This window comes from Pan troglodytes, chromosome 4 (assembly GCF_028858775.2).
Source record: "Pan troglodytes isolate AG18354 chromosome 4, NHGRI_mPanTro3-v2.0_pri, whole genome shotgun sequence".
Classification (NCBI taxonomy): Eukaryota; Metazoa; Chordata; class Mammalia; order Primates; family Hominidae; genus Pan; species Pan troglodytes.
Window position 1 is genome coordinate 143,921,658 of NC_072402.2, and position 144,179 is coordinate 144,065,836.

General features: G+C 39.8%; 1 protein-coding gene and 1 non-coding gene across 6 annotated transcripts; one reads left to right on the forward strand and one right to left on the reverse strand.

Moving 5' to 3' along the window:
* Positions 1-12,855: 12,855 nt before the first annotated feature.
* Positions 12,856-97,685, forward strand: RBM27 (RNA binding motif protein 27). 5 transcript variants are annotated; one of them, XM_054684651.2, is made up of 22 exons: positions 13,090-13,441; positions 27,858-27,976; positions 32,274-32,398; positions 37,832-37,923; positions 38,601-38,794; positions 39,552-39,815; positions 42,357-42,518; positions 42,555-42,650; positions 46,165-46,299; positions 60,543-60,707; positions 63,773-63,922; positions 67,296-67,440; positions 69,266-69,419; positions 70,031-70,327; positions 72,022-72,162; positions 76,169-76,288; positions 77,720-77,794; positions 77,933-78,097; positions 79,462-79,566; positions 79,993-80,184; positions 93,125-93,235; positions 94,461-97,685. In XM_054684651.2, exons 1-22 carry the CDS (start codon positions 13,383-13,385, stop codon positions 94,542-94,544), a joined length of 3,150 nt encoding a protein of 1,049 aa, XP_054540626.1. In that variant the 5' UTR covers positions 13,090-13,382; the 3' UTR covers positions 94,545-97,685. The 5 variants fall into 5 exon arrangements, with proteins under 5 accessions (XP_527062.2, XP_054540626.1, XP_009448160.1 ...); XM_527062.8 differs by having other exon boundaries at positions 12,856-13,441; positions 39,555-39,815; positions 42,357-42,650; XM_009449885.5 differs by having other exon boundaries at positions 42,357-42,650.
* Positions 54,038-54,100, reverse strand: LOC134810161 (U7 small nuclear RNA). The gene has a single exon (XR_010157457.1). It is a non-coding gene; the product is annotated as a U7 small nuclear RNA (small nuclear RNA).
* Positions 97,686-144,179: the final 46,494 nt, after the last annotated feature.

The following is a 144,179-nucleotide window of genomic DNA, read 5'->3' on the forward strand; positions in this document are numbered from 1 at the left end:
GGCTCACTGCAAGCTCCGCCTCTGGGGTTCACTCCATTCTCCTGCCTCAGCCTCCCCAGTAGCTGGGACTACAGGCGTCCGCCACCATGCCCGGCTAATTTTTTTGTATTTTTAGTAGAGACGGGGTTTCACTCTGTTAGCCAGGATGGTCTCAATTTCCTGACCTCGTGATCTGCCCACCTCGGCCTTCCAAAGTGCTGGGATTACAGGCGTGAGCCACCGCGCCCAGCTCGAAGGTAGGATTTTTTAGGACTTACAGGTTTAGCTGATGCTGGGGTCGCTCTGCATGCAACTTCAGACAAAGCTAATGGGTCAGCAGAGGTAGGCAGGGTCAGGGTGGTGGTTGCATTCACGGGCTTTGGAGTCAGGTGCCTGGGTTTGCGTTGATGCTGTGTCCCAGGCTAGCTCTATGGCTTTAGGCAAGTTCTTTCAACCCTCGGACCTCTGGGTTATCATGGGACCCACGAGATAATGATAATACCTACCTCTTATGCTTGCTATGAGAATAAAAGGAGCTCAGCCAAGATGATTAGCCCAGTGCCTAGAATGTGGGAAGTGTTCAGGAAATATTAAGCTGGAAGGAAGGAAGGAAGGAAGGAAGGAAGGAAGGAAGGAAGGAAGGAAGGAAGAGGAGAAAGGGAGGGAGGAAGAGAGGGAGGGAAGAAGGGAAAGGTTAAAACTACTGGAAGCCAGTTTGGTCAGTTAATTAATGAAAATTCTAAATCTGATTGACATGAGCTAGGAACAAGAACAAGTAGCCATGATAATTAGAGAAACTGCCTTTTTATTTAGATAAATGTAACCAAATTAAAGAAGTTGTACTTCTCTGGTGCCAAATTTTTAAGAAATCCCTGTTTTCTAGATTTCTTCTAAAGTGGTATATTCGTAACTCCCAGAAATTAAAAATCACTAACTCATGCTATACTACTTCAGACTTAGAACCCACAAGATTCAGCCTGCCATCTCATCAACATTCCACAGAGGATGGAAGGCTGTGTCATGGGCTCATATGGGAAACGTGACACCTGAATCATCAAAACACAGCTTGTGGTTTCTAAATAGCCAACCTACCCACCACTACTGTTAATGTCTCCACCATTAGCATCACCATTATGGAGCAGTCCAAAGGCTCTACAAGAGATGGAAGGAAAAAAGGAAAGAAGGGAAGGAGAAAGGGAAAGAGGGAGACAGGAAGGAAAAGGGGAAAAGAAGGAAGAAAAGAAGGGAGAAAAAGAAACAGGTAGGCTGGGTGCGGTGGCTCATACCTGTAATCCCAGCACTTTGGGAGGCCGAAGCAGGTGGATCACCTGAGGTCAGGAGTTCGAGACCTGCCTGGCCAACATGGTGAAACCCCGTCTCTACTAAAAATACAAAAATTAGCCAAGCATGGGAGCACACACCTGTAATCTCAGCTACTTGGGAGGCTGAGGCAGGAGAATCGCTTCAATCTGAGAGGTGGAGGTTGCAGTGAGCCGAGATCACGCCATTGCACTCCAGCCTGGGCAACAATAGCGAAACTCTGTCTAAAAATAAAATAAAATAAAATAAAGAAATAGGTAAAGACAGCCAATCATATATTATTGAGATTCCAACCTCACTGAGTTTTTTTAGAATTTATTTTTGTGCATTTCCAAAGTTTAAGATTCCTGCCTCTATTGTATCAATAAGATTAGACTGGTGTAAACTGTATGAACTGGAGAAACAACCACGGTCATACCCTTTTTTTTCCTAGTAATTGGTCAGATCCCTAATATCTTATTAGCCAGAAGTCTAGTATCTTCCTCTACATCCTATTCCATATAGAGTCTGAGACTGTGAATTCTGGAGTGGGATTGCCTGACTTTGAATCATGAACCCCGCCCCCATCCATAACTTGTTGTGTGACCTTGACCTGTCTGCACCTGTAGCATGGTGATAATCATGGTACTCATCTAGTAATCATCTCTAGTAAATAGATGATTATATTAGATTATCCATTAAATATTTATTAACCATCTTTTTTTTTTTTGAGACAGGGTCTCACTCTGTCACCTAGGATGGTATGCAGTGGGATGATCATGGCTCACTGCAGTCCTGACCTCCCAGCCTCAAGCAATTCTCCCACTTTAGCCTCCCAAGTAGCTAGGACTACAGGTGCACACTACCATGCCCAGCTTGTTTTTTAATGTTTTAGAGAAACAGGATCTCACTATGTTGCCCAGGCTGGTCTCAAACATCTGGTCTCAAGTGATCCTCCCACCTCAGCCTCTCAAAGTGCTGAGATTCCAGGTGTGAGCCATTGTGCCTGGCCAAGCCTCCATTATGTCCTAGGGATTTCTTTCTCAGTGCTACAGATAAAACTCAGCAAAGAAGCCCGGGCGCGGTGGCTCATGCCTGTAATCCCAGCACTTTGGGAGGCCGAGACGGGCAGATCACTGGAGGTCAGGAGTTCGAGACCAGCCTGGCCAACATGGTGAAACCCTGTCTCTACTAAAAATACAAAAATTAGCTGGGCATGGTGGTGCGTGCCTGTAATCCCAACTACTTGGGAGGCTGAGGCAGGAGAATCACTTGAACCCAGGAGGCGGAGGTTGCAGTGAGTACAGATTGCACCACTGTACTCCAGCCTGGACAACAGAGAGACTGTCTAAAACAAAACAAAACAAAACAAAACAGAAAAACAAACTTAACAAAGAACACAAAATTCCTGACCTCATGAAAATTTATATTCTAGATGGGGTGGGGCAGAGAGAGCACAAATAAATGAAAAAAACATTTTATATAGTGAGATATGCTATGAAGAAGATAAACCAGGATGATGCAATAGAGAGTAACTAGGGGAGGGAAGTGAGGTGATGGTTTAAGTTGGATGGTCAAGGCCATCCCAAAGAGGTGATACTTGAGTTGAGAAAAAAAAGTCAGCCACACAAAGATGTATGTAAAAGAGTTCCAGGCAGGAGAACTAGCAAGTGCAAAGGCACGAAGTGGGAAAGAGCCTAATTTTTTTGTTTGTTTTTGTTTTTTTGAGGCCGGGTCTCACTCTGCTACCCAGGCTGGGGTGCAATGGTGCACTCATGGCTCACTGCAGCCTCGATTTCCTGGTCTCAAGCAATCCTCTCGCCTCAGCCTCCCAAGTGAGCTTAAAATGTTTGAGAAATCAAATATACTTTTCTCCTCATACCTCTCTTTTCAAACATCCAGCATCCGCTTCTCACATTCTACTGGATAGCTTCTTCATTCACTGACAGCATAGAAGCAATTAATATACAACTTTCATGACTTCCTTTTACTACATCTACTATCACACCTCTATCCACTAATATGTGCTCTTTTTGTCACTTACAGTGAACAACAATTAGGGCTCCTATTAAGACCTATGCTCCATTGGTACATTAGACCCCATTGTCTTTTGCCCATTAAGAGCTTTTATTCCTCTAGTTTCTTATCTCACCTCTTGCATCATCAGATTTTTTCTCTCTAGATCATACTTGTCTGCATTCACACATATCTTCTAACCTAATGCAAGCAGACAAGCAAGCAAAACCAAACTGAACAAAATGCCAACAAACCCTATCCTTTGCCCTATCCCACAATACCCTTCCAGTACCGTCCAATACCTTCATTGCTCTACTCCCCTTTACAGTAAAGCTCTTTAGGAGAACTACCATGCTTTCTCTAATTCGTCTTCTCCATTTTTCTCCTCAACCTTTAATTTTATTTTATTTGTTTATTTTATTTATTTAAATCTTTTTGAGACAAGGTCTTATTCTGTAGCTTAGGCTGGAGTGCAGTGGCTACATCACTGCAGCCTCAAACTCCTGGGCTCAAGTGATCCTCCCACCTCAGCCTCCCAAGTAGCTGGGACTACAGGAGTGCACCATCTGGCTAATTTTGTTGTTTTTTGTATAGATGAGGGTCTCAATATGTTGCCCGGGCTGGTCTCAAACTCATCAACTCAAGCAATCCTCCTGCCTCGGCCTCCCAAAATGCTAGGATTACAGGTGTGAGCCACCATGCCCAGCCTCTCCTCAACCTTTTATTTATTTTTTTATTTTTATTTTTCTTAGAGGGAGTCTAGCTCTGTCACCCAGGCTGGAGTGCAGTGGCGTGATCTCAGCTCACTGCAACCTCCACTCCCCGGGTTCAAGTGATTCTCCTGCCTCAGCCTCCCGAGTAGCTGGGATTACAGGCATGTGCCACTATACCCAGCTAATTTTTGTATTTTTAGTAGAGATGGAGTTTCACCATATTGGCCAGGGTGGTCTCGAACTCCTGACCTTGTGATCCTCCTGCCTCAGCCACCCAAATTGCTGGGATTACAGGCATGAGCCACCGCACCCAGCCTTCCTCAACCTTTTACCTGCTGTACTCCATGGAATTGTCCAGATCATCAATGACCTCCATGCTGTCAAATCCGATGGCCAATTCTCTGTTCTCATCTTACTTGACCTATGAACTACATTTGACGTATTTGAAAACTCCTTTCTTGAAACATATTTCTTCTCTGTCTATTCTTTCCTGATTTATTGGCCATACCTCTTCAATTTACTTAATATTCCTCACCTTTTCTCTACTGGCCCTTCCTTTCTAGATGTACTCATATGCTAAGTGATCTTATCCAGGCTAATGGCTTTAAACACAATTTACATGCTGATGAGTCTCCAATTTTAACTACAGGCCCAACCCCTCTCATGAACTTCAGACTTAAGATCCAACTGCCTACTTGACATCTCCACTTGAATTTTTATATTAGTTATCTATTGCTGCCTAACAAATTACCCCAAAACTTAGTGGCTAAAAACATTAATAACCAGGGCCGGGCACGGTGGCTCACACCTGTAATCCCAGCACTTTGGGAGGCCAAGGTGGCTGAATCACCTGAGGTCAGGAGTTTGAGACCAGCCTGGCCAAGATGGTGAAATCCCGTCTCTACTAAAAATACAAAAATTAGCCAGGTGTGGTGGCATGCACGTGTACTCCCAGCTACTTGGGAGGCTAAGGCAGGAGAATCACTTGAACCCAGGAGGCAGTGGTTGCAGTGAGCCAAGATAGCGCCATTGTACTCCAGCCTGGGCAACAAGAGCAAAACTCTGTCTCAATAATAATAATAATAATAATAATAATAATAATAACCATTTTTTAAGAGACAGGTATCTCACTATGTTGCCCAGGCTGGACTCAAACTCCTGGGCTCAAGAAATCCTCCCACCTCAGCTTCACAAGTTGGTGGGACTACAGGCACATGCCACTGCGCCTGGCAGTATAACCATTTATTATCTCTTGCGTTTCTGTAGGTTAGAGGTTTTGGAGCAGTTTGGTTGGGTGGTTCTGGTTTATGAGTTTTCATGAGATTGTAGTCAGATGTTAGCTAGGAAAACATTTATCTGAAGCTTTGGCTGGGGCCGGAGGGTCTTCTTCCAACATGACTCCCTCACAAGGCTGAAAAGCTAGTCCTTGCTGTTGGAAAGAGGTCTCAGTTCCGCTCAGTGTGGGCCTCTCCACAGGATTTCTTGAGAGTCTTGCAATATGGCGACTGTCTTTCCCAGAACAAGAGATCCAAGTCAGAAGTTACAATCCCTAATCCAGTGTGAGAGGAAAGTACAAGTGAATGTGAATAATAAGAGGCAAAAATAATTGTGTGCCATCTTGAGACTGGCTACCACAATGTCTAAAAGCCATTTTGTACTTCTCATGTTCAAAACTGAATTCTGGATCTACCAGCTGTTTTCCGAATCTGTTCATCCCTCATTTTTCCCAATCTCAAGCCAGTGCTCAGACCATACACTTTGGTGTCATTCTTGATTCCTCTTTATCTTTCATATCCACAATCTATCAGCCAAACTTGTTGACTCCACTCTCAAAATATACCCAAAATCTAACTTCTCACTATAAGTCTAGTCCACACCATCATCATTGCTTGCTTGAATTAATGTTGTAGCCTCCTAACTAGTTTTCGTACCTCCTCTTTTGCCCCCTTCAGTCTGATACCCATAAAGCAGCCACAGTGATCCCATAAAAAAAAAACAAAAAACAGCAGATGAGATTATTTCATTACTCTATTTAAAACCTTCAGTATCTGGCCAGGCATGGTGGCTCACACCTGTAATCCCAGCACTTTGGGAGGCCGAGGCAGGCAGATCATGAGGTCAGGAGTTTGAGACCAGCCTGGCCAACATGGTGAAACCCTGTCTCTACTAAAAATACAAAAATTAGCTGAGAGTTGTGGTGCGCGCCTGTACTCCCAGCTACTTGGGAGGCTGAGGCAGGAGAATTGTTTGAACCCAGGAAGCGGAGGCTGCAGTGAGCCGAGATTGCGCCATTGCACTCCAGCTCAGGCGACAGGGTGAGACTATCTCAAAAAACAAAAAACAAAACCCTTCAGTGTCTTCTAATCTCAGAAGTAATTTTTTGTTGTTGTTGAGTCAAGATCTTGCTCTATCACCCAGGCTAGGCGTGGTGCAATCACAACTCACAGCAGCCTTGACTTCCCAGTCTGGAGTGATCCTTCTATTTCAGCCTCCTGAGTAGCTGGGACCACAGGCACACACCACCATGCCTGGTTAGTTTTTTCATTTTTTGTAGAGATGGGGTCTTGCTATGTTGCCCAGGCTGGTCTCAAACTCCTGGACTCAAGTGATTCTTCTGCCATGGCCTCCTAAAATACTGGGATTATAGATGTGAGCCGCCACACCTGGCATAGAAGTAAAATCTAAAGTCCTTACCGTGACATGGTCCTTCATGATCTGGCATCTAACTACCTCTTTCACTCATGTACCATCAGTTTCTTCCTGGTTCATTCTGCTCCAGCCCCATTGCCTCCTTCCTTTCCTCAAACGTGCCAAGTCAGCTCCTGCCTCAGGGTCTTTGCACTTCCCTGGAAAGCCTCTATCCGAGATATCTACATGGCTAACACCCACACTACCTTCAAGCCACTGCTCAGTCTTTTTACCTTCCCCGTCACTCTCTATCTCCTCATTTTGCCTTATTTTCCTTTTTAGAATGTATCCCACCTGATATATTATATTGTTATTTGTCATTATTATCTTGCTACTGAAATAGATCTCCAACAGAATGCCTATTTTCTTCATTGCTGTATCCCCAGGGCCTATAATAGTGTTCTACTTATGATAGATTTCAATCAATATTGCTTGAAGGTAAGGAAGGCTCAATGCAGGAACTGAAAGAGGCTAATTCATGTAAAGTTGCATGGCAGAGTGCCTGGCACACATGAGTATGAGTTATTTTTATTTGATATGTCTAAATCACAAGGGGCTTATTTAATCCAAAGAAGAGTGGACGGTTTTAAACATCAGAGTGGACTCTTCTAACATCAGAAGGATAACCAGATGGAATGGGAGTCTTGTCAGTCCACTACTGCTGTTTTGTATTCCCCCCTCCCCGCTGCCCAAGAAAACCCAACAGTCACTGCTGACATGGAGCTTTCCACATTTCTCCTGGATGCTTATATAATCTGCAAGGACGTCAGATCTGGGTCCCCACACAGATCCAGTGGGAACACATAAAGATCTTGGGAAATTGGGACAAGGACTATTTCCAGTAACCACACACCTAAAGATGCCATTCTCAACCTTTTCTCCCTGGTGACACTGCTCTTAACATGTGAAGCAATATTTTTGTCTTTTTTAAGAGACGGGGTCTGGCTCTGTCACTCAGGCTGAAGTGCAGTGGCACGATCTCAGCTCACAGCATCCACGACCTCCTGCCTTAAGTGATGCTTTCACCTCAGCCTCCTGAGTAGCTGGGACTACAGGCATTCGCCGCTACACCTGGCAAATTTTTAAATTTTTTGTAGAGACGGGGTCTCACTATCTTGCCCAGGTTGGTCTTGAACTCCTAGGCTCAAGAGATCCTCTTGCCTTAGCCTCCCAAAGTGCTGGGATTACAGGCTTGAGCCACTGTGGTCGTGTGAAGCAACTTTGTATTTATTTATTTATTTATTTGAGGCAGGTTCTTTCTCTGTCACCCAAGTGGCACAAACATGGCTCACTGCAGCTTTGACCTCCTGGGCTCAAGCAATTCTCCTGCCTCATTTTTTGTAGAGACAGGGTCTCACCATGTTGCCTAGGCTGGTCTTGAACTCCTGGGTGATCTTCCTACTCAGCCACCCAAATTGCTTGGATTATGGATGACCCACCATGCTTGGCTTGAAGCAACATTCTTTTTTTTTTTTTTTTTGCCCCGAAAGAGTCTTGCTCTGTTGTCCAGGCTGGAGTGCAGTGGTGTGATCTTGGCTCACTGCAACCTCTGCCTCCCAGGTTCAAGCAATTCTCCTGCTTCAGCCTCCCAGCTAGTGCCACCATGCCCGGCTAATTTTTGTATTTTTAGTAGAGACAGGGTTTCACCATGTTGGCCAGGCTGGTCTCAAACTCCTGATCTCATGTGATCTGCCTGCCTCAGCCTTGCAAAGTGCTGGGATTAAGACATGAGCCACCGTGCCCAGCCTTGAAGCAACTTTTTAAAAAATTGAGATACTTCTAGAGTCATATGCAGTTGTAAGATATAATGCAGAAAGAACCCTCACACACTCTTCCCAGTTTCCTCCAATGGCAGCATTTATTTTTTTGACACAAAGTCTTGCTTTGTTGCCCAGGCTGGTCTCAAACTCCTGGACTCAAGCAATCCTCCTACCTCAGCTTCCTGAGTAGCTGAGATCACAGGCACCTGCCATCACACCCAGTCAATGGTAACTTTTGGCAAAACTGTAGTATAATTTCAAGACCAGAATATTGACATTGATACATGTTTTGTGTTCATTTGCATGTGTGTGTGTCTCTGCATATAGGCCTTTAGAAGACACACACACACAGTCTTCAAAAAGTTTATGGAAAATGTGTATTATGAAAAAACTATGCATGGATTTCAAATGTTTTTAACGAAATAAACTCATACTAACTTGTTATAACATTTCTAAACAGGATCTAGTTTGAGGCCCTAAGAGGGATAAGACATCAGTTTGAAAAGGGCCTCTATTAGAGCAACATGAATTCTGCTAAAATTGAAGAAAGAACAAACATCAAATTTTTTGTGAAGCTTGGGTGGAATAATGGTAAATTATTCATGCTTTATGAAAACCTTATGGGGACAATGCCCCCAAATAAATCAGCAGTTTACAAATGGATAACTTGTTTTAAGAAGGGACAAGAGAGTGTAAAAGATGAAGCCCACAGCTGCAGATCATCCACATCAGTTTGCAAAAACAAAAAAATTAATCTTGTTTGTGCCCTAATGGAAGAGGACCAACAATTAACAGCAGAAACAGCAGCCAACACCATAGACATCTCAATTGGTTCCACTCACACAATTCTAACTGAAAATTAAAGTTGAGCAAACTTTCCACTTGATGGGTGCCAAAACTGCTGCAACCAGGTCAGCTGCAGACAAGAGTAGCTTTCATTGGAAATTTTGAAGTGAGATCACAATCCTGAAGCATTTCTTCAAAGAATTGTAACAGGAGATGAAACAGGGCTTTACGAGTACAATCCTGAAGACAAAACACAATCAAAACAATAGCTACCAAGAAAACAGCAATGGGCTAGTCAAAGCAAAAGCAGACTGGTCAGCAGCAGAGGTCATGGCAACAGTTTTTTTGGGATGCTCAAGGCATTTTGCTCGAGGGCTAAAGAACGATAACATATGCTTATTATGAGAGTGTTTTGAGAAAATTAGCTGAAGCTTCAGCAGAACAACATCTGTGAAAGTTTCACCAGAGATTCCTTCTCCATCTTGGCAATGCTCCTGCTCATTACTCTAATAGCCGGGCGCGGTGGCTCACGGCTGTAATCCCAGCACTTTGGGAGGCCGAGGAGGGTGGATCATGAGGTCAGGAGATGGAGACCATCCCGGCTAAAAAGGTGAAACCCCGTCTCTACTAAAAATACAAAAAATTAGCTGGGCATGGTGGTGGGTGCCTGTAGTCCCAGCTACTGGGGAGGCTGAGGCAGGAGAATGGCGTGAACCTGGGAGGCGGAGTTTGCAGTGAGCCGACGTTGCACCGCTGCACTCCAACCTGGGTGACAGAGCAAGACTGTCTCAAAAAAAAAAAAAAAAACTCATCAAACAAGGGCAATTTTGCAAAGGTTTTGATGGGAAATCATTAGGCAGCTACCCTGCAGTCCTAATTTGGCTCCTTCTGCCTTCTTTTTGTTTCCTAATGTTTAAAAAATATGTAAAGGGCCCCATTTTTCTTCAGTTCATAATGTAAAAAAGACTGCATTGACATGGCTAAATTCCCAGGACTCTCAGTTCTTCAGGGATGAACTAAATGCCCAGTATCATTTGTGTGGTATCACTTGTATGTTCTCAATGTGCCTGGAACTTGATAAAGCTTATGTTGAGAAATAAAGTTTGTGGTTTTAATTTTTCTTTTAATTGCACTTTTCCATGAACTTTTTGAGGTCCCTTCTGTGCATATGTATGTAAGTTTGGTTCTATTTTTCTTTTTTTACCCAGCCATCAACTTGACATCATAGGTAAGTTTAGTTCTATTCAGTTTACCACCCTGTAGTTCCTGTATCCACCATCACAGTCAAAAATCAAAACAGTTCCAACACCAAAAGTGTCCCTCATGTTGTACTTTTATAACCACACCCACTCTCCCTTGGTTGGGAAGGGGTCTGAGTTGTCTCAGTTCCTCTCAACGTGGGCCTCTCCACAGGGCTGCTAGAATGTCTTGAAACATGATGACTAGCTTTCGCCTGAACAAGAGATCCAAGGTGGGAGCTAGGTTTTGTTTTGTTTTGTTTTTTGTTCTTGTTGTTGTTTTTTGGCAGAGTCTCACTCTGTCACCCAGGCTGGAGTGCAGTGGCTTGATCTCAGTTTACTGCAACCTCTGCTTCGCAGGTTAAAGCAATTCTCGTGCCTCAGTCTCTCAAGTAGCTGAGATTACAGGCATGTGCCACCACACCCAGCTAACTTCTGTAGCTGTTCGAAGTGAAGGGAAAATGTGGATAAACTTTAAAAAAGGAGGAGGAAGAGGAGAGAGAAAAGAAGAGGCAAGAGTTGCAAGTGAGAAAGCTCTTGGCTTGCTGTCAGAACCTCTGGATGCTACTTCTACTCCATAGAGGTGTAATTCTGGGTAAACCACTTGCCTCTCTGGACCTTTTCTTTCATTTGCAAAGTTATGAGGAGGGGGTTAGTGAGGGAGGTTCATTACATTATTTTTAAGTGCACCTCTGCTTTTACTACTTTATGTAAGGGGTTTACAAACTGTGGCCAGCAAGCTAAACCCTGCTGGCATCTGCTTTGTACACCTGTGAGGTTACAATGGCCTTTACATTTTTATTTGTATTAATTAATTAATTAGAGACGGAGTCTTGCTCTGTTGCCCAGGTTGGAGGGCAGTGATACCATCTCAGCTCACTGCAACCTCCGCCTCCCCAGTTCAATCGATTCTCCTGCCTCAGTGTCTGGAGTAGCTGGGATTACAGGCGTGTGCCACCACGGCCAGCAAATTTTTTTTTTTTATTTTGAGACAGAGTCTTGCTCTGTCGCCGAGGCTGGAGTGCAGTGGCATGATCTCGGCTCACTGCAGCCTCCGCCTCCTGGGCTCAAGTGATTCTCCTGCCTCAGTCTCCTGAGTAGCTGGGACTACAGACACGCGCCACCACGCCCAGCTAATTTTTGTATTTTTAGTAGAGACGAGGTTTCACCATGTTGGCCAGGCTGGTCTCGATCTCCTGACCTCATGATCCGCCCACCTCGGCCTCCCAAAGCGCTGGGATTACAGGCATGAGCCACTGCACCTGGCCCACGCCCGTCCCATGCCCGGTTAATTTTTGTATCTTTAGTAGAGACGGGGTTTCACCATGTTGGCCAAGCTTGTCTGGAACTCCTGACCTCAGGTGATCCACCCATCTGGGCCTCCCAAAGTGCTGGGATTACAGGCATGAGTCACCGTGCCAGCCCCCCCTTTTTTTTTTGAGATGGAGTTTCTTTGGCTCTTGTCACGATCTTGGCTCACTGCAACCTCTGCCTCCTGGGTTCAAGCGATTCCCCTGCCTCAGTCTCCCGAGTACCTGGGTTACAGGCGTGCACCACCATGCCTGGCAAATTTTGTATTTTTAGTAGAGACTGGTTTCACCATGTTGGTCAGGCTGCTCTGGAACTCCTGACCTCAGGTGATCCACCCGCCTTGGCCTCCCAAAATGCTGGGATTACAGGTGTGAGGCACCGCGCCCAGCCTGGCCTACATTTTTAAATGGAGGAAAAAATGAAAAGATAATATTTCATGGTATGTGAAAATTACATAAATTTAAAATTTTATATAATTTTAATAAATGTTTGTAATACAGCCACAATCATTCCATTTACATATTGTCCCTGGTTAATTTTAAGCCAAGACATTGTATGATGAGTAGTTGCCATAGATACCTCAAGGTTCACAAAACCAACTAGAAAGTAAGTTGACTATTTCAGTAGTTTCTAATTTGTCTTAAAAATTTTTTTGTAATCCTTCTTTGCTGATTAAAATTCTCCCTGCCCGTCCCCCAACCACTGAATTTTAGATATACAATGAAAAGATAATTAAAAACAAACTATTGGAGTCATTTTTCTTCCTAAATAAAGCAACATTTATTAATAATACTAGCAAAATTGAAATGGCCTCAGCCTTTTACATCCGTGCGCCACGTTTTAAAAATGACGATTACTGGATTCCAAGGCATGGTTGTCAGAAACATTCTGCGTAATTAAAGCAGAGCAGCAGAAAATACAAACGTGAGTGCCAATCAACATGAGTGTGTAAAGAAAAAAAGTAAAATTTTGCATTCTGTGCAATGTGTCGAACGTGAACGTATTGCACGTTGTGTTGCAGATTTACTACAGCTGAGTCATTTCGGGACACGAGTGTGTGTTTCCAAGAAAAACGAGAGGAAGGAACCAGGCTGAGGGGCTCGCCGGGTTCCCCCAGGCACTCCCAGCAGCAGACACCGGTATTCCGCGGCGGGCGGCGGCGTGCTCAAAAAAAGGCGCCGCTGCCCCTTTAAGAGGCAAAGCACCTTTTCCAAGATACCATCTTGCACCAGGAGTTCACTTAAGCTCTCCACCTACCTTGCTATATCTCTCCTCCCTGACTGGGTACGGCCTGCCGGCGGGGCGAGCGAGCCTTTTCATTGGTCTTGCCCTCAGGGCTCCCTCTCTCTTACTGGTTCTCAGGCCTGCCACTCGGCACTGTCTCCCGCCCACCTCAGCCTTCGGGCTAGGTTGAGTGAGGGCTCTTGGGTTAGTTCCTGTTAGGCCCCGGCCGGAGGAGTAGGTTGAAGTCTCCTAAGATGCCCGGTGGGCTGAGGCACCGGGAGCTGTGAAGGGAACGTGAGGAGGCGGCGTAGTGGAGACCCACGGCAGGCCTGAAGAAGAGCGGCGGCCGAGCCCGCCTTCCCTGCACCATGCTCATAGAGGATGTGGATGCCCTCAAGTCCTGGCTGGCCAAGTTACTGGAGCCGATGTGAGTGAGCCGGGCTGGGCCGGGGCCGGCGAACGTGGGCGTTGGGGGCTCGCGGGGGCGTGGGGGAGGGGAGGTGGCGTGGGGGGCGGCGCTGAGGGGCCGCGGCCGGGAGGTCCCGGCGACGCCTTCCCTGTAGTACTATCACCATTGTGGTGGGGGTGAGGGTGGGAGAGGAGCGCTGGGGACGGAGAGGCGCCGTGAATATGGGGACTGGGGGGGCAGGCAAGGACAGCGAGGGCTTTTCAAACGCAAATATCGGGGTGCTGGAAGGGGTAGCAGGGGCCGTGAGGGAATTTAAAACATTGCTGTTTGAGAACTGAGAGAGAGGTAACGGGGCTCTTGAGGGATTTTTAAAATGTGAATATTGAGATGTCGAAGGGAATAGCAGAATATCAAGGGTTTGATAAACGTTATTATTCCGGGACTGAAAGGTCTAGAAGCAAAATATCGAGGGCATTTTCGAAATATGAGGGCAGAAGCGGATAGCAGGGACATTGAAACTGTATAGCGATTATTGGTGAGTTCTGAGGGATCAAGAATATTGAAGGATTTGAAAAATACTGTGGAGTAGATGAAAAGGATGTGTGGGCGTTGAAGGGTTTTAGAAATTATTGGGGAGGTGATAAGTGTGATAGCAAGGATATTAAGGGATTTTAAAGTATTATTGAGGACTTGATAGTGCTAGGGGAACTGATGACTTTTAGATACATAGAGGTTGGAAAAAAGAGGTTTCTCTAAGTTTAGTTGAGGGTTGAAAGGGCTACACTGGTATGCAGCATTAATTGGTGGAGGAGTATACCTAACAATATATAGGGATTTTTAGATACAGGTGGTGTTGGAGGAATAAAAGGAGCGGTAGAAAGAATAAGAGATTTGTAAATATTCTTGTGCGATTGAGAGGACAGTTTTGTAAATGTTTTTGTAAGATTGAGAGGACACCTGAAGATAATTGGGGTGTAGTATGAGGGACCGAAAAGAATGAGAGACCTGTCTTTTAAAAATATTTTGGGTGGTGGTAGTAGAAATGTTATTGGGAGGCTTGAAAGAGGTAACAGAGGTATCAACATTTTGTTTTATAACCTTTTTTTTTTGAAAGAATGTCTCGCTGTGTCTCCCAGGCTGGAGTGCAGTGGCTCGATTTCGGCTCACTGCAACCTCCGCCTCCCGGGTTCAAGCGATTCTCCTGCCTCAGCCTCCCGAGTAGCTGGGACTACCGGCGCGCGCCACCACGCCCAGCTAATTTTTTGTATTTTTAATAGAGATGGGGTTTCGCCATGTTGGCCAGGCTGGTCTCGAACTCCTGACTTCAGGTGATCCGCTCGCCTTGGCCTCCCAAAGTGCTGGGATTACAGGCGTGCGCCACTGGACCCGGCCATGTTTGATAACCATTTTAAAGGGTAGAGTTGTGGAGTGCTTATTTGGGGGAATGGGGTATGGCTAGTTACTGGAAGGGAAAGAATCATGTTTTGCCTCCTCCTTGCTTCTGCTTTATTATTCTCTTATTGAAGGTTAGAGCTTTCTGCTTGAAAGAAAGGGGTAGAAGAAGAGATGGGCAGGCTTTGATTCATTAGGTCAGATTGCATTAGTGGAAAATTTGAGTGTTTTTCGGAGGTGAAAATAGGGAGTAGTTTGGGAGGTGCGGAGGCATGGTAAAGGATCTTCTGGGGGACAGTGTGAAGCTACTTCCCTGTTGATCTCTTTCAGTGAAAATGACTTCTGAACACACTTGAAGGTTTTGTAGAAGAATATAGGTCTCTTGAATAGGGGTTTTTTAACTCCTACAATAAAGTTTTGGGCACAAAGATGGAAATGGTTTGTGGTGAAGGTGGGAAATAAGATGGATATAATGAAATTGACCATACATGGGAAAAGGTTGAAAAAAGAAAAATATCTGTATGTTTAAAGTATTCTTCATGTGGCTGGGCACGGTGGTTCACGCCTGTAATCCCAACACTTTGGGGGGCCTAGGCGGGCGGATCATGAGGTCAGGAGTTCGAGACCAGCCTGGCCAATATGGTGAAACCCCGTCTCTACTGAAAATATAAAAATTAACCGGCTGTGGTGGGGCGTGCCTGTAGTCCCAACTACTCGGGAGGCTGAGGCAGAAGAATCGCTTGAATCCCAGGAGGTGTAGGTTTCAGTGAGCCTAGATCAGGCCACTGCACTCCAGCCTGGGCAACAGAGCCAGACTCCATCTCAACAAAATAAAAATAAAAAAAGTGTTATTCATGTTATTTAAGATTAAAAAAGAAAAAATACATCTCTTTATTTTGTATTTCTGCTGCTCTGATGCCTTTAGAAAAAACAACCTACTTTCCAGACAAGTTTAGTTTTGTTGGTAGATATCCTTTTAGGAAGAATTAAACATACATTTTATGTCTTGGATAGAAGGTAACAACTTTTAGCCTTATAGTTACTTGCTTTTTCTTTTTTTTAAAGCTCCCTAAGATGTTTTACTCTGAGTAGTGCTTTTCGTTTTTTGGTTTTTTTTTTTTCCCCTTAATGTTGAAGGTTAGTCTGGGTGCGAGCTTCTTCTTGCTTAGGCTTTTTTTTTTTCCTTCTTTTTTTTAAAGCTACTTAGACTCATAAGTATGATCATTCTGTAATTTTCATGAGTAAAAATTATCTTTCAAAATGATTACTTGAGTTTAGTTTCTCCTTTTGAGTTATATATTCAACTTAAAGTTCACATGCTTTTTTTTTTTTAATTTTGTTGCTCATTTAGGGTAAAAAAAAGGCTAAAATACTTTATTTATTTGTTTGTTTATTTATTTATTGAGATGGAGTTTCGCTCTTGTTGTCCAGGCTGGAATGTGGTGGTGCAATCTCAGGTCACTGAAACCTCTGCCTCCTGGGTTCAAGCGATTCTCCTGCCCCAGCATCACGAGTAGCTGGGATTACAGGCACTTGCCACCATGCCCGGCTAATTTTTTGTATTTTTAGTAGAGACGGGGGTTTCACTGTGTTGGCCAGGTTGGTCTCCAGTTCTTGACCTCAGGTGATCCACCCACCTCGGCCTCCCAAAGTGCTGGGATTACAGGCATAAGCCTTTGTGCCTGGTCTAGAATACTTATTTTTAACTCACCTAAGTAACAGTTTTGAATGGAGATATTAATAATAAAAAAGTAAATGCAGATACCACATATATTTTTATTCTTAGTATGTCATCATGGGAGATTATTTTTTGTTTGTTTAGATATCCTAAAATGTAATAAATGATATGCTAAAGTGGGTTGTGTTTGTAAATTTACTTTTTTGCATATTCCAGATTCAAGAAAATTTTCATGGCAGATTGGCATGTTGCTACAACATAGCATTTCAGAGCAGTTGCTAGGCTTTGAGATAGTATAGTTGCACCGGCTAGGTTGGAATCAAACTATGACTGTGCACATGATTTTCTTTCTTTTTCTTTCTTTTTTTGAGATGGAATCTCTCACTGTTGCCCAGGCTGGAGTACAGTGGCACTCACTGCAACCTCCGCCTCCTGGGTTCAAGCGATTCTCTGGCTTTAGCCTCCCGAGTAGCTGGGATTACAGGTGCCCGCCACTACGCCCAGCTAATTTTTGTATTTTTAGTAGAGATGGAGTTTCACCATGTTGGTCAGGCTGGTCTCGAACCCCTGACCTCGTGATCCACCTGCCTCGGCCTCCCAAAGTGCTGGGATTACAGGCGTGAGCCACTGCGCCCGGCCAACAGGAGGTATTTCTAAACCAATCTAGTTTACAGTTGATTATTCCCTATGGACAAGTTAGGAATGTCATGGGCTATTAGAGCTTATCTGTTACCTTCCATTCCCTTTGTAGGTGGTGAACATGTCTGTTACTTTTATTAGAGGAAGGACAGGAGGGAGACAGGAAGAAATGACTCCTTAACTGGCTGGAATAAACTAGTACCACCATTTTTGTTGGCAATGCAGTAAAAGGGAGGGAAACCAATATCTCAGTCGAGAAGTTTGTCTCTTTCCCTACAGCTGCATGAATAGACTAGACTCAGTTCTTGTTTGGGGACTTCATCTTTCCTCAGTTTCAAAATATCCCGGATATCCTAGTCATAGAGACTGTAGGGATTATGCACAATTTAGAGATGTCATGGTTTCTTTCTGTCAGAAATAACTGCTCATTGTAAGAATGTGAACCCCTTTAAAGTAAGGTTCTGCTAAATTCAGGAGATAAGTGCATCACTAAAGAAATTTCTGCAAGTTTAAAAAAAGATCAGGCAAGCATTTTTCAGTAACCTGCATTTCTATCAAAACATGTTGTATTTAATGGGGAATGTTTTATTTATATTATATAAAATGTATAAATATGTATTATTCACTGCTTCTTGTTTGGCTTAGTGTAAAACTTTCTCTTGGTGTATGTTTTAAAAAGCATGGTGGGGTTTGTAAACTCTGGACAATTTGTCTGTCTTACTTTAATAGACATTGTTGTGTGAATCGGCATTTAATTTCTAGTTCCGTATCTATCCCTAATTCACTGTGTGACTTAGGATAAATTGTCTAACCTTTTTCTATTAAACAGAACTAAATTTTATTTGCCTTTTACCTACGTCACCAAGTCTGTTATGAGTATTAATGATGTAGACTTTGAGTGGTTTGTGTACCTCTGAATCATTCTGTAAATGTAAACAACATTTTATGGTTTTTGGAATATGAAAATACATGAAACTTTCTGCAAAAGTATTTTGCTTATTAATGTTAAACACCACTGCCACTTAAAAAATAATAATCAGTCTATTACAAGACACACTAGAGTCTCATTGGAGGTCCTATAGGTAGGAACAGGAATTGCTAGTCAAAGTCATAGACTTGATGTGCAGTTTTTGTGAGTTCTGGCCATATCAGTGTCTTTTAGAGTGCCCTAGGAGATTGAATATGTTATCAGCTTGGAGAGTGATAGAAAAGGCAGCAATAAGGTTAATAGACTAAGTTTATTTTATTGGTTCATATTTATGGGTTCAGTGATCATGATGCATATACTTTGGTTGAACTCTAGAGTTTACATGTTGCTGTATGTTGGCAGTCCTTATCAAATTGAACTCTGGATAGTAATCTCTGCAGTTGCCCAAATGGGAGGAAAAATAATTATCTAGCAATTTTTAGAGCTGACCACCTGGTAAATAAACTACCAGGGTTAAATAAGTATTTTGGAGGTATATTCTTAAGTTTGGGAAGTACTGGTAATTTTCGAAGTGTACTTAGTTGCTTCAGAGAATTAGTGTGTCTCTAAAGTGCTGTGGGACTTAAGGATACCATTCACTATTTCATAGAAAAGAACTTTGGCCAGAAGACTTCTTGGCAAGTTTTAGTCTACTAACTTAAGAACATATTTGTTCTTATGTCCTTTGGTCTGCCTTTTAAAGATGTCTGACTTCATCCTTCCTGGCCCAATAACTATAGGCTAAAGCCAGAAGTTGCTTTTTTAGCCCTATGTTTCTTGCCACTGTCTTCTCTTATCCTCTTACAATGTTGCAACTTACTTCCTTATTAATCTCTTTTTATACAATGTATTATTTTGTACTGTAATTATTTGTTTTCGTATCCACCTCTTGGCCATGGGGGTGCAGGGCAAGGTCTGTTTTGTTTAAAGTAATTCCATTACCAAGCAATATGCTTGGCACTTAGTAAACACTCAGTATATGTTTAAATGAATGAACATTCTCATACGTATATACAGGTAATTGACAATTAGAAAAGTAAGAATTTTTTAGTAGTCTAATTTTGTGCGTGTATTTAGCTAGTGGCTACTATACTAGGAGCTATGGTCCAAATATCCAAATGGTATTTGCAACTGATGAATGTATGTATATATTTTCCTCCCAAATAAATCTAGGGTTATTTCTTCCACATGATATTCATTCATGAAAGCCCCTAATTACTTAAGGGGAAGATGAAAGTACTATGGTCTGAATGTTGGTGTCCCCTCAAAATTCATGTTGGACATCTCAAAAAAAAAAAAGGTGAAAGGAGCCTGCTTGTTACCATGAGAGGACACAGAAGGTACCATCTGTGAAGAATGGGCCCTCACTAGACTCCAAGTGTGCTGATGCTTTAATCTTGAACTTCCCAGCCTGCAGAACTGTGAGCAATACATTTCTGTTTATAGCCGGGCACGGTGGCTCACGCCTGTAATCCCAGCACTTTGGGAGGCTGAGGCGGGCAGATCACGAGGTTGGGAGATCGAGACCATCCTGGCTAACACGGTGAAACCCCGTTTCTACTAAAAATATAAAAAATTAGCCGGGTGTGGTGGCGGGCGCTTGTAGTCCCAGCTACTCAGGTGGCTGAGGCAGGAGAATGACGTGAACCTGGGAGGCGGAGGTTGCAGTGAGCCGAGGTTGCAGTGAGCCGAGATTGCGCCACCGCACTCCAGCCTGGGCGGCAGAGCGAGACTCCGTCTCAAAAAAAAAAAAAGAAAAATTCTGTTTATAAATTGCCTAGTTGGCTGGGCATTGTGGGCTCATGCTTGTCAATCCCAGCACTTTGGGAGGCTGAGGTGGGTGGATCACTTGAGTCCAGGAGTTTGAGACCAGCCTGGACAATGGGGCGAAACTCTGCCTCTACAAAAAAATAAAAAAAATAGCCTTAGTCAGGCATGGTGGTTCACACCTGTCGTCCTACCTACTTGAGAGGCTGAGGTGGGAGGATCACTTGAGCCTGGGAGGTTGAGGCTGCAGTGAGCTATGATCAAGCCACTGTACTGCAGCCTGGGCAACAGAATGAGACCCTGTCTCAAAAAATAAATAAATACTAAATTGCCTAGTCTAAGGTATTTTGTTATAGTAGCCCAAACAGACTAAGAGAGAAAGTTTTCATTTGAAAAGAAGTAGAAGTACCAATATATGTGTATCTTTAATAAATATTAACAAATGTGAAAGTCAACTCCATTTTTACTTACTTTGTCCAGTATGGTCTTATCTTTTTTTTTTTTTTTTTTTTTTTTTACTTTGAGAGGAGTTTCGCTCTTGTTGCCGAGGCTGGAGTGCAATGGCATGATCTCGGCTCACCACAACCTCCGCCTCCCGGGTTCAAGCTATTATCCTGCCTCAGCCTCCTGAGTAGCTGGGATCACAGGCATGTGCCACCACACCTGGCTAATTTTGTATTTTTGGTAGAGACAGGGTTGCTCCATGTTGGTCAGGCTGGTCTCGAACTCCTGACCTCAGGTAATCCGCCCCTGGGATTACAGGTGTGAGCCGCCAGGCCTGGCCCAGTATGGTCTTACCAAAGGGATAATCTGAACACAGATCTCAGAGTCAGACTTTTTTAAAAACTCACTTTCATTCTTTTAAAATAAAAATAAGCGTATTATTGCATTATGACAGTATAGAAAGTAGAGAAAAGAAAATTATTAGTATTTATTTTCTGTTTCTCTTATGTGTATGAATTTTTATATAGCTACAGTCAGACTCATTGTAAAATTCTGATTTCTTTGACATTACATCAGAAGCATTTTTCACATTTATATATTGCTTTTATAACCATCACTTTGGTTTTTTTGGTTGTTATTGTTCCCCCCACCCCGGAGATGGAGTCTTGCTCTGTCACCCAGGCTGGAGTGCAGTGGCGCAATCTCGACTCACTGCAGCCTCCGCCTCCCGCGTTCAAGTGATTCTCCTGTGTCAGCCTCCCAAGTAACTGGGATTACAGGCACGCGCCACCACGCCTGGCTAATTTTTGTATTCTTAGTAGAGATGGGCTTTCACCATGTTGGCCAGGCTGGTCTTGAACTCTTGACCTTGTGATCCACCTGCCTCGGCCTCCCAAAGTGCTGGGATTACAGGCGTGAGCCACCCCGCCTGGCCCTTGTTTTTTATTAAGACAGGGTTTTGCTCTGTCACCCAGGCTGGAGTGCAGTGGCATGGTCATAGCTCGCTGTAGCCTCAACCTTCCAGGATCAGACAATCCTCCCACTTCAGCCTCCTGAGTAGCTGGGACTATAGGTGCATGCCACCACACCAGGCTAATTATTTTATTTTATTTTTTTAGAGATGGAGGTCTCACTATGTTGCCCAGACTGGTCTTGAACTCCTGAGCTGAAGCAATCCTCCCACCTCAGCCTCCTGAAGTGCTGGGATTACAGGCATGAGCCACTGTGCCTGGCCATAACCATAATTTTTTTAAAAACATTTGTTTATTGTATTATATTGTATTATATTATATTACATATATATTTTTTGAGATGGAGTCTTGCTTTATTGCCCAGGCTGGAGTGCAGTGGCGTGATCTCAGTTCACTGCAACCTCCGTCTCCTGGATGGATTCAAGCGATTCTCCTGCCTCAGCCTCCTGAATACCTGGGATTACAAGCACCCACTACCGTGCCCAGCTAATTAATAACCATCACTTTGGATGCCTAATATTTCACAAACATCCAACAATAAGAGAATGGTTACCTTGGCACTATTTTTTTGTTAAAAATTAATGCTGTTGTTATTTAATAAATATATTTTGTGTGTGTATAGCTTTAGGTACTAGTAGTATTTTCTATATATGCCTTTATTTCCTTTGTCTAGTTTATCATAAATGTAACTACTGGTCAGAGAATATGGATTTTTTTTGTTGTTGTTGTTTTTGATATGGAGTTTTGCTCTTGTTGCCCAGGCTGGAGTGCAATGGCGTGATCTTGGCTCACCGCAACCACCGCCTCCCGGGTTCAAGCGATTCTCCTGCCTCAGCCTCCCGAGTAGCTGGGATAACAGGCATGCACCACCATGCCCAGCTAATTTTGTATTTTTAGTAGAGATGGGGTTTCTCCATGTTGGTCAGGCTGGTCTCAAACTCCTGACCTCAGGTGATCCACCCTTGGCCTCCCAAAGTGTTGGGATTACAGACGTGAGCCACCACGCCCAGCCAAGAGTGTGGATATTTTAATGGCTGTTGATACACATTGAGATCAGGAGATTTTTTTTTTTTTAACCTGTGGCTCAGAAGCACATGTATTAGTTGTTTCACCTCTGAAAGAAAGAGCACATTAAGATGGAACTTAAAATTAGATCCATATTCAGAAACATGTAAATTTTTCTGCAAGTGGGAAAGGTCTAAGTAGTCTTGGCTTTTTTCCTAAAGCAAGTAAATGGTAATGGTTTTTCAGTAGTGTTTTTTGGCTTGGGGCCAAAGGTGTAGGACCTTACTCTTTGATCTTATGATTGCATGTCTGAAATTTTCTATGAAGCTTATGTACTGGCTCAGCAGTTGTGTAATATACGTGCAATAGAGATTTCATTAAAAGGGGAAAAAGATAAATTTGAGATTTTTACAGATGAGGTATTTTTAGGGCAATGTTTCTATTAGCTTACTCCGATAAAAATTTGTTGACTTTTATTTTTTAAATAACTTAAAACATAATTGAAGCATGTTCTTAAAACGTTATTGTGCAAGGTGTGAATTTTAAGGAGTCCTATTTGTTAAGTTACATTAAGCTTTAGGAAATTTCTTTTGTTGATTCTTTAAAAGGTAACTGTTGGTTGATACTTAAGATACGTTAATTTTTCCTGCAGATATACATTAGAAAAAGACATGGTTGTGAAACAGATTTTACTTGTGTGGAATTGCAGCTGAGTTTTAGTTCCACAGATGTGCTGTCTGCCTGATCTTAAATCGATCTCTTAATTTATCTTTACAAATTTACAAATCTATAGTAGAATGGTAATTTAAGATGGATATTATTACCTTTTCTAATCTCCATGTTATAATAGAAGTCCCTTTTTGTCTAGAGACATGTGTATTTTGCATAGTCATGGATCCCAAATTTTACAATCTCTTTCATCCCCAAATATGCTTGTTTTTATAGTCAAGCAGTAATGGATTCCCATAAGCTTTAGTTCCAAATAAAGTGGCTAAAAGATTTTAAGTACTCTTCCTGAGTATGAGAAGAAAGAAGTGATGATTTTTCAGGAGAGGGAAGTGATGCTGCACTTGTCTTATATTCTCAAGAGTCTTAGTTGTACTCAGATTTTTGTGACATACTTCTGGAAGTCTTGTTGAGTAGTTAGCATTGATACTGTAGCTACAGTATCATGGCTGTTTTTTAGAGATTATATAGTGAGGGGTCAATGGGTGAAAGAATAAGAATAATTGTAAAGGTCTAGAAAATTACAGCACAAAACTCCCCAGTGTATTTAAGTTTCACCATTCAATTAGTGTGACTTATTATTTTAGACTTATAATTTTCTTCAGAGCGTACTTTATGCATACATGTTAGGAGCTGTTAAATGTAAATGGTCCTATTCCTTTGGCTGTAAACATGCTGTTGTATTTGGTGCAGATTTCTGTCAGTTATTAACAATCATTTGTTCCCTCACATTAAACAAATGTTTAGAATCTGTGATCATTCTCTTCTCCTGGAGTCTAACCTTTTCTACTCTTTTACTTTCCTGTATATTCATCTTGATTTTTAGCACTATCATATCAAAATGTGTTTCATCAGAAGCAGCCTAACTTGGCATATGGTTTTTAGAGTCTGTATGCTAAATATATGTAAAAGATATCTGGGTTTCTTTTCTTTTTTTTTGAGACTGAGTTGCGCTCTATCGCCCAGGCTGGAGTGCACTGGCGTGATCTCGGCTTGCTGCAACCTCTGCCTCCCAGGCTCAAGCAATTCTCCTGCCTCAGCCTCCCAAGTAGCTGGGATTACAGGTGCATGCCACAACACCTGGCTAATTTCTGTATTTTTAGTAGACATGGGGTTTCACCATGTTGGCCAGGCTGATCTTGATCTGCTGACCTTAGGTGATCCTCCTGCCTCAGCCTCCCAAACTGCTGGGATTACAGGCGTGAGCCACTGCACTCAGCCGATATCTGGGTTTCTTAAACCCATTTCAGTTATCCAATATCTGAATGTTTTGCCCATTCCTAACATATAGAAACTTTATTATCCATACCCAGCACTAAATCTATCAGATCATTAGACTCCTTGAAGGTTCCTATAACATCAGAGAAAATAACATTGCCATTTTCTTCCATTCTTATTTATTTTTCTAAGTCCTTCTCTTCTGTGTTAGACTACCCTTATCCAAGAACTAAACTTTTTAAGTAAAGGTGGAAATGTAATTTTTTCCCCTTCTCTCCTCCATATGAATGTAGACTAGAACTACACTGATCAAAAATTTCTCATTTTCGGGGTGAAATTAAGTTGGCCTACGCATCTGTTTTTTAAGGTGTTTATAGAATAGCCAGGGTAAGCATGGCACATGTAATTTTTTTTTTTTGAGACTGTCTCGCTCTGTCACCCAGGCTGGAGTGCAGTGGTGCGATCTTGGCTCAATGCAACCTCTGCCTCCCGGGTTCAAGTGATTCTCCTGCCTCAGTCTCCCAAGTAGCTGGGATTACAGGTGCACACCACCACGCCTGGCTAATTTTTGTATTTTTAGTAGAGACGGGATTTCACCATTTGGGTCAGGCTGGTCTTGAACTCCTGACCTCGTGATCCTCCTGCCTCGGCCTCCCAAAGTGCTGGGATTGCAGGCCTGAGCCACCGTGCCCAGCTGGCATGTGTAATTTTTATTTTATTTTATTGAGACAGTCTTGCTCTGTTGCCCATGCTGGAGTGCAGTGGCACAATCTCGGCTCACTGCAAACTCCACCTCTTGGGCTCATGTGATTCTCCCACCTCAGCCTCCTGGGTAGCTGGGACCACAGGTGCATGCCACCACACCTGGTTAATTTTTTGTAGAAGCAGGTTTTCGCCATGGTCTAAAACTTCTGGACTCAAGCGATCCCCACACTTTGGCCTCCCACAGGTGTGAGCCACCACACCCAACCATAATATTTTTTGAAGATAGGCTACATATTCACTATTTTGGTTTTTAATTTAAAATTTTATTAATAAAAATTGTATGTATTTAAGGTGTGATGTTTTGATATATATGCACATGCTGAAATGTGCATATATATCAAAAGCTAGTTAACACAATCATCTCATATAGCTGTCTTTTTTTGTGTGGTGAGAACACTTAAGATCTACTCTCTTAGCAAATTCAAGTTTACAATATATTTATCAATTTTAGAATTTAACAGTTGGCCTTACTAAGGTTATCTGTTCATAATTCTCCAAAATGTAGCATTTTTTACTTAAGAAAAATCTTTACTTTCTTTTATTTTTTATTTTTTGAGACAGGGTCTCACTGTGTATCCCAGGCTGGAGGGTAGTGGTGTGGTCATGGCTCACTGCAGCTTTGACCTCCTAGGCTCAGGCAATGCTCCTGTCTGAGCTTCCTTAGTAGCTGGGAGTACAGCTGTGCGCCACCATGCCTGGCTAATTTTTATATTATTTGTAGAGACCGGATCTCGCTATATTGCCCAAGCTGGTCTTGAACTCCTAGGCTTAAGCAGCCAGCCTTGGCCTCCCAAAGTGTTGGGATTACAGGCATGAGCCACCAGGCCCAGCCTTGAGTGACTGTCTGTCTATCTGTCTGTCTATTTATTTATTTAGAGATGGAGTCTCGCTCTGTTGCCCAGGCTGGAGTGCAGTGGTGTGATCTCAGCTCACTGCAACCTCTGCCTCCCGGGTTCAAGCGATTCTCCTGCCTCAGCCTCCGGAGTAGCTGGGACTACAGGCGCCAGCCACCTTGCCTGGCTAATTTTTGTATTTTTAGTAGAGACGGGGTTTCGTCATGTTGTCCAGGCTGGTCTTGAACTCCTGACCTCAGGTGATCCCCCTGCCTTGGCCTCCCAAAGTGCTAGGATTACAGATGTGAGCCACCGTGCCCAGCCAGGTGAATGGATGTTTAAAGAACCAGCCTTTCCCATGACAGTGTTAATATTGACAACAAAAAAAGTTGTGTTACTGAATTACGAACTTTAAACATAAAAACTAGAAGGAAGTAAAGGTACTGGTGCTTGGTTTTTATTTTGTTTACTAATCTCATAAAGTTATTGGAAATGTGATTGATACTCTTGAGCTGAAGCCTGTTTTTTTTTTTTTTGGAGACAAGGTCTCACTCTGTTGCCTAGGCTGGAGTGCGGTGGCATGATCATGGCTTGCTGCAACCTCCAATTCCTGGGCTCAAGGTGTCCTTTTGCCTCAGCCTCCCAAGTGAGCTGAAACCTTTTAACTTTCTGGCTGCTAGTGAAGGCCCAAGGATTATAGAACAAGATTAGTTAGATTTGAATAGTGTTTTATAGGTTATATAATCACTTTGCTTGCATAATGGTTTTACTTACTGTTATTCTGAATTTTTTGTTTGTTTGTTTGTTTGTTTTTTGTTTCTTTGAGACAGGGTCTCACTCTGTCACCCAGGCTGGAGTGCAGTGGTGTGATCGGCTGACTGCAATTTCTGCCTCCCAGCCTCAAGCATCCTCCTGCCTCAGCCTCCCGAGTAGCTGGGATTACAGACGTGCACCACCACACCTGGCTAATTTTTGTATTTTCTATAGCGACAGAGTTTTGCCATTTTGCCCGGGCTGGTCTTGAACTCCTGGGCTCAAATGATCCTCCTGCCTCAGCCTCTCAGGATGTTGGGATTACAGGCATGAGCCATTGCACCCAGCCTGAATGTTTTCATTTTACCTTCATAACCTGGCTGTGAAGGATATGTGTTATTTATGTATTCATCAGGAAGCCTAGAATATTTTATATATGTGTGTGTATATATATATGTTTACAACAAGAAAACTAAAAGTTTCATGTGATGTACATAAAACCTCGAGTCTGACAGATTACTATACATCAGGAGTTGACAACCCAAGGATTATGAGCTGTCCTGGAATAGGAGATGATTTTGAGTGTCAATGTTGGATTACTTACTAGAAAAAATGAGAAGTAGATAAAGGTTATCTCTGCTGTCCTTTCACCACTTCTCTTTTCCTTTCTGTTTCTAACTCCTAGATCTTTTCTTTCTTTCTTACAGCTGCTAAAGCATTTGCCAATAATATTTAAATGCCATTCTTTTCATGTTCTTATTTTTTAAAAAGATCTTTAAGATACTCGCTGAGATTAGCAAAAGGGCTGATAGCCATTTTTAGATACTGGTGCCTAGGGAGAGGTGTCTTGAGGAGAGGAGAAAGTTTTTCCATCACTTCCCTTCCTTTTGCTCATTAATCACCTGGAACAGATAGTTCCTGAAGGTGTTATTGACAGTGCTTCTATAGCTGGGAGCCAAACAGCAACTTAGGGGTCAGTTGCCACTCTTTGCCTGTTATCATTGAGAGAACAAATAAATGTAGAGCTCGCCCAAGATCCTTGATATATTTAGAACCTCAAAAATAGAAGACATACTAGTCATTTTGTAGAAATAAATGCAAAAGGAAAATCTCGCAGTATGTATATGTTTATTATAAAAGTTGCCTGTGTTTGTGGTCACTTTTTAGAATAGAGTTTTGATTTCTCGTTTTCCAAAATAAGGGTGACTTCATTAATAACACTACTGTTTGATAAAAAGTGTTTTTTAAAATTTTTGTTTTCTCTTTGTCTAACTAGATGTGATGCTGATCCTTCAGCCTTAGCCAACTATGTTGTAGCACTGGTCAAGAAGGACAAACCTGAGAAAGAATTAAAAGCCTTTTGTGCTGATCAACTTGATGTCTTTTTACAAAAAGGTAATTATTATGGGCCTTCAATCGAGTATTGAAGTAAAGATTTTAAGTTTAAAACTTCCTGAAAAGTCTTGGAGATATAAGCTTGATAGGAAAGAAAGTAGTCAGAGTCCTTTGAATACTTGAATATACCCATTCATACTTAATTATTTATCATGTTTTGTTAGAACTGGTTTTTTCCCTTTCCTTCTTTGCTGCTTTCCTCTATTGAGGCAATGGCAGCTCTAATGCTTTTTAGATGATTAGGTCTTTTGCAGCTTTTGACAGAGCCTACTTGATGATTGAGGGGTAACAGTTTAAGGATAATGAAGATGCTTATTCTTGGTGTTCATTAAGATGATGAGCTCATCAGTTTTTTTCCCCCCTTGGATGGGGCTTCTTAATATCCAAGAAGAGATGTGTATGATCCTCTTCTCTTTGTGCCTTTAACTTTTCATCTTCTTACCAAATCCGGTTCCATGGTCTACAGAGCTTCCTAAGGTTTCCCCTGTTGCCACTCTGACCTTATCTCCTATCATTCCCCCTCACTTGTTCCACTCTAGCCACAATGACCACCTGTTTTTTGAATTATGGCAAACATGTTCCCAACTCAGGCCCTTTGAACTCGTTTTACCCTTGCCTGAAACATGGATTCTTCTCTCGCTTCTTTCTGGTCTCTTCAAATGTCATCTTCTGAAAGCAGTTTCCCCTGAGTGCTCTACATACAGTGTAGTATACTCCATGCCTCCATCCCCTCTCCTCCTTCCAACGCTGTTTTGTTTTATTTTTCTTTTTTATTTATTTATTTTTATATCTATGTATTTTTATTTTTGTAGTGTTGGGGTCTCACTTTGTTGCCCAGGCTGATCCTTGAACTTCTTGCCTCAAGCAACTGCCCCACCTTGGCATCCCAAAGTGCTGGGATTACAAGGCATGAGCCCCTGTGCCTGACTCCTGTTTTGTTGTTTTCATGGCACTTGTCACCACCTGTCATAGGTTTATTTGCCTGTTTATCTGTCTCTCTACCCTTTGTTTGCCTTTTGTTTGGTTGAGAGTGGAGACTTGGAACCTACAGTACTTGGTACATGGAAGATGTTCAGTAAATATTGTTAAATGGGCCAGGCGCGGTGGCTTACGCCTGTAATCCCAGCACTTTGGGAGGCCGAAGCGGGTGGATCATGAGGTCAAGAGATTGAGACCATCCTGGCCAACACGGTGAAACCCCATCTCTACTAAAAATACAAAATTAGCTGGGCGTGGTGGCGTGCGCCTGTAGTCCCAGCTACTCGGGAGGCTGAGGCAGGAGAATTTCTTGAACCTGGGAGGCAGAGGTTGCGGTGAGCCAAGATCACGCCACTGCATTCCAGAATGGGCGACTGAGCGAGACTCCATCTCAAAAAAAAAAAAAAAAAAAAAAAATATATATATATATATATATATATAGTTGAATGGATGAATAGGAATGTGAATAATACACATTTATCAGTTGATTTAGCTATTGGTGATGAGAAGATACCATTTAAAATAAGTATTTACTGAGAAGGAGAAAAGTAAGTATGGCTTCTCAATCTAAAACATAGGATTACATATTTTTTCCTACATTTTACAGCTCTTTTTGTAGAAACAAAGCAATACTGACAGAATTTTTTCCCAGTACAACAGCTACTTAAAGAATTCCTCCCCAGTACAGATGTTTTCTTTTCTAAATGTGTTAATTTACATTACTTGATTTACATTAAAGATGAGTCTTGTGAAATGTAGAGCCATGAAAAAAGAGAAAGCAAAACATATTTGGGGTAAAAGGCCAAATGAATGTTTAGACGTCCAAGAATTCTTTGTTATAAAAAGTTAGAAAGGATTGGCCAGGCGCGGTGGCTCATGCCTGTAATCCCAGCACTTTGGGAGGCCGAGGGGGGTGGATCATGAGGTCAGGAGATTGAGACCATCCTGGCTAACAGGGTGAAAACCCCGTCTTTACTAAAAAAACACAAAAAAATTAGCCGGGCATGGTGGTGGGCGCCTGTAGTCCCAGCTACTCGGGAGGCCTGGACGACAGAGCAAGACTCCATCTCAAAAAAAAAAAAAGTTAGAAAGGATTTTAGTAATTAAAAAAAAAATTACATAGGTAATATATATGAGAAGGAACTATACACTACATTTTTAAAAGGATAAGAAAATAAGTAACCATAAATTTGCCACCAGAGATAAAATCACTGTTATCAGCTTGTGTGTGTCTTTCTAGACTAGCACTGTCCAATAGAACTTTGTGCATATGGTCTATATCTGTACTTTCCATTTCAGTAGCCATTAGCCACATGTGGCTTTTGAGCACTTGATATCTGGTAAATAGGCCAGAGAAATTGATTTTTTTTTTTGAGACAGAGTTTCACTCTTGTTGCCCAGGCTGGAGTACAATGGTGCAATCTCAGCTCACTGCAACCTCTACCTGCTGGGCTCAAGCAATTCTCCTGCCTCAGCCTCTCTAGTAGCTGGAATTATAGGCATGTACCACCACACCTGGCTAATTTTTGTATTTTTAGTAGACAGGGTTTCACCATGTTGGCCAGGCTGGTCTCAAACTCCTGGCCTCAAGTGATCCACCTGCCTTGGCCTCCCAAAGTGCTGGGATTATAGGCGTGAGCCACTGTGCCTGGCCAGAAATTGATTTTTAAATTTAATTTTAATTAAACTCAAATTTAAAGAGCTACATATGGCTAGTGGCTACTATATTGGACAGTGCAACTGTAGACTTATGTCTGTGTTTATATTGCATCTTAAAATAGTATTAAGTGAACATACTCTTTTATAATAACATATATTTTAAAAATTTAATAGTGTACCTTGAATATTGTTTTTATTTTTATTTATTTTTAATTTTTCCCAAACTCTTTGGTTTCCCAGAGAATATTGTTTAATAGTAGATGTTTATCATTGCTTTTTAAAAATTGAGCTATGCGTCTTTCAGATTACAAAAGAAAATAACATGTTATAAATTGTTTTAAATAATAATTATAAGTGAAAGTATTCTGATTATAGAGGCTTTTGAAGGGTCTGATTATTGTCTTAAGTTTATATGTAATAGTTGAGAGCTAACAGTTTTATAATCATGGAAAAATGCTTACTACACAAATTAGTAGTGTAAAGAAATTTATAAGAAGATGCTTTTCTGTAGAAAAGATAACATTTTAGAAATAGCTTTTATGTAAAAGATGTAATCATTGCAATGTAAGCAGAGTTTGTGTTGTGCTTTTAATATGCTCTTTAGCTGTTCCTTAGGGTAGGACCAATCAAAGTTATTTAGATTTGGTTTTGATAAGACATAGGCTGGATGTGGTGGCTCATGCCTGTAATCCCAGCACTTTGGGAGGCCGAGGCAGGCAGATCACCTGAGGTCAGGTGTTCAAGACCAGCTTGGCCAACATGGTGAAACCCCGTCTCTACTAAAAATACAAAAATTAGCTGGGCATGTTGGCACATGCCTGTAATCCCACCTACTCAGGAGGTCGAGGCAGGAGAATCACTTGAACCCAGGAGGCGGAGGTTGCAGTGAGCTGAGATCACACCACTGCACTCCAGCCTGGGCAACAGAGCAAGATTCTGTCTCAAAAACAAACAAACAAAAAAAAGCAGTATAAATATTTGACGTTAATACTTTTAGTAAATTCATCTGGTTCTCCCATTCAGTTGTCTGAGGAAGTTTCAAACAGAGCACTCTTTAAGTAAAACACAAAAAGTTAGTTTCATATCATTTTCATATCAATAAATATTTAACTGATTAAAAAAATTTTCGGTTAAGTTTTTTGAGTTGGCAGTGCCTTTAATCCAACAATATAAAGGTATACCATGGAAGTCTCTTACCTGTTTTACATCCACCGCGTTCCCACCTACAGTACACAATTTTGTCAGTTTTCATTTTTTTCAGTTTCTTTATGCAGATAGATAGAAACACATATAAAATATACTGTTATATCTTTGAGATCAGGTATTATCAGTATTCTTTCTTTTTATAGCCGCTGTGTACTCTGTTGTATAGATGTCCCATAGTTTATTTAACTAGTCTCTTATTCATGGAAATTTGAGTTGTTTCCGATCTTTTGCTATTACATCCTCCAACAAATAATCTTACATATATATCATTTTGCAAGTAGGTCAGAAGGATTTAAAAACCTGAAAGTGGGATTCTCTTCCATAAGGTAGGACTCATTTTTAGTCCTACTAGCAGTGTATAAGATGTCCTGTTTTCCTGAGCTTTGCTGACAATGTGTTGTCAAATTTTTGTTTTTTGTTTGCGCAATATGTAAATGTTATTTCTTCTCCTTAGAAACTTCAGGTTTTGTGGACAAACTATTCGAAAGTCTCTATACTAAGAACTACCTTCCACTTTTGGAACCAGTAAAGCCTGAGCCAAAACCACTAGTCCAAGAAAAAGAAGAAATTAAAGAAGAGGTAATGCAAATTTTTTCTCCTGCTTTTGGGGGCTTCTTAGATCCTGTCACCAGTATCCTTAGTTGGAAGTTGAGCCTTTTAAAAATAATTGTGTATTGATTCAAGTTTCCGGATTTTAGGCATGGTACAGATTCTTCATCAGGATTTCATAGTTGCTTGGACTGAAGAGTTGAAAAGTTTCAGATAGCTTGTTTAGAGATCCAAGAAATATTTCAGAAATATTGAGGAAGTCAGAGAAATCTTATCTAGTGACTTTTAGAAAAAGAAAGCTTGGTTAAATATAGAGAGATTAACTGAAAGTGAACTGTTAACAAATCCTCAAGAGAAATCATTAGGTAACACGTTTTCATGTATATGGAGAAACCAGTTGCACTTTTTGATTATATAGAGTTTTAAAAAATAGTTAATGTAATTGTGAACATCACTGTCAACATTGGAAAGAGGATTTAAAAAATGTTTTTATAATATTGAAGTATGAAAACATGATTATAGATGGTAACCTAATTGTTTGAGCCAAGAAGGAAATTTTACAGAGTTCTTTGTACTTCCTTTTATATACAGACAATATAGTATAGAAGAATGTGGATTCTGTAATCAGGTTGCATGAGTTAAAATAACAGCTCTACAAGTTAACTTCTCTGTCTCACTTTGATATCAGTAAAATGAGGATCAGAGTAGTACTTATTGAGGATTAAGTGAGATTATGTATGTATGTGTGTATATATATATAGTTTCTAGTCCAGTGCCTGGCACATAAATGTTGGTTATCATGCAGAAATATTTCCCAGTATTTATTTTTATTACATTTATTCTGAAGGTAAAATGAATTTTTAATTTAGAAATAATTTTAAACAAATAAAAATTACAAGAGGCTGGGCATGGTGGCTCATGCCTGTAATCCCAGTACTTTGGGAGGCTTAGGTGGGCGATCACCTGAGGTCAGAAGTTTGAGATCAGCCTGGCCAACATGGGAAACCCTGCCCCTACCAAAAATACAAAATATTAGTTGGGCGTAGTGGCAGGCGTCTGTAATCCCAGTTACTTGGGAGGCTGAGGCAGGAGAATCGCTTGAACCCGGGCAGTGGAGGTTGCAGTGAGCCGAGATCATACTGTTGCACTCCAGCCTGGGCAATAAGAGCAAAACTTTGCCTCAGAAAAAAAAAAAAAATTACGAGAATAATACCCAAAACACCCATATGACGTCTATCTAGATAAACTTTTTTTTTCGATGGAGTTGGAGTCTCCTTATGTTGCCCAGTTTGGTCTCGAACTCCCACTTCTGCCTCCCAAAGCTCTGGGGTTATAGGTGGTCTAGATATACTTACTGAAAATTTGCCCCATCTGCTCTCTTTAAATATCCATATGATTTTTTTCTCAGTCATTTGAGTAGTGAGTCACATACTTCATGTCTTTTCACCCCTAAGTAAAGTACTTCAGTGTGTATTTCCTACAAATAAGGAATATTCTCTTAGGTAACTATGATACTGTGATCAAGTTCAGTAAATTTAACATCCATATAGTACTTTAATGTATTATCTGTATTCAGTTTTATCAATTGATCAAGCAATGTCCTTTTTTTATTTCCTTTTAAAAAAGTTTTTTGTTGTTGTTAAAGAGACAGGGTTTCACTATGTTGCCCAGGCTGGTCTTGAACTCCTGAGCTTAAGCGATCCTCCTAACTTGGCCTCCCGAAGTGCTGGGAGTACAGGCATGAGCCACTGCACCGAGTCCCAAGTGTTTCTTTTTTATAGCATGTTCTTTTCCTCTCCATTTTCAGGATTGATTCTAAGGATTAGGTATCATTTAGTTATCATTTCCGATTCATTTTTAAATGCTAGGCTGATTGACCTGATCCAACATTAAAAGAAAAAATGTGGCTATATTTATGAAGATCAACTGAGACTGCTGTCTGTTTTTTCTTTTTATATCATGCCCTGTAATTATCTCATCAAGTTCTCTCAAAATTGGAGAGGCTTGTTGAATGTGTCTTAAAGTACTGGAAATAGGAAGAAACCTTTCTGTTTTTTACCTTTCTGTTTTTTTTTTTTTTTTTTTTTTGAGACGGAGTCCGCTCCATCGCCCAGGTTGGAGTGCAGTGGTGCCATCTCAGCTCACTGCAACTTCCACCTCCTGGGTTCAAGCGATTCTCCTGCCTCAGCTTCCTAAGTAGCTGGGATTACAGGCATGTGCCACCATGCCTGGCTAATTTTTGTATTTTTAATAGAGACGGGGTTTCACCATATTGGCCAGGCTGGTCTTGAACTCCTGACCTCGTGATCCACCCACCTCGGCCTCCTAAAGTGCTGGGATTACAGGGGTGAGCCACAGCGCCTGGCCACCTTTCTGGTTTTTTTTTAGACAGAGTCTCATTCTGTCACCCAGGGTGGAGTGCGGTGGCGCGATCTCGGCCCATTGCAACCTCTACCTTTCAGGTTCAGACGATTATTCTGCTTCAGCCTCCTGGGTAGCTGGGATTATAGGCCCTGTCACCAAGCCTGCCTAATTTTTTTTTTTTTTTTTTTTTTTTCAGTAGAGACGGGGTTTCACCAAGTTGGCCAGGCTGGTCTTAAACTCCTGACCTCAAGTGACCTGTTTACCTCGGCCTCCCAAAGTGCTGGGATTATAGGCATGAGCCACTGCGCCAGGGCTGGAAGAAAACTTTCTTGAGTACTTTCATAGACATTTTTCTTTGGTACTTTATAGTATATAATTTTTGGTCTATGGTATAGATTATGTTTTTTATAAGTTAAAATTTTTTGTAACGTGTTTTTTACAGTCATTGAATCTCAGTGGTTTAGATGTATCTGTTTGAGAGGCAGCTGATTTGAATATGAGAGAAAATTTGCATTATCTTGAGTTTATTTATTTATTTTTTTGAGATGGAGTTTCATTCTTGTTGCCCAGGCTGGAGTGCAATGGTGTAGTCTCAGCTTACTGCCACCTCCACCTCCTGGATTCAAGCGATTCTCCTGCCTCAGTCTCCCAAGTAGCTGGGATTACAGGTGCCCACCACCACTCCTGGCTAATTTTTTTGTATTTTTAGTAGAGATAGAGTTTCACCATGTTGGCCAGGCTGGTCTTGAACACCTGACCTCAGGTGATTCACCTGCCTTGGCCTCGCAAAGTGCTGGGATTACAGGTGTGAGCCACCGCACCCAGCCTGTCTTGAGTTTTAAAAGAACAGTTTAAAAAAAAAACAAAACTGTTATACTATCTTGTTTGTATCTTTGTAGATACAATTTTGAGAATTGTGAAAAATGGATAATGCCAGTTTCTGTGTAGAGCTACCCCAACTGACAGCTTTCCGGCGTTTCTCATTTTCTAAGTTTTAGAAAATTACATAACTTAATCGTAATTACTGAAATAAATTGTAGTTCATTTAGTAGTGCATAAACATAATTGTTTATAGTATTTCTGTAAGATAATAGAGTAGGAAAGGAGTCTGAGGTGGCACACATCTTTGGCTAATTGTCTTTTTCTGGTCTGTGCTTAGTTGCTCTGAACAGGGTATAGAGAAGCAAATCTAGGGATTACCCATTTTAACTTTCTTCCTTGGTCTTCGGCTACATTGGGTTCCATTAGTGGTTTTCTAATTAGACTGTTGATCACCAGGGTAAGAGAATTTGAATCATTGGCACCAACTAATCCTGCTTCTGGAAAAACAACTTGGTAGACATGTGCCATGATTTATGAAGCACACTGCCTTCATTGCCTGTTTTCTTTACCTCATCTTTTTCCTTAAATTTTATTTTGTGAAGAAATTCAATCATTTGTCCTGTAGAGTTTTTTACTGTCTGGATTTTGCTGTCTGCATCCCAGTGGAATAATACATCCTCTGTATTTCCTGTGAATTAAGATAGAGAATGTTTTTTAAATGTAGTCTAGTGACTGTGTAGTGATTTTGCTGCCATATGGTTGCCATATTGTGGCTGCCGTTTTATGTTGCCTGAATTTTATTAAATTATTATCTCCTAAGTCCATTCACTCACTTCCTGATTTGTGTATTTGTCAGTGAGCTTCTCCATTAGATAGGTATTTGTTTAACTCTTGCAAATGACTTTATTTCACCTTTCTCTGGTAAAGACTATATATTCGGTTTGAGATAAACTTGTTCAAAGACAATAATAAAAATTACTGGTTCTCCAGGAGGCAGAGGTTGCAGTGAGCTGAGATAGCGCCACTGCACTCCAACGTGGGTGACAGAGTGAGACTCGGTCTCAAAAAAACAAAAGAATAAAATAAAAAAATAAAAATTACTGTTCTCTTTGTATTTCTGGTCAATTTTGACGGTTAGGCTTTAAGAGAAAGCCTTAACATTTCCATTAGTTCCAATACCATTTTTCCATAGTTTACATGAATTACTTAGTTTTATAGCATTCATTGATTTAACCATTTTTTCCTAAAACGTTTCCTATGGAATAAATCTGAAGAGCTACTCAAATGAATTATGTATGTATATATATTTCATAATGAGGAAAACATAACCGTTTTACTATATGGTACTTAAGAGATTTGCTGTTTTAATTTGAAGAATGAATTGTTTATACTTTTCCTACACTACCATTCCCTACTTTAAATTAACATTAAAAAATTAACAAACTGCTTGTTGAAGTAATCTGAGCATCTTTTTTATTTCTGCTGTTGCCTGACTCTTTTGGGTATGAATTGACTTTATTTTTTCAGTGTATTTAATCGTGCCCTCTCTTGCGCCAGAAATATTATCAGGTAGATGGACATGTTTCATAATTTATAGAGGGACCATTCTTTTTTTTTTTTTTTTTTTTTTTTTTGAGACAGAGTCTCGTGTTGCCCAGGCTGGAGCGCAGTGGCGTGATCTCGGCTCACTGCAACCTCCGCCTCCTGGGTTCAAACGATTCTCCTGCCTCAGCCTCCTGAGTAGCTGGGACTACAGGCACGTGCCACCACGCCTGGCTAATTTTTGTATTTTTAGTCGAGACAGGGTTTCACCATGTTGGCCGTGCTGGTCTCAAACTCCTGACCTCAAGTGATCTGCCTGCTCCGGCCACCCAAAGTGCTGGGATTATAGGTGTGAATCACTGCGCCCGGCCAAGAGGGACCATTCTTATTTCTTTTTTTGTTTGTTTTTGAGAAGGGTCTCACTCTGTCACCCAGCCTGTGGTACAGTGGTGTGATCATGGCTTAATGCAGCCTCAAACTTCTGGGTTCAAGCAGTCCTCCCATATCGGCCCCCTGAGTAGCTGGGACTACATACAGGTGCATGCCACCATGCCCAGCTAACTTATTTTATTTATTATTTTTAGTAGAGGTGGAGTCTCCCTGTGTTTCCCAGGCTGGTCTCAATATCCTGGCCTCAAGCAGTCTTCCCACCTGGACCTCCTAAAGTGTTGGGATTACAGGTGTGAGCCACCATGCCTGGCCTTGCTCTTACTTCTAATCAATATTTTCATATAGGTATTTCAGGAGCCAGCAGAGGAAGAACGAGATGGCAGAAAAAAGAAATATCCTAGTCCCCAGAAGACTCTTTCAGAATCTAGTGAACGAAGGTTTGTGTTTATCTTTAACTAGGAAGACATTGATAACTCACTTTTTAGTTGCCTTGCAAGGACATTAAAGGGATTTTTAATATATATACTTACTCCTCTCTCTGTAAACTCATTAAAGAAAGATGTTACCTTTCTTCCTTTCATTCTTTCTGTTTTTTGTCTTTTGTCTTACTTTCTGTTCCTTTTATAAACAGTCATTATTATGTGTTTTCCCCAAGAGCTCGGGTGGGAGCAGTCCCCTTAGAGAATATTAATGAAATGTTCCATTTGGTTAGGGGTGCTTAGTATTAAAATCATCCAAGTCATTTTTTTATGACAAGTAGTACAACTTGTATATTGAATCATCAGCCTAACATCAAAAATTGGTCTTTGTTTAGGAAAACTTTTTTTTGAGCCTTTTTTCTTTTCTATTTCAAATTTTCTGTTTTCCCCTGCCCACCCCTCCCCATACTTTGGATTCACCTCTTTTTTTCATTTCTCCCCACCCAGTATAATTGCAGGAGGGATGTTTTTTCTCTGTATATATTTGATTAGAGGAATTATGTGGTAGTTTTGCAACTTTCTAAAAAAGCATAGATATGCATTTGGATGACTCAAGAGTAGTATTTATACTATAGATTTGTTTGCAGACTTGGTTTCTATAGCCTGCATATGGCTTTTATATCTGTATATTATAGGACACGTGAGAAAAAAAGAGAAGACGGGAAATGGAGAGACTATGACCGGTACTATGAGCGGAATGAATTGTACCGTGAGAAGTATGACTGGAGAAGAGGCAGGAGTAAGAGTCGGAGTAAGAGTCGAGGCCTGAGTCGCAGTAGAAGCCGAAGTAGGGGGCGCAGCAAAGACCGGGATCCAAATAGGAATGTTGGTGAGTAGATGAGTGTCCCCCTAAAAACTCTGTAGTTGTTTGTCTGTCTCTATCACAAGGGTGCAAGAAATTCTCTTAAAGAAAGATGTACCTTTAATATGTCTGAGCAGTGTAAAAACTGGAATTGTCTCAAGAAGCTCAATATTCATTTTGTTAGAAAACAGGGCTCTATTCTGGGGATGGAGTCAAGGGAGTTTGATTAAAAAGGAGCTATTCAAGTGTATCATTGTACATGTCTAGACTTAACTCATTTTGTATAATGGATACAAATATCCTTTAATCAATAAAGCTATCACGTGAGGAAGAGGGTTGCCTGCTTTTCTTTTTTGTTTGTTTGGTTTTCTAAAAGTAATTGATTTGCTGTAAGGGTGCTTGAAGTTTATAAAATTAAATGGATAAAATAAGTAGATTATTGGGATCCCAACCACTCATTTTCTGAGATACAAGTTTGGAAGTCAGTTCTTAGATAACCTTCTTATTAAATATCTGTGGAGAAGCTGACTCTTTTTCAGTTAAGTGTAACTGATGTTGATACTATAAAAGATGATTTTGCACAAGTTCTTGCCCAAGATATGTCACTTGTTGATGGTCCCTGCTTTTAGGATATATTAATAAAGAGAGCAGTATGAAATATGGATAGCTAGATAAGTTTAATTCAACATTCTCATGTTTTCTCTTCTATGTGAGAAAATAAATATAGTTTAAGAACATGAAATATCTGATCTCTTTGTTTTCTGTTTTTAATTTTGTTTCCAAGTAGAGCACAGGGAAAGATCGAAGTTTAAGAGTGAAAGGAATGACCTGGAGAGTTCCTATGTGCCTGTGTCTGCACCACCTCCAAACTCTTCTGAGCAGTATTCCTCTGGGGCACAGTCTATTCCCAGCACTGTTACTGTGATCGCACCTGCTCACCACTCTGAAAACACAACTGAGAGTTGGTCTAATTACTATAACAATCATAGCTCTTCCAATTCTTTTGGTCGAAACCTACCACCAAAGAGGCGATGCAGAGATTATGATGGTAAAAATCACCACCTTTTCTCATATTGTGCCCAAAAGTACTAGCAGAGCAAATGTTGCATATATTGCGTATCTTTTAGTTATAGTCCAGTTTATTTTATTTTATTTTATTTTATCTTATTTTATTTATTTTGAGACAGAGTCTCGCTCTGTCACCCAGGATGGAGTGCAGTGGCTCGATCTTGGCTCGCTGCAACCTCCATCTCCCGGGTTCAAGCGATTCTCCTTCCTCAGCCTCCCAAGTAGCTTCCCAGGTAGGCACCAACTCATGGGGAATGTTGTTTAATCTACACTCCCACTGACTTCTATGGCCTGTATTATTTCAAGCAAGTCACACACAGGCGTGTGCCACCATGCCTGGCTAACTTTTGTGTTTTTAGTAGAGACAGGGTTTCACCATTTTGGTCTGGCTGGTCTCAAACTCCTGACCTCAGGTGATCTGCCTGCCTCGGCCTCCCAGTGTGCTGGGATTATAGGTGTGAGCCACCGCACCATGCCTATAGTCCAAATTTTGTTAAAAGGGATGAATGGGGAGGAGAATTTCTGTTTGATTTAATGGTTTGGCTCTCATTAAGAGAATATTTAAATTTTACCCTTTTTTAGTTTTTTTTGTTTTTTTGTTCTCATTGTTATTTCAAACACTGTATGCCATAGTATACCGTAAAATTTCATAGACACTAGTAATTGTAATTTTTTAAAAGAATTTTATTTATTTATTTATTTATTTTTGGAGACGGACTTGCTCTGTCCCCCAGGCTAGTGTGCAGTGGCACAATCTCGGCTCACTGCAGCCTCTGACTCCCAAGTTGAAGCGATTTTCCTGCCTCAGCCTCCCAAGTAGCTGGGATTACAGGCGTGAGCCACCATGCCCGGCTAATTTTTGTATTAGTAGAGACGGGGTTTCACCATGTTGGTCAGGCTTGTCTGGAACTCCTGACCTCAGGTGATCCACCTTCCTCAGCCTCGCAAAGTGCTGGGATTACAGGTGTGAGCCACCATGCCCAGCCAGGAATTGTCATTTTTTTGAGTAGTGTTTGCTGCCGGGAATTTGTAGAAGTTACTTACAAGTTTGATTTGCTGACTTTCCATTTGAATGAATGAATCGGTATGTGTGTATTTCTTTTAAATTTTTATTATGGAAGTATTTATATATTCATAAAAGCTGACAAAATGATATGCTTAACCCCAGTGTATCCGTTACATCATTTAAATAGGCACCAACCCATGGGGAATGTTGTTTTAATGTATGCTCCCACTCACTTCTGTGGCCTGTATTATTTCAAGCAAGTCACAGACATCATAATTTTTTTCTATAAATACAGAATGCATACGTTTTTACATTTTACTTATTTTAAAGTAGGGAATAGAGTCAAATTATAATTCAAGAATTACCTCATTCTTGCCCTAATCTCTCAGCCATAGAATACTCCTTGCCAAGGCCAACGTAATGTTATCAATTTGTTGTTTATCTTTCCAAACATAGTCTGTGCATATGTACATAAGTAAATACACATATTTTCCCCACATTTTTAACATAAATACTAGTATGCTACTCATACTTCTGCATAATGTTTTTTCAGTTAGTAGTATTTCCTGGCGTTCATCCTATGTTAAAACAGAGAGAGCTTTCTCAGTATTTATTTAGGTTTCTTAGTATTCTTTTTTTTCTCTTTTTTTTTTGAGATGGAGTCTCGCTCTGTCACCAGGCAGGAGTGCAGTGCCATGATCTCAGCTCACTGCAACCTCCGCCTCCTGAGTTCAAGTGATTCTCCTGCTTCAGCCTCCTGAGTAGCTGGGACTATAAGCGCGTGCCACCACGCCCAGCTAATTTTTGTATTTTTAGTAGAGACGGGGTTTCACCATGTTGGTCAGGATGGTCTCAGTTTCTTGACCTCGTGATCTGCCTGCCTTGGCCTCCCAAAGTGCTGATATTGAAGGCGTGAGCCACTGCGCCCAGCCCTGCTTCTTAGTATTCTTTATGTACAAACGTGTTTAACTTATTCCTTATTGATGTATGTTTGGGATGTTTCTATTATTTTTCTACTATGAACAGTGCTACAAGTGATAACCTGGTACATAATGTCCACTTGAATATTCGAAAGTTTCAACTTCCAGATATAGCAATAATGGTTGCTTTAGAATAATGTAATGAGAATAGATTGAGAGTAAATAATCTAAGTCAATGCCCTTATTCTCCCCTACCCCACGCCTTTGCTAAATTGATATTTGTTTAAAATATCTGAGTTTTTATTATGAAAGCTTAATTGCAAATGGTTTAGTATAATGGTAGTTGGTAACCTGTTCTTGACTCTTTTATTTGCTTTCTCAACAAGTCATAGTATCATAGTATAAAAAGTAGAGAGTACATCTGCCTCTACCTTGGGGATATGTGATGCTTAACAGAGTAACACTGAGACTTTGGATTCCTTGGAGAAAACCACTTTGTAAATGAGATTGGTGGGTTTTTCAGGGACATGTTTTGTTGTTTTCTGAACTCTAAGTAGATGATAATAAGATTCTTTTTTTATTCTTTATTCCACAGAAAGAGGATTTTGTGTACTTGGTGACCTTTGTCAGTTTGATCATGGAAATGATCCCCTAGTTGTTGATGAAGTTGCTCTGCCAAGTATGATTCCTTTCCCACCCCCTCCTCCTGGGCTTCCTCCTCCACCACCTCCTGGAATGTTAATGCCTCCAATGCCAGGTCCAGGCCCAGGCCCGGGCCCAGGTCCAGGCCCAGGCCCGGGCCCAGGTCCAGGTCCTGGCCATAGTATGAGACTTCCTGTTCCCCAAGGACATGGTCAGCCTCCACCATCCGTTGTGCTTCCCATACCAAGTAAGTATATATTCGTTGAATTTTTCTCTAGCGTTCTGTTTAGAAGTACCTCATCCCTTTTAGCTAACTTGACACTCGTTTAAAGTGCTTGAGAAATAGAGTAATAATATAATTTGGAATATATTCCCATAATTAAGATGCTATTCTTTTCTTTTTTTCATCCATTATTGCATGATGTTATTTGTATTACCACAGTGTAAATTTTGTGTGTAGTGGCCTACCCTATATTGACCTGCAGTCAAATCTAGTTATCATCTTAAGAAAGCCAGTATTTATTTATTTATCTATTTTTATTTAGTTTTTCTTTAGAGACAGGGTCTCATTATGTTGGCCAGGTTGGTCTTGAACTCCTGGCCTCAAGCAGTCCTCTCCTGTCTTGGCCTCCCAAAGTGCTAGGATTACAGGCATAAGCCACCATGCCTGGCCAAGAAAGCCAGTTTTTAAGATGTCAGAGAAAAAACATGTTAGGAGTTTTATGAAATTTTCCAGTCTTTAAGGAAAATCTCTTCAAGAATATTGAAATAATATTAAAAAAAATTTTTTTTATTACAGACATTTTTAGAAGTAGAATAGTATGTGTGTTGCAGGTACCATCATCCAGCCTCAATGATGATCAATATTCAGCTGTTTTGTCTCATATTTTCCCTTCTCTCCCATAAACTTTCTTTGGGTTGGTTGGTTTTTTGCTGGAGTAAATTCTAAATGTCATGTCACTTCACCAGTATGTACTTCAGTATGGATCTCCTTTCTGATAAGGACTTTTTGTTTTTGTTATTTAAAAAAAAAAATCAATATGCCATTATCACATCCAGCAAAATTAGGAGTAAGAAATGTTTTAAAATGGTCATTTTAAAGGCATTATTAACAGTTGCCAATATAGTAGAAATAGAAGTAAGACTAAATTTTTAAAAAGTAATTGAAAAAATTATGGAATGAATTGTTTTCATGTATGCAAAAATATAAAACGTTATCTGCTTGAAGACTTTTAACATTAAAAGATGGCAAATTAGGCTGGGCATGGTGGGTCATATCTGTAATCCCAGCACTTTGGGAGGCCGAAGTGGGTGGATCACTTGAACTCTGGAGTTCGAGACCAGCCTGGGCAAGATGGCGAAACCCCATCTCTAGAAAAAATACAAAAATTAGCCAGGCATGGTGGTGTGTACCCATAGTTCCAGCTACTTGGGATGCTGAAGTGGGAGGATGGCTTGAGCCTGGGAGACAGGTTGCAGTGAGCCGAGATTGCACCACTCCATTCTAGCCTGGGTGACAGAGCCAGACCCTGTCTCAAAAATAAATAAATAAATAAAAGATGGCAAATTTTTATTTTTAGAAATATTGCTGTTCAGTTTAAGCAGTAGTTTTAATGAATTTCTTTTTAACATTTTATTTTGAAATAATTACAGACTCAGTTATAGAATTATAATTACAGAAATTGTGAAAATGGTTTCACATGATCCTGAGCTTCCCTGCAGTAATAAAGTATTCTGTAGAATATACATTTCATGGCCCGGCACAGTGGTGCACGCCTGTAATTCCAACACTTTGGGAGGCTGAGGCTGGCAGATCACTTGAGCTCATGAGTTTGAGACCAGCCTGGGCAACATGGCAAAACCCTGCCTTTACAAAAAATACAAAAATTAGCCAGGCATGTCGGGGGGTGCATGTAGTCCCTGCTGCTTGGGAGCTTGGGGTGGGAGGATTGCTTGAACCCAGGAGGTCGAGGGTGCAGTGAGCTGTGATGGCCTGGGTGACAGAGCAAGACTTTGTCTCAAAAAAATTAAAGAATATGTTTTATTATTAAAGTTGGTAAATGTTTGGAGGGATTTAATGCATATGTTTGGCCTATAGAAACATATTGTTGTTTTTTTTTAACTTAGCATTTGTGATTTTTTTTTTTTCTTTTATTTTCTTTTTGAGACAAGATCTCACTCTGTGCCCTAGGCTGGAGTGCAGTGGGGAGATCTTGGCTCACGACTCACTGCAACCTCCGCCTCCCAGGCTTGAAGGGATCCTCCCACCTCAGTCTCCTGAGTAGCTGGGACTACAGGCGTGTGCCACCATGCCTGGCTAAATTTTTTTGGACTTTTTTGTAGAGACAGGGTTCACCATGTTGCCCAGGCTGGTCTTGAACTCCTGGGCTCAAGCAGTTTGCTTGCCTCAGTTCCCAAAGTTCTGGGATTACAGGCGTGAGCCACCGTGCCCAGCCCATATGTGAATATTTAATATAATCACATAAACAGTATAATTGTGAAGCTCAAGCTGAGATTTTATTTCCCAGATAAAGCAACATCGTTTTATATATGGAAATTCTAAAATAAAGAACATTATCTCAGCATGGGAACATATCTATTTAAAAGTTAAATTCAAGAATACCATTTCTCCCGACATTTTGCTATGAAAAGTTTGTAACAAATAGAAAAGTTGAAAGAATTGTACTTGTATACTTACCGTCTAGGTTCTACAATTAGCATTTTACTGTATTTATGTTAGCACATATCTTTCCGTTTCTCCATTTTTACTTTGGATGCTTTTCACAGTATGTTGCAGACATCGTACACTTAAGCATGCTTATCATTAACTTGAATTCTGTAGAACTTTACTATCACCCTAGAAAGTTTCCTGAAGCCTCTTCTCAGCCATTCTCCACCTTCACCCATAGAGGCAACCAGTCCTGCCTTTTTTCACCTTAGATTAGTTTTGCCTCTTCTAGAACAAGTAATGTTCTTTTAATTGATTATACAACTCCCAGTGCTTAAGCTTGCATATATTAAATTCTTTAATTCTATTCAGAGCCAAATTAGGTATTTTAAATGTGAGTATCCAAGTTAGTACTAGTATGGTATTTTTTTCTTTTTTTTTTTAAGATGAAGTCTTTCTCTGTTGCCCAGGTTGTAGTGCAGTGGCGTGATTTCGGCTTACTGCAGCCTCCACCTCCCATGTTCAAGTGATTCTCCTGCCTCAGCTTCCCAAGTAGCTGGGATTACAGGCGTGTGCCACCACACCCAGCTTATTTTTGTACTTTTAGTAGAGATGGGGTTTCACCACGTTGGCCAAGCTGATCTCGAACTTTTGACCTCAGGTGATCTGCCTCGGCCTCCCAAAGTGCTGAGATTACAGGTATGAGCCACCGTGCCTGGCCTGTGATGGTCCTTTTTTTTTTTTTTTTTTCGAGACAGAGTTTTGCTTTTGTTGCCCAGGCTGGAGTGCAATGGTGTGATCTCGGCTCACCGCAACCTCCGCCTCCCAGGTTCAAGTGATTCTCCTGCCTCAGCCTCCTGAGTAGCTGGGATTACAGGCATGTGCCACCACGCCCTGCTCATTTTTGTATTGTTAGTAGAGACGAGGTTTCTCCATGTTGGTCAGGCTGGTCTCGAACTCCTGACCTCAGGTGATCCGCCTGTCTTGGCCTCCCAAAGTTCTGGATTACAGGTGTGAGCCACTGCTCCTGGCCTGATACTTTTATTAGGAAATATTAATGCTGTACTTTTCACTTTTTGTTGTCTGTATGTAGGACCACCTATAACACAATCAAGCTTGATAAACAGCCGTGACCAGCCTGGGACAAGTGCAGTGCCCAATCTTGCATCAGTGGGAACAAGACTACCTCCTCCTTTACCCCAGAACCTCCTTTACACAGTATCAGAACGTAAGTACATGTTGTTTGACTTAAAATTGACAGGGTATAGAAAAGCCAAGTTGTCTCATATGAGTATAACCCTTTAAAAAATGGTAAATAGTTTCTGTTCTTATGGATTCTAAAAATTGTATTTGTATTCACAATATAGTTTATCGTGTTTCTGCTATATAGCCACATTTTAATTTTGTGTGATATGGGAGAGAAAGGCAAGGATTTCTGTTTTGTAGAATTTTACTCTGCCATGGAGTAGCAACATTTAGTCTCTCCTTTTTATTTTTTTGAGACAGAGTCTCGCTCTGTCACCCAGGCTGGAGTGCAGTGGCACAATCTCAGCTCACTGCAGCCTCTGCTTTCCAGGTTCAAGTGATTCTCTTGCATCAGCCTCCCAAGTAGCTGGGACAGCAGGCGTGTGCCACCATGCCCAGCTAATTTTTGTATTTTTAGTAGAGACGGGGTTTCACCATGTTGGCCAGGCTGGTCTCGAACTCCTGACCTCAGGTGATCTACCTGCCTCGGCCTCCCAAAATGCTGGGATTATAGGTGTGAACCACTGTGCCCAGCCTAACGTCAAGTCTCTTCTAAAGGAAATTTATTTTGAAGCTTTTTAAAAAAATTGTTTATCTGATTGATTTTCTAAAGCATAAGATGTATCTCCTAAGAAGTATACAAAAGAGCGGGTTAATTATGCCTAATAATTAACTTGCATACTGAAATGAAGATAGAGAGCATCATTTAAATTGTAATTTTCTGTATTTAGGCTGTTGGTGACATTCACATTTGATTGTAATAATACATTTTTCTTGGGCCAGGCGCGGTGGCTCATGCCTGTAATCCTAGCACTTTGGGAGGCCTGGGTGGGCAGATCATCTGAGGTCGGGAGTTCGAGACCATCCTGACCAACATGGAGAAACCCCGTCTCTACTAAAAATGCAAAATTAGCTGGGCGTTGTGGAGCATGCCTGTAGTCCCAGCAACTCGAGAGGCTGAGGCAGGAGAATCACTTGAACCTGGGAGGCGGAGGTTGCAGTGAGCCGAGATCGTGCCACTGCACTCCCGCCTGGGTGACAGAGCGAAACTCCGTCTCAGAAAACAAAAAACAAAATGATTTTTCTTGAATCCTAATTCTCTTTTGTTTCTTAGGTGTTTTATTGTTTACTAAAGCTTTAAAAAATTACTTCCTTCAAAAACATTTTTTAAAAAGGTGGTTGGTTGTTAAAAATGTCAAATTAGAAGATTTTTTTTTTTTTTTACAAGGCCTGGTAACTTTATGGATATGTTCCTCTTTTATGTAACTATGTATATCATAAAGTTTATTTTGCATCCTAAACATTTCTGTATTTCTTTGATGTCTTGGAGAGGCAATTCAGCAAACTTGTTAAGCCCAGTTTCAAATCCTGGTTTTATCATTTACTATCTTTGTGACCTTGAGTAAGTTGCTTAGTCTCTCTGTAGCTCAATTTCCTCTTCTTTAAAATGAGAATAATATTACCTCATTAAGGTTGTTTTGAGGAATAAATTAATACATCTAAAGCATCTAAGAAAGTGCCTAGCCACTAGTAAGCTATAAGGATTCATTATTATATTATTGTAGTTATTATTGTCTCCTGAAATTTCCAACTCTGAAATCGAACCTATTAACTTCTTAAATCTGTACCTTCTACCATCCCTGTTTTTGTCAATGGAATAACACCCACCTAATACCTAGAATTGAAACCTTCACAGGACTGACTCATTGCTTTGCTTTTTTACATCTGGTTAATCAAAAATTCTTTTTCTTTGAAGTAGCCCTTTCTATTTCTTCTGTGGCCTCTGCCCTCATCCATGCTAGATCACTTCACATTTGGATTATTACTGCAGCCTACTTGACACCATTATGTTTTATGTTTAACTTCCCTAAGTCATACCACATAATGCTGCTAAGCTAATTTTCCTGAGAAATCCAACCATGAAAGTTCCTTATGAGAACTTTTCGGTGGCTACCATTTCTTTCTGAGCCATCAGTAAACCCCTCTCTAGGACTTCTAACTCCTTTTTTTTTTTTCCTGTTTTTTTTCTTTTTTTTTTTTTTGAGACAAAAAGTCTTGCTCTGTCACCCAGGCTGGAGTGCAGTGGTGCAATCTCAACTCCCTGCAACCTTTGCCTCCCGGGTTCAAGCAATTCTTGTGCCTCAGCCTCCCAAGTAGCTGGGATTACAGGCATGTATCACTATACCCAGCTAATCTTTTTGTATTTTGGGTAGAGATGGGGTTTTGTTATGTTGGCTAGCTGTCAAACTCCTGGCCTTAAGTGATCTGGCTGCTTTGGCCTTGCAAAGTGCTGGGATTACAGGTGTGAGCCACCACGCCTGGACTTTTTTTTTTTTTGAGACAGAGTCTCAACTCTGTTCCCCAGGCTGAAGTGCGGTGGTGCCATCTTGGCTCACTGTAGCCTCGATCTTCCAGGCTAAGTGATCCTCCCACCTCAGCCTCCCAAATAGCTGGGGCCACAGGCATGTGCCACCATACCCGGCTAATTTTTGAAATTTTTTTGTAGAGATGGAGTCTCACTATGTTGCTCAGGCTGGTCTCAAATTTCTGGGCTCAAGTTTCTCCCACCTGAGCGTCCCAAAGGGTTGGGATTACAGGCGTGAGCCACTGTTCCTGGCCTTTAACTCTTTCAATAGTCTACCTCTTCCTTCTTGGCAATCTTTGTCCACTATTCCTCAACATGCACCTTCTCTGGTCATGCCAATTATACCCTTTCTGTGCCCCCGTCATGGCTCAACTCCCCCCGCCCAATCTTCTTTCCTACTAATATACTCTGTCTTCACCTCTTTCTAGGCCCAAATTCTAAGTACACTTGGAAGACATGATTGCTGTTTTCTATCTATCTGTCTGTCTGTCTGTCTGTCTGTCTATCTAGAGTCTCATTTTGTCACCCAGGCTGGAGTGCAGTGGTGAGATCTCAGCTTATTGCAACCTCTGCCTCCCGGGTTCAAGTGATTCTTGTGCCTCAGCTTCCCAAGTAGCTGGGATTACAGTCGCCCACCACCACACCTGGCTAATTTTTGTATTTTTAGTAGAGATGGGGTTTTGCCATGTTTTAGGGTTTTGCTAGGCTGGTCTCGAACTCCTGACCTCAGGTGATCCGCCCGCCTTGGCCTCTCAGAGTGCTGGGATTACGGGCATGAACCCCTGTGCCCGGCCTTTTGCTCTGTTTTAAACTCTTACAATACCAAAAAGCATTTGTTACATAATGACATATATATAGGCCTACTGTTTGATTTTTTTTAATATATGTAAATCTTACATTCAACTGAGCTTCTACAGAACAGAAATCACGTTTGATACTTAAGTAATTGTTTTTCCTGTTTCATACTTAGTATCTCGCTGTATTCTGATTGCTATAGTGTCTTTTCATAGAACATGTTTGTTGCTCATTTTTTAATTATGGGAAATCTCAAATATATATAAAAGTAAAGAGGACAGCATATGGAACTCCGGAGTACCCAGTATAATGAAGTTCTTTGTGCTTATCCCTCAGTTTCAACCTTTATCAATTTATAGCGAAGCCTCTTTTATCTATTTCCCCCCGAATCAGCTCTTAATATTGTTTGCCTTTTGGACTTGTAAATATGAAAAAGTGGACTATTCCAGAGTGTGTTGCAGATGGCATATTTTTATACTGTTAAATTTGGTATTATGACTCATGATAAAAATTCCATCTTGTTTTTAATTTAAAAAAAATCTGGCAATTACCATTTATTTTTATATTGTTAAATTTAACATTGTGACTCACTCTATAAATATTCCATTTGGTTTTAATTTTTAAAACTCTGGCAGTTACCATTTATTTCAGTGACTTAGCTTAATAAATAAATTAATTTGGCAAATATTTATTGAATGCCTACTATGTGCCAGGCATCGTGCTAGACACTAGGGAGCCAAGGTGAATAAGATATTAGATCTCATGTTTTTTGAAGTCCATTTTTCTGTTTTATTTAAAAGTAAGACTATTTTGTAGTATATGAGTAAAGGCCTTTTAGAACTGTATTTCCAAATTATTATTATTTTTTGAGACAGTCTTACTCTGTTGCCCAGGCTAGAGTGCAGTGGCGCAACCTCCACCTCCTAGGTTTAAGCTTGTGCCTCAGCCTCAAGTAGCTGGGACTACAGTCGTGGGCCCCAAGGCCCACCTAATTTTTGTATTTTTAGTACAGATGGGGTTTCGCCATGCTGGCCAGGCAGGTCTCAAACTCTTGGCCTCAAGTTATCCGCCCGCCTCGGCTTCCCAAAGTGCTGGGATTACAAGTGTGAGCCACCGTGCCCGGCCTCTAAACTCATTTTTTAAAGACTGGTAACATTTCTAAGAAAATTCTTGGAACCTGTACAGTTAGCAGCTTGTTATTTTGCCAGGTTAAGGTCCGTATATGAAAATATCTAATACTTTAATTTTAAAAATATGTTTTTAAACTGAAGAAAGGACATAATCTCAGAATAAAAGACAATCTTTTAAAAAATTTATTTAAAAGTTTTAAAATTTTTAGTAGGCACAGGTTCTTGCTTTGTTGCCCAGGCTGGTCTCAAACTGTGGGCCCAAGTGATACTCCCGCCTCAGCTTCCCGAAGTGCTGGGATCACGGGTGTGAGCCATCACACACGGCGTCAAGGACAATCTTTTAATTAAAAAAAAAATCTTTTGTATGTAGAGGCAGGGTGTTGCTGTCTTACCCAGGCTGGGTGCTCAAGCAGTTCTCCTGCCTTGGCCTCCCAAAGTGGGTAGGATTGTAGGCATGAGCCACCATGCCTGACTTAATCTTTTAATATTTGATTTTATGAAATAGCACTACATTTTCCCCCCGTTTTGTTGTAGACCAATAAAAGGTGATAATTTCCCCTTAGCATTTGTGAATTACTGCTTTAGAGGATTGTCTTATATGCTGCGTCAGTGTTGATAAACAGATTTGATTGGTTGGCAACTGAATATTTTGAAAGTTATAGAATATTCATATTGAACACTTCAGAAGTCTGCTATGCAGAGAAATATGTGGTTTTCTTTCTTGAGTGTCAAATCTGATTCTAAAATTTATAGAGAAATTTTGAAGACTAGTAGAGTTCCTGATAATCTAAACATTAAAAAAGGGGGGATGTGTAGTATAGTTTGTCAGTCATAAGTTTATTTATTTATTTTTTTAGACGGAGTCTTACTCTGTTGCCCAGGCTGGAGTGCAGTGGTGCAATCTCAGCTCACTGCAACCTCCGCCTCTTGGTTTCAATCGATTCTTCTGCCAGAGCTTCCCCAGTAGCTGGGATTACAGGCACATGCCACCAAGCCCGGCTAATTTTTTTTTGTATTTTTAGTAAAGACAGGGTTTCACCATGTTGGCCAGGCTGGTCCCAAACTCCTGACCTCAGGTGATCCTTCCGACTCAGCCTCCCAAAGTGCTGGGATTACAGGTGTGAGCCACCACTCCTGGCCTCAGTTTTTAATATCTTTCTATTACCTTTATATTTCTAATAAGTTTTTAATATTTTTCTATTCAGTTGATTTTAAGATAGCTTTTGGGCTGGGCATGGTGGCTCATGCCTGTAATCCCAGCACTTTGAGAGGCTAAGGCAGGCGGATCACCTGAGGTCAGGAGTTTGAGACCAGCGTGGTCAACATGATGAAATCGCATCTCTACTAAAAATACAAAAATTAGCTGGGTGTGGTGGTGGGCGCCTGTAATCCCAGCTACTCAGGAGGCTGAGGCCAGAGAATCACTTGAACCTGGGAGGCAGAGGTTGCAGTGAGCTGAGATTGCGCCATTGCACTCTAGCCTGGGCAACAAGAGCGAAACGCCATCTCAAAAAAATAAATAAAATAAAGTAAAATAAAATAGTTTTAAAAATATTTTTGTCTTTGAGACAGATAATTGAATCCTTCACATTGTTCAAGTTTATTTTTCTAAATACAGGTCAAGCATTCCCAGTCTGAAATGCTCCAAAATTAGAAACTTTTTGAGTGCCAATATGATGCTCAAAGGAATTACTTACTCATTGAAGCATTTTGGATTTTGGATTTTAAGATCTGTGATGTTCAGCCAGTAACTATAATTCAGAGATTCAAAAATCTGAAAAAGTCTGAAATCTGAAACAGTTCTGGTCTCAAGCCTTTTGGATATGTGATACTCAACTTGTACTATAATTGGTAATTTCAAAAAGATTAGAAGTTTGGTTCAAATAAAGTAAAAAGCTATATGTATGTTTTCAGTGTGTAATGAGAACTTGAGCTATCTTAAAAGTTTAACAAGTTGGGAAAGTTTAAATTATGGATATTTTATTGTCATTAAAATTAATATTAAAATTCACAGCACAGAAAATATAGGTGAAAAATGCATATCAAATGGTGTTTAGTTGTGCAGATGATGTCAATAAGGACCCAAAGTAAACACAGAAAAACGAAATCTGGATTTTTCAAGGTAGGAGTTGGAGTCTGCTCAATGTTAGGTACTAGGAATATACAGATAAATAAGAAATGGTCATCTAAGAATCTAAAAATCTAATAGTGGGAAAGAAATATGTTAAAAAAATCTCCACAAAATGAAAACCCATTACAGTATATTTTGCTATTACAGCTAAAAAAAAAACCCCAGGTAACAAAGGAACTAATTCTGTGAGAAATAAAGCATTCATTTAGGCTGCAGTTGTCACTGCTTTTGGAAAAAGACAAGTTGGATGTTAAAATAAGAAAAAGAATTAACCTGATTGTGAAACTGAATAGGATATACATGGTTCCTGGTAAAGTTAATATTGGCTGAATGCAGTGGTTTACCCCTGTAATCCCAGCACATTCAAAGGCCAAGGTTGGGAGGATTGCTTGAGCCCAGGAGTTCAAGGCTGCAGATAGTACCATTATACTCTAGCCTGGACAGCAGAGAGAAGTAAGACCCTGTCTTAAAAAAAAATTGATTATAATTTATAAAAAACTTTAAAATTTTGTTACTTTTCTTGAGTTAAAATGTCATAGACCCTGTGAAAATAAATAACTAACTGTGTTTGGAATTTTGTGTAAAGACAGCAATCAACTGTTAAAATCAACTATTTCCTCTGAAGTACTTAACATTTTACCCATGCCCCCCCACCCCCTTTATTTCTTTTTGAGACAGAGTCTTGTTGTGCTGCCCAGACTGGAGTGTGGTGGCATCATGGGTCACTGCAGCCTCAACCTTTCAGGGTCTGGAAATCCTCCTACCTCAGCCTCCTGAGTAGTTTGAGACCACAGGCATGCACCACCATGCCCAGCTAATTTTTAAAATTATTTATAAAGATGAGGTCTTTCTGTATTGCCGAGGCTGATCTTGACCTCCTGGGCTTGAGCTCTTCCCCGCACCTTAGTCCCCCAAAGTGCTGGGATTACAGGCATGAGCCACCATGCCCAGCTTACCCCAATTTTAAAAACATTTATTTATTTATTTATTTACCTTTTTTTTAGAAATAGGGTCTTGCTCTGTCGCCCAGGGTGGAGTGTAGTGGCATGATTCTAGCTCGCTGCAGCCTTGAACCACTGGGCTTAAGTGGTCACCCCACCACAGCCTCCCAAATAACTAGACTGCACAGGCACATGCCACCATGCCCAGCTAATGTTGAATTTTTTTGTAGTCTTGCTGTGTTGCCTAGGATGGTCTCAAACTCTTGGCCTGGAGCAGTCCTCTCACCTTGGCCTACCAGAGTGCTGGGATTACAGACCTGAGGCATTGTATTTGGACCCCTAATTTTTTTTTTTTGCATGGGGGTTTCTTGTTGGGAGACCAGAGAACTTGCTAGAGAAAATCTTAAAGAGCTGTACCACTGCAGCCTCCAAGTTTGAACTCACCAACTCAGTATATACTTTTGGCTTTTACAAGACCATTATTAAGTAAAGTACACTCTCTTTTCTACCTTGCTTTTGGTCTGTTCTGCTTCTTGAAGAAGCATAGTAAAAATATTTTGTAACTGCTAAGTTCGTTCATTGTACTGGATGTGTGAAAAAGTAAGAGTAGCAGGTAACATCCTGGATTCTAGAGACTGATTCTTAGGTTAAAGATAACTGTCCAGTCTTAATATAAATTCACATAAATCTTTATCTTTCAGAAAATACTTTCCTACTAACTGTATAAAATTGTTAAAACAGTATAATTCTAAATTTGAGATTTGCTCATTTAATTCTGTGGCATTATGTAGAATAATGGGTTTGATGGCTAGAAAAGTAAGTCAGTGTCTATTAGAGTCCTTGTATATTGTCTAGAGCAGGGGTCCCCAAACCCCGGGTCACGGTGGCACTAAATTATCATAGGAGAACCAACGGTATTGTAAATTGCGCATGTGAAGGATCTGAGTTGCGCATTCTTTATGAGAATCTAATGCCTGATAATCTGAAGTGGAACAGTTTCATCCTAAAGTCACCACCTCCACCCACCCCCACCATTCGTGGAAAAATTGTCTTCTGTGGAACCGGTCCCTAGTGTCAAAAAGCTTGGGGACTGCTGGTCTAGAGGCTTTCTCCCCCTTGTATTTGACCTGATTCATGTTGTATTAGTTGTGACATTGTCTATTTCAACATACAGATATTCATCCAAAGAAATACTTAAGTTTCATTTGGGTACTTTAAGCTTTCATTTTTTCTTTAAGTGACTGTTTGATTTCTATTATGCATCAGGCACTGTTTAGCCCTTGGAACTTCTCAAGTGTACCAGGTACCTTGTATTCTAATCGAGAAGACACATAAATATGGCCAGTATTGGGAAGATGTAGCTTTTTATTTTTTCTGGATTTGAGTTTTTAGCTTAAAACTTAAATTTTTTTTCATGTGAATACTCTTAAAGACAAAGTCAGGAAAATTATACAGAGTTGCTAAAATTTTAGTTTGAATAAAGACTGTCTTTATTCTGACTAGAGTTAATATTAAGAAGTTGAAAATATTGATATTAGGCATGTTAGCTATATGAACAATTTAAGATGGGAACATGAACTTGGGATGTTTGCAGTTTGGAAACTACTCTGACCAAAACTAAACTGAATGAATATAAATTCTGACAGACTGATCTTCACCATTACTGTAACCTATTTGATAGTGAACATTTTTTAATGTAGCTGGGCGTGTGGGCATGTGACTGTAGTCCCAGCCTCTTGGCTTGAGGCCAAGAGTTCCAGCTGCAGTGAGCTATGATCACGCCTGTGAATAGCCACTGTACTTTAGCCTGGATAACATAGTAAGACCTCATCTCAAATTTAAAAGAGAAAACATATTATGATGGAAAATTTCAAATACAACATACATAAAAGTAGACTGTGTAATGTAGTGAATCTTCATGTACTTATTTCTGGCTTCAACAGTTAATCAGTGTGGTTAATCTTGCTTCATCCATAACCTCCTCCTGACTTGATTATTTTAGTGCTGTGGTTTTTTTTTTTTTTTTTTAGACAAGGTCTTGCTCTGTCACCCAGCCTTGAGTACAGTGGCACAATCTTGGCTCAATGCAGTCTTGACCTCCTGGGCTCAAGCAGTCCTCCTGTCTCAGCCTCATGAGTAGCTGGGAGCACAGATGCGTGCCACCATACCTGGCTGATTTTTATATTTTTTGTAGAGATGAGGGCTCCCCATGTTGCCCAGGCAGGTCTCAAACTCCTGGGCTCAAGCAGTCCTCCAGCCTCAGCCTCTCAAAGTGCTGGGATTACAGATGTGAGCCATCACACCTGGCCTTAGTTTTTATTTTTGTTTTCTCTTTTATTGCTCCTCAAAATTCAGCTTAATGACATGATTGTTTTAGAATAAGTCCCAAATATAGTAGCATTTCATCTGTAAAAACTTATGTATCTTTAAAGATAAGAATTAAACATACATACACACAAAATCATACATACACACAGTACTATTATCACAGTCCCCCCCAAAATTTGTAACAGTTTACTATTGCTTGTGAAATATCCAGTTAGTTTTCATATTTCCCAATTGTATCATAAATGCCCTTTTGTACCTGGTTTATTTGACGCTATATCCAAACAGGGTTATACATTATGTTTAGTTGATATCTTTCTTAAGTCTTTATAGAAATATCCTTTACTTCTTTTTTTTTCTCCCTTGGCATTTATTTGTTGAAGAAATAGATCATTTGTCCTAAAGAATTTTCTCACATTCTAGACTTGGCAGATTGATCTTCTGGTGTCATCTAACACATTCCTCTATCCCCTCTATTCCCTGTAAATTTGAAGTTAGAGCTAGGTATTTGATAAAATTCCATTTTTTTCTTTTTTTGGCAAGAACATTTTATAGATGGCGTTATGTACTTCCTACACAGTACATTATAATGCTCATGATGTCTGGTTGTCTCCTTTCTGTATTATAAATATTGATTAGTGTGTAAAGGTGTTTTCATCCTGATCCATTCATTTTAAAACTTGCTTGATGGTTTCAACAGCCATTTTTGATCATTGCCTGGATTTGCTGTTGTATGTGAAACTCTAAATCTATAGTTTCTTCTACATTTATTGCTAGCATTCCATATAGTTGACTGTAACAACCATTTGGTTAACCTGAAATGCAGTTTTTACAGAAGAGACATGATATATGTGTATTTTCTTTCATTTATCAATTTTAAGAATGAGTTGATTCCCTAGTTTTTTCCAAAGGGAACTCCTGTTTTTTTTTAAGTATCATTATGAACTCATGAATTTTTAACATTTGGTATGTTTCACTGCATTATAGTCTTTTTTGATGTTCAGATTGTCTCATCTTTAATCAATAGGAGCCTCTTCATGTTGGCTTCTGATTGTTTGTTTGTTTTTTTTTTTAATTTTTGACATGCCCGTTTTTGATAACTCTCTTGCTTCTGGAAGGACAAGGTATACTAAGGTGTACCAGGCTCATCTTATAAATTTTCTGCCCTGACCTAGAATTAGCCCTTTGTCTAAAGAACTCTGTTGCTTTAGAAGTAGTATTTAGAGACTCAGTAGGAATTGTTTAAGAAAGTCAGGCTACATTTGGATTAATTGCCATCTTTTTGAGGTATTTGTTTTTTATTTTGAGGCAGAGGCTTTCTCTGTTACCCAGGCTGGAGTGCAGTGGTGCAGTCTCGGCTCATTGCAACCTCTGCCTCCTGGGTTCAAGTGATTCTTGTGCCTCAGCCTCCAGAGTAGCTGAGATTACAGACATGCACCACTACGCCTGGCTAATTTTTGTAATTTTAGTAGAGACGGGGTTTCACCCTATTGCCCAGCCTGGTCTCAAATTCCTGAGCTCAAGGGATCCACCCGCCTTGGCCTCCCAAAGTGCTGTAATCACAGGTGTGAGCCATCGTGCTCGGCCTTTCTAAAGTATTTGAATTGTATGTTCTTTGTCAGTGTTTTAAAAACAGACATTGGGCAAAGTAGCCTTTTGGTTTCCAGTTTACTTTGAGACAGCTATTATTAATTAGATATACTTAATTAGATATTATACTTAGTACATCAAGTGATGTATCATACATTTAAAGTAGTCATATGGACTAAGATTGTACTTCCCAATTTTCTATATATGTATGTATTTCTATTTTTTAATTAAATTTTTTTCTTTTAAAGACAGCATCTCACCCTGTCACCTAAGCTGGAGTACAGTGGCACAATCATGGCTCACTGCAGCTTTGACCTTCTGGCTCAAGTGATCCTCCTGCCCTAGCCTTCCAAATAGCTAGGACTACAGCTGTGCGCCACCATGCATGGCTAATTTTAAAAATATTTAGTAGAGACAGAGTCTCGGTATGTTACTCAGGCTGGTCTCAAACTCCTGAGCTCAAGTAATCCTCACACCTTGGCCTCCCAAATTGTTGGGTTTATGGATGTGAGCTACTGCACCTGGCCCCATTTTTCTCTTTAACATACTACTACATTCTGCTGATAGGTCACTCTTCACAAGTAATTCCCTGCCATTGATTGTGTGTTTACAACTATTTGTTCCCCTCATTGAGACTATGTTAAATTGGGCTGGGCACGGTGGCTCACGCCTGTAATTCCAGAAGTTTGGGAGGCCGAGGCGGGTGGATCACCTGAGGTCAGGAGTTTGAGACCAGCCTGGTCAACATGGTGAAACCCCGTCCCTACTAAAAATGCAAAAAATTAGCTGGGCATGGTGGTGGGCACCAGAAATCCCAGCTACTATGGAGGCTGAGGCAGGAGAATTGCTTGAACCTGGGAGGCAGAGGTCGCCGTGAGCTCAGATCATGCTACTGCAGCTCCAGCCTGGGCGACAGAGTGAGACTGTCAAAAAAAAAAAAAAAAAAAAAGAGAAAAAGTAAAAAAAAAAAGAAAAAAAGAAAATATGTTATATTGTTTTTTCAGTGTAATAATTAGCTGATTCTTTTTAAATGTACTTTTTTTTCCCCATCAACTTTCATTTTAAGTTCCAGGGTACATATGTAGGATGTACAGGTTTTTTACATAGGTAAATGTGCGCCATGGTGGTTTGCTGCACAGATCAACCTACCACCTAGGTATTAAGCCCAACATCCATTAGAAATGTAAATTTTAAAAGGGTTAATGCTAAGTGCACAGTTATACAGTATGATTTGTTACTTCCTCTTTTGCTGCTTATATACGAAGAAAAGGGTAGTGAAGTTTAGCATCTCTATATTCCCTTTAGGGACTTACTGTGAAACCAAGTGGTTGCTTTGTAGCCTGTCCTATTAAGGTGCATTTAAAATCTTTAGGAATTTTACAGCTATTAAGGACATTTCACCAGGTATAAAAAAAATTCAAGGCTGGGCGCTGGGTCCGGTGGCACTTTGGGAGGCCGAGACGGGCAGATCACGAGGTCAGGGGATTGAGACCATCCTGGCTAACACGGTGAAACCCCGTCTCTACTAAAAATACAAAAAAATTAGCCAGGCATGGTGGTGGGCCTGTAGTCCCAGCTACTCGGGAGGCTGAGGCAGGAGAATGGCGTGAACCCGGGAGACGGAGCTTGCAGTGAGCGCCACTGCACTCCAGCCTGGGTGACAGAGCAAGACTCCGTCTCAAAAAAAAAAAAAAAAAAAAAATCCACTTTATTTTGTCTTGTGTCACATAGTAAATGTCTGATGTTGGACATATATAATAACTAAATCTTATAAATATGTCTCAAATGGGGTTGTCGGTGAAAAAGATACTGTTAAATGGACACCCAAAGGGATTTTGCTCCTTGATACCTTATCTTTTTCTAATCCTGTCCTTCAGATTTTGGCTTCATTGTGTGTACATTCTTGCATTAGCCTATATATAAATCCTAAATGTGTTGTCTTTCAAAAAGTGCTTCTTAATATCCAGGATAATTTCATGTGTCCAGTGCTGTGCTGGTCTGTTTATCTGGTTTTTTTTTGTCCTTTTTTTTTTGAGACGGAGTCTTACTCTGTCGCCTAGGTTGGAGTGCAGTGGCACGATCTTGGCTCACTGCAACCTCCACCTCCCGGGTTGAAGCAGTTCTCCTGCCTCAGCCTCCCTAGTAGTTGGGATTACAGGTGCCCACCACGACGCCCAGCTAATTTTTGTATTTTTAGTAGAGACGGGGTTTCACCATCTTGGCCAGGCTGGTCTTGAACTCCTGACCTCGTGATCCACCCACCTCGGCCTCCCAAAGTGCTGGGATTACAGGCGTGAGCCATGTGAGCCACCGTGCCTGGCCTGTCCTTTTCCCTTTCTCAATTTTTGTTATCCATGTGCTCACAGAGATAACAAATTTTCACTATCTTTAATTTTTTTCTTTGGAGCATTTCTTATTCTTTGCGAAGGTATGCGTATAGTGGTTTGTTTGTTCTTAATGTCTTTGTCTTTTTTTCTGCTCTCAGATATGGGAGCATATTTGGTGCAAACCTGAAATTATGTGGGTTGGTTGGAGAGGGGTTGTTTTCTTTTTAATGGATATGACAGTTTTCATACCTGCATATCTCATTGGATAGAAAAATTCTGTATAATTAATAGCTCAGGGCTCCTTTGCCTAATAACCTGATATGGTTCACTGTTCAGCTTTAGATAAAATTAGCAAGTAGTTTTCTCCACTTAAGATCATAAAAGATGGAGATTATATATACTACCTAATTCTTATTCTTTTCTTTATACCTCAGTGGATCCTAACCAGTTGCACGTCTGTTCTTTCTTGAGTTAGAAAGAATCCCAGGAACATCTTTCTGTACTTCTATTCCTGTTGGTTTAATTTCTCTGTTTTTGGCTCAAAGTCTCAGGAAACACATCATCACCTAAGAGAAGCTTGTGACTCTCATTCCCAGCTGCCCTCCTATTCTTTCCTCTATAGGACAGCCCATGTACTCTCGTGAACATGGTGCTGCTGCATCTGAGCGACTTCAGTTGGGGACACCGCCTCCTCTGTTGGCAGCTCGTTTGGTGCCACCTCGAAACCTCATGGGATCCTCCATTGGGTACCATACCTCAGTCTCCAGCCCTACCCCTCTGGTTCCAGGTAAGCTTTGCTACAGATGGCCATCCACCTCACTGATCTTTTTTACCTTAAGCTGGCCAGTCTAAGCGGTGACCTGGCATCCTGATCTGCTGTTACAAAGTCCCATTATAGCTCATAGGTAGTTTTATTTTCTATTCCTTTGCTTCTTTGTTTTGTCTCTAGTGGCTGCTAGATGATTAGGCCTCCTGTGTATCTGTCATCTCTGGTGTCCTCTATATTTACTTTCAGTGCCTTGGTAACAAAGTGATGCTAGTTCCTTGAGCTAGTTTCTAATCAGGTAGATAGAAAGATAATATCTACTTGAATGTTTTCTAATTAGTTATACACTGTAATAAACTAGGTTAATTTTTCTTTAAAACAAAACAAAAATAAACATCTGGTTTCTTGCCGATCATATCCTTTTTCCCCTTTTGCCCTTTGTATGTGTGCATAATGTAGCGATTCTTAAAAACTCTTTTCTCCTATTGACATACGTATTTTGAAGGATCTGTGGAATGCTTTGTGGGTGTTTCATGAGGTGTTTTTAACCCTTTCTCACTTTGCCTTTGGATCTTATTCTCATAATTAACTAAAGGGCTTTTAAGTTAATTGGTGTTCTGTGTATTCCCAGGATTTATGGCACAAGGTCATTTGATTATGTAACTTCTTTAAAACTTTCTGCAGTCTTAACTGTAGGAGATTTTCTGTCAGTAGTGCCAAGTGGTAACTGAAAACTTTTAAATCATAATTTGCTAATCCTTTTTTAAAAAGATAAAGCAGTATGCATTTTGTATGTTATATTGCATGTAATTTTTAGAGTTGGCATAAGCAGGGAAGCTGTTACTTTACATATCATTTTCAAACTGTGTCATCCTTAAACACATTGAAATTTAATAAGCAACTATGTTAGATTTACTTTTAAGCTAGACATATCATTACAGTGTGTTTCCATCAGGAGGGAATGCTCATGATTAAATACTGTCTTTAGTTGTCTTAAAGAGACAAAAAAAATTATAAAGAGAGGAGTTAGAACAAAAGCTAAAATAATTAAGTATGAAGCCCCCAAAATACTCTTTGGCGGATAACTATAATCATAGTCCTGTAACCATTGAGGCAAAATTATTTGTTTTTATTTATTTATTTTTTTATTTTTGAGACGGAGTCTCGCTCTGCTGCCTAGGCTGGAGTGCCTGGAGTGCAATGGTGTGATCTTGGCTCACTGCAACCTCCACCTCCAGGGTCCAAGCGATTCTCCTGCCTCAGCCTCCTGAGTAGCTGAGATTATAGGCGTGCATCACCAAGCCTGGCTAATTTTTGTATTTTTAGTAGAGACGGGGTTTCACCGTGTTGGTCAGGCTGGTCTCGAACTCCTGACCTCGTGATCTGCCCACCTTGGCCTCCCAAAGTGCTGGAATTACAGGCGTGAGCCACTGCGCCCGGCCCAATTATTTGGTTTTATTGATCATCATCAGGAAACTTTGAGACTGAATGCAAGCCTTAGGAATGAAATAAAAAATCTCTAATAGGAATGTCATTGTGATAATAATTTATTAAAATTTCTGTGCCATCGTTCTCTGAGGAGGACAGTACAGATGCCCCAAATGATTAATTTTCAACATCATTTAACATTTTATTAGAGGGAGACAGTTCTTAATCTAGTGATGCCTTTTTTTGTGTAATTCCATGAGCTGTTTTCAAAACCTGAAAAAAGGGGAAAAATGGGGGTGGGAGGAAGAGAAGGAATGCCAACCAGCAGTTCTAGTTCTTATATTAGATATCTCAGAATCACCTGTGCTTTAATGGCATTTTATTATTATTGCCTCATTGTAGCTTGTGGATGTTTTGTGCAAGAAGGAAATTAGCTTGTGAATCTGAAGTTAGGAGGAGCACAATATTCATGGGAGAGGTTTAATCTAAGAGTATTGGGGGTGAGACGTTTTCTGGATTGAGGACTTCTGAATCCTAGTTGTGCTGCTTATTGGCTGTTGACTCAAATGCCTGTAGTGGCCAGGAAGATCCCCTAAATGAGGATAATTTGCTGATCTTATATTCGGAATCACTTCTATACTGTAAATCATAGAAGTGACTGACGTGTATGTGCGCGTGTGCGCTTTTTTATTTGAAATACGGTTTATGTGTGAAACCAGCTGTTCTCACTCTAGTTTGAAGAAGTGTACATAACCAAATGAATACATTTTCTTTTCACCTCAATTAAAAAGGTACCTAGAAATTGGAGATATGATGGATAACAGAGGAAACTCAATCCTTCACGTATGGTGTTTGTGTATGTGAAAATTTGTATTAACAAATGTGCATTGGGCTGGGCACAGTGACTCACACCTGTAATGCCAACAGTTTGGGAGACTGAGGTGGGCAGATGGCTGAAGCCCAGGAGTTCAAGACCAGCCTGGGCAAGATAGTGAGACCCCATCTCCGTTTTTTTAAAATTAGAAAAAAAATGTGCATTGACATTTGGATTAGGTAATTAATATATAGAGTAGAAATGAGTAGGTGAGTGAATCTGAAAATATCAGTATTTAAGAATGGATGCATATATCTATATTCTGTAATAGGAGCATTTTTTTTTTCAGTTTCAAAAGGTGTGTCTAGATACTGTAACACAAAGAGAAATACAGTCATCCCTTCACCTCAGGTTCCACATCTGCAGATTCAACCAACTACAGATCGAAAATATTCAGGAAAAAAATAAAAATAAAAATAAACCAGTAAAATAATTAAAAGGAATGCAAGTTTTAAAAACAATATCCATAACAGCTATTTACGTAGCATTTATATTATGTATTATAATTAACCTAGAGATGTTTTAGAGTATACAAGAGTATTTACCTAGGTTATATGCAAATACCACCACCCTATTTTATATAAAAGTCTTGAACATTTGTGCATTTTTATATCTGCGGGAGGGTCCTGGAACCAGTCCCTCACAGATACTGAGAGGTGACTGTAGGTTGATGTATTTGTTGGAGAATATATGTTTTTTAAGCAGTTGTTTATTTTATAACAATGAGAGATGGTTTAACCTCTCTCTGATTTGTTGTGTGTTTTGTTGCTTTGTTTTCCCTCAGATACATATGAACCAGATGGTTACAACCCAGAAGCTCCTAGTATTACTAGTTCTGGTAGATCTCAGTACAGACAGTTCTTTTCAAGAACTCAGACACAGCGTCCCAATCTGATTGGCCTAACATCTGGAGATATGGATGCAAATCCAAGAGGTGAGAATACCTTGAACTTTTTCTGATGCTAAGTGTTATGCAGTAGTTGGATATACTTATTACATTTGCATTTCTGGCCTAGCTTGAGGAAATTAAGGTCCAAATTACTTATATATTATCTCTTTGGAGGGTGCTATGTATTAATCTCAGATGTTTTTAAATAACTTTATCTCCAAATTTTATTTTAAAGCTATAGTTAGGCTATATTTGTTTTTAAATACAAATCATACTAATATTATTTAACTGCTTCTTTTGGTAGGACTTTAGGCTGTTTTAGTTTTGTTACTAGGCACTGTGTTAGATATTGTGTATAGAAAGATGAAATTACTGATCCCCTGCCCTCAAAGAACTGATCATTGAAGGACCTGCTTTGTATCCTAAGAGCTATGCATCACACTAATTATATTGAGAATCTAAAATGTTACAATTATTTGATAATTTTTAACACTTATAATTACATCTTTAAGTTAGGACCTTTACAAAACTTAGGAATAAACCTTAAAAATGAAACAAAACCAAGATTAAATGCAAGCATTTACCTTTAATATGGCTGATAACCTCCTACCTACTCCCCCACTAAAAAGGTTGGTTAATGATGGTTAGTTTGATGAGATTCCAGTTTTTTTTTAACTATTATGAATTTCCAATATATAATTTCAACATGAGTGACTGGCCATGGACTGCACTGACACAATAGTTTTTGATTAATTTAATCATCTGGCAAACATTTTCCTTTTCTTCCTTTCTTTTCCTTTTTTTCTTCTTCTTCTTTTTTTTTTTGAAATGGAGTCTGGCTCTGTTGCCCAGGTTGGAGTGCAGTGGCGCGATCCTGACTCACTGCAACCTCTGCCTCCCAGGTTCAAGGGATTCTCCTGCCTCTGCCTCCTGAGTAGCTGAGATTATAAGCATGTGCCACCATGCCTGGCTAATTTTTGTATTTTTAGTATAGACGGGGTTTCACCATGTTGGCCAGGCTGGTCTTGAACTCCTGACCTGAGGTTATCCGCCTACCTTGGCCTCTCAAAGTGCTGGTATTAGAGGTGTGAGCCACCATGCCCAGCCTAGTATCTTCCTGTTCTTCCTTTCTATCCTAGCTTTATTAATTCTTTTTTCCTGCTGTTAATAACACTATTACCACTATAAGAATAACAGGTTTTGTATGAAGACTACACCAAATGCCTTCTCATATATATATTTTATATATATATTATTTATATATATATTTTAAATATATTATTTATATATATTATTTATATATATATTATTTATATATATATATTTTTTGAGACAGGGTCTCCTTCTGTCACCTATGCTGGAGTGCAGTGGCACGATCTCGGCTCACTGCAACCTCCGCCTCCTGGGTTCAAGCGATTCTCCCACCTCAGCCTCCTGAGTAGCTGGGATTACAGGTGTGCACCACCACAACCCTGCTAATTTTTGTATTTTTAGTAGAGACGAGGTTTCACCATATTGGTCAGGCTGGTCTTGAACTCCTGACCTCAGGTGATCCAGATCCCACCTCGGCCTCCCAAAGTGCTGGTATTACAGGCATGAGCCACTGCACCCAGCCTCATATATATTATTGTCTCTCATATTTCTATTTTTATTCTCCTTTTACAAGTAAAAACACTGAGGCTTAGAGAGGTTTAAAGAACTTGCCCAAAGTCACACAGCTGTTAAGTGGCAGAACTAGAATTCAGAGGAGAAGTCATGTTGTGTATACAACAAGATTTCTTTGTTGTCTTGGGTAAGTCACTTAACCTTTAGTGACTTCCTTCCTTTAATATGACACACTTCATTAAATTAAAAAAAATTAATTTAAAAAAAAGCATTAGGCAATGTTAGCTGGTAATGATAAAAACTATTTAAGGAGAACATAATGGCATCTCAAACTCTAGAATGCTTTATGCCATCGCAGTTGCTATCTTCTTCATTAGCCTTCTGAAAACACAAGTCCCGCAAGAGCAAGGATCACGTCTATTTTATTCACCAATGTATACCCAAGGTCTGCTATAGTTGCTGAGCTGTAAAATAGCTAAACGTTAAGTGAATGAATCCTTACATCATAATTTCCCTGACAAAGATGAAATCAAATGTACCAACTCCTAACCATATACCTACCCCAGCATTCAGCTCTGGGTTATTCTTTGCTTGGTGGAGTTGCTAAAGTTAAGAGAAATACTCAAGATTTAATAGGCATAGTTTTGTGTTGTTAATTTCTGTTTTGTTCAGTACACGTCTTCCTACCCACAGGTTATTTATTGTAAGGACAGATTCTTAGAGTATTTCTGCCAATTTATAGTATTGGCTTTGGATTTTCTTCCCAACTTTAAACCTGTGGAAAATCAAAAGAAACACAGTGAACATCTGAATGCCTTCATTTAGATTTACCAGTAATATTTTACTACCTTTGGGCATGAATGCTCTCTTGTGTACTCTCTCTTCTCTTTCTTCTCTCCACTCACATTTTTTTGTTGAATCTCTTGAAATTAAGTGGTAGACATTGTGAAACTTTAAGTCCTTTACCTTATATCTAAGAATAAGACAGTCCTATATAAGCACAGTATTATTGCCACACATAAAACCATAATTCCATAATAATATGTAATCCTTATGATTTGGTGAACAACTTGTTGAATCATACCAGGAGGCAAATAATGTCCATTAATGGTGCTAAGTTTGATTGCTTGTATAAGGTGATCATTGTTGGAGCTCTCCATTGTTTTTGTTTTTTTTTTTTTTTTTTGGTTTCTTTATGAGACCGAGTTTCACTCTTGTTGCCCAGGCTGGAGTGCAATGGCACAATCTCGGCTCACCACAACCTCCGTCTCCTGGGTTCAAGCGATTCTCCTGCCTCAGCCTCCCGAGTAGCTGGGATTACAGGCAGGCACCACCATGTCTGGCTAATTTTTTTGTATTTTTAGTAGAGATGGGGTTTCCCCATGTTGGTCAGGCTGGTCTCGAACTCCCGACCTCAGGTGATCCGCCTGCCTCGGCCTCCCAAAGTGCTGGAATTACAGGTGTGAGCCACCGTGCCTGGCCCAGAGCTCTCCATTGTAAATGTAATTTTTGGAGTGGTACTTTGGCACCATAAATATCTTGTCTTCCAGCAACCTTTCACCAATATTTTTTTCATCTATTGATCTTCCATGCCTGAGTCAATTATTACATCGAGGTTAACTTTGAGTTTTGAAACATGGATTTCTATTTTTTATAGAAAAAGGCATTTGTAACTTTTTCTTCTGTTAGGCATTTCTAAAAGAGAAATGATAGTAGTTGAGCTATTCATAGTAGTTTTTAGCTTTTAGACTAAATATATTAATCATTGAGACTCCTGAAAAACTCAGTAATTTCAATTTTTTTTTCCCAACAGCTGCTAACATTGTGATCCAGACTGAACCACCAGTTCCTGTTTCGATTAATAGCAACATAACCAGAGTAGTTCTTGAACCAGATAGTCGAAAAAGAGCTATGAGTGGTTTGGAAGGGCCACTCACAAAGAAACCTTGGCTGGGAAAGTAAGATAATTTGCTAATTAGTAGCATCTAATTGTTATTGTTGTTTGCATTGGTAAATTCATAAAAATAAGATTTGTCATTAATTAATAATTTTCAAACTAGGTATCTTGAAGTTAGGGTTCCAGGAGACATCTTTAGAATGTTGTAAAAATTAAAAAGTTAACAATATTTATAATGTTTTTTTTTTTTTTTTAAAGACGTAGTCACCCAGGCTGGAGTGCAATGGTATAATCTCAGCTCACCTCAACCTCTGCCTCCTGGGTTGAAGTGATTCTCTTGTCCCAGCCTCCTGAGTAGTTGAGATTACAGGTGCCAGCCACCATGCCCACCTGATTTTTTTGTATTTTTAGTGGAGATGGGGTTTCACCTTGTTAGTCAGGCTGGTCTCAAACTCCTGACCTCAGGTGATCCACCCACCTTGGCCTCCCAAGGTGCTGGGATTACAGGTGTGAGCTACCACATCCAGCCCAAAATAGGTATTTCTAATTCGTACCTACCTATTTCTACGCCTAACCCAATATTAGAAATTACTGAGACACTAGTAATGGATAGAAAAGAAGAAAAAAATGAAATCAACGGTGAAAAAAGCTTAGTACCTTTGCAGAAGTTGAAAATATGCCATTAAAGATGATGTTCTAGCTGGGCACAGTGGCTCACGCCTGTAATCCCAGCTCTTTGGGAGGCCAAGGCGGGTGGATCACTTGAGGTCAGGAGTTCGAGACCAGCCTGACCAAAATGGAGAAACCCAAAATACAAAATTAGCTGGGTGTGGTGGCACGCGCCTGTAATCCCAGCAACTTGGGAGGCTGAGGCAGGAGAATCGCTGGAACCTGGGAGGCGGAGGTTGCAGTGAGTTGAGATTGCACCATTGCACTCCAGTCTGGGCAAAAAGAACAAAACACTGTCTCAAAAAAAAAAAAAAAAAAAAAAAAAAGGTGGTGTTCTAGCCTTCATTTAATGATGTTAGAGTCTTTGATAATTGTGGTAGATCTTTATGGTAGATCTATTTAGCATATGATTTTAAGTGTTAGTTGGGCCTTTTCTTTTTGTAATCTATTGCTGTTCACCTTTTCTATTCTCATGTAATAAGAATAATGTTGGCCGGGCGTAGTGGCTCACACCTGTAATCCCAGCACTTTGGGAGGCTGAGATGGGTAGATCGCCGACACCAGGAGTTCGAGACCAGCCTGGCCAACATGGTGAAACCTTGTCTGTTCTAAGAATACAAAAATTAGTCGTGCGTGGTGGCATGCACCTGTAATCCCAGATACTCAGGAAGCTGAGGCAGGAGAATCACTTGAACTTGGGAGGTGGAGGTTGCAGTGGGCCTAGATCGTGCCACGGCACTCCAGCCTGGGCGAATGAGTGAGACTCCGTCTACAAAAAAAAAAAGAAGAATGTGAAAATTGCTTAGTAATTTCTGAAGAATGTTAAGGGCTCACAAAAGGAACTTTAAACAAATTAATCAATCAGTTAATTTATTACATAGAGATGTGGTCTTACGATGTTCCCCAGACTGGTCTGGAACCCCTGGGCTCAAGCAGTCCTCCTGCTTTGGCCTCTCAGAGTTCTGGCGTTACAGGCATGAGCTACTTCGCTCAGCCTGTAACCTGTTTCTGGATGCTTATATATTTTCTGTGGTTTGAATTTTGAATATAATGTTTCATAGGATTTTGAAGAAGTTTTCTGGGATTATAGGTGGAGCCACCATGCCCAGCCACAAAAGGCACTTAAAAAAATTATAAACCTAAATTCTTTGTGGTTATATCTCTTTGCTAGGCATGAAGTAGGAGAATTAACCAAGATGTATTAATCTTCCTTTTAGGCAAGGAAATAACAATCAAAATAAACCAGGGTTCTTACGAAAGAATCAGTATACAAACACCAAATTAGAAGTCAAGAAAATCCCTCAGGAATTGAACAACATTACCAAGCTCAATGAACACTTCAGCAAATTTGGAACTATTGTTAATATCCAGGTAAATGTGGCTATGTCAGTGACAGAATCCAGGCATTTTATGGGTCTTGGGAATATTTCTATCAGCTCACCTTGTTTAAATTAGTCAGTGGTTATTCTGGTCATCTCTGCTAAGTGCTGTAAATGCCACCATATATCTATATACCCACTTTTATGATGGACTTGTTAAACCATGTTTGTTCTTGTGAATTCATTTGGTTCTTTTCTGCAATCTCTTCCTGAAAGAGAATGGGTAGCCTCACAGTTTTGGAGACTGGGAAGTCCAAGATCAAGGTGCTGGATGATTCATTTCCTAGGGAGTGCTGTCTTCCTGGCTTGCAGATGGTTGGCTTCTCGTGTTCTCACATGGCAGACAGAGAAAGAGAAAGAGGGGGTCAGGGCAGATCTCTTTCTCTTCTTTTAAGGCCACCGATACAATTCATTAGGATGCACCTTTGTGACCTCATTTAACCTTAATTACATCCTAAAAGCTCTACCTCTAAAACAGTAATGTTGGAGTTTAGGGCTTTAACATGTGTATTTTGGGGAAAACATTCATTACATAGCAGTGGGTCATAATTTATTTAACTATTTTCTGTTTTTGGGAATTTATATTGTTTTATTTTCTTCAAGGTTGCTTTTAAGGGTGACCCAGAAGCAGCCCTAATCCAATATCTTACCAATGAGGAGGCCAGGAAAGCCATTTCCAGCACAGAAGCAGTTCTAAACAACCGATTCATTCGAGTCTTGTGGCATAGAGAAAATAATGAGCAACCGACACTACAGTCCTCAGCACAGCTGCTCCTGCAACAACAGCAAACACTTAGTCACCTCTCACAGCAGCACCATCACCTGCCACAGCATCTTCATCAGCAGCAGGTGCTAGTGGCCCAGTCTGCTCCTTCAACAGTGCACGGAGGTATCCAAAAGGTAATCTGGTTCACTGGGAATTAAAGGTCTTTTAGTTACACCCTCTAGATCAGTATTTTTCAATTCCTGGTCCTTGGGTCTTCTACAGAAGAGCTACTCTTAATTTGAACTGCAGACCAGTAGCATCTGATCTCCTGGGATCTTACAGAAATGCAGATTCTTGGGGGAAAAATTGCAGATTCTTGAGCCATACTCCATCCTACTGAATCAGAATCCCTATGGGTGGGGCCCAAGGATTTGTGTTTTAACAAGCTCTCCTGGTGATTCTTACATACCTTAAAGTTTGAGACCTGCTATTTTACATCAGAATCACTTACCTGGGTGCAAATTCCTGGGCTTCAGCTTCTCAAACCTCTGTAGAGTCAGTCTCTAGATATGGGGCCTATAAATATACATGTTTAACAAGTACTCTTAAGTTATTGTTATGCACCCTAAAGTATAATAACCATCTACCACAGAGCAACTTTGACTGTAGAGCTATTTCTTTATTTTGTTTTAGAATCAGTCTTTTTTGTGTCTAACCATTTGCCCTCCTTTTTCTCATGTAAAAAAGTTATATGTTCCTTCTAAAAATGGGAATAGAAGCTCCAAGAGAATTGGAATTTTGCCTGTTGTGTCCATTCTATCCCTAGTGCCTAAAACAATGTCTGGTACATATTGCTCAAAACATATTTGATTGAATAGATGAAGGAAGGAAAAAACAAAACAACAAACTACCACACATCAGAGCCATTCAGAGATTGACCTAGATAATCTCATGCTTAGATTAAATACAGTCAGATTTTTAAAAAGTATTCCTTACAGTACATGGCGTCAACTCCATTTATCATCCTGCTCATTTGCATCTAAATTCTCTTTCAGTTATGTTTGTATCCCACTTCATGTAAGGGCGCAAAGGTGAATGCTTCCCCTAGATGTTGGATGAATAGTGTAGAAAAGAGTTCATACTATCACCTTCATGGTGATCATTAAACATGTTCTGTTAGTACAGCCCAAGATTGCATTATGTTTTTGAGGTGATCATTTCACAGTTATTCATATTAAGCCACTGTCAGTTAAGACCCCCTAATTATTTTCTTCTTCTTTTTGCCTTTTTTTTTTTTTGAGATAGTCCTGCTTTGTCGTCATTCAGGCTAGAGTGCAGTGGCGCAGTCTTGGTTCACTGCAACCTCTGCCTCCTGGGTTCAGGCTATTCTCCTGCCTCAGCCTCCTGAGTAGCTGAGACTACAGGTGCATGCCACCACGCCTGCCCAATTTTTGTATTTTTAGTAGAGATGGGGTTTCACCATGTTGGCCAGGCTGGTCTTGAACTCTTGACCTCAGGTGATCCACCCACCTTGGCCTCCCAAAGTGCTGGGATTATATGTGTGAGCCACTGTGCCTAGCCAAGACCCTCTAATTCTTTCAGAGCATTGCATACTAGAGGAAACATTAAAAAATAATTAACGGTTTTTTTGTTTGTAGGTGCATGTATATTTTGTTGTGATATGTTTTAGACATCCCAAAAAGTATGAATAATCTATCATTTGTATATTCACCAGTTCCCCTTAAAAAATAAAACCTTACGGATAGTTGAAGCACCTTCCCGTTCCCATTTTCTTATCTTCTTCCCTAGAGTAATCATCTTAAATTTGTACCATTTCTAGGCATGTTTTTAAACTTCTGCCACATAAGTGTTCATTTTGTATATGCAGATGATGAGCAAACCACAGACATCAGGTGCATATGTTCTTAACAAAGTTCCTGTGAAACATCGTCTTGGACATGCAGGTGGTAACCAGAGTGATGCATCACATTTGTTGAATCAGTCTGGTGGTGCTGGAGAAGATTGCCAGGTATGCATTTTTGGGAGCTTCAGATATATTTAGAATCATTCAGTGAATTAACAGAATAAATCAGTTGTCATTCAGACAGTCAAGACAGTTGTGACAGTTAACCTAAGTGTGGCAGGTATACCTCTCTAGTTTCCATGTTTCAGTCAGAAATTTGCTAGTGAAATTTTTTTCCTATTCAAAGTTAAGTAGGAGGCTGGGTGTGGTGGCTCACACCTGTAATCCCAGCACTTTGGGAAGCCTGGGTGAGTGGATCACCTGAGGTCAGGAGTTTGAGACCAGCCTGGCCAAAATGGCGAAACCCCCTCTCTACTAAAAATACAAAAAAATTAGCTGGGCATGGTGGCAGACACCTGTAATCCCAGCTACCCGGGAGGCTGAGGCACGAGAATCACTTGAACCTGGAAGGAGGAGGTTGCAGTGAGCCAAGGTCGTACCATTGCACTGCAGCCTGGGTGACAGAGCAAGACTCTGTGTCAAAAAAAAAAAACACAGAAAACAAAAACCAAGTTAAGTAGGAATTTGAGAATTTTAGATATTTATTTGTTTGTTTGTTTGTTTGTTTTTTGAGACAGAGTTTTGCTCTTGTTGCCCAGGCTGGAGTGCAATGGCACAATCTCGGCTCACCGCAACCTCCACCTCCTGGGTTCAAGCGATTCTGCTGCCTCAGCCTCCTGAGTAGCTGAGATTACAGGCATGCGCCACCATGCCCAGCTGATTTTGTATTTTTAGTGGAGATGGGGTTTCTCCATGTTGGTCAGGCTGGTCTGGAACTCTGGCCTTAGGTGATCCACCCCAGAGTGCTGGACTACAGGCGTGAGCCACTGCGCCCGGCTGAATTTTAGATATTTATTAATAGATAAGTGTCTTTATTAATTTCTTTAATTTCATCTTTAAGAATTTAGTGAAGGGTATTCTGTCATAGTAAAAAACCAAACTTTGAAATATGTTTTAAGTAATTTATTTTTAGTAATATATCCATACTATAACTCTTGAGCATGGTGATTATTACAAAGAGAGCTAAAAAAAAAAAAGTGGGGGGGGGAAAGCAAAGAAAACTGCTATCCCAAAAATACTATATAGCTTCTGTAACTGAAACAACCTGATAATGACTCATGAATAGACAGACTAGTGGAACAGAATAGAAAATCTAGAAATAGACTCAGTTGCAAATAGGAGTTTATTATATAATAACAAAGTGGAACAGATCAGTGGGGAAGTTATAGACATGTTGATAAATAGTATTGGGATGACTGGGTAGCCAGTAGGGAAAAGATGAAATAAGATCTGATCCTTTTTTTTAAAATTATATCATAAACCAGTATAAATTCCAAATGGATCTGAGATTTAGATGCTGATTGAAAGTCTAAATGATACAACCCTCATGAAAGGAAATTTGGCAGTACAGTATCTGCAAAAATTATGCATATGCATTACTAAACTAGTTATCTTCCTTCTAAGAATCTATGTCAAAGGTATACCAGCCAAAATATGGAAAGACATATGTGCAAGGCTAGTAATGATATACTCTTTATAATAACAAAAGACTGGAAACAACCCAAATACCCATCTGTAGGGGACTGGTTACTGCAAATGTAGTATATCTACACAGTAAATATACAACTATATAAAAGAATGAAGAATATTTTTATATGTACCATGGAGTGATTATCAGAATATATTAAGTAAAAAAGCAAAATGGAAGAAAAAATACATAGTTGACTACTGCTGGTGTGAAAAAGTAGAGGCACTGAACACAGAGAAGTATTTGCTTTTAACAGGAAAAAAACCAAAAAGATAATTCATATTATTTAAATCCTGTGGTTATGGCAAGTATAGAAGAAGCTAGATGACTTTTGATTACGTCTTGTTTTGTAGATTTAACTTGGAACCATGTAAATAAATTCTGAATGTAATTATAAAGTAAAATTAAATGAAATAGAAGTAATCCCTAAAAAGTGAAAAGTGAAACACATGAACTAGCATATCTGCATTGAGTGCTTTAAAACAGTGATTTGATGATATATTCCTAATGTGATATACCCTGAGGACAAAAAACAATTTAAAGAAAGCTCTTTCTAATCATATTGTTGACAGTGTTGATATTCTGAAACCCATCTGTGAGCATTGTAGGGCAAATCAAATGAGGAATTACGCTGATGTCCTTGACAACTCAGATTTTCAGTGTGGTTGGAAAGAGAGATAGAAGATAGATAAGACTAAGTAAATACCCTGTAGTCCTGCATTTGAATAGAAACTATCCGTATTAACTCAGGTTGTATTTTATCTTAAGCGGGATAAAAAAGGCAACAAAATATTCCCCAAACATTTCCCAATTCTATTCACTGAAAAGGTCTAGAAATAATGACCAGCCCAGTCATTGAGCATCCCTAGCACTCAAAGGGACCCAGGGATCCTTGAAGAAATAGCTGTCTCCAGACCTGAGACTGGCAGTACTGCAGATGAGCCTAGAATATGGTATCAAACCAGAAACTAAGGAGGGTGTCAAAGATTACTAGAGTCCTGTCAAAGAGAAAAACAAATCTGATCAGGCCTCTAGATCTACCCACTAATTTAAAAGAAATTTGGGGGACAGAGGGACATCTTCAAGGGTACCACAGAATCCTATGGGGGAGTACTACTGGATGAGTGACCTGGTTTCTTCAACAAACAATTTGCAATGAAAAGCAAGAGATAGAGAGGGAAACTATGAAGTAAAGGAGACTATAAAGAGATGTAACAAGTTGCACTTACATGGACTTTAATAGATCCCATTTCAAATGGGGGGAAATTGTTTAGAATATTATAAGCTGGAACTGGAGAGGTGAATATTATGGCACATGCAGGACTTGCCTGTGTAAACTAGTTTAATTTTGATGATAATTAAGTGTTGTGGTGATTGAGAGAAGTCTTACATTCGGATATATTATTTATGTGATTGAATTTTCCATGGATTTCTTCATATTATTTTCTATATCTCTTATATTATTCAAAGTTAATTAAGAAGTTTTTAAAAAGACGGGTGCAGTGGCTCACACCTCTAATCCTAGCACTTTGGGAGGCTGAGGTGGGAGGATCACTTGAGCCTAGGAGTTTGAGACCAGCCTAGGCAACATAGAGAGACCCTATCTCTACAAAAAAGAAAAGAAACCAGCTAGGCTTGCAGGCTCGCACCTATAGCCCCAGCTACTCCGGAAGCTGAGGTGGGATTGAGCCCAAGAGATTGAGGCGCAGCAAGCCGTGATTGCACCTCTGCACACTAGCCTGGGTAGCAGAGTGAGACCTTATCTTTAAAAAAAAGGAAGAAAGGAAAACTTTAAAAAAAGAACGTAGCTTAATACTTAGAAGGATTTTTCAATTACTGGAAACAAGAGTTTTTATTTGGCACTTCACTTAGGAAAAACAACTTGTGAAATACCCTCCAGCCAGATACCACCTGTAGCCAAACAAATTCAACTTATTATTCAGTGAGAGGTATACACAATGAAACTGGATGCCAAAAGGACTTATTTTAGGATTTTGGCTAAGTTAGATGATTTAGAAGGATTTAAGGAAACAGGCATAAATTCTATGATAGGATATCTTACTAAATCTTACCTGGAATGAGGCTAAAGCAGTAAGTGGTAAAGAAGCAGCAGTCATTACCAGGATAAACAGATGTTTAGTCATTTTATAGTTTGGATAGTATTCATATTTTTGTCTCTGTTCAGTCATGATTAGGGATTGGTCTTGCTTTTGTCTTGATCTGTTATGGTCACAGGAGCACCTTTGTCTGATGTTGGTGTTTTGTGAAATTGTGTTTAACAGAAGGGCACTTAGGCTGTTTTTATCTTTTGGGTGGCAAATTTATGCATAAAGAACTAGATTTTATAATGAAATTTTTAAATGTAAAAAGAAAATTTAACTCCTAAGAAGAGTAGAAATATATGCATCCTTTCTAAAAAAGTATTCTAAGCATTTCTAAGATATAATTATATTTGTGTGTGCTTTTTTTTTCTTTATTTTTTAGATATTTTCAACTCCAGGCCATCCAAAAATGATTTACAGCTCCTCAAACTTAAAGACACCTTCAAAGCTCTGTTCAGGGTCTAAATCTCATGATGTTCAAGAAGTGCTTAAAAAAAAACAGGTAACAGTCTTGATTCTTCTTGCCTTACAGAAGAAAAGATGCCTTGAATTTTTAAGTGGTTACATTATCACTTTTAAATCAGTTCATGTTGGCAGGGCATAACATCATAATGCTTATTTAGCTTCTTCTCTAATGTAAACTTGGAAAAAAAAGATGGACATACAGAAAAAATATTTCACAATTGCCATTCAGAATTTTTTTTTAATACACTATTATTCCCTCCAATTCTAGTGTTTATTTTCTTTTTTTAATTCCTAGGTAGATCATGATTCATATAAAATATAAGACTTTTGTAATTATTATCTATATGATTCAGTTCTGAGTTTCATTGTCCTCCTGTTAAGTTCACATAGGGTTTTCCAAATTAAATAGATACTTATATGTACTATCTCAGTATAATTAGAGATTTAACAGGAGGGTGGGAGGCAAAATTTTCCTGGTGAAATCCATAGATTTTACTCTCTTATTTCTTATTTCTTTTTTTTTTTTTTTTGAGACGGAGTTTTGCTCTTGTTGCCCAGGCTGGAGTGCAATGGTGTGGTCTTGGCTCACTGCAACCTCTGCCTCCTGGGTTCAAGCGATTCTCCTGCCTCAGCCTCCAGAGTAGCTGGGATTACAGGCATGCGCCACCACCCCTGGCTAATTTTGTATTTTTAGTAGAGATAGATTTTCTCCATGTTGGTCAGGCTAGTCTTGAACTCCCGACCTCAGGTGTTCCACCTGCCTCGGCTTCCCAAAGTGCTGGGATTACAGGTGTGAGCCACTATGCCCGGCCTACTCTATCATTTCTAACCTATAGCTGCATGTCACTTTTTTCTTTTCTTTGAGACAAGTTCTCACTCTGTCACTCACGTTGAGTGCAGTGTCATGATCATGGCCCAGTGCAGCCTTGATGTCCCAGGCTCAAATGATCCTCCCACCTTAGCTTTCTGAGTAGCTGAGTAGGCATATGCCACCATGCCCCGGCTAATTTTGTTCATTTTTTTGTAGAGACAGGGTCTCATTCTGTTGCCGAGGCTGGGCTCAAGCATTCCTACCACCTCAGCCTCCCAAAATGCTAGGATTACAAGTTGAGCCACCATGCCTAGCCTCACATTTTTAAACTTTAAACTTAAAAAATAAGGATTTAGCTATTACATTGGCAAGTGAAAACAACTTTTGTTTTTCTTCATAAGGACATTCAGGTCATTCAAGTCAATAAATCTCATAGATATAGCTAATTAGGTCCAATATTTTAAATATTTTTTAAGTACAGTTGTAAACTCTATTATGCTAAAAGTGTTAGGGAAAATATATTCAAAGGTTTCATCTATGGTGTCAGCTATTTTTTTTATTAGGAGGACAGTCTGTCTCAGGGATGACCCAGAAAAAATGAGTTGAGAATGGTGGCAAATTACATTATCTGTATTAATTTCTTTTTTACTTATACAGGAAGCAATGAAGTTACAACAAGATATGAGGAAAAAAAGACAGGAAGTGTTAGAAAAGCAAATAGAATGCCAAAAGGTAAGACAAGAGCTCATTATTTGCATGCTAGAATTGATGTATAGAATTGATTTTAAAAGTATTATTCATAATTTTTAAAGACTTCTTTATATTAAAGTTTATTAAGCATGGTTTTACCTTTTTCTATTTATTTCGTAGATGTTAATATCCAAGTTAGAAAAAAACAAAAACATGAAACCAGAAGAAAGAGCAAATATAATGAAGACTTTGAAAGAGCTTGGAGAGAAGATCTCACAATTAAAAGATGAATTAAAAACATCTTCTGCAGTCTCCACACCATCTAAAGTGAAGACAAAAACGGAGGTATCTATTTGCATTTTTTATTTAACATAGGGTTATTGAACATCTGCCATGTGCTTGACACCTTGAAAGTACAATGGGACCCTTAGGTAGCAAATCTCCTAATAGGGATATAGGCAAACAATTATAGTACTTAAAAAAAAATCCTAATTATAGTACCTTTTTTTTTTTTTTTTTTTAAAGAGACAAGGTCTCACTATATTGCCCAGGCTGGCTTCAAATGCAGTCCTCCCACCTTGGCCTCCCAGAGTGCTGGGATTACAGGTGTGAACCACTGCACCCAGCTGCCACAATTTTTTTGTTTTAGTGTTTCTGTAGATGCTCTGTACCCTTTTTGGGAAGAGGTTGATAATACCCTGTTTGAACAAAGATGTGTTTTTTAACTGAATATTTTGGTTCTCTGCTGAAGATGACACTATTAAAGTGATGGTGGTGAAAGAGGTATTTCCCATTTCAGCAGTGTTTTTCTAATGCTGTAATAGTATTGTAATAAAACCATCCTTTAAAAAAAGAAGCCTGGCCTATTCATATGGGTAAAAATGTGGCATGTTATTAAAAAGAATAATCAGAAGTTTTAGATCTATTTAAGTCTAATTTTTATTAATTTCCATGTGTTTCCTTGCTGTACTTGGTTTAGACAGTGGTTCCATTACACCACAGTTCTGTGGTGTGATTATAGATAATTCTAGTCCTTTGAGAACTGGTAATGAATTTGTCAGATATGTAGAATGTAAATTGTTATATGTAGTATTACATTAAATTTGAAATTATGGTTCTCTATCAGTATAGAAACATAAAGTGTTTAAGATTTCTTCTTAAAGATATAATAAAAATGTTTTTTATTGAAATCTTTTCTAATTATAGAAAGAATATATATGCACATTTTAAAAATTAAAGAGGTGAAAAAATCATTGGCAGTCATGTCTCTTAAAGACTGATAAATAATTTGTCTCTAACAAAAAAGAGAATGGCAACAGTTGTGGATTCCAATCTGGTAGTAATTATGTAGCTGTTACTTTGTACTATAAATACATTTTTACTATATAATTTATTTTGCTCCATTGTGTTTCATTTGTGATACTTTATTATGTGACAGTTATTCTCAGCTCCCTCATCTCAGGTGTCTGTTCCTAGGATGTGATTTTTAAGCCGTCTAAGGCTTACTCTTTTTCGCTGATATCTATATACTTTTTACATGTTGGCACTACTATATCTGTAAAGTTACTTTTTAAAAAACACCCATGTTTATTGCATCCTCTCATTCTCATGTTCCAAAATACATGTGTGTCATTGTGTAACTATCATGTTCTGGAGGAGATCTTGTAAGTTATCTAAAAAATACCTTTTTATTTTCAATTTTTCCAAAGGCCCAGAAGGAGTTATTAGATACTGAACTGGACCTCCACAAGAGGCTGTCCTCAGGAGAAGACACCACAGAATTACGGAAAAAACTCAGTCAGTTACAGGTTGAGGTGAGATTTAAAAGGAGTTAGCGCCCCACCACATTTAACGTCTCAAAAAAGTTTTCCTTTGACCGGGCGCGGTGGCTCACGCCTGTAATCTCAGCACTTTGGGAGGCCGAGGCGGGTGGATCACCTGAGGTCAAGAGTTTGAGACAAGCCTGACCAACATGGAGAAACCCCGTCTCTACTAAAAATACAAAATTAGCCAGGCATGGTGGCGCTTGCCTGTAATCCCAGCTGCTTGGGAGGCTGAGGCAGGAGAATAGCTTGAACCCGGGAGGCAGAGGTTGCAGTGAGCCGAGATCGTGCCATTGCACTCCAGCCTAGGCAACGAGAGTGAAATTCCATCTCAAAAAAAAAAAAAAAAAGTTTTCCTTTGTTTTTAAGGTTTAGTCTAATAATGTATGGTACATTCTACTTTTTGTTGTTATTCAGGCTGCACGGTTAGGTATTTTACCTGTGGGTCGAGGAAAGACCATGTCCTCTCAAGGTCGAGGAAGAGGCCGAGGGCGTGGAGGAAGAGGAAGGGGCTCACTAAATCACATGGTGGTGGACCATCGTCCCAAAGCACTAACAGTTGGAGGATTCATTGAGGAAGAAAAAGAAGACTTGCTTCAGCATTTCTCAGTAAGTTTTTAAAATAGCAAATGCTAACTCTAAAAACACTGTGCTCATCATTTTCCTTGCTGCAGTGTGTATAAATGTCAGATGTTTTATAGATTAGAAAAATTAGTTGTAAAAAACATGAGTACTACCAAATGCCTATTTAATATATTTAAAAGTCAAGAAGCATCTCTTGCTTTTGATTCCATAATACTCCACTTAAGTGCATTTGTAGTGACAAGTTGTTCCAGAGCTATATTTAATTTTTGTTTTAGGATTATTACATGGCTTACCAGGCATTTATAGTTAATAGTGAAACAGTCTGGGATGGAAGCAAAATTCAAACAAAGAATTTATTAGGATAACAGGTATATTTAGTTATATTCTGTATATAGTGGCAACCACTTACTTTTAGGCAAACATGCAAATGGAGATTTGCTACAGGCAAATGTCTTTACTGTTTTGGACATATGCAGTATATACTCTTTCCAGCCACTCATTCATTCAGTAAATATTTTATTGACATTATTTGTGCTAGAACATTTTCATACATGATCTCATTTAATTTTAAATGACTGTATAAATGTGAAATACATGCAAACTGTATATACATGCAAAACTGTGTACATGTGAAATCCTGTGTGTACAGATGTGAACACCACAAGTTGAAGTGTCAACCACAATCATATAATTAATAAGTAGTGGAACCAAGATAACCAGGTTCCCTGTTCCTCAAACAACTCTTTTGAGAGGAAGTATTTTCAGCCCTATTAAGTTTTAAAGATGGCCAGGGACAGTGGCTCATGCCTGTAATCCCAGCACTCTGGGAGGCTGAGGCAGGTGGATGACCTGAGGTCAGTCAGGAGTTTAAGACCAGCCTGGCCAACATGGTGAAACCCCATCTCTACTAAAAATACAAAAATTAGCTGGGTGTGGTGGTGTGTGCCTGTAATCCCAGCTTCTTAGGAAGCTGAGGCAGGAGAATTGCTTGAACTTGGGAGGCAGAGGTTGCAGTGAGCTGAGATAGTGCCATTGCACACCAGCCTGGGCCACAAGAGCGAAACTCCATCTCAAAAAAAAAAAAAAAAGTATTAAAGATGGTGAGGGAAATCATAAAGAGCAAGGCTTCACTTCAAGTGTTTTTATTAGTTTGATGCCCATTAACCCTGTTTCACCCTGATTCTTGGGGAAGATAGGCTAAGAAAAGTGTCCAGATTTGAATGTCCTCTGGGTTGTGAATGGTTCACTCTTGACCCAGTTCTTTCCCTGATGTAACCCTTATTTGCCTTTTTTGTAAAGTGGGAGAATAGCTCTAAGTGACTTCTTGAGGAGTAAAGAAGATGGAGGAGCACTATACAAGTGCAGAGTATTGTGAAGGCTGCACGAATGTTGATTTTTGCCTTTTAAGGTTTAGTATATAAAATTAAAATCTCTTTGCCAAATAAATTGGTCTTGTAGAACCAGTACCAGTTCTGGTGAGGTGATATTGGATTATGTGAAGCAGAATTTCTACAAATTTGACTCATTGCAGAAAGTTTCAGTTACAAAAAATAGTTAATCTTACTAGGGAGACAGCTACATGTTCTATCCTGTGGTCACAGGAGACTATATGTAGATGTTTAAATTTTAACGCAGAAGCCATGCCCAAATGGATCTCCTTCCTTCTGAAAAGTAGAACCATTCTAAAGCATCTAAAAATAACCAATTTTTAAGTACATATACCTGACAAGTCTGCAGTGTGGCATTCAGTTGGCAGATGTGGTTATGTCTAGACACTTAGGAAAAGAGCAAGCAAAGCTAAGGCAGATGAGGTAACTTCAAGAACAAAACACTTCCTTTGATTTGGATGGCTCTTTTTTTTCTTTTTTGATAGCATGCTATCAGAAAGGGTCTTGAGTACTAGGAGCACACTTCCCTGATAATAACTACCTGGGCAATATAGTATGCTTTCTTTGAAAGAAATACAGAAATACATATTCTTAGGCATTATTGTGAATAGAGTTAGCAAACATAAAAGGAAACTCTTCTTCAAGGTCTTTTGTATCTCACAGAGGCCAAGGTAAAATCTATATTTTCAGTATTCTTCTATTCTTAATGATTATGAAAGGATCATGGGTGAGCCATATCTATATGAGAAAATGATGGATGGATTTTAATGAAGCTATTTGGAATCTAATTCTGGTGTCCTTCAGAGTTTGCTCTTCAATAGTCTAAGAACTTATCATAAGTGGATTATGGTCGTATGCAAATGGCAGCTATAAGTATGCTCATTATAGTGCATGTAATAGTGAAAAATGATAACCATGTAAATGTTTGACAGTGTTTTGCTGCCTTTAAAAACGTATTTTTTTTGAGACGGAGTTTTGCTCTCGTCGCCCAGGCTGGAGTGCAATGGCACGATCTTGGCTCATTGCAACCTCCACCTCCTGGGTTCAAGCGATTCTCCTGCCTCAGCCTCCTGAGTAGCTGGGATTACAGGTGTTAGCCACCACACCCAGCTAATTTTTGTATTTTTAGTGTTAGTAGTATTAGCACTTCTCTATTTTCCATACTTCCTGAGGAACACATACTCCTTTTTTTTTAATAGGTGGTTATCTTTTTTTTGTTTTTTGTTTTCTGTTTTTTGTGACAGTCTCCATCTGTCACCCAGGCTGGAGTGTAGTGGCATGATCTTAGCTCACTGCAACCTCTGCCTCCTGGGTTCAAGCGATTCTCGTGCCTCAGCCTCCTGAGTAGCTGAGACTACAGGCACGCACGACCACACCCAGCTAATTTTTCTGTATTTTTTACTAGAGATGGGGTTTTGCCATGTTGGCCAGGCTGGTCTCAAACTCCTGGCCTCCAGTGATCTGCCCGCCGGCCGCGTTGGCCTCCCAAAGTGCTGGGATTACAGGCATGAGCCACCGTGCCCGGCCCACACATACTACTTTTAAGATCAGACTTTTTTCTTCACATTCACTTTTGAGATGAAGCATCAGTGTTTTATATTATGTATTTTAAAACCAAATTTGAGGATATTGGTTGATCTCAATCTTTGTGGTCCCAGGTACTTATATGAAAGGTGTATATACATTAAAGCATATACAGATTTAAAATACATAGAATATTTAATTTACAGTGCAGGTTATATATATAACAGCATAAAAACATACATTAATATATAAATATATTAATAGTATGTATCAGAGATCAGCAGACTTTTTCTGTAAAGGACTAGATAGTAAATACTTTAGGTTTTTTGTGAGGAGATACAGATGATCTCCTTTACATTGTCTTCTCTCCTTTCACCTGCTCTTCCCTCTCTTCCTCTTTCCTTTCTAGTTCTTTTTCTTTTTTTCTTTTTCTTCTTTGTACTTCAGTGGATGAACATATTTTTCTTTTAATAACCTTTTCAAAAATGTAAAAACCATTCTTAGCTCCTGGGTCGTTAAAAACAGGGTGCTGGGCTACATTTGTCCTGAGGGCTGTAGTATGCAGACCCCTAGTATGTTATTATGTTACTTTATATATCAAATATTTAAGTTAAACATAATGAATTGAAATATATAAATATAATTTTATATATTTTAAAGATCAAAATCAGCGAATCCAGAAAGAACTTTTTAATTTTTAATTTTTTTTATTTTTTATTTTTTTGGAGACGGAGTCTTGCTCTGTCGCCCAGGCTGGAGTGCAGTGGTGTGATCTCGACTCCCTTGCAATCTCCGCCTCCTAGGTTCAAGTGATTCACCTACCTCAGTCCCTCCAGTAGTTGGGATTACAGGCGTACACCTCCTGGCTAATTTTTTTGTTTTTTTAGTAGAGACGGGTTTCACCATGTTGGCCAGCCTGGTCTCAAACTCCTGACCTCAGGTGATCCACTGCCTTAGCCTCCCAAAGTGCTAGGATTATAGGCATGAGCCACTGCGCCCGGCCCAGAAAGAACTTTTTAATAGAAAAATCTTTATTTACCTATCTTTATTTCACAGAAATCTTAAGATTTTTAATATCTTAATGAAGTTAATGTTAAGTATTTATAATTAAAGTTTAATTCAGAAGCTGAAAATTTTAACTCAGAGCCTTGCCAAGGGCACAGATGGGACAAAAACTAAAGTACTTCATCCCTGTTGAAGGGAGGTTCGGCTAGATACAACAGGAAAAGTTATTTTCTCTAAATATTTGGAATATATAGACTGTACTTTGATATTTTTCAAGTAGTGTGGCTCATTTAACTGTAAGAATTTTGAATTTTTCCTTCTTTTCAAGAAGTCTAGAGTTAGGTTTTAGGATTGATCAATTCAGAAATTCAGCTGCTCAGATTAATATATTTCTCTTCTTCTATCCTACCATGTTGCCTTTTATTAGGCTTTTTTCCTCTTGCCTTGACCTCCCAAAATGTTGGGATTACAGGCATGAGCCATTGCACCTGGCCAGTTTTTTTTTCTTTTTTTAAATTCCTGTTTTTACTGTTACTTCTTGATTTAAAAATTTTAAGCATTATATATTGACTTCCCATTAGTCTTTCTGCTTCCCACCTCTCCAGTTTTTTTTTGACCTTGTTGTGTTTTCTTTTATTTTTTTGTTACGGATTTATACCTTAAAAAAATAAATTATTCTACTGTCATTTCAGTGGGTGTCTGGGGAAGGGTATGAAATTGCATACGACAGATGGTCAGTTCCCCATCTTTAGCCAGAAGACCCTTTGAGTCTTAAGAAAGTAAGAGGTTTATCTCTAAAGTACTGTTTAGAACCTGTGCTCCCACAATATTTATATAACGCATTATAATTTTTATGTTCTTACTGGAAAAAACCTCTGATGTCTCACTCCTGTCATTCCTGGAACTTCATATGAGGCAATTGAATATTTCTGCTGTAATTACCAAAGCCTTCGCACATAGTTAGCTTTTCCCCACAGCCTCTCAAGACAGGGATTTTCCCCCATCTTCCAAGTATCTGAAAAATATATTTGAGAATTTTACTGTACATGGAAATGATACTTTATAGTTAGGCAGATAGTTTTCTTTTGTGCTTCCCAGAACAAAAATTAACCTTTTCTGTGTATTTAACATTTGGAGAAAGTTTTTTAGATAGTGCTTCATTGATTGCCCTTCATCAGACCTTGTTAAAAAAGTAATGTAGGCCTGTCTTGGTGGCACCTGCCTGTAATCCCAGCACTTTGGGAGGCTGAGGTGGGAGGATTGCTTGAGCCCAGAAGTTCAAGACCAACCTGGGCAGCCTAGTGAGACCCTATCTTTACAAAACAACTTAAATTAAATGTAAAAGGTAATATGGGTGATTTGTGAGCTATGACCATTTACTGTTGTTATCTGTCACAAGTGATCAGGAGTTTACCTTTTCTGCACACTTTACTGTGTTTAGGGTTCTTCAGGTGAAAATATAATTTTCATAGCTAGTTCTAGGAGTGAAATATGGCAATGGTAATTCTGTGACCTTTACAAAGACATTGAAACTCTAAACTGCCGTAATTTTTTCTCTTAATTTTGAAAATTTCTTTACAAAGGTAGTTACTGCTTTTAGAACATTCAAACAATACAAATTATAAAGGAGAAGGCACAACAAATTTGAAATCTTACCAATTACATTTTTATGAACATCTTTCTAGCACCTGTATCTGTCATATGTATACATACTACCCGTGCTGTTTTGGAGTTTGTTTTTACATCCATAGTGTATCATGGAGAATTGTTCATGTTTATGAATATAGATATACATTTGTCTTATTTGAAGGCATTCTGTTATAAGAATATGCCATAATTTTTATGTACAGCCCCCTATTGATGAGTTAGGTAGGTTGTTTACCATTTAACTATTATGAACAATGTTATATACATCATGTTAGATTTAGCACATTTACTGGGATAATTTTTTTTTTTTTTTGAGACGGAGTCTTGCTGTGTCACCCAGGCTGGAGTGCAGTGGCACGATCTTGGCTCCCTGCAACCTCACCTCCTGGGTTCATGCCATTCTCCTGCCTCAGCCACCCGAGCAGCTGGGACCACAGGCGCCCGCCACCAGGCCTAGCTAATTTTTTTTTTTTTTTTTGTATTTTTAGTAGAGGTGGGGTTTCACCATGTTGGTCAGGCTGGTCTCAAACTCCTGATCTCAGGTGACCTCCCACCTCGGCCTCCCAAAGTGCTGGGATTACAGGCATGAGCCACCGCGCCTGGCCAATAATTTTTCATTATGTGGGACAGTGCTGCACATTGTAAAACTTCTGGCACCCCTGGCTACCACCTACTAATTGCCAATAAGTGCTACTTAGTCAGTGTGACTGCCAAAATACCTGCTAGAGTGATGTCTCCAATTGAGAACCCCTGCTTTAGGTAAATTCCTAGGAAGGAGATAACTGGATCAAAGGCATTGAAATTTTGGTACAGCTCGCTAAATAACCCTTCAGAATGTTGTCCTAATTTATATTTGTAGTGACATTGGATGAGAGTACCTATTTGCTCATTCCCTCATATAGCACTTGAATTTTGTTTTTTTATCTGCCAGTCAGTTGATCGATATATGATGACTGGCATAGATTGGGCGTCAGTTTCTAATCGGGGAAAATGGCTGGACTAGATGAATTTCTCTTTGAGCAGCTTCTACCAAGAACCCTAATATGCATATAATTTTTAATTTATGGTATATATAGTTGATCTCATATTCACATATGTATGTATTTTATTTGAATTATTTCCTTGGCCAACACACGTAAACAAAATGAAAAAGGAGTAAAAGTGTATACAACGAAAAATAAGATTTCCTTCTACCTCCAGTCACTCAATTTCACTCCCCATAGACAATTATTGTTACGAGTTTCTCATACATCTGCTTAAAGATATTCTCTCTATATATATATTATTTGTTCTCTCTTTTATATAAATGGTAGCATGTTATACAACACCGTTTTGCCATATGTACTTTTACTTTATATATATTAGATTTTAGATTGTTCTACACTAGTGCATGTGGTGTTGCTTCATTCTTTTTAATGACTGCGTGGTATTTCATTGCACAGATATATAATACTACAGTTGAACCATCCTGTATTGATGGACATCCAATTTTTTCCCAATTTTTTTTTTTTTTTTTGAGACGGAGTCTGGCTGCCTCCCAGGCTGGAGTGCAGTGATGCAATCTGAGCTCACTGCATGCTCCGCCTCGCAGGTTCATGCCATTCTCCTGCCTCAGCCTCCCGAGTAGCTGGGACTACAGGCGCCCGCCACCACGCCTGGCTAATTTTTTGTATTTTGAGTAGAGACGGGGTTTCACAGTGTTAACCAGGATGGTCTCGATCTCCTGACCTCGTGATCCGCCTGCCTCTGCCTCCCAAAGTGCTGGGATTACAGGCATCAGCCCCTGCACCTGGCCTTTTTTCCCAGTATTTTATCATTTTAAACCATATTTAGATGTGTATGTGAGAGAATATATATGTATGTGTAGAACAATTAGGTACTGTAATAAGTAACAAATATGTTAAGGGATTAATCCTAGATTTTTTTAAAAAAGTACTTTTTAGGGCTGGGTGCGGTGGCTCACACCTGTAATCCCAGCACTTTGGGAGCCCCAGGTGGGTGGATCACGAGGTCAGGAGATTGAGACCATCCTGGCTAACACAGTGAAACCCCATCTCTACTAAGAATACAAAAAATTAGCCGGGCATGGTGGCACGCACCTGGAGTCCCAGCTACTCAGGAGGCTGAGGCAGGAGAATCACTTAAACCTGGGAGGTGGGTTACAGTGAGCCGAGATCGTGCCACTGCACTCCAGCCTGGGCGACAGAGTGAGACTCTGTCTCAAAAAAACAAAAAAAAAACAATAAAACAGAAAAAACAAAACTTTTAAAAATAAAAATATAATGTATGCAAATGGTTAAAAGGATGACTAGGGCCAGGTACGGTGGCTCACGCCTATAATCACAGCACTTTGGGAGGCCGAGGCGGGTGGATCACCTGACCTCAGGAGTTTGAGACCAGCCTGGCCAACATGGCAAAACCCTATCTCAACAAAAAATACAAAAATTAGCTAGCTGTGGTGGCATCTGCCTGTAGTCGCAGCTACTCGGGAGGCTGAGGCACATGAATTGCTTGAGCCCAGGAGGTGGAGGTTGGAGTGAACCCAGATTGCGCCACTGCACTCCAGCCTGGGCAATAGAGCAAGACTGTCTCAAAAAAAAAAAAAAAGTATGACTAATTAAAGTAAAATCTCCCTTTTATTAATCTTTTTCCATTCTTAAAAGATAGTCACTATTCTTAGGTATCTTTATAGAAAAATACTGTGTATGTAAGAAAACATATATAAAGCTGCTCACTTTAAAAACATTTACAAAAATGTGATCATATTATACATACAGGGCTGCATTCCAAACCTTGCGTTTTTCACATAAAAAATCTTAGCTATCTGGTATTTCTTTAATTTTTTTTTTTTTTTTTTTGGAGACAGAGTCTCAAGTCACCTGTCACCCAGGCCGGAGTGCAGTGGTACGATCTCAGCTCACTGCAACCTCCACCTCCCAGGTTCAGGGATTCTCCTTTCTTCGCCTCCTGAGTAGCTGGGATTATAGGCATGCACCACCGCGCCCAGCTAATTTTTGTATTTTTAGTAGAGATGAGGTTTCACCATGTTGGCCAGCTGGTCTCAAACTCCTGAACTCAGGTGATCTACCTGCCTCAGCCTCAAAGGGCTGGGATTATAGGCATGTGCCACCACGCCCGACCTATTTCCTTAAAATTTTTAAAGGTTATACCTATAGTCAACTAAAAATGTTTATAAAAACCAACTATACTGATCATAAACATATAGTTCAATGATTTATCAGAAGGCAAACACCTAATATACCTATCCCTCAGGTCAAGAAATAGAACATTTCCAATACCCCAATCTCCCTTGTTGCTCCTTCCAGCCTCTATCTATCTTCTCTCCTTCTCAGAGCAGTAACTGTTAGCCTCACTTTATGATAGTCACCTTGCTTTCTTTATACAGTCAATCCTTATTATTTTCAGATTCCACATTTGCCAATTCATCTACTCACTAAAATTTATTTGTAACCCCAAAATCAATACTTATGATGTTTTGTGGTCATTCTCAGACATACACACAGTTGCCAGTCCCCTCATGAGCCCGTTTTCAGCTGAGATAGAAATAAGGTGGTGCTATGCCTTCTTGTTTCAGCTTTTATACTGTAAACAAATGCCCCTTTTGCAGTCTGTTTTATTTATTTATTTATTTTTTTTGAGACAGAGTCTCGCTCTGTCACCCAGGCTGGAGTGCAGTGGCATGATCTTGGCTCACTGCAGCCTTCGCCTCCCGGGTCCAAGTGATTATCTTGCCTCAGCCTCCCTAGTAGCTGGGATTACAGGCGCCCACCACCACACCCAACTAATTTTTGTATTTTTAGTAGTAGAGACGAGGTTTCACCATGTTGGCCAGGTTGGTCTCAAACTCCTGACATCGGCCTCCTAAAGTGCTAGGATGACAGGCGTGAGCCCCTGCGCCCGGCCTTTGCAGTCTATTTAATGCCACATTTTTCTCAAATTTTTTTGTTTTCTTGGTGATTAAACTGTTTTAAATGGCCCCCGAATGTAGTTCTAAAGTCCTGTCTAGTGTTCCTAAGTGCAAGGCTGTGATATGCCTTACAAAGATACATGTGTTAGTTAAGCTTTGTTCAGGCCTGAGTGAGTGCTTTTGGCCATGAGTTCAATGTTAATGAATCAGTAACATATATTAAATAAGATGTCTTTCAACAGAAACACATAAAACCAAAGTTTGTGTTGATTAGCTGACAAAAATGTTGTGACCCTCTAAAACAGGAGTGTCCAATCTTTTAGCTTCCCTGGACCACATTGGAAGAAGAATAATTGTCTTGGGCCACACATAAGGTACACTAACACTAATGATAGCTGATGAGCAGGAAAAAAAAATCTCATAGTGTTTTAAGAAAGTTTATGAAATTTGTGTTGGGCTGCATTCAAAGCCATCCTGGGCCATATGTGGCCCATGGGCCACAGGTTGGACAAGGTTGCTCTAGAGGCTCATAAGAGTCTAATTCTATTTCCCCTATAAGTAGTGGCTATTTGCCAATTAAATGTTTGCATCAACTTTTTAGAACAAAACTACTGCAAGTAATGAGAATTGACTGTAGTTTTATCACCTAAATATGCATTCCTAAATATTATAGTAGTATTCTGCCTGTTTTTAAAATATTATGTAAATGGAATCACACAGTGTATATTCTTTTGTGCTTGGCTTCTTCTGTTTAATGTTTGTGAGACTCATTCATGTTTTTACATGTAACATTAATTTGCCATTTTCATTACTATATAATAGTTGTATCAATATACCACAGTTTATTTTTCATCCTTTTTTTTTTTTTTTTTTTTTTGAGATGGAGTCTCACTCTGTTGCCCAGGCCAGATCACAGTGGCGCGATCTCGGCTCACGGCAACCTCCACCTCATGGGTTCAAGCGATTCTCTCCTGCCTCAGCCTCCTGAGTAGCTGGGATTATGGGCATGTGCCAGTACCCCTGACTAATTTTTGTATTTTTAGTAGAGATGATGTTTCTCCATGGTGGACAGGCTGGTCTTGAACTCCTGACCTCAGGTGATCCGCCCACCTCAGCCTCCCAAAGTGTTAGGATTACAGGCGTGAGCCACTGCACCCAGCCTCATCCTCTTACTGATGGATGTTTGGGTTATTTCTACTATGTGGCTTTTGTAAGCAGTGTTGCTAGCTTATACATGTTTTTAACTATACATGTACACACCATTTCTCTTGGATATACAGTTGGCCCTTCATATGTGTGGGTTTCACCTCCATGGATTCAACCTATTTTGGATCAAAAATATTGGGAAAAAAATGAAAGGTTGCATCTGTACTGAGCATGTACATTTTTTGTCATTATTCCCTAAACAATACAGTATAACAACTATTTACATAGCTTTTACATTGCATTAGATATTATAAGTAATCTAGAGAGGATTCAAAGTATATAGGAGAATGTGTGTAGATTACATGCTAATACTACACTATTTTATGTAAATGACTTGAGCATTCATGGATTTTGGTATTCACAGAGAGTCCTGGAACCAGTCCCCCAGAAACACCAAGTGATGACTGTATGTGGAATTGCTGAGTGAACCCCATCAGTTTTAGATTCTTACCAGTTTAGAATCAGTTTGAGATTCTCACCATTTGTGTATGAGAATTCCTAACTTGGTAGCGTCATAATATATCTTTATTCTAATTGCTGATTTATTTGATTTGTTATAAGTTAGATAGTAGAAATTATTTGTTCTTAATTTCACACTCCGTATACATTTCTTATTCTTCCTTTAATAATGTATATGCAATACATTTAATGCCTTAATATTCCTTTTGGAGGACAGACCTCTTATCCTCTTTGGAGAGCAACACAGTTACTACAGATTTAAAACTCTATTACTTTTTCTGTTTATAAAAGTAATATATTTATATTTAGAAATTCAAATAACAAAGAAATGAACAAAACAAGCAGGGAAAGCCTCTCTATAATTGGGCTGTGTGTTAAAGGATAGAGTAAAGGGTAAAGGATCTCTATTACATACATTACCTAATTTTTAAAAGATGGTAAATATAGACCAGGTGCTGTGGCTCGTGCCTGTAATTCCAACACTTTGGGAGGCTGAGGTGGGAGAATTCCTCGAGCCCAAGAGTTTGAGACCAGCCTGGGCAACATCGGGAGACCCCGTCTATAAAAATAAAAAAATTAGCCAGATGAGGTGGTGCATGCCTGTGGTCTCAGCTCCTTGGGAAGCTGAAGTGGGAGGATCACTTGGACCCAGGGAGTCGAGGCTGCAGTGAGTGTGATCTTCCCACTGCACATTCCAGCCTGGGAATCAGAGCAAGACCCTGTCTCAAAAAGAAAAAAAAAGGTACATATCTATATTTGGTAGGGCTATTTTGATACATCAGTTTGGTATGTCCCATGAGTCATAATGTTTGGTGTTAGGTTATGAGCATTTACACCCTTCAAGGAATGGTGGGAATTTTCCCCTTAGAACACAGGACGATGTCTGTGCAGGCAGTAATGGATTTATGAGTCTGCTCTAATGTACATTCTCACCATGCTATGCTCCAAGTGTTTTATGGAAACATTTGGCAAATGCTTCAGGAGGTTTAGCAATGATTTTGCTAGATAGACTAGAATGAAAGCCCAAATAAAAAAGAATCTCTTCTAATATGTTTTTTAGAACCCCCAGTTCTATAAATGAGGACCTTTGATAGGAAAGCTATAGGGATGGCTAAGCTTTTACTTTTCTGAAATTTTGGATCCCTAGTCCCTTGTCTGTGTTGCTTTGTCTTTAAAATTTGCTTTCCCCTATTGGAATTTGCTGGGGAGAAAAAAATGTTTAAAAATTAGTACCAAGTAACATTTGAAATGGAGCAGTTTTATGAGTTAGGATAGTATTAGGCATTTGTTTAATGTTTATTGAATGCATAGATGAGCTGGGAGGTGCTTATTAATGTATAGCGTTTCAGAAGTGGAAATAAGAACTTTATCCAACATAGGTGGGGCTGTGAGAGATGCAGTGAGATGAATAAGCAGATGGTTCACCTTTTTTCTAAGGTTTGAGTCTATATATGTAGATATCAAAGCCAAAGGTCAATACATGTATTAAGAATATTTCTTGTCCTCATCATGACTTTTGTAAGTAGAGCAACTCTACTTAGAAAAAAAATTATTTCTTCAACCAAGACAGATGCTAACATTTACCTGACACAGATATAAACCATGGGTTATCCTAGGCAAACCAGAACATATAGTTGCTCTAATTAAAAGGGACTTTATTTTTTTTTAGCTCTCATTGGAGATTGTAGATCCACCTTAACAGATTTCTCTCCTGCCCTATGTTATACTTTTTAAATAACACAGAATTTGCAGAAATCATTAGTAAATTTGAGTGCAAACTTGTATGTTCTTCTAATATATATTTTAGACCGCAAACCAAGGGCCAAAATTTAAAGACCGTCGGCTACAGATATCATGGCACAAGCCCAAGGTACCATCTATATCCACTGAGACTGAAGAAGAAGAAGTCAAGGAGGAGGTAAATTTAGTGGTTGGAAATAAGAGTTGAATTAGATCACTTCTCAATTATGTATTTTTTATGATATTAAATAGTATAAATTAAAAAATAAATGCTGGGTTTTTCTTTCATGCATGCAAATTAAGACCCGTTTAGATGTTTATTAGAGAATTAAAACAGGTCTAGAGATATAAAAAGCTGTGTTAGGGGTTATTTTCTTCTGATATAGGAAAGACTGTTCTTTTTTGTTTACATTTATATTGGATTTATTTGAGCTCTAGAAATTTTTATTCTGATGAATAAAGTCAGAGATTACATAAATGAATTAAACTTTAATTGGTTGGTTTCACTTTTTGTTTATTCAAGTTCCATAGTAATAGATTTGAGTTTCTTATTTTCCTTCTGTGTACAATTGGTTAAAATCAGAGTGTGCAGAAGTTGAACATAGAGGAAAGAATTGGAAAACTAAAGACCTAAATAATAAAAGTACTGAATAATCAGCTTCTTAAAATATATGAGAATTTATTTTGCTTTTTTACTCCTGTTATTTATCTTTAGTTTATTTAGTGAACACTTAGGCTACGTTGCGAGGTTTTCCTGATTTATATGACAATCTTGGTTTTAAAAGATACCTAGCTAGCATTTATAGTTTGATCAAGTGTCTTCTCACTATATAGGTAATTTTACACAGCAAAAGCAGAAATGTTCACTAGATTAAAAGAAAAAAAGAAGTCATGGTATTTGGGTAGTGTTTGCAGATACATCTACTTTGTCTAAAATTTTAGATTTTTATATAAGATTTGGAATATCAGTGTCATGGGGAAGCTAGTATATTCACCTCTCACGAACAATTGGATGGATATAAAAACAAAGATTTAGGTGTTTGGTCATTTATTTTCCTAATTTTTTATAGAATAAAAATAATTTTAATTTATCAGAAATGTATCTCATAGTCTTTTTTAAATTTTCTGTACTAAATGTCCACATTATTTTCCTGATGATATTAGAGTAGAAATCTCCTATTAAAAGTAGCAAAATTAGCAGGGGAGAAGAATTTATATTCATTTACAAAAATATTTTGGGCTTTTTTTTTTTTTTTTTTTTTGCCCTGAAAGATACTCTTGCATGCATCCCTTATGAAATCTAGCCTGGGCTTTGTATACTAGCCTGTTTGTCCTTTGGCCTAAAAAGTATTTTACTTACCATTCTTGTGCCACTAAGCAGATTTTAACCTCTCTTTCTTCAGGAAACAGAAACCTCAGATTTGTTTTTGCCTGATGATGACGATGAAGATGAAGATGAATATGAGTCTCGCTCATGGCGAAGATGAAATCTGATGCTAGCTGTATAATTTTTAGGAATATTGTTTAGAAGAACAACTTTTAAAAATTATTTAAAAGAAGTCAATGAGCCAAAAAAAATTTTTTTATTTTTCTTTTCAACACAGTAGGTTCAAGAACAGCAAGTTTGCTATTTAAACACATCTCATAACTGTACATGATATTAAAGCACCAAAGGCCTAGTGACTTTTACACAGTTGTGAAGATCCACAGCAATGACATGGATAATCTCTAGAGCCTTATTTTCCACACCACCTTTTTTTTGTTGCTGTTGGTGTTGGATTATGATATAAATGACAGGGTGTTCAGAAATTTTATTTTGGATTATAATCTACTGATAAAATTTAATTAAATGTCAAAATCACCTGTAATCTTTTAACTCTCAGTTGTTATGGATGGGTCATAAGACAGTAGGAAATATTTGTAATTAAAATAACCCTTTTGCTTTCAAGAGTGGTCTTGGAAGAAAAATATGTTTATTTTAATTTTAATTTTATTTTTTTTTTACTTTGGAGGAGCCCAATTTGTATTCAGTCTAAATTTGTTTTTCATGGTTTTTATGTGTGGTAGTACTAGTTCAGTGAAAATCACAACAAACTGTGTGTTCTTAAATGCTACAGCAATGGTAGCTAGCTCTGTAGTATTTCCATTCTCTTGTCATATGAACTCCTGGACTTTTCCTGCTACTGATTCTTAGTTTGCTTTGATATTTAGTGAGCGCTGGTTCGGCTGGTCTTTTTAAAAATTTTTATAACTCAGAATGTAAAAGGCTTTCACCTATTGCCCCTTTCTCGTCCCCCTTTTCTTCCTCTTGCCTTTCTATTAATAGGCCTGACTTAGTCATCATTGATATAAGTGGTTCATTTGGGCAACCGCAGGCAGTCTCCAATAAAAGGTTCAAACCAGCACCTGGATAAATAAGTGATGTTTTGATGAGAATGATGGAAGGATTTTGGGGAGAAGAGAATCACCAGCTTTATTTTTTCCCTCTTTTGAAGCTTCAGTTCAGTATAGTTACACAGAAGGGTTTAAAAATGTCTGAAATTCTTTTCCTAAATTTAAACCATGATGGTGAGGTGACTGGGGGGTGGGGGGTGGAGGTGGGAGGGGGTTGAGGGCTGAGTATGCTAGTAATAAATGGGAGTCATATATGACTTTGTTCAGATGACCTTATTTTTTCATAATTTTGTAGCTTGTTGCTATCCATGAACATACGCGTCCCTCAGTAGACAGTTTCCTTTACTGTGTGCATTTTTACTGTACACTGTATAGAGTAGAGTATCTGTTAAGTAAAATATATATGTAAATTTATGTCTTCGTGTTCTGAATGTTAGATGGAAAAGCAGAGGAGCAACACTACACTGTACTGACCCCTGGGAAAATAAAATGATTAATGTACATAGGCTGTCACTTTTTCAAGGATATACACATCTGTGTTTTTATATATGTGTGGTATGAAAATTTGAAACCTCCTGTTGTCTCCAAAAGGTTCTTGGTGACCACTATATCAAGGATTTTGTTTGCTGAGGTAAAGACTATTTCTCAATATAGAAACTATTCACTAAGAACTTAAAACCATCAGGATTCTAGATTTACTTAGCTATAAGAAGTTAAATCCCATGTTCTGATAATCTTTATTCTTCTACATGTTTTCCTGGAATGATGTGTCAAACCAGGGTCATTTTTAAGTTCATATAATTTTCTTTCATAATAATGAGGACTTCCTTTTTCTAGGTTATTGTTATATTTCTAGTAACACTGAAGGTAAAATAAGCTTATAAAAGAAGGAAAACATTAGAATGGTGTATCTAGAATACACAATCTTGCTCCTTACTCCTCCATCATCTCTAATGAAATTTTTCTTGATGTCTGTGGCTCAGTCAGTATATATTTTGAAAGATTCATTGTGGTGAATATTTTGAGTCCTGACAGTTTAAACGTGATAGAGGGAACAAAGGATTTATATATTTTTTGTACAAAGTTTTTTCTTAAACTGTATAATTTTGTAAATAATTTGTTTGGGTTTTTTTTTGTGTACTAAAACTACCAGCGTATAGATTTCAATAAGAATTGTTGTATTTTTGTATTTGGAAACTGAAAATTACAGTAAATAAATGGAACTCTAAGAAAAATTTCAGTAGACAGTTCAACAGAATGAGATTCCTTTTCATATGATTTTTTTGACCTCAAAATGGACATCTTATTTCACTCTCAGTAAAAAGTTGAAAATTTGACTTTTTAGTATTGGGGGCAGAAGATAAAAGAGAAGTGTGTTAAAGTGAAAAACAGTTTTTTCAGTAAGGTTTGAGGCCCTTTCTATAAGTTTTCAGTACACCTTAAACAGGACTAAAAATACTTTAAAAGTGTGCTTTCAAAGAATTTTAAAACATGTTTGACTCAAAGATGAATTTGAAGTGAGTTAATTATAATATTGGAAAACTTAAGGTTAGCATAAAATAGTTTATATATATATATCCCCTGCCCCCTTTGGGATTTACTTCCACCATCAAATCTTCAACTGTTAGAATTTCACTTAAAAGTGAATAACTGCCATACATGTTTTCTTGGCATCTTCATTTACAGAAATAACATACAGCATCTAAAGCAAATTCTGTCCCTCTTAATGTGTATGACATCTTTTTAAGTAGCTGATCAGCAATAATAGCCACCAGTTGACTAGGTCAGCCTGATATACTAGTGGATTACTGTCCAAGATAAAAAGGTAACCCCGAGTATTGCAAAATTTCCCTCAATTTCTTTATGTAACATTGAAGAAATGTTGTTACCAGCTAAGATGATAAATTGGAAAACAGTCTTGTTAAGGTGAAAGGGGTCCTTGGTGATGGATCATTATTTCAAAAAAGAAAAAAATCATGTGAAAAGGAATAGTGGTTCCTCTTGATGTATAGTATGGCTGTATTATAGTTTTTACAAAATTGTGAACTTGTGTAATAGTATAATAGATATTGTTGAATTTCTAACTGTTTATACATTTAAATTCATATATGTAATGTTTGTTTTATCAATTACAATCTGAATTTCTAAGAAGCATGTTGACTTTTGCAATAAAGATGCAATATGGAATGGTTCACAATTGGAAAAAAAAGAAAAAAAGATGAAAGTATTACAAATTTAAAAGAATTTGGAAAATTTATGAACCATTCCATAAATTATAACAATCACCAAAAGAGCTGTAATTCTGGCTTGTTCTGGAAAGAAAGAAAATGTGTGTGTATGCTTGCTTGTGAGAGTGAGTGAGTAGTGGCTATGTATGTGTGTTTTATGTTGTGTTCATAAACATGAGAGAACGTCACTCAATATGAAGTTGGGTTTGAAGTCACTGGCTATTAAATATTAAGTAGGATAACTTTCTCAACAGAGTAGCCTGGAGAATGAAAGAGAAGGTATTAAAATGCTACTTGTAAGTAACCTTTGATAGCCACATTATTTTGTTCCTGGATGGTTCTTGGTATTCCAGATAAAAAAGCACAAAACAGTTTCTTGAAAGCAATTATTTTAATGTTGTCTTGAGGATATTCATTATGCCTGCCATCAGTAGGAGGGACATTTTCCTTAAGCAGAATAGGGAGAAGGGAAAAAACACCTAGAAGAGATGATTTAAACATAAATCAGTTCTGAATGTGACAAAGATTTGTAAGGACAAACGGGAAGATAGTGATGTTATGCACTAAGGACTGGGTGGTGATGAGAAAGAGAAGGGAAGTGTATCACCTGGTTTTCCCATTTTAAAAAATGCTATTATAAAATTCCACCTCCAATGATTATGCATTAAGAAGGAACATTCTTTGAATTTCAGCTTATACAAGAAAATACTCAAAGAATGAGAGTAAAGTTATTTTCATTCCTTTCAAATAAAATTTATTTTATGTATTATGTAAGTAGCAAATAAGCTGTTTGTCACCATTTGCTTTGCGTAGATCATAATTAATCCTAAATATATTTACAATAAACATTAGTTCTGGGACTTTTTTGGAGGGAGCAGGCATAATTCTGAACATAGTTATATCTATTGAACAAATCAAATGTTTTACTAAGATGGAGCTCTCATTAACAGAAATTAATGATTTTATGTGATATTTTTACTGATTTTGAAGTAAATTGTGCTAAAGCCAAGGATAAATTTTGAATAAGCCCCAGCATACAGTCAAATCTGGATCTAGATATGTTACCGTAAACACAGAATTGTGTTTATCAACATGTGGGGATATTGGATGATAGGGTTGCTTTAGACTAAATGGACCAACATTACCTTGCTGTGCAGAGCTGCTCATTTTATGTTCATTTTTAGTCTCAAAGACCTAACTTGAGAGACCAACCAAAATTGACCCAGAAAAGAAAAAAAAAAGGCAATCTACTGCTACTGCTTGTATTATGAATCACCTTCATTTATGCTAAATTGGTTTTATTGCCAAGATCTCTCCTTTCAACAGGATCATCTACCATTTGGCCTCTTCCCTGTTCTCCAGTTGACCTTAGGTTAACTAAACCATTCCAACATTCTAAGATAGGCAATTTGATATGGGGTGAAATCAAGGGCAGAATAGTGTTGGATGATTGTGAGTTATTTGTGTTTCCATCTACTCTTAGGCTTCTGCAAGCATTTCTTTTTGTGGTGGTGGTGGTGGTAGTGGTGTTCGTTAACATAAGCATGATTAACATTGCTGTTACTTTTTCTTTGCAATTGTATTAAATTATTTTTTGTGAAAGAGCAGCAAGGAAAGAAGACCCCTTAGCTTGTTTTAGATAAAGATAAGCCTGAATTTCTGACCTCACTTCCACTTCAGTTTTCTGACCACTTCATAGAGGTGTTTTTTTTTTTTTTTTTTTTGAGATGGAGTCTTGTTATATTGCCCGGGTTGGAGTGTAGTGGCATGATCTTGGCTAATTTTTGTATTTTTAGTAGAGACAGGGTTTCACTGTGTTGGCCAGGCTAGTCTTGAACTCCTGATCTTAAGTGATCCTCTAACCTTGGCCTCCCAAAGTGCTGGGATTACAGGCTTGAGCCACCACCCCCAGCCAACTTCATAGAGTTTTACTAGTTTGAATATAGTGACCTACTAGTTCTTAAAATAATATGTAGAGTTGGAGTTCAGGTTTAGCACTTGATTGTTCAAAATTGTAATTTACTCAATTCTTTGAAGGCAAATATAGGGGCGGAAACACGCCTTTTCAGCACTTAGCCATTTCTGTTGATTAAATTCTTAACACGCCTTTGTAAAAACCTTATAAAGATGAATGTCTTATTAATAGTTTTCTAAAGTCCTTGTGATTTTAATTCTTAGTTTGCCTCCAGACTTCTATTACTGTGAGATACTGATATATTTCTTCTAATTTTAAATTTAATTTGTAAGGTCTAATACAGACCTTGCCAAATTAATTTTTTCTTGAGGATAATTTTGCTTCAAGATTGAGACTACTCACATAGTCAGTTTGAGTTCTTAGACCAAACGCTGCCTATTTATCTATGTAAACATGTATTCCTGCATAAATTATTGAATGGTAGTTTCTGAACCACCCTCCAACAGTGGGGCTATTTATTTACTTTAGGATTTACGTTATTAACATTTAGAGCCTGTAGGGGGCTCCAAAAGGCAAAATTTAGTCTTGGAACAGGGACTGAATCTTTTTTCACAGCAACTCAAAATGAGACACATTTTGCTTTGCAACCCAGTATACACACACGAAACAGAAGTTTACAAAACAATACCTACCCAATATGCACCTGATATTTTCATCCTATTAGATAAAAATTCTTGTCAGGACCCACTATTTGGCTTTCAAAATTACAGTTTGGAAAAACAGCCTATTGAGTTGCCTGATGGAGTGCATTTTAAAATCACTGTCTTCCTTGCCGTGACATTGTAGAAACTATTTTGAATATAAAATGTTATTACTTTATCTTCTGTTTTTCCTTTTTTTTTTTTTTACTTGATGTTTTTTCTTGAAGGGTATTTTGTAGTTTTTAATTTTAGAAGCAGACAACTTCTCAGTGACTTTTTAAACTTGCTTACAGTTTTATATTTTTGTCATTACTTGGGAAGGGAGTGGAATATTGATATATTGGTGCTACATTTTATGCAATTCAAATCACTCTGCAGTACTTATTTGTATATTTTTTAAAAAGCTGTGAAGTCCATAAAACTACAGCTCTTTTTTTTTTTTTTGAGACGGAGTCTCGCTCTGTGGCTCAGGCTGGAGTCAGTGGCACAATCTCGGCTCACTGCAACGTCCGCCTCCCAGGTTCAAGCAATTCTCCTGCCTCAGCCTCCTGAGTAGCTGGGACTACAGGCATGTGCCACCACGCCCGACTACTTTTTGTATTTTTGTAGAGATGGGGTTTCACCATATTGGCTAGGCTGGTCTCCAACTCCTGACCTTGTGATCCACCCGCCTCGGCCTCCCAAAGTGCTGGCATTACAGGCGTGAGCTACCGTGCCTGGCCCACAACTACAACTCTTTAAGGGCTATAAATCAATAAAAGATTATTTGGCTTTGAATTAAATTTTGCACTTAGAGTTCACCTTAGCCATCAACAATTTAAAGTGAACCAATTTTGATATCTAAAAATATATATTCTAACATTCTGCCATTGAATTTCACCTTTTTCAAACATATCCCTATAAGTTTATAAGAAATGTAAGAAATAGATAAGCCCTATATAAAACATAACTAACTGCCTTTGCCACTTTTCTTACTCTTGGGCAAGTGTGTCACTTGTCTGTACATGTCTGACCTTTCCCAGTTTCTGAAGTGCAAAGAGAAAGATTGGGGACATGTCCATAAGAATATCCCAATATCTTCAGAAATGCAAAGGAGAAAACCATTAAATCTGCAAAGTAGTGAAATCAGAACTCATCATGGAGTTATAAGTTACTAACACCTTTCAGTATTTCTACCCTCTTGTCTATGTACTTTTCTTTTGGAATTCCTTAAGCAATAAAACCTGACTTTCTTATAATACCATGGTACCAAACAAATACTTTGAATTAAGCTGATTGATAATTTTCAACTCACTTTGAGGAAATAACTCATGGACTGAATGCAGACTGTGACCCAATTAGTGGAGTGAGTAGTTTGCCTACATTCTGTGCTTACCACAGCCTTTGAGGAAGGTGTTCTTACCACCTTATTCAGCTTTGAAAACAGTTTGAGAGAGAAAGTTGCATTCCTGAGGTCACACAACCTTGTAGTGATGGAGTCAGCATTTGAACACAGGTCTGACTCTGGAGCTCAAGTTCTTAACCTCTGTGCTCCACTGCTTCTAATAAAATAGAATATTCCAAGTCTGTAGAATGTCACTGGTCTTTTTTATTAGTGTCTGTCAAACACTGCCATTCTGGCTCCATCTATCTCATCTGCCTTGGATTGGAACCAGACTCCCTTGGGGAGCAACACTGTGTTTTTAGGTAGCATATTGGAAACCACAGAGAACAGTTTATTTATGTTAATTTGTGGGGGAACATTTTAAAGTAGTAATTTTCTGTGACCTCCACAATGTACAGCCAGCCAATTTGATACATTTCACAGTAATTTGGCTATATTATAACCTGTTATTTTGTTTTCAATTTTATCTTAAATGTTTTTTTCCCTGTGACAAATTGAATTATGATAATTTTGCAGTATTTCTACCTTGCATCTTTGTGTTTTTCAATATTTCTCGTGCCTTTTTCCTTTTAACTTTGGCATTAAAAAAAATCACGTTGTACATAAATAAGTTTACATGCTTTAATGATGTTTTCATATAGAACACTGAATTTTCTAGACAAAGTGCTGAGAATAGCAGTGTTCATTTATAGTTATGTTTATTTCATATTTTAAAAAAGTATATTCTCAGTGAATAAAACTGATGTTCATGTCGTTGTTCTGTTTGGGGAGTTGATTTTTTTTACATGTTCAGATTTCTTACATCATTCCAAATCTTTGTGGATTTCTAATTTTTGCTATTTGGAGAACTTCAAAATGTTTATTGACGTGTAGTTGTTACGGTAATAGTTATCTGAAAAAAGAAAAAGATGTAAGCGGCCTTGAAGAAGAGGGGACTTTTTATTCTTTGACAGCCCATGAGAAAACTAGCCATGTTCTAAGAGATTCAATGAAAAAGTTTTTTATTCTTGACAAATTTTGTAGCATTAGGGAATATTTCCAATATGAAAATTGTATCAGGGAAATTGCTGAGACAAAAGAGAATGATTATAACATCCTGGCCACACAGCACATGTTTTAAGAAAGGTATTTCACCCTAAAAATAAAATCGGATTGTGTCGTATGCTTTTTTTTCCTCTGTGAAGATTCCAGAAGTATGTCGTGTGTTTTTTAAAAATTTTACTGTGATCGAATGCTAAAAAAAAAAAAATGCATGTTATTAAAGAGTTTTTCAGCATATTTTGCTTTGAAATGTTAAATATAGGGAAGGAAGAATTTTATATTTTATACGTAGAAACCTAATTTCTTAGAATTATAACTTTACTTTTTGAAAATTTTCTACCAATAACTTTAAAGCACTTTTCTCCCTGATTTATTTAAATCCTAATAAATTATACATTTCTGCACTTTAGCCATTCATGTGGAAATTATTTGGAGTCATCTCAATAGAATGGTGCTGTGTGGTCTCCCAAGGCCCCCAAGAATGTCAAAGAAGTTTCATCTACTCTTTGTTTTAAATTTTCAAGTGAATATTATTGATAAATTAGATGAAGCTGAAGAAAAGTCTAGAGATTGAAGTAAATTATTAAAATCTACTTAAGAGTGAGGACTTACATAAGAACTCTTTATGGAAAGCTGTACTGAGATCCTAGTATTTTTGGAAAGCTATTTGTGAGTTATAGACACCTGTCAATTTCTCAGAAATGGTCTTATCTGGAAAAAGAAAAGTAGAACCTAACTGGTACATTCAGACGTGTTCAGAGAACTTTCAATATTGTAAAAACAACATAGCATATTTTGCCTCTTCTGTTTTACAACCATGGAGGATTGCCTTTTTATTCATTTTGAGGTTTTGATTATCATCACTGGCAGTTTTATGCTTCATAGACTTAGGGTAGCAGAAGTGGTAACAGTAGATGGCTTCACTTGTCTTTCTTTCAGCATGGCCTGCATGAATCAGAATCCAAAGAAAACCAGCACACTTAAAATAGAAAAATTGCACTTTGGGAGGCTGAGGCAGGAGGATCACTTGAGCCCAGGAGTTTGAGACCAGCCTGTGCAACATGGTGGAACCCCATCTCTGCTAGAAATACAAAAATTAGCTGGGTGTGGTGGCGGGCATCTGTAATCCCAGCTACTTGGGAGACTGAGGCAGGAGAATCACTTGAACCCAGGAGGCGGAGGTTGCAGTGAGCCAAGATCATGACACTGCACTCCAGCCTGGGGGACTGAGCGAGACTCCATCTCAAAAAAAGAAAAAAAAAAAAAAAAAAAAAAAAAGGAAAGAAAAGAGAAAAAGAGGAAAGGAAGGAAGGAAAGAGAGTACAGTGAATTTTGATTGGTCAGGTCATCCTTTACCATTCTTGCCCAGAAACATGGATTTTTGTATGTGTGTGTGCCATAAATAAGAAATTAAGAAAACAGATGAGACGGTAAAATATTCTGCACACAGAAGCACTTTAATGACTGTCGAGTAAATGACTTAAATGAAGAACCAGGAGAGAGAATGAAGAACAACCTATCTCTCTGCCTTTTATTTGGTTAATTTTCATTTCATTTCACCACAACTTTAATGGTGCTAAGAAGAAATTGTTGAAAATTTAGAAAAGGAATTGTGGAAGTTACTACATCACAATATACTTGCTTTTTTTAAAAAAAAAATAAAATTAAGCCTTGGTTTCTTTAAGCATGGTTTCATTTTCATTGTGCTTTTTTTTTTTTTTTTTCCTCCATGCAGTGCTTTTATGTCCGCACTCTTTTTTGTTTGTTTTTTGAGAGAGTCTCGCCCTGTTTCCCAGGCTGGAGTGCAGTGGCACAGTCTTGGCTCACTGCAACCTCTGCCTCCCAAGTTCAAGTGATTCTTGTGCCTCAGCCACCCAGCAGCAGGATTACAGGTTTGTGCTACCATACTCGGCTAATTTTTTTATTTTTTGTAGAGACGGGGTGTCACCATGTTGGCCAGGCTGGTCTCGAAATCCTGACCTCAAGTGATCCACCCGCTTCGGCCTCCCACAGTGTTGGGATTACAGGTGTAAGCCACCGCGCGCAGCCAATGTCAGTATTCTTGACCTGAGAGAGGGATGGCAAGCAGAACTCAGGGCCCGCAGAGCTGATGCAGGTAGCTCATCTCCCACACCTTGGGCATTTCTCAGCCATAAAATGGTCCGTAGAGCCTTATGCTCAAAATAAGATTGTTTACCATGTCATTGCTCATTATGTGACTCACTGTGCTGTTTCTTAAACATTATTAAGTTTCTTAAACATTATTATTTAACTCTGAGGTATACTATTATTTTTCCTTTTTTGTGCAAGAGGAAACTCGGGCATAGAGCAGTTGTGTCACCGATAGTCTCAAAGCAAAGCCAACAATTAAAACCACGTTATGTCTGACATCAAAGTGGGGCTTTTAACCATTGCTTGATACTGTGCTCACATCTCAATTCTTGCTACTTGTGTGAGCTGTGAGTAGGGATTAGTCTTTTTTGTTTTGTTTGTCTTTTTTTTTTTCGTTTCTTTGGAGACAAGGTCTCTCTCTGTCATCCAAGCTGCCTGGTGGTAGTGCAGTGGTGCTATCATGGCTTATTGTAGCCTCAACTTCCTTGCTCAAGTGATCCTCCTACCTCAGCCTCCCAAAGCACTAGGATTACAGCTGCAGTCACTGCACCTGACCTTCTTAGTCTTTAGAAGACTCAGTTTACTCATATAAAATGAACATTATAATATTAGTACCCATTTAATGTTCACAGGGTTGCAATGAACATTAAATGGGAGTTCACTGAAGGTATTTTGTGAAATGTACATCACTATTAGCAGATCTAAGCTTCATCAGATTGTCTCAAATTATTTTCAACTGCAATTGAATTTTCTACCTTGGTTATTAAATCTTGTGGGATCACCTAAATAAATGTGTAAGCAATGTTGAAGAAAAGAGAAAGGTATACTGCATACCTGAGTTGGCACCTCTATATTTCTATAGTACTGTACACCATGATAATCAACTAGATAAAGACAGCTATAGGTAACGACATTTTCTAATCCTTAGCAGTTGTAAGTACACATTGCATGTAGTCATGAGTTGCCTCAAATACAGCATGTTTTAACAGTCTTACAAATCACTTCCCAAGATGGTAGAAGGGGCTCACTTTCCAGACAAGAATCCTTTCTTGGCCGAGCGTGGTGGCTCACACCTGTAATCCCAGTACTTTGGAAGGCCCAGGCGGGGTGGATCACGAGGTCAGGAGATCGAAACCATCCTGGCCACGGTGAAACCCCGTCTCTACTAAAAAAAATACAAAAAAATTAGCCGGGCATGGTGGCGGGCGCCTGTAGACCCAGCTACTCAGGAGGCTAAGGCAGGAGAATGGCATGAACCGGGGAGGTGGAGCTTGTAGTGAGCCAAGATCATGCCACTGCACTCCAGCCTGGGCGACAGAGCGAGACTCCACCTCAAAAAAAAGAAAAAAAAAGAATCCCTTCTTACCAGTTTTCCTTATACCACATAAAAGCATAAACACTTCCCTAGTCTTGAGCTCTTTGTTCTGGGTGTTTATTTAAGAGAGTCACTTCAGAATCACCCTTACTGGCTGTTCTCTTGTCTGTTATATGATCTGCTCCAGCCCAGTAAATCCTTTAGTGTGAATCCCTTAGTTATAGAAAATGAGATCTTTCCTTTCCTTAACTATTCTGTGGCTGGGCACAGTGGCTCATGCCTGTAATCCCAGCATTCTGGGAGGCCGAAGTGGTGGGATCGCTTGAAGTCAGGAGTTCGAGACCAGCCTGGCCAACGTGGTGAATCCCTGTCTCTACTAAAAATACAAAAATTAGCCTGGCATGGCTGCGCATGTCTGTAATCCCAGCAACTCAGGAGGCTGAGGCAGGAGAATTGCTTGAACCCAGGAGGCAGAGATTGCAGTGAGCCAAGCTCGCGCCACTGCACTCCAGTCTGGGAGACAGAAAGAAAAAAGAAAAAATTCTGTAAAGCGTGTATACTTGTGTAAAAAAGCTGGCCAATGAATTCTGCTATAGAGTGTGGCCAAAGGAAAACAATTCAAATAGAAAATTGGATGAAACTATTTTGTGTATAGAATAGATTTGTTTGGGGGACACTAGAATAGCTATTGAATAGATATATCATTAGTACAAAGTATGTGAAATAACTTCACAAGTCATTCATGGATTTTGTTTCTGAATAAAAGGCAGAAAAAAATTTAAAAGGAAGCTGTCATTTTCTTCATCTCGTAACTTTTATAAAATTATCATTCAAATGATACACACTGAAAATAATCATTATTAAAACTATTCAACATTTCTTTTTTTAGTGAGTTCTATTATAACCATTTAAGCAAATGTATTGATTTATTGAACATCCTGGAAGATAAAAATGTTTTAAACACACAAATGGAAAATAGACACACTTTTTGTTTGGAAATGATGAATCTGTGCTTGTTTCCCCTCCTCCCTTCTAACATGCCACACTATTAAAGTGACCAGAGGGAGACTTTACTTACTTTTATTTTTTATTAGCTTGGTATTTTTTCCCCTTTAAAAATTTCAATAGCTTTTGGGGTACACTTGGTTTTTGTTACATGGATGAATTCTATAGTAGTGAATTCTGAAATTTAAGTGCACCAATCACCTGAGTAGTGTACGTTGTACCTAATGCGTAGTTTTTTTATCCCTACACCCTTATCATCCTCCCCCTTCTGAGTCTCTAAAGTCCATTATATCACTCTGTATGCCTTTGCGTACTCACAGCTTAGCTCCCACTTATAAGTGAGCACATAAGGTTTTTGGGTTTCCACTCCTGTGTTACTTCATTTAGAATAATGGCCTCCAGCTCCATCCAAGTTGCTGCAAAAGAGATTATTTCATTCCTTTTCATGGCTGAATAGTATTCCATGGTGTATATCTGGCACATTTTCTTTATCAGCTCTTTAATCAATGGGTTAGATTGGTTCCATATCTTCGCAATTGCAAATTGTGCTGCTATAAACATACATGTGCAAGTGTCTTTTTCATATAAATGACCTCTTTTCCTTGGGATACCCAGCAGTGGGATTGCTGGATCAACTGGTAGATTCACTTTTTAGCTCTTTAAAGATCTACTTTTAGTTCTTTAAAGAATCTTCATACTGTTTTCCATCAAGGTTGTAGTAATTTACATTCCTAACAGTGTATAAGCATTCCCTTTTCCCTACATCCACGCCAACATCTATTGTTTTTTAACTTTTTAATCATGGCTATTCTTGCAGGAGTAAGGTGGTATGGTATCTCACTGTGGTTTTAATTTGCAGTTCCCTAATGATTAGTGATGTTAAGCATTTTTTTCATATGTGTGTTGGGCATTCGTACGTCTTCTTTTGAGAAACGTCTATTCATATCCTTTGCTCACTTTAAGAAATTTTTATTATTTTTATACATTTATTTTAAATTATTAAATAAAGTAGAGTTGGGGTTTCACCATGTTGGCCAGGCTGGTCTCAAACTCCTTGGCAGCAAGTGATCTGCCCATCTAAGCCACCCAAAGTGCTACACTTACAGGAGTGAGCCACCACGCCTGGCCACCTTTGCCCACTTTTTTGTTTGTTTGTTTTTGAGATGGAGTCTTGCTCTGTCTCCTGGGCTGGAGTGCAGTGGCATGATCTCAGCTCACTGCAACCTCCACCTCCCAGGTTCAAGCTATTCTCCTGCCTCAGCCTCCCAAGTAGCTGGGATTACAGGTGCCACGCCACCACACCCAGCTAATTTTTTATATTTTTGGTAGAGATGGGGTTTCACCATATTGGCCAGGCTGGTCTTGAACTCCTGACTTCAAGTGATCTGCCCGCCTTCGCCTCCCAAAGTGCTGGGATTACAGGTGTGAGCCACTGTGCCCAGCCCTTTGCCCACTTTTTAGTGGGATTATTTATGGTTTCTTTTGGTGATTTTTTTGAGTTCCTTGTAGATTCTAGATACTAATCCTTCGTTGGATACATGGTTTGCAAATATTTTCTCAGAGAAAGACTTTTCTATGAGGCTGTTTTTATATCTCAATTTGATACTTCCTTAGGATATCACCTCTCTATTCATAACCTTTTTTTTAAAAAAATCCCATTCCCTATAGCAAAGGATACCCCTTTAATAAGAAGGGAGGCGGTAGCCACATAGATTTCCTCCAGGATAGTCAGGGGCCCTATGCTTAATTCACAGGGAGTCCCTCTGCTTCGTTTTCTGCTTTATTCTTCTTTCTTGTTGCTGGAGTGATTAACTTAATGTGACTACCCAGAAGCCAGAGGCAAAGTTGTTCTTCAAATTTCAAATCAAAACAGGATAGCAGGTGTGAAATTTTTAATAATGGCTTTATCTAGACTAGATCTGGAATATTAGGGGAGGGGACTTTTTAATATTACCTGTGGATTCCATTCTAACACTCCACTGTCACCCCAAAGGGTAAGCACCTGCAGGAAAAAGTAAGCCTATGTTATAGCCAACAGCACACTTTTTTCAGGCAACAAATGTAAGGATTTTGTAATCATTCAAACTTTTACATTGTTCTAGCACTTCCTACTAGAGAATACAAAGATTACAAAGTTGCATCACAAAGTTATTGTAAATAAGATTACAAAGTGCATGAGAGACTGGGACTTTGAGGTGAGTAAAGATAATTTGCTATTGCTACTTCATGAATTGGTAGTAATACTAAAAAGCAACTCACACAATTTTTGAAGAACTTTACCACCTACCGCATTATGTCAGGAATAAATGAGTGTCATCTGCACATTTGTTTCAGGAGGATAATAAATTATATGATAAGCACAGAGGAAACATCCTTGCTATTTCTCCCCATACATGTTGACTTTGCATAAGCTTAGTGCTCAGGTTTTTATGAAAATTGACTCCTTTTTCCCAACAGAGGCTGGCAACACTGGGAAGAAGAGAAATTCTAAAATAGCTGCTTAATTTTCTTCCTTCTCCCACTACCTGGTTTATTTGTTATTTAAATACTCTATAGATACTTTAGTAATAGGTGCAGTTCTGGATGTTGCTTTTTAAAGGTGATAGTATCTGTTCTAGAGTAAAAATACCTGAGAGGAAATTTGTGATAAGTGAAAGAGTGGTCTGGAAATCATAATTTTGAATATGTGCATAGGCACCTTAGAAAGTTTTGCTACCATGTGGCACAAGACACATAAGTATCACCAGTTTTGGTAGTCATCAAAATATATATCACTCCCCCACATTTTTTTCATTTTTGTGGTTTATAAAGAGTCTGTGTTTCTATTTCAGATTAATTGCATTCTGCTCTGTGAGAGCTTACACATTTTTACAGACAATACAGCAAATAAGCATGTGCTGCAGATCAGGAATATGTGGAGAGGGAAATAGAAACATGGCCAGTGTGGGTAGGAAGACCTAAACGTTGCCATACAGCTGAGCAGCTCTTAGAATTCAGTTGGTCTGTGACCAAAAAACAGCGCCTGTTACATGGCTTATAGGTTTTGTTGTTTAATAAAACACAGAAGTGACACCGAAAGCTTTGGCTGCATGTGGGTTTTGTTTTGTTAGTACAACTAATGGCATGTGGGCTTTGCCCAGCTCTGTGTATTTTCCCCACATTTGGATGAATGAGGTAATGTGCTACTTACAGGGAGCTTGGTTTTTGGTCATAGGCTGTCTTCTCTTTGTGGTATTTCTATTTTAATTTCACATCCTACCAGCTGCTTCTGGGATCATTGATGCTAAAGGGGTATGTTCATGGGGGTGGGTGGAAAAGAGGGAGGATGATATCAAAGGAATCTACTGTTCTTGTGTTGTTTCATGTCTTTATTTCCTCTACAACCTCCTGTAAGTCCAAGGCTGAGGCCATCCCAGTTGAGCAGGCAGAGAGGAAAAGGCATACGGGCATTAGGGAGAGGTCGACTGTGGGATGAAGGAGGACCTGTGCCAGCGAGGGGTTCTAGCTTGAAAGGTGAGACAGTCATTCTGGCTCATAGGAGAACATGCCATTGGCCCGCTGGAGACTAGAGCAGGGTCTTGCTGTACCCCACTCGATATGTACTGCATGATCATGTGAGCAATACATGGTCATGATGAGCTAAAAATAGCCCCCCACCCCTGATTTTTTCTGGTAAGCAAATGAATATTTCAACCACCTTTTTAAATGGACTATCAGTGGCACTCACTCCCTAGACTGCTGTAGAGATTAAACAGGATGCCAGTTTATGCACAGCAATAGAACTGCCTCTTCTCTCCATGCAAGAAAGCATTAGAGAATGCAAGTGAGGGAGAGAGACTTCATTAAAAGGGATAACCTCAAATCCACCCTAATTTATGACAGCGGATCTTTCATAAATGACACTCTTTAGGTCAAATGTGCAGTGACCCAAGATGTTAAGAATCACTGCCTTTGAACAGTAGCTTATGAAATGTGGGGAAAATACACAGGGCTGGGCAAAGCCCACATGCCATTAGTTGTACTAACAAAACAAAACCCACATACAGCCAAAGCTTTCTGTGTCACTTCTGTGTTTTATTAAACAACAAAACCTATCATCTGGTCTCAAACTCCTGATCTTGAGTGATCTGCCCACCTGGTCATCCCAAAGTGCTGGGATTACAGGCATGAGCCACTGCGCCTGGACAATAAATATATTATTAAATATATATATTAAACTTCCCCAAGTGATTCTGGCATGCAGAATGGGAAGTACTTTCTAGAATCACTGATGTCATATACTGATGACAGCAGGCAGGACATAGGTGACCTTTCCAAAGAAGTGCAAAGACACACCCCCCAAGACAATTTGGATAAAAGATCTGAGTGATAAAAGTGCCATTGAAAGGATCTAATCCCCAGTCTCCAGCATGGGTTGGAGGCAGAACACTGGAAAAAGGACCAAATTTTCAAGCTGTGTCTCCTGTGGCCTCTGTACTGATCACCACATTGATACCAACCGTCCTTCAAATCTCCCTTGGACTATGAAGGGAATTGTATTCTATTCAAAGGACTGTGAGAAACAACATCATGACTAGGAATATGAGTTAGGAGGCAACCTAGAGCCTGTCACTATCATTCCATCGTGAAAGCTGCAGCTATACAAAATGTGAATTCTAGGAAACATACCCAGTATTGTCATTCTCATACATTGACAATAATAAGGCCATCTTGATAATAATAATAACTCACAAAAACTGAGCACTTCTTTTGGACTGTCCTAAGAACCCATTTTATAACCTTTTGGGGTGGGTACTCCTATTATTCCATTTTGCCAGTGAGGAAGTTAAGATACTGAGAGGTTAACTTACCCAAGTTACAAAGCTAGTAAATGATAGAGCTAAAATTTATGTTTAGATGATCTGGTTTCAGAAATGGCTCCACTTTAACTACTACTCCATACTGCAGATCACAGAACCATAAGGGGTGCTGTGATAACACCATCTTTGCAACTCCATAAAGGGACCAACAGATTTAATTCTGACCAAATTTGTATGGAGGCAAAAATAAAGGTTAGAATAATTTTGCATTTGTAAATGATGACTTTAAAATTTACAACCTTACCATTCATTTAACATCCATGAAAGATGCTGCTTTTAGAATGTTTATGGAAATTGGACAGCTTTCTAAATGCTGTTTTAAAAAGTAGGATTCTTTTCATTTTCTAGCATTAGTTTTAGTCCCTATAAATTCAACTCCTATTATTATTGCTTACTATAGTATTTAAATACTAGAAATCATGAACAGAACTCACTCTGACAATTTTACTATGCTTTGCACTTTAAACAAATATTGTCTTAGGAGCAGTGATGCATTCACTGTTATTTCCTGTCATCGCCATACATATCCATATTTTTTCTATTTGTATCTCTTTTATACTCATTCTGTTCTTCAAGATTGTCTTTATGAAGATACATCTGTTTAGCTTTGGTGATTAGCAGAAACATTAGCAGACCTACTGTTTCAGAGCATAAATAATTAATGGATGTTCCTCATTAATTTCTTCTGAGACTGACTCTTGTGAGACTACAGTTAGATATATTTCTTGAATTAAGATCAGATATAAGGAGCACAGACTCTCCACATATTTTGAAAATAGGCCATTTACTTTTGAGGGAAAATTATGACATCGGAATCCATCAGTGGCAATAAAGGAAAACCTGTTTTAAGGAGATGCAACACATGTCTTTTGTTTGTGAAGGGCCTTACATCACAAGGTGTCCATTCTATGATTTGTTTCTCTAATTCTCTACACAAACCTGCCTTTTAATTAAACAGATTCAAAACACCAGGATCCTGCCTATTCCTGCACCTGACCTCCTTCCTCCCTTTGCTTTGTAAAACAGCCCCATTTCATTGCCTGCTGGGGGTCCCCTCTAGTTGATACACATACAGTGGAACCTTTGCCCTGGTTTAATTTTTAGTTTCCACCCTTAATATTTATTAATATTATTATTATAAAACATCCCTTTTAAATAATCTGTTCACAATTAATGGACAGGCTATAAAAATATAGGTTCTGAGGCAAATAGCCCAGTGAAATACTTTGCTTGAAGGCTTTAGCCTAATTCATAGTTAGGTTTTCTTCCAAGAAAAAAATCAAATGCACATCAGTGTTTGTTTGGTTCTGACACGTTGAGTAGGTAAAGCTTACCTGCCAAATGTCAACAGAATGTCTTCTTGGTCTTCCCAGGGATCTCAAGAAAATTGTTCAGCCTAGCTCTAAACTGGACTATACTTCACCCAAACAAAGGCAAATTGTGGATGGTTTAAAAACAAAACAACAAACTAAACTAGTAGAATAAGTGTATTATACAGAAGTGGGTGCCTCAAAGGTAGTGCTAAAGTGTCATATCTCCCAAATGTCTGTGCTAAAACTCTGAGTAATGGCAACCATTGCAGAAAAGAGAAGCTGTATTTCCTAGAAGTTTTCTTGGGCATACTGGCTCCTGAGGATTTATCCCAAGGTAATAATGCCGGGTATTAATGAAAAATGTCTGTGTCATCCTGAAGGGCCAGCAATAGCAAATTGATTAAATAAATTACAGGAGAGCAATATGATTGAATAGACCCCACCAATTATAAATAATATTGCCATAATAAAAATAGCTAACTTTTTTGAGGACTTATCAGGCATAGTGCTAAGTGTTAAATAATGATTTTAAAGAATGTTTTTAAAAAAGTCTCATTTAGTTTTACAACGATCCTTAAGGTACGTATTATTATGCCCATTTTACAAAGAAGAAAAACAGAAGTGCGGAGAGGTTAAGTAATTTGTCCAGGATCACATAGTAAAGAAATGGCAGAACTGAGCTATGAATCCAGGTAACAGAAAAATTTAAAAATGGTCCAAATGGATTGTTAAAGGAGAAAAGGACAATATAAAACTGATTATCCAGTAAACTTGCATTTTAATTTTGAAAAAGGTAGTTTTTTTTACTAGTGATTATGTCATCTTTGTATTTTTAAAATTAAAAAAGTAATTTTATATTTGAGACAAAACTGGGTTGTATTTGATATAAAACATTTTGGCTATTTATAGGTCTACACTATGATGTCTACTTGGTGTCTACTTAATGACAACAAGATGACATTCCTTCCCTTGAGATTGCTGTCTAAATTCAGTAAAGAGCAGGCAGCTTATTAAAACAAAAAAAAGTCTAGAAAAAAATACAAAGCCCTAGTTTGCTGTTACGTTTGTTTTGACTGTAATTTAGAACTGATGCATAAAGAAAAAACTAGGCAATGACTCCTAGATGTCTAACCAACTGCAATGTACCCTGCAGATTGTGGCGGAGAGCCTGCCCGGCAAGAGTTAGATGAAGGTATACAACAGGAAAAGTGCACACTAGTGCACTCACAACTCAATCCCAGTATTGGTTTCTTTAATAAATGGAGCCATTAAGTTGTATTGAAGTGAATATACATTATTAGTATCGCTTACCATGTTTATGATCCACTCCATATCAAAGTGACATAAAAAGCAGAGTTAGTACCAATTAATATCCAATTGCTCATCAAACTTTAATTTGTATTTGCTTTCCCCTGATTGATACATCTTTTATAACTGAAAGGCTCCATCTCTTTATAACATATGCTATCATTCAAGGCCACTTGTTTTAATCACTCTGCAAACCAGCGTGAAATTGTCTAATAATTCACCCAGGTTTTGTCACAAGTGCCTGAAGTTACAGCAGTCTTTTAAAAGGAGCAGCAGTCTTGCTCAGAATGTTTGAAATTATTAAAACAGCAGATCAGATCCTTGGCTATAAAGCAATCTTTTTTTTTTTTCTTTTTTTTTTTGAGATGGAGTCTCACTCTGTAGCCCAGGCTGGAGTGCAGTGGCATGATCTCGGCTGACTGCAGCATCTGCCTCCCGGATTCAACTGATTCTCCTGCCTCAGCCTCCCAGGTAGCTAGGGCTACAGGTGCATGCCACCACGCCCAGCTGATTTTTCTAGTTTTTTTAGTAGAGACAGGGTTTCACCATGTTGGCCAGGCTGGTCTCAAACTCCTGACCTCAAGATATCCACCGGCCTTGACCTCCCAAAGTGCTGGGATTATAGGTGTGAGCCACCGCACCTGGCCAAAAGCAATCTTGTCTGATTGATTAATCAGATGATGATTTTTCAGAGGCATGAGGTTTAATTGTTTTTACACTGATTGGTTTGGATTTTGGTAGCACAGTTGCAGAATAGAATTAATAGTAGGTTTTGGAGGAAGGTTGCAGTTGAGAAGTGTCACCTGTCAGCTTGGCTGAGCAACAGCGATTTTCAGTGGTTACTCATCCATAGCCAGTGCTTATTTGGATTGGACATACGGTGAAACAAACAAACACAAGCACTGATATCCTTCATGTTACCCTTTAACAGGCCTTCTGCAGATAGTGAATTCAGAATCACTCAAGAGTCTTTATTTAGTCTGGCTGTTGCAAAGGCTTGAGGGTTATCCAGGGCATCAGATGGAATTCTCAGCACACAGTGGGACCTACGAGACTCTGGACCTTCCCTCTGCAGCAGAGTCAAAGCAAACCTTCTCAGTTGTCCAGGCCACATCTGTTTTAAAGGCTCCTAATATATATAAAAATTTTTTAAAAAAAATACTAAGATGGAACTATGAAACCGGCATATTTTAAATCCTCACCTTAAATAATGTTAATGCTATTTGAATTTAAAGAAAAGGAAGCAAAGAAGGAAGACAAGTGAAGAGGGAAAAGAATAAGAATGACAATGACTTTAAGTATAACCTCATTTAGAGAAAAATCTCAAAGATCTAAAGGTCTGGCCCCAAAAAACCTGTCAGCCAACGTTCGTGGTAGGTCCCAAGCCCTAGCGAGCTTTGTTTGGAAGGATGGAGGCTGGGCAAATGCCTACATTCAGTGGTGTGAAAGTGGGTTTAGGGTAGTGTCTGGTTATTGGAACTATTTTAATGTGCATCTTAAACCATCTGAAAGGGTGGTTTCTTCATCAAAACTGTGATGAAGAAGGATTTGGATGAAGGTTACATTCTCAGTGCTCCTTTTACATTTCCATCCTACAATTGGTGTCTGGGTGAGATTATCTTGTGGGAGGGAACAGGCAAACCGACAGCATCCAAACCAAGCCGAAGGCATCCCTCACTCTCCCAACTAGGAAGCAATGGTATGGTTGTGAGAACACAAATCCTAGAGGCCTGCTTTCAAATCCTGGCTCTGCACCTTCCTAGCTGTGAGAAGTTGGCCATGTTACCAAACTTCTGAGCCTCAGTTTTCTTAGCTGTAAACAGAGGATAATAATGACACCCTCCTCCCCATAGGATTGTTATGAGGATTAAACAAGATCACCCTCTGAAAGCACTGGGCACAGTGCCTGGCATAGCATAAATGTTCAATAATACCACTAGGTATTATTACAAAACGATTACTGGCTGAGCTCAGGCTTACAGAACCAGGAATGTGGATATGTGGGAAGCTGTGCTTTCTTGCCTACTAGGACAGCCATTAACAGCCAGAAGCATTATGTTATCCAGGAAAACCCAAAAGAGAGCACTCACTTTATTTTTTAAATCATGAAATATTTCAGACTGCTATAAAGTTTAGAAGAGGATATAACATACACCAAAGTTACCCATCACTCAAGAAATGAAATGTATCATGGGCAATAAAATGCTATGCAGTTATTAAAATGAATGAACTAGATCCATGTGGATAAATCTCAAAAACATAATGTTGATCAAAAAGAGCAAGTGGCAATAGAAGGCATATAATGTGATGCCATTTATATCAACTTTATAAACTTGCACAGTGATGCTATGTATAAATTGTTTAGTGATGCATGCATAGGTAGTAAAACAATCAAGACATGCAGGGGAATGATAAGCAATGCTTGTCTTAGGAAAGCTTTGAAGGATGGGAGCCCTTCAATTCTCAGGTGTCCTGGCTTTGTTCTCAGCAGGGCCTAGGTCAGGAGCTCCTCTCCCTGCTGTCTTTACACAGATGTTAGCCCCTGTGGAGGCAGAACTCCAGGCAAGCAGTGTTAAATACACTGAAAGCAAAATTCTCCCTTTGAATGTACTCGGCTCCCATTAAAGTCCAGGGGCGCTCTCTCTGCAGGCCTCAGTCTCTTTCTGATGCCGCGATGCCTCCTGCGCATCATGACATGACATATCCAACTGAATTCTGAAGGTTGGATGTAACATAAAAGCAGCCAACCAACAGCATAAATGTATATGAAATGAAATCAATAGAAAGTGTATTTTTTCCTTCTATTGAAGCTACTCCTGGGAGGGTACATCATAGGAGCTAGGACAGTGCTAGAGAGATACTAGCAGCAGGCAGGAGGCAGGAAGGGTGTGAGCAGGGGTGGGGGGAGCAGTGGGGGAGGGAGTCAGTGTTCACATTCACTGTGTGAACCAGGGCTTAGTGAGAAACGTCCTTGCTTTTCCCTCATCACTTAAAAAACAATCAATTATCCATGCTTCTGTGATAAAATAGAGATTTCTGCTTTGTTCACTTCATTTTAGCCTAAGAGGTCATGGCGAAAAAGAATGAGTTCTGAGATTGCATTTTCTGTCGCAAAAGGTTGATAGCAGATTATGAATTCATGATAAAATTAAAAACTGAAATCAGGCAAAGAGAGAAATGGTTTTGTTCATGCATTTTTTCCCTGCTAGCTTCACAATGGAATTTTTATATCTCATAATAATAAAATTCTAGGCATTGCAATGAGTCCTTTGCATCGGTGATTTCATTTATCTCTCATGATAGACATACAAAGTGGTATTAGCGAGCTTACATGAAACCAGAGGTACGCTGTAAGCCAGGATTGAACTCAGGGAGCCTGATTCCAAAGTCTATGTTCTATTTGTCACCATACAATATGCCTGCCCCGACTGAAATTCGTGCTGTGAATAAATGTTCTTCGTGTACTAACGAAGTAATCTTCAAGCTGCAGAAACTTTGCCACAATGCTCTATTGCTGGCAGGGCCTTGAGAATGATCTAACATGACTCTTTCTATCTTTTTTATTTTATTTTATTTTATTTATTTATTTTCTGAGATGGAGTCTTGCCCTGTCACCCAGGCTTGAGTGCACTGTTGCAGTCTTGGCTCACTGCAACCTCCGCCTCCCGTGCTCATACGATTCTCCTGCCTGAACCTCCCGAGTAGCTGGGATTACAGATGCCTGCCACCATGCCCAGCCAATTTTGAATTTTTAGTAGAGATGGGGTTTCACCATGTTGGCCAGGCTGGTCTCGAACTCCTGACCTCGTGATCCACCCTCCTCGGCCTCCCCAAGTGCTGGGATTACAGGCGTGAGCCACCGTGCCCGGCCCGACCCTTTCTATCTGAAAGCTTATTTTATAGGTGATAATGTGGTCAGGTAGTTGACAGGGGACCTCTTCTCTAATCCCCCTCTTGTTCTAAAATTGCTACAGAGGTCAAACTGATACCTCTTTCTTGGCTCTTGCCATCACTTCTCATAACTCTCCTCTCCTTTCTCAGGGCTGACCTCTGCACCTCCTTATATTACATGAACCTGTCCATCTCAGGCCTCAGGTGATTGGACTGTAGGTGAACACCTAACCTTGGGGAAGGCAATCACTAGTGGGTAGAATCAGCCAGGCTGTCTTCTGGGAATCTGGACAAAGAAAGAGAGAGTTGAGAAATAATGCTGTCTCCTTTCTTTTTTTTTTTTTTTTTTTTTTGAGACGGAGTCTCGCTCTGTCGCCCAGGCTGGAGTGCAGTGGCGCGATCTCGGCTCACTGCAAGCTCCGCCTCCCGGGTTCACGCCATTCTCCTGCCTCAGCCTCCCGAGTAGCTGGGACTACAGGCGCCCGCTACCACGCCCGGCTAATTTTTTGTATTTTTAGTAGAAACGGGGTTTCACCGTGTTAGCCAGGATGGTCTCGATCTCCTGACCTCGTGATCCGCCCGCCTCGGCCTCCCAAAGTGCTGGGATTACAGGCGTGAGCCACCGCGCCCGGCCCGCTGTCTCCTTTCTTAATCAGAGTGATGCTGTTTAGAAATTCCTGAAGTCATCAGCTTCATAATTACATCCTACAGATCTGCTCTGTTGATTCTCAGCCTAGAGCAGTTTGTATATGTTGCCCCATCTTTGCTTCTTCTATCCCTTTCTCTCATTTCAGATCTCTTTACTTGGGAGTCACTAAAACTTTTGCTACTACCACATCATCATTGCTTTGGGGGATGTTTTGCAGGATTCCAGCTTATTTTACATCAGTTACACTTCAGAATGTTTTTCTTCTTATAGCAGATGATAGTAGAGGGGACTCATCTTAATCTCAAAAGTGTGCTATTTTTTGGAGTTGAGTATTATAATACACATTGATTTGCATTCATTGCATTTTCAGTGAATAATAGATATTTTCTGACCTCTTGTCATCAGCCTCCAGGCACACATTTTTAAAATGCACATGCAATTATCTGGTGTCATCTTGTGACTTTGCAGTGAATCCAAGGGCTGGATGGGAAAGTAGTCCATAAACGAGGCTTAGTATCTCTTTGGGTTCCTTGGTTGTAACAAAAGAAACTAAGTGTAACTTAAACCAAAAAAAAAATTTACTAGAAATATACAGAAGCTTACAGAATTTAAGAAAGGCTGAAAATCTCAAGGAACGACAGAAAGCAGACAGTTCAGAAGGAGCAGGAATAAAGGAACTGTACTTTCTTTCCTTCTTTTTCTTTTCTTTCTTTTTTTTTTTTTTTTGACACAAAGTCTCGCTCTGTCGCCCAGGCTGGAGTGCAATGGCATGGTCTCGACTCACTGCAACCTCTGCTTCCCAGGTTCAAGTGATTCTCCTCCCTCAGCCTCCCGAGCAGCTAGGGCTATGGGTGCACACCACCATGCCTGGCTAGCTTTTGTATTTTTAGTAGAGACAGGGTTTTGCCATGTTGCCCAGACTGGTCTCAAACTCCTGGCCTCAAGATACCCACCCACCTCGCCCTCCCAAAATGCTGGGATTATAGGCATGAGCCACCGTGCCCAGCCAGGACTGTACTTTCAGGTTGAACTCCTGCAGGTCTTGTCAGTGCACTCAGGATCCTGTTTCTATGTAGAGAGCATGGGCCTGGCCTATGTCACACCATCAACCAGAATAGGGCAGGACTCTTGATTGACAGGCTCACCAAAATTGTCTCCACTCAGAAAGGGCTGGATCTCAAAGCAAAAGTGGAGTGCATACCAGTAGAGGGGGTCAGGTTAAAAGCAGTTATTTATTTTATCCTTTCAGTATTTTATTTGATCTCTTCCCTAGAGTGGTATGAGCAAGCAGTCCGTGAGAGCCACCATGTATAGGCTTGTTATTGCCGTGGTCACGGATGGAGATGCCATGTGGCTCCATGTTACTTAGCACAATAGGCTTATACTGGGTATTCATGGGCCCGTGTGTTCTGGCAGGAGAGTCTCGCGTTACATGAGACTTCATGGTGCTAGGTGCTGGGTTGTCTACTGCTACTAGAATATGAAGAGGAAATGAGTATTTAGATGCTCCGTCTCACCTTCAACCAGGTCTGTGGTTGGAACTAAAATCTGCATCATCTGCAGAGAAGGAGAACCTGATCTGTAACAACAGTTAGAGACAGAGTTTTCTAAGATGTTATACAAAAGTCGGTAATTGTTTCTAACCAAGTCTCTGAACATGTCTACTTCAAGTCAGGAAATGCTTGCTCCTCTTGATTTACTTACTTCTTTCCAATGAAAACAAATATTTCATATTACTCAGTTTTGGATCGTGTCCATATATATAATATAAAAGCTTCCTGGTTTATTTTCTATTTAGGTTCACAAAGATCATTGTCCTCTAAAATATTCATCACTTACTTTAAAATAATTTTTAGCACTCAAGTAATTCATTTAGCACTCAAGTGTTCATTGTAGAAAAATCGGAAAATAGAGACAGGCCAAAGGAAGAAGTGGAAAATCCACAGACAGCCACCTGAAAATTTTTCATATGCCTGTAGATTTTTTTATTATGTTAATGTATTACATATATATGTGCTCACGATTTTCAAAAATGATCATATCGCTTTCATTATCTTTTTCATTCAACAATGAGTTATTATCTTTAATTATAAACACACATTTATTGTACCTTATTTTCATACTTCCAATAAGCTTCTTATTTTAATATGAAAATATTAATATGTAATTAATATAAAGTATTATGCTTACTTGGTCATAGTGGAGACAGGGAAGAGACAATTTGCCCCATTTGTTTTTTTTCTTTTTTTTTCTTTTTAAGACTGAGTCTCGCCCTATTGCCCAGGCTGGAGTGCAGTGGCACAATCTTGGCTCACTGCAATCTCCACCTCCCGGGTTCAAGTGATTCTCCTGCTGCAGCTTCCCAACTAGCTGGGGTTACAGGTGCCTGCCACCACAACTGGCTAATTTTTGTATTTTTAGTAGGGATGGGATTTCACCATGTCGGCCAGGCTGGTCTTGAACTCCTGACCTCAAGTGATGTGCCCACTTCGGCCTCCCAAAGTGTTGGGATTACATGCGTGAGCCACCGTGCCCAGCTTGCCCCGTTTCTTATACATAACCATTAAACTTAGATTTCTCCGAAGCAACAAAACCTCTGATACAATGGTGATTTCAAAAAAAAAAAAAAATGAATTGCTCTGGGCAGCAAAGTTTCCTTTATGGATGCCCAGATGTGTTAAAAGTCTTCAAGCATTTGGTTGTATTCTTTATGTGGAAGAAGCTAGCATTCTTGTCTCCATTTTACTGCTGAGAAAAAGGAGACAGACAGACAGCATTGAGGCCGTCGGAGAAGTCATTGGCAGAGCCCAAAGAGAACTTGAAGTTGTAATGGCCCAGTCCTCTAATCAAACCACAAAGCCACACTGCTTCCCTTTTCCGCTGCTTCAGGGCTGGGCTTGAAAGGGAAAGTGCTGCCTCTCACCGAGGGCTGAATGGTGATTTGCCATTCACGGTCCAGGTTGCTCTACAGAGAGGCACAGACTCCCCAGCTCTCAATTGCGGGTGAAAGCTTGTTATCATGTGCAAGACCCATTGATCTGTTTCGACAATGACTCCTGAATTATATGGCACCTAAATGTTTGCTGCCAGAGAGATCTATACTGTGAATAGATGATGGGTACTTACTGGAAACTATTGCCTGACGGATGAGTTTTGCTGTTTTGTCTCAATGAAATATCCCTGAGCAATTGGAGATCTCTTCCTCCCAACCCTTTCCCTCACCTCTGGTATAATGTATTGTGCTAGAAAATAGTGAAATAAAGTGACTTTCCATTTGTCTTGACATTTAAAGAAAAGTCATATTGGTTGTGAGTACAAAGAGGCAGAAGCTTTTCTGAGAATGATTTGTCAGTTCACCAAAAGAAAGAAAGAAGAAAGAAGGAAAGAAAGAAAGAGAGAGAGAAAGAAATTTAAAAGTGTGCACACCCATTTACCCAGCAACTGTGGTTTGAGTAATTTATCCAAAGCAAATAATAGTGGAAGAGTGCAAAGACTGAATTACGAAGGGTCTTCTCTTTAGTGTCATTTACTGTAGTGAAAAAATGGAAACTATTTCAAAGTTGAATGATAGGAGACTGGATAAATGAATTATGACTTGACTGTATAATGGTGTTATATGCTGTCATTAAAAATAATGTGGGCTGGGTGTGGTGGCTCTTGCCTGTAATCCCAGCACTTTAGGAGGCTGAAGTGGATGGATCACCTGAGGTCAGGAGTTCAAGACCAGCCTGGCCAACATGGCGAAACTCCATCTCTACTAAAAATACAAAAAAATTAGCCAGGAGTGGTTGTGGGCACCTGTAATCCCAGCTACTTGGGAGACTGAGGCAGGAGAATTGCTTGAATCCAGGAGGTGGAGGTGGCAGTGAGCCGAGATCGTGTCACTGCACTCCAGCCTGGGCGACAGAGCAAGACTCCGTCTCAAAAAGAAAAAAAAAAAAAAAAGAAAAATGTGTATTAGAATTCATAACAACAAGGAAAGTTGTTTATGATATAATGTTAAGTTAATAGAAAAGCAAGCTGTGAAACAATTTGGGTTCAGTATCTGCTTTGTAAAAATAATACATACATGCACACTCTCACCATCACACAAATGCACAAGAACACAGAACCCTGGCCCTGCCTGCCTCTCTTACCCTGTCTCCAATTATTGTCCCCTTGATTCTTCTTTCAATGACTCCCCCCACCATAGATCCATTGCCCAAGAAGTCCCCTCTGTCCCTTTAGGGACACATCCTTCAGATGTCAGCTCAAATATCACTTTCTCAGGAAAGGCTTCTGACCCCACAAATAGGATTCAGATCTCTGTTATTTGTTCTCAGAGTCACCACGGAGGAGATAGACATTTTCCGCACAGCACTGAGAAAGTCATTAGTGCCGTCCACCAAATACCAGGTAGCCAAAACTCTGGAAATGAGATAATGCAATTCTGTCACAAATTGTAGTATCAGTAAACTATTATGCATTCTCCTGTTTTCAGACTTCGTGGATACTTCTTTTGTTTGAACATTTAGTAGAATTCTTTTTTTCTTTTGAGATGGAGTTTTGCTCTTGTTGCCCAGGCTGGAGTGCAATGGTGCGATCTTGGCTCACTGCAACCTCTGCCTCCTTGGTTCAAGTGATTCTCCTGCCTCAGCCTCCCAAGCAGCTGAGATTACAGGTATGTGCCACCATGGCTGGCTAATTTTGTATTTTTTTTTAGTAGAGATGGGGTTTTACCAGGTTGGTCAGGCTGATCTCGAACTCCTGACCTCAAGTGATCCACCTGCCTCGGCCTCCCAAAGTGCTGGGATTACAGGCGTGAGCCAACACGCCCGGCCAAGAAAAATAGCTTTTATAGAGAAGTTGTATTTTTCCAATTATAACTTGGGGATTGTGGGAGTCCAGCAAACTTCTCTGGTGGCCCCCAAAAATTCCTACAGTCTTTTAAAATTCTTTAAGACTATAACATTATAGTTTTAAAAAATACTTTTCTTCTTCTTGCAGCAGCACTGTCATTGCTGTTGTTTTATTATGTGTGATTTGGGGGACTCGACTAATGGTAGAATAGCCTCTGCATATGCGACCTTGGCTTATTTGTCTGCACCAATCATAATAAGCACTCACACCTATCCCTGTGAAGCAGGTACTAATAGTATTCCTGTTTCGTAAATGAGGAAACTGAAGCTCAGAGTGATTAATTAATTAGCCCCAGGTCACACAGCCTGGAAGAGGCTAAGCCTGGATTCCAGCTCGTGTCCCTCTGACTCTAGAACTGGTGCTCTTTTTTTGTTTGTTTGTTTGTTTGATACAGAGTCTTTGCTCTGTTGCCTAGGCTGGAGTACAACGGCGTGATCTCGGCTCACTGCAACCTCCACCTCCTGGGTTCAAGCGATTCTGCTGCCTCAGCCTTCTGAGTAGCTGGGACTACAGGCATGAGCAAACATACCTGGCTAATTTTTGTATTTTTAGTAGAGACGGGGTTTCACTGTGTTGGTCAGGCTGGTCTCAAACTCCTGACCTCAAGTAATCCTCCTGCCTCAGCCTCCCAAAGTGCTGGGATTACAGCCCTGAGCCACCGTGCCCAGCCTGAACTGGTGCCCTTAAGCCATTATTTCAAACCATCTTCCAGTGGAGCTGATGTGTGTACCCTCTCTGAACACTACGTGTTTTGCGTGTACCTGCTGGGCCCCTGTGTAGGAAAAGTCTGTTCTTTGCTTCTCGTCTGCCATTTCTGTATTGTTGCAAACATGTCCTCTTGTGGCATTTCCCAAACTGCAAGATTCTTGGCCAGAGTTTGACAGAAGGCCCTCCAGTTTTATCTACACCTGCAGTTTTTAGCACCAGCCACTACTGTGGGCTACGTCCATTGATGGGTTCCTGGGGAACAACTCTAACTGCCTGAGAGCATTTCATCCAAACATTCTGTTTTCCAAATCTGTGAACTGAAAGACTTTTTGGAGGTTATTATTGTATCTGAAGTTCTTTTCAGGAGCTGGATACGTCGATTTGCTCTCATCCCATTTTGTTTTAAGGAACAGATTCAGGCACCAACTTTATTACTACCACACACACATTCATGACACAGATGGAGTTAAGTCGCACTCATAGTTTCACAGACACAAGTCTGAAATGCCAAAGACAAAGCATGTAACAGTTACATTTTAATTTACAAAACAGTAGAAGGGATCCTGTGGGTAAGGGCTGGGATATATATATTGTGACGGCACAATCCTTCCATGCTCTCATGGTCTCTGCGGTGGACTGAAATGGCCCTTTGCAAAGTGTTGCTTAAGTTGCTGGATAAGCTTTCTCCCTCCCACACCAGTGCCTTTCAAAAGCCTTGAAATAACTGTGTAATTAAAACAAGGCAGGCCGGGTGTGGTGGCTCACACCTGTAATCCCAGCACTTTGGGAGGCCAGCACCCTGGCCAACGTGGCAAAACTCTATCTCTACTAAAAAAATACAAAAATTAGCAGGGAGTGATGGTGGGCACCTGTAATCCCAGCTCATTGGGAGGCTGAGGCAGGAGAATGGCTTGAACTTGGGAGGTGGAGGTTGCAGGGAGCCGAGATTGTGCCACAGCACTCCAGACAGAGCTAGACTGTGTCTTAAAACAAAACAAGGCAAATGTCACACCAAAAGTAACAGGAAGACACAATAAGATGTGTAGCAAAGCTGTAACTTATTCACACATTTAGAAGAGAAACACGGTTTTCAGAAAAACTTCAATGAAACTTCCAATGAAAAATAAAAGCTTTTAGTTCATTTTAGAGCTGGATATGTGAAATATTCCATTTGCCAAAACAAAACAAACAAAAACAAAAACAAAAAGTCCAGGCTGGGCGCAGTGGCTCTCGCTTGTCATCCTAGCACTCTGGGAGGCCGAGGCAGGAGGATCTCCTGAGGTCAGGAGTTTGAGACCAGCCTGGCCAACATGGTGAAACCGTGTCTCTACTAAAAATACAAAAATTAGCTGGGCATGGTGGTGTACACCTGTAATCCCAGCTACTTGGGAGGCTGAGTCAGGAGAATCACTTGAGCCAGGGAGTCGGAGGTTGCAGTGAGCTGAGATCATGCCTTTGCACTCCAGCCTAGGCAACAAGAGTGAAACTCTTGTTTCAGGAAAAAAACAAAAACAAAAACAAAAAGCCAAAAAACCAAAAAACGAAAACTCCTGTATATTGTGAGAAGAGATCCATTACAATAGCTTTGAAATTATTATGTGCTTTTAAAAAGTTTATTTGATATTTTAGATGTTTTTCAAAATAAAATAGATAAGAAACTATCTTTCAGTGACCCCATGATTCCCCAAATAGTTATGCCTATTTACATGTCTCTGTGGGTTCTAAAATAGCCCATTTGCCCAGCCGGGTATAGAATAGGAGACACTGTTGAGGACCCCATGTTTACGTAAGGGTTCAGGCAAAAATTCTCACTCGGGCTCTCAATGACATGAATTAACCAGCATAACATTAATCTCTGCAGTCTGATTGCTGCTAAACATTGCAAAGAATAAACAAAGAGATTTAATGTTCTCAATTTAGAAGGGGTCACTATTTGCTAAGTCTCTCTAAGATGCTTAGTAATAATGTAGGAAATTTGTTGTTATTTAAAGATCAGCTGGGTGAGACTTTCTTCAATAATCCTAAAAACAGCACATTTTATATTTAAAAGTGTGTATGTTTAATGAGTACTTTCTTTTTTTTTCAGACAGAGCCTCACTCTGTCACCCAGGCTGGAGTGCAAGGTACGATCTCCACTCACTGCAACCTCCACCTCCTGGGTTCAAGAGATTGTAGTGCCTCAGCCTCCCATGTAGCTGGGATTACAGGTGCCCACCATCACACCCGGCTGCTTTTTGTATTTTTAGTAGAGACGAGGTTTCACCAGGTTGCCCAGTCTGGTCTTGAACTCCTGACCTCAGGTCATCCACCCACCTTTGCCTCCCAAAGTGCTGGGATTACAGGTGTGAGCCACTGAGCCCGGCCATGAGTACTTTACTTTCAATATCTACCCTGTCCAGCACACCAACATGGCACATGTATACATATGTAACAAACCTGCACGTTGTGCACATGTATCCTAAAACTTGAAGTATAATAATTAAAAAAAAAAAGAAAAAACTACCCTGTCGCCTAGGCTGGAGTACAGTGGCATGATCTTATCGGCTCACTGCAACCTCCGCCTCCCAGGTTCAAGCGATTCTCCTGTCTCAGCCTCCCAAGTAGCTAGGATTACAGGTGCACACCACCACGCCTGGCTAATTTTTTTTTTTTTTTCGTATTTTTAGTAGAGATGAGGTTTCACCATGTTGGCCAGGCTGGTCTTCAACTCCTGACCTCGTGATCTGCCCACCTCAAGCTCCCAAAGTGCTAGGATTACAGGTGTGAGCCACTGTGCCCGGCTACAATATCTGATTATCTTTCAAAATTTTATTTTAAAATATATTTAGGGAGTGCAGGTACAGATTTCTTACATGCATATATTGTGTCATGGTGAAGTCTGGGCTGTTAGAGTCCTCATCACCTGAATAATGAACATTGTACTCAATAGATAACTTTTCAACCTGATTATGATCTTTTTGGTAGCAAGAACAAGTGGCTGCAAGTACCAGTTAAAAATATACTTTATTACTTATGTGATACATAATACTCTAAGACATTCAGAAAATACAGATGAATAAATAAATTACAAAATATCTCTACAAGGGAATACTATGCAGTCATTAAATGGCTAAGGAAAAGATTGGTGAGGGAAAGATACCCAGGTTATGGAAAAATGCCCATGATGGCCACTGTCACCACCACAACAGTGATGACAACTACCATTTATTGAGGGCCTAAATGTTTTGGATACTGAGCACTTTGCCGACATACATTTATTTTTCCCCCTATGCTTAGATACTAAATATTATTCTATGAATGCAGACACATTACCCTCTGTAACTTTTCTAAGCAAGGGTAGAACTTTCTGGCCCCTAGGCTTGAGCTGATGTAGGGACTGAACAGCTGAGCTCCATTTGCCCATGCTGTCCATCTACAGGTCTCTGTAATTACTTTGTGGGCAAAATGGACACAATTTAAGATGTGAAGTTGCAACAAGATATTTTGAAACCAATGGATACAAGGGGGCTGTCAATTCAACAAACTTTCCCCAATGTTCTATGTCAGAATAGCTCCTTTTGGTGGTCTAGACAGGCCCAAGCATTTGCACTATATATAGACTTTAGCTAGTTCTTAAGAAGCATATGATGGGAACTTCTTAAAATTAATGTTATTTACCTGCTAGGATGTAAATGCTAAAAGGATGTGGTCTGCATTATGGACAAGGGCTCTGTAAAATGTGATATTAGAAAATGGAAATTTTACGAGTTCTGGAAACAGAAACAGGTGATGAGAGCGAAATGGGGGAAAATTCTAGTTTTTGCTGCATTGTTATAACTTAATAATCCAAAATACTTTTAAAAATTATTAATAATACAAGTACAACATTCTAGGGTTGATTGTGCTCACTTTGGTTCCATCAAGTTGCCTGTTCCTGAAGAAAACCCTTCCGCTTAAAGCAAGGGCCCTTTACATCAGTGTTCTATGTTCATGGGGCTAAATTTACAGAATTCCAAGCTATAGAGGCATGCAGAATTGTTAAATCTAACTTCCAGCCTGAGGTATAAATTCTTCTTTGCCTGGAGACTTCTAGGATGGGTGGTATGAGAGTGTAAAGGATGAGACCTCAACAGGCTTTGCTTTTAGATGATCCTCATTGATGAAGGCAGCTACACTGTGGACTTGGGTGTTGTTTAGCTTCTTAATTCTTGGTTACGAATAATAGTAGAATCTACCTCATAGGACTGTTGGAAGGATTAAATAAAGAAATCTCAGTAAAGCCTCTAGCACAGTGCCTGGCACAGTATCCATAACTATCTTCATCTTCATCATGATTGTCAACATCACAGAGAGGAGTAGCCACTGTCGTGATGTGGGGGATCAGAGGCCCCTGCTGCTGAGGCTGCGGCAAGGCCCCAGGGCTACATTTGATCATAAACCACACAAGTCGTCTTGAAATTCAAAAAGTATTGAAGGAAATTAATAGTGCTACTCCACTGGACACACGAATGGTGAGACAGTGAAACAGCCTTATTGCTGATATGGAGAAAGCCTGAGTGGTCTGGATAGAAGATCAAACCAGCCACAATATTCCCTTAAACCAAAGCCTAACCCAGGGCAAGGCCCTAACTTTCTTCAATTCTGTAAAGGCTGAGAGGGGTGAGGAAGATGCAAAAGAAAAGTTGGAAGCTAGCAGAGGTTGGTTTATCACCATGACACAAAAGCACAAAGTAAAGCAGCAAGTGCTGATGTAGTAACTGCCTCAAGTTATCCAGAAAATCTAAGATCATTGATGAAAGTGGCTACACTAAACAACAAATTTTCAATGTAGATGAAATAGCCTTCTATTGGAAGAAGATGCCACCCAGGACTTTCATAGCTAGAGAGGAGAAACCAATGCCTAGCTTCAAAGCTTCAAAGGATGCGTTCTCTTATTAGAGGCTAATGCAGATGGTGATGCTAAACTGAAGTCAATGCTCATTGACCATTTTGAAAATCCTAGAGCCCTTAAGGATGATGTTAAATCTACTTTGCCCATGTGCTATAAATGGAACAACAAAGCCTGGATGAGCCAGCTGTAGTGGCACAAGCCTGAAATCCCAGCTACTCAGGAGGCTAAATGAGGAGGATCTCTTGAGTCCAGGAGTTTGAGACTAGTCTGGTCAGTGTAGCAAGACTTGTATTAAAAAATACCCTGGACAACAGCACATCTTTTTACAGTATGGTTTCCTGAATATTTAAAATCCGTTGTTGAGATCTACTGCTCAAAAAAAAGATTCCTTTCAAAATATTACTGCTTATTGACAATGCATCCAGTCACCCAAGATCTCTGATGGAAATGTACAAAAATTTAATGTTTTCATGCCTACCAACACAATATCCACTCTGCAGCCCATGGATCAAGAAATCATTTCAAGTTTCAAGTCTTCTTATTTAAGAAATACATTTCACAAGGCTATAGCTACCCAAAGATGATGATTCCTCTGATGGATAAGGGCAAAGTTAACTGTAAGCCTTCTGGAAAGCATTTGCCATTCTAGATAGCACTAAGAACACTTGTGATTCCTGGGAGGGGGTGAAAATGTCAACATTAAGAAGAATTTGGAAGAAGTTGATTCCAGCCCTCATGGGTGACTTTGAGGTGTTCAAGACTTCAGCAGAGGAAGTCACTGCAGGTGTGGTGGAAATAGCAAGAGACCTGGCATTAGAAGTGGAGCCTGATGATGTGCCTGAATTGCTGCTGTCGCATAAGAAAACTTTAACAGATGAGTAACTGCTTCTCATGGATGAGCAAACAAAGTGGATTCTTAAGATGGAATCTATTCGTGGTGAAGATGCTGTGAATATTGTTGAAATGACCACAAGGAATTTATTGTAGACTATCACATCAACTTAGTTGATAAGGCAGTGGCAAGTCTTGAGAGGATTGACTCTAATTTTGAAAGAAGTTCTACTGTGAGTAAAAGTCTATCAAACAGCATTGCATGCTCTACAGAAACTTTTCATGAAAGAAAGGGTCAATGCATGTGGCAAACTTCATTGTTGTCTTATTTTAAGAAGTTGCCACAGCCACCACAACCTTCAGCAGCCACCACCCTGATCAGTAAGCAGCCATCAACACTGAGCCAAGGCCACACCCCAGCAAAAAGATTATGAGTTGCTGAAGGCTCAGATAGTTGTTAACATTTTTTAGCAATAAAGTATTTTTAAGTTATGTACATTTTTTAGACATGAAACTATTGCATACTTAATAGAATATAGTATTGTATAAATGTAACTTTTATATGCACTGGGAAACCAAAAAAGTTTGTGTGAATTGTTTTATTGCAATTTTCACTTTATTGTGGTGGTCTGGAATCAAACCCATAATATCTCCCAGGTATGCTGGCATAAGCTTCTAGACTGTTGTCTTTTTACTACGGCAGGGAAAGCAGAGATGTGTAGCCACTCTCTCATTCTTCACCTGTAACAGACATCACTAATTGACCACAGCATTCTTTCTTATCACCTGAACTCATGCTCAGAATCATTCTTATCACAATTCTTCAGACAGCCACCACCAGTTGAATATAGATGGCACAGGAGATATAACAAATGTATTGGTCATTCCTGGACAAGACTATCTAACTTTCATCAATTATTTCATCATCTAGTTAACTTGGCATATTAAAGCTGGAGGGGGATTTTTTTCCTCTAGAAACCTCGGGCTAGGTTCTATTTCCAGTGGTGTATGTGGTCGACATTGATTGTGTACTCCTCCAGGGCAGAATCTTGGTCATTTTCATATCCCATAAGCAAAAATGGAACCTAACACAGATAGACACTAAACTATGTTTTGATGGATGAATGGGTGGATGGATTTAGCAATTGAATAGGTCCTTAGAAACAGGTCCAGGGTGGAAAAGAGCTTCCACTGCTGATAGTTTTATAGACTTTCACTCCAGATGATGGCTTGACGCCTTTGTGTCTCCTAGGACTGGGTTGTCAATCTAGAAAGCACTGTCCATCTTCCAAACATCATTTATCTCCATTTATCAGAGGATATTATTAGACATGGTGCTGCTGAGGTAGCAAATTAGTTAGGGCTTTTAGTTCTGGGCCTGTGATAAGGATTTGGGAAATGTATTCTGCCAGGGGAGGGCGGGTACATGGTCTCTCTATTACTCTGGCCTAATGACAGCTGCTAGCACTCTGTTGAATGATCAATAACTGGCTGCCAGTCCACCTACTCCTCACTGGCTATTTTAAGGACTGCCATAGAGATCTACCATGGACTCATGAGAAAATATTTGAAAACAATGAAGCCCCTTGTTCCTCCTCTCTACCAGGGTCTAGCTTTGACCATAGATTGAGATGCAGGCAAACCAGGAGTCCCTTCAGAGGGGTACAGCTGGAAGCCATTTATGACAGGACAAAAGATCAGTTATTCCCATGCACTTAACCATTGACTGGGGAGCTGTTCCACTGGCGCCTAGGCTTTGGCATTGCTGGTGAGAATTTGAGGTTCCAGCTATTTTTGCCTTTGCTGGATTGCTTTTCATTTTAGTTGCCTGTTTCCAAAATAAAGATAAAGGAAATTTTCCAGGGGTCCAGCCAGTCACCAAAGGTTCCTAGTTTAGAAGAAGAGTTGCTTTTATAAGGACAGAGTAAAATAAGTAAAAGGAGCATTCCTTCCTTCCTGTATACTTGTGTTATATACAGAAGCCCTGATAAGAACTTACAGGACCGAGGAAAGTTTTTATCCAATAAAAATTTGTGTGGGCTTGGAGTTTATTTACCCTGCAGTACATGGTATAATTGACACCACATGGGTATTTCCTTTTTTTATATTCTCTTGAAGAACAGATGATACAATCTCTTTAATGGTAATGATGGCTAATAAAAAATACTCAGTGTAGGCCGAGCGCAGTGGCTCATACCTGTAATTCCAGCACTTTGGGAGGCTGAGGTGGGTGATCACCTGAGGTCAGGTGTTTGAGACCAGCTTGGCCAACATGGCGAAACCCCGTTTATACTAAAAATACAAAAATTAGCCAGGCATGGTGGTAGTCACCTGTAATCTCAGCCACTTGGGAGGCTGAGGCAGGAGAAGGGAGGCAGATGTTGCAGTGCGCCGAGATCGTGCCACTGCACTCCAGCCTGGGTGACAGAGCGAGACTCTGTCTCAAAAAACAAAACAAAACAAAACAAAAACAACAACCAAAAAACCCCCTCAGTATAGACTAGTTAACTTTTTCTTAGAAAGTGAAACTATACTTCAAATTATAAAATTTGTAGAGAATAAGTTCATGTTTCTATCCCCAGCTTAGAAATAAAACATTATAAAAAGCAGTTGAACCTCCACAGTGATATTCTTTTCCCTAACCTTGTCCTCGAAGGAGCCACCATACTGCCTGGTGTTCATCAGTCTTACCCTTGTCTTTATACTATATGTATGTATCCATAGACAATAATAGCATTTTTCACATTTTAAAATTGTATATAAATGGCATCAGACCAAATATATCCTTCTGGGAATGGACTAATTGAGCTCATCAGGATATGTGAAATATTTTTTCCCCATTGATACATGTGGGAAAAATTTAAGCTAATTTTTGGCATCAAGCGATGGATTTTTCCAGGAAATTTGAAAGTCAAAAGGAGTGGTGCCAAGGGTGGGGGAGTACGCTTCTGTAATCCCAGACCAGGTTAGACCTCCCTGTTATGGACTTTCATCACACCCTGTTCTTCTCTGCAATGTGTAATCACAGTGCTTTTGATTATTTTTATTTAATGATAAAATAATAAATAATTATGTCATGTCTGTCTTTCCTGCTAGAACGTAAGCTCCCTGAGGGCAGAGACCATGTTATGTCTTGCTCACTGCTGTATCCCTTGTACTTAGCCCATGCTTGGCATACGGCAGGCAGATACATGCAAGATGCTTTATTGCCCACAGTATACAACTCAGATTCTTCAGAATTGCATGCAAGGTCTTTTGTGATCTGGTTCCCATTTCCATCTCAGGACCTAGTTCCTGCTCCTCCTGTCACCTGACCCTTGCCCCTCTGCCTCCTAAAACACCTGCGGATCCTGAGCTCTCTTGGGCCTCTTGCTTTTGCACATGCTGTCCCCTCAATCTGGATTCACCTGCCTTTGTTTGCCCATCGAGCTGCCTCTCATCCCTCAAGGCTCATCTGAGATGGCACCTCCTGTGAATGGCACCTCCTTCAGTAATGACTACAGGCAGAGCACCGTGCTCGTCCTCTGTGTTCCCACGTCACCATCAAATTCCTCTAGGACTTGATTAATTAATTTGTTGAAAAATATTTACTGTGCTCTTATGCAAGTCAGGTCTTTGTTCTAGAGACACAGAGATGAACCAGATATTGTCCCAGTTTACAAATAAGTCAACAGGATCTAGGAAGGAAATGCATGGGGTGATGTGGCAGGGTCATTGGGTAGTCTTCTTGAGGGAGGGTAGTTGAGGAAGACATGTCTGAGGGGCTGACATTTGAGCTGACATCTACAAGGATATGAGACTGGGCATGGTGGCTCACACCTGTAATCCCAGCACTTTGGGATACTGAGGCAGGCAGATCAGCTGAGGTCAGGAGTTCGACACCAACCTGGCCAACACGGCGAAACCCTGTCTCTACTAAAAATAAAAAAAATTAGCCAGGCATGGTGGCAGGCGCCTGTAATCCCAGCTATTCAGGAGGCTGAGTCAGGAGAATCACTTGAACCCGGGAGACGGAGGTTGTAGTGAGCTGAGATTGCGCCACTACACTCCAGCTTGGACAACAAGAGCGAAACTCCATCTCAAAAAAATAAAAAAATGAAAGAATGTGAGCAAGTCAGTCATGTGAAGGGCTGGTGGCAATATTTTCCAGAATGCATGTCCCATGCCCATTCCCTGTCCCTAAGGCTAGGAATTGCATATAATTTATCTGCTTCCTCCTCAATACCTGGCATAGTGCTCAGCATACGGCAGGTGCTCAGTATACGGCAGATGCTCAGTATGACCATCAAAGTATTTAATGAATAAATGAACCAAATTATTTTGACTTGGAATGAAACTTAGTTATCAAACTTGCAACAGCCTTACCTCCAATGAAATATTTACATCAACCCAAATCAGGTCCTTCTCATGTGCTAATAGCTGTGGGAAGAAAGGAATTCCACTGAACACTGAGAATAGGTGATACCCAAGTGAGAAGAGAAAGGGATTTGCATCATTTTTTTGTGTGCTTCTATTAAAGCTACCCTATGCAGGTGCTTAGCACCAGGCTTGGCAAAGCCTGGCCCCATAGTTACAGACTTGTCATTAACATTTCCACAGCATTAAAGATAATTATCCCTGATGAAATGGTTAGCATGTGCCAGGCATGGTCTTGTTTAATCCTCACAAAATCCTATTATTATTTCCATTTTACAAATGAGAACATGGAGACTTATCAAGGCCTTACAGACAGTAAGGATAAAATGGGCTTGCACTCTGATGTGTCTCACTGGGAAGCCTGTGCTCTTAACCCCATAGCCCAGGGTCAGCTTCAGGTGTGCAAACTGGGGTTGCACAAGGTCCTGTGCTTAGAAGGGGCCTGTACCTGATTAAATGCTCTGCTGTTGCTATCTGGAAATTCTTAATAATTTCTGAACAAGGGGATCCACTTTTTTTTTTTTTTTTTTTTTGAGGCGGAGTCTGGCTCTGTCACCCAGGCTGGAGTGCAGTGGCACAATCTCGGCTCACTGCAAGCTCCGCCTCCTGGGTTCACGCCATTCTCCTGCCTCAGCCTCCCGAGTAGCTGGGACTACAGGCTCCTGCCACCACGCCTGGATAATTTTTTGTATTTTTAGTAGAGATGGGGTTTCACCGTGGAAATTATGGTCTCGATCTCCTGACCTCATGATCTGCCCTCCTCAGCCTCCCAAAGTGCTGGGATTACAGGCATGAGCCACTGCGCTCAGCTGGATCCATCTTTCATTATTCACTGGGCCCTGCAAATTATGTAGCTGGGCCTGCCTATACCCACCCTGTGTCTGGCGTCAACATATCAGGTCTGGTGAGCATCCTGATTTTTTGATGACCCTGTTCAAATGCTGTATGCAGTGAAGTCCAAAAGACAAACTCTTTTCTTCAAGATCTACATGCTCAAGTCTAAAAATACATAAGCCTTTTTTCTGATGATAAAAGTAATATAAGCACTGGAGGTAGTAGTCGAGGGGACTATAGTTTTATATATAGTGGAGAAAGATTTTACAAGGAGAAAGTTAATTATGTTGAGTGTATAAAGCCCTGTGTCTTCTGTATTAACTTTTATATCCTGCTTATAAATTTCCTTATCCTTAGAATGATTTTTAGACTCACTCTGAGATGGATACCTGAAGAGAAAACCCAAGAATCTTCATCACCCGGGGGAATCTCGGTTATACTTGTAGTTTACTTTCGTTCATTAAATGCTAGATAAGCATCTCTGACTTCTTACTTAAATAGTAATTCATTTGTGTTGTGAAATATTCGCATTCTTCCTGGCAAACACCCACCTCATTTGGAGAAGATGAGTTAGCTTATATCTTGCACATTTCTTCTGCCTTCTCCAAATCTAGCCTGTCCACCCTCAGCCTCCTTCCCTTTGCTAAAGCTGAAGCTAGCCCCAGTGGGGTTTACCACTTGATCTCTCCTGCTGGTGATCCCTGGGCCCTTTCTTGCCATGAAAGGACTCATATTGTGGAGGCTGCAGTGTTGTGGCTGGTCAGGTAACTTCTGTTACTTAGCAACTTTCTCCAGCTTTGTTAAGTTGGGCTGTTCAATCTCCTTAATGAATAAGAGCATCAAGCCAGGTAATTGATGCCTGGACGTTTAGCTCATGAATAATTGACTGTCTGGGTAATCCTAGATACATTTCCTCGATCAGATTGTACAATGGAACAGTCATGTCATAGTCAGTGTCAACTTTTTTTTTTTTTTTTTTTTTTGTCCTAATCAGTTTTATGATGTCAGAAATCTGCTTTCTTGACCCACAGGCTCAGGTGAACAATGGAAGCAGTGATCCTCCCAAAGCCAGGACATGCTTCCTCTTTCCTCCACAAGAGCTCAGCATTTCCCCTTTAGTTTGGGCTTAGAAAAGTTTCAGCTCTTTTTGTTTATCTTTTCAGGTATCTTTTCCCACATACATCGGGAAGGCAATGTGGTCTAACAGGGAGGAGGGGACTGGGAATTGGGTTTCCTGGGCAATGCCAATCACTTACTCTGCAGCCCCAGGCCAAACTTTGCTTGTCTGACTCACTTATTCATTTATTCATTCATTCAATACACATATTGAGTATCTCCTGTGTGCTAGGCACTGGAGATTTCATGACAAACAAGGTTAGCCTTGTCTGCTTTCATGGAGCTTATATTCTAGTGAGAGCTCACAGGTGATTTAAAGAAAAAGTAAACCAGTAAAGAAACAAGTTATTTTCAGGTAGTAGTAAGTGCTAGGTTGAAAAGTAAGAATGAAGTAATGGGATAGAAAGTGACTGACGCGGGGATGGGGTAGATGGAAGTTAATTTTGATCAGTGGTCAGGGAAGGTCAGGGAAGTCCTCTCTGATGAGGTGACATTTGCTAAGAACTGAATGACTAGGAGGAGCCAGCCACGGGAAAAAGTGGAAGAAAGAAGATTCTAGATAGTGGACCATGAAGGCAAAGGTTCTGAGACGGGAATGGGGTTAGCATGTTTGAGGAACAGAAGGAAAGCCACAGAACAATGGGACCATGCTGTGTGGCAAGGTTGATGTCCATATTGGCCACTCACCTTTGATACCTCCTAAGACCACAAAAAAATCTATGTGACCTCCCCGGTCAGTCATGGGGACCTGAAAAGGGGATATGGATGGAGCTAAACTTTTCAAAATATATGCCTCACTGATGGTACAGACAGTGACTCTCTTCATATACAAAATTCTGATATTGTCAAAGTTCAACTCAGGTTAATCGATTTATTCAGTATATATTTATTGAGCTCTAGGCAGTTTTTGTGGCAGTAAGCATACAGAAATGTCTAAAGCCAAGTCCCTGCTCTCATTAAGCTTATATTCTATTAGGAAAATAGACAATAGACTACTAAATAAAATATAGCTATAAGGTATATAAGATGATGAGTGCTTTAGAGAAAAATAAAACAGGAGAGGAAATGTGGGAAGGTTTCGCTGACAAGGTGACATTTGACCTGACACCTGAAGGAAGTGTGACAGTGAGCCATGCATCTATCAGGGGGAAAAACAAACCTCCCTGCCACCTGCCTACCTCTAGTCTGAGTTCTGCCTCTTTTATGAGACTTTTCTCTTTTTTTTTTTTTTTTTTTTTTGAGATGGAATCTCGTCTTATTGCCCAGGCTGGAGTGCAGTGGCATGATCTGGGCTCACTGCAACCTCTGCCTCCTGGGTTCAAGAGATTCTTGTGTCTTAGCCTCCCAGGTAGCTGGGATTACAGGCGTGTGCCACCACTTCCAGCTAATTTTTGTTTTTTAGTAGAGATGGGGATTCACCATGTTGGCCAGGCTGGTCTCAAACTCCTGGCTTCAAGTGATCCACCTGCCTCAGCCTCCCAATGTGCTGGGATTACAGGCACCTGGACCTTTTTAATAAGACTTTTAATCAAAATACTTATCACTGTCCTGCTTAAAACCTTGCACGGCACTTAGAACAAAACATAAATTGCTTACCATGGCTTTTAAAGTCTTATTTAATCTCTTCAATTCTCCAAACTCATCTCCCTTTCCTCTCCTTCTTGTTCTGTTGGCTCCAGCACAGTGGCCCTCTTCCTGATCCTTGAGCATGCAAACCCATTTCCATTTTGAGGAGCAGCCCTAACTGTTCTGTCTGCCTAGAAGACTCTTCCTAAAGATTGCCTTATGGCTGGTTCCTTCTTCCCATTCAGGTCTTCTCAACTCAAAGGTTTGCCTGACTCACCCAAGCCCTTTGGCCCCTCTCCACCACATAGCCATCCCCCACTCATAGCAGTTATCAAAATCTCTCTGATCAGGAAGAGTTACCACTTAATCACAAATGATGCAGTCATTTCCTTCGGCAATGAAACTGGCCGGTTATGTATAATGTGCTCTTTGGAGAAAAAGGAGGTTATAAATGTGAAATGAAATGTAACAGAGTACCTATCTACCATATTGTGAAGTTTACAACCCCTTAGAATACGACATCCATTTCCAGAGCCTTCTATTTACCACCAGACTTGGTTCTGAATTTTAAAAGACTCAGTTGCAAGTGCATGCAAAAGTTTCTACACTGCTCAGGAAGATGCAAGAGCAGAAAAAATGGATAAATTACCCTTCTAACAGAAAGAAAACAAAGTCTGAAAAAATCATAGAGAAGAGCTTCTAGGTTCTTCATATTTGTAATTTACTAGAACTTAGATGCTAAGCCCCACGAGTGGGTCAGACTTTCATTGTCTTGTTTGTTAGATTTTTTAAAAGTTGTTTGAGAAATATAATACATTCTAGATAAATATACATGGGAAGAAACAGAATGGGGTGGTATTTGCTGTAAGTATTTTGTTTTGTTTGTGAAGTGATGAATAGTAAGGGGACAGCAAGTCTGAAAAGCCCCTCTGGGCTAATGTGTTAAAATATGTCAAGGTCGAATCATGTCAAAAGCTGACATAATCTTTCACTCCAGTTCACCCCAAATGGCTTAAACCAGACAGAAGACATGGGCCTTGGAATGTGAGGTGTCCACCACCACTGCCACCCTCACCAACAATCCACCGTCTTCAACTCCCACACAGGAATTCACTAGGTCAAAATATCTTGATTCCCCAGGCTGGCAACTTTCAGTAGTGCTGTGTTTAAGGCTACAGGACAAGCAAAAAACAAAGCCAAAAACAAAAAACAAAACCCCACAGATGATAGTGAAATAAAGAGGTAACTGTATAAGTTCCTCTTAAACCTACTTTTTGGTGATACATTACCAGAGGCTGGGAAAGGAAGGAGCTTTAAAAAAAGAGAGCTGTTTAGTTTCTCCTTCGTAAGGAGTGCCTACCACCTCTGGCCCCCCAAGGAAGAGAAAGGATTGTGTTTGTGTGAAGAAGGCTTTATCTGCCCTACATCCAACTGAGATGGCCACTCAGTTTGGCCTGCTGGAATGAACTCAATGAAGCAAGAGTGACAAGATGACTGATCTTTGTCCCCAAGCCTCTCCACCCCTAGCCCACCAGGTGAACACACTCTCCCTCCATTTCCAAAGGTTCAACCATGAATGAGACATCACTGTTATTTCCAACTTGGTTCATTTTTTTCCTTTTCAAATTCAAGAGACCCATCAATTATTTAGGACTCCATGATGATCTCAGGCACTGACACCTCCCTCGGTCTTCATGGCTTTTCTGAAGGGAAACCATCTGGCCTTCCTTAACTTGTTCATCCCTGGGCTTCTCTCCCTGCTCGTTAAGGTGTGGCAGCCACGGAGAGAGCCAAAACCATCAATATTTCACAGCCGTAATTAAAGTAAGCTGAGAGCTGTCAGCCTCTTGCAACTGACTCCCTTTTCCAAAACAAGCACGTGGCATTTTGAGCAGGGGGCACAGAGGGAGAAATGGGCCGTTTGGCTAAAATTGGGGTGGAGGAGTGAGAGAGCCCAGCATTTCATTTAACAGGACCTCCTGGAGTTATAAACCTGCCAGACTGGAGCAGCAAATTCCTTGGCCCTGCAGGGCTGGCAGAGAAGGGGGACTGGCCTCTCAGGCTCTCTTTTGACAACTCTTGAAAGGGACTAGAAGTTGGGCAGTGGGGAAAGGCAGCTGATCTGCATCCACCAGTCTAGTGGGAATTAATCCTGGGACCTCAGCAAATGCTTCCCAAATCAAGGGGCAGGGAATGGGTGGGTGAATTATGGTGCCCATCTCTTCGAGACTGTCTGCCCCATCTCACGTGGTCCCCTAGTACCAAGACCCACGCCACCATCCAACCAGGCAGGCAGGGAAGCCGGGAGGCCTGTGATTTATACATCTATTAATTACCTCCAGCATGGAAGAACTGCCTATAAATACAGTGGCACTTTAGATAAAACTTTCATGCAGCTATTTAGATCCTTTAAAATATAAATGATTTCCTCTAAATTTTTTATCATAAATCAGGGCATGGAGCTAGGCGACAAGACGCCGATTTCCCCCCTGATGCGAGCAAAGCCTTCACTTGTTATCTCTTTTTCTTTTTCTTTTCTACCTTTCTTTTTCTTCTTCTTTTATTTTTTATTTTTATTTTTATTTTTATTTTACAGAGGCTGGTTAATGGCTCTGCTTCTCTTTGCTGAGTCCAGGGCTTAAGGGGGAGGTCAACAAGTGGCAAGAAGTTTTGCTTCTTTTTCCTGGAGACTGTGTACTATGTGGCAAAAGCCTGTGGTCTCTGATCAGCAGACCTGAGTTCAGATTCTATCCCTACCACTTATTCAGTGTGACATCTTGGAGCTCACTTCACTTCTCTGAGCCTTAGTTCTTCCCTCTGTAAAAAAAAGGGAGTAACAGTACCTACCTTATAGATAGGGTTCTGTGAAAATTAACTGACAGAATGTACAGAACCAGCACCTGAATAAGAGCTCATGAAGCAATGAGGTGTGTACTGGTAGACAAGTCACTTCACCTCTCTGAGCTTCAGTTTCCTTATCTACAAAGAAAGGCTGAGGGGGTAATGTTCACTTCTAGGGAGTTATTGCGAGGGCTGAATAAGACAACAGCAGACTCTCCACTTCTTTCAGCAAGAATCATGTGGAACTCATTCATCACTGTATGCCCAGACCTAGAATGTGCTAGACATAGAGGAGGTCAGTGAGTATTTGAAGAATACATGAGGCAAGAGAGCTTTACTTGTAGAAGACCTTACAGAACCATCAGAACTTGATTTCCACTTATGATGATGGGTTTGGCTTCCACCCTCTTTCCCAGATCCACACTTAGAATGTTGACTTATCTCCACCAGAGGGGACGATGGAGCCTGTCTCCCTAACCCTCTTGTAGTGATGAGGAAACTGAGGCTCAGAGCCCATGAGTGACTTGTCTAGGGTCACCCAGCAGGTTAGCCATGTACCCATATTTGAATCCACACCTCCAGTGCTCTGTCCACCACCTCTTAACATTCAAGCCGGCTGGGTAAGAGAAATGGCCTAATTCTTTGGCCACAGAAGAGATGAAAACCCACTAGGTCACATGGGGAATTGACCTTACGGCTTTGAACTTTAAGATGTCTCTGAATTGCAGAAGAGGAGAGCAAAACCAGTTCTCATCTTCCAGGATGGACTCATTGAGTCCAGATAGCACAGAGCTAGCCATGCTGCTGATGACACAGATATTCTCAAGTCTAGAGCTCAAAGATGAACACACAGCAGGACCTATGGATGGAGGGGGGAGAATAAAACAGCCAAGCACTGAATATAGGAAATGATTAGAAATAGTCTCCTCAGCAACGGCACCTCAGATCCAAACAATTGATCCTGATTCTCCATGAAGCGGCAGAATAAATCCAGAAAAGTTGGGAACCTTTCTCTTCCACTCTGGACCTTGACAACCCAATTCCTGCACAGCCATCAGAAAGCTCCCAGTTCACTCACTACACTCCAGCCATTCGAGCCTTCTTGCTCTTCCTTGAACTTCCTGAGCTGGCTCCCACCTCAGGGCTTTTGCCTGTGCTGTTCATTATGTCTTCCATTTTATCCTTCAGGCCTTGGCTTAAAGGTCACTCCTTCCTTTTCTACCCATATATTCTCGATTCCAGCGCTCTGGTTTATCTTCTCTGTAGCAATTATCACTATCCAAGGCTATCTTTTTTATTCCTTACCTTCTGCAGAAGCCTCAGCTCCATGGGGGTATGAGGGGCTGAGGTGAGTGGGAGGTGGGAGTGAAGTGAGTGGAGTGAGGGGTTGTCTGTCTTGTTTATAGCTAAATTCCTCTCTCCTATCATGGTGGCTGCCTTATAGTTGCCCAATAAATATATGTTCAGTGAAAGAATGTAACTGGGAAGGTGTATCAGAGATCCCTCGGCTGGGTCCACTCATTTTTTCAGATGGGGAAACTGAGGAGGCAAGAACCTGTTTGGAGTCCTACTGCCTGAGTCCCAGGGCTGTGTCCATGGCGGGGCATCTAGGGGGAAGGGGCGGGCTCCTGGCACGTGCCGAGCCCTCACGGATGCTCAGCCTCTGGCCCCTGAATCCCTCTGGGCGTCTCGGATCCTCTGAGCCCCTTTGCAGACAATGCAAGGCAGCGGCCAACAGACGAGTCCCGCAGCAGCTGCGCAGGCGGCGAGTACATGTGAGAAGTTTGTGAAAGGAGACCAGAGAAAGGGAGAGGAAGGCAAGTCAGGCGGCTGCAAACACCTGGCCAGGCAGCCCCGCCAGCTGCCTCGCTGCGCGATGGCATCTTGAGCTCGGGCCCTCCTATCGGGGCCATATCCCATTCCACCCTCCCTGCCCCTTTTCCAACTCTCCAATGTGGGGCTTGGGAATGAAGGTGGGTGGGGGTAGCTGCTGGCTTCTCCAAGTGCAACCTGTGCCCGGAAGCATGCCTGGAGCCTGGCCAGCCTCCGGAAGCAAGAAGAGAAGTAAAACCTGCTCACCCTACTCCCTCGGACCCTGGGCTTGGGAGATGGAATAACTAGTGCCAGCCCAGGATGTTAGTTAGGACTAACCTGAGCTCCAGAATCAGATAAACCAAGGCTCCCATCCCCATGCTACTACTGCCTAACTGTGTGGCCTTGGGCAACTTACTTAGTCTTTCTATGCCTCCTTTTTTTCATCTGTAAAATGGGGATAATGATATCAACCTCACAGGCTTGATTTGGAGACTCAGTGTACAACACTTCCAAAGCATCTAGCTCAGAGCCTTGTACATAGGAACCACTCCATAAATGGCCCTTCTTGTCACCATCATCATGGACACCCCCCTGGCCAGAGTTCATTAATTCAACATGAATTACATCAAGCTCTTAATGTTGCCTGGCCTGTAGACACGGGCACTGGAAACACAGACAGTTCTTCAAGGAACAGAGATCATAAAACATCACGTTCTTACTAAGAGATAATAAGGGAAGATGCAAAAGACATTGGAAGCTCAAAGAAGGAAAACTCTCTTTGAGTCTCCATGAAGCTTACATAGTTAGGGCAGGATTTTAAAATAATAATAATAATAATAATAATAATAATAATAATGATAATAATAATAATGATCCAGGTGACAAGGGTATAGACTAAGTTTTCAAGTTGAGAGTCCCAGATCCTCTGCATCCAAAATCATGGATGTCTATTAAAAAGCACGTTAGTTTTTGAGGTCAGCATCTCTGGGTGTGGGCCTGTGGTGCTATATTTTAAGAGGTTGCAGATGATTCCTACACATACTAAAATTGAGAACCGCTGGCCCACAGGAAAATGCATCTGCCCCCAGGCCCCTACCCACTTTGCATCTCT

Bases quoted from the DNA above. Each gene is read 5' to 3' on its own strand.
- RBM27 (XM_009449885.5), top strand. From the start codon at position 13,383: ATGCTCATAGAGGATGTGGATGCCCTCAAGTCCTGGCTGGCCAAGTTA. The intron at 39,816-42,356 runs GTAAAAATCACC...TTTATTCCACAG, and splicing joins GCGATGCAGAGATTATGATG to AAAGAGGATTTTGTGTACTT. The intron at 79,567-79,992 runs GTGAGATTTAAA...GTTGTTATTCAG, and splicing joins TCAGTCAGTTACAGGTTGAG to GCTGCACGGTTAGGTATTTT.